We start from the raw sequence: 144179 nt of genomic DNA, 5'->3' as shown, positions 1-144179 counted from the left end.
TTTTCTTTGGTTGTGCCCCTGACCCCTGTTGGAAATTGTGGTGGCCTCAGGACATGTTCCCACCGGAGAAGGCGTCTTCCCAAGTCAAGAACCTTGGGGTAGTGTGTGACGACGACCTCTCCTTTATAGACCCCATATTATGGGGTTATCAGGGAAATGTTTCGGCATCCTGAGGATGCTTAGAAAATTTCTTCCACTGCTCTCTCTGCAATATAAAAAAATTATTGTCCAGGCGTTAGTAGGGTCTCGACTCGACTACGCCAACACGTTATATTCAGGACTACCCAAATATTTGCTGGCTAGACTGCAAATAGTGCAGAACTCAGCGGCAAGAGCCATATTTGGCCTGCCACGGAGAGCAAGAGCTTCAGAGCTGCTAACTAGGCTGCACTGGCTACCTATCTCTAAAAGAATTGTCTTTAAAATCCTCACGCTGGCTTTTAAGGCCCTTCACTCAGTGGGTCCGAATTACATCAGGAAGCGCGTGGCTTTTTATGCGCCGCGGAGGATGTTGCGGTCAGCCGTGTTGGTGAAAGTGGATATACCGCCTATTAGACGTGCCCGGATGGGAGGACGGTCCTTCCAATATGTGGCGGCATGCCATTGGAATGAGCTTCCTATCACTCTCCGCAAAGCCAACAGTCTCCTCTCTTTTAGAAAGGAGCTAAAGACTATGCTCTTTTCTGCATAAGTTCTAGGACCGTTGTGATTCGCTGTTACTGTGTTTCTTGGTTTTCAGGCCTCTTTCTCAAAGCGCCGAGACACCCCTTTGGGTAGCCGTGCGCTCTAAAAGAGCAGTATAACATAACATAACATAACAAGGATGAGTTTGAAAGACTGGGTTTTACTTAAAAACGATGGACACGGGATATGTTAAACTTATGCTTTAGAAGGGCTGGGTGGTGATTGATGTTCCCCTTGTAGAGACACGTGTTTGTTATCCAATAGATTTCTTGACTTCAAATTGGGGATTCATGATTCTGGCGGGGGGGGGGGCGGGAGCCCGTACAAATATGCCCTCCTCCACTCTCTTTCTACTCTGGTAGATTTCTTCTTTTAGAAACTAGTTAGTTGGGGCGACAGGCACGCTGCTACTGGGGGTTAGGCGGTTACCGTTTGCAGGGGTGCAGGGTGGGGGGATGGGTTTATTGTTTTCTTTTTGTTATCGTCCATATTATTTTTCTCTTTTTTCAAACTTTTCCTAGTCTTTCCTATACATGTACTATTGTCGAAATATCCAGACTCTGATCCTTAATTTCTAGTGTCAGGTTGCCATAATTCTCCTGCGGTTTGATTTGTGGGTGGGTGGGTGTTGAGGATTCGCTTCTAAAGTGTTTAGCGATTATACTGCTGCCAATTTTAATTTTGTGCTTAATGGTGCGGACCTCCCGAAGAATTTTGCTGTTTTAAGTCTATCCTATTTTTTGTACCATCCACCCTGTTAACATCGGATGTATATATGGCACCAGATATGTCTGTGTTTATTTTTTATTTTTTTGCTTTAAAAATAATAAAAAGATTTATAAAAAAATAATAATAATAATAATATGATGTCAGATTTACAAATGTCAGCTAAATTCTCAGAACATGATTATATGCAGGGATCATCAAATTATGAAGAAATGTACTGTTATAATCATTATGGTCATCACTATTTGCATAAATCTGCTCAACCTAGAAATGTTTTTACTTATAACCAATGGGAACATCGTCCAACACCGCCAAAAGGCAGTTCGAAAACATTTTATGAGAAATTCCCATACTTCTCAGGGTTTAACAACAGTGATCCAGAAACGTTTTATTTTAAAATGTTAAATAAGACAGGAATGAAAACAATGTTGACAAAAACTAAATTGATTTATTCTGAAAAATGTTATGAAAAAATGTCTACATTTGGTTTTGATTTTTGGAAAAACAACATTGAGACAAAAACCATCTGGGGTACAAAAGACTGGCAGGTACGAGGTCTAGAATCATTATTTAGAGCCTGCATGATCCCAGAACAGATAATATTCCTGAATGACACCATTCAACAGACAACCTGTCTTGGCCTAGCCAAGATAAAAGACTTAAACAAATCGTCTATTCCAAAGCCCATACCTGATAGTAATAGCACTACAGATGTGGAGATAGACGTATCCCATATTTTATACCAAAACAGAACAAATGCTGATTGGAACAAAATGGTTGATCTGGCCCACAGACACTAATAACTGTCAAGATAGATTCCTGAACAAAACACAGGGGTTCAAACAGAACAGGCCAGACCCAAGATATTCCCAGAGACAACATCCAGGGATAGTTACAACATATAGTGTAGGAAAATTATGCCTTGAGTGGCTACAGAAATCCACACTGCCTGAATTTAAGCAACACTTGACTTTACTTAAAGAAGGTGCTGACTTGCGAGATTTCATATTGGGACCTCGCAAACAGCGTCAAAAAGTTTCATATACGTCGGTATATACGCTGCTTACAACGAAGCTTGGAAAGTGACGCAAATTGAAACTGCTGAAAAAATACGAGAAATTGATTGTATTAATTTGGAAAAATCACTTTCTGTAGTGGACAATGGGTTAATGACTCTGTCGTCCAGAATGTATTCACTGGACAGTATTGTATCATCTGCTATTGATATAATAGAGCAGAACCTGCTAATGTTACAACATGGCCAGTCCCAATTGCGTTCTATTGTACAGCTAGGCTGGACGTTGCAAAACCTGCGTCAGGCTATGTGCCATGGCGTCTAATCAACATAACGTCATTATTTTCTATCTTTAACCTCACTGATAAAAAAATCAGTTTGGCACAAAAAGGAGCAGACTATACGATTCTGAGCATTGAAAAACTTGAGAGATTACCATTGACAATGTCAGAGGGACCTGTCATTGAATGGATAATACATGGAACAATTACAATTCCGATAACAACTTTTCAGTTTCAATATTGCCAAAAGTATAAACCAGCAGGCCTGTATGAAAGGTTGGGTAAAGGATACATCAAGTCAACCTGGAAATTACCTTATACACATAAATGTTATAGTGAAGGGAAAAAAGAAGTATTTCTTAGTGGCAACAACTGTAAAAATTCACTAAGCGGTACACATCTGTGTCAAGGTGATAACTTGCATTGAGCCTGCGAAGGGTCATCAAATAACCTTTCATGTCACCTGCATGGCACCCCTGCAACACAGATAGAGCCTTTTTTCAGACAGCTTTCCAACGGCAGCTATGTTATAATAAGTGACCACAGCTGTTGTGGCATGGTGCCAGGAATTGCCTATCTCGTGAGTGTTACTTCCAGGGTCATTTGCTGTATGCAAGTATTGTATCCAAACAGCAAACAAGACAGGGAGGCAGCAATATGGCCTTCTCTGAATATCTCTTCTATTCGAATTGATACTTTAAGCAGAATGAAGTCTATTCTTTTACAGACAACTGTGCCTTTAACCTCATCCAAAGAGACGTATGATCTGCAAGCTGCAAGGACAGCGGCAGAGATACATACCTTATTATCGACAAATTGCCCCGTGCATTTTGTAGAAATGTTAAGCCAAATCTTAAACATGTCAGATACCAGTGGCATCGCACATGTATTTAAGACAATTTTTTCGGGACTGTTAGCACCCTTTGAAACAGTTCTAGGCATCTTCCCGAATTTCGTGCATTCTGTATTGTTGAGTGTTTGTGCTGTCCTGCGTGACTTTAGGGAGCTAAAGAGGAGACAAGAGCAAGGAAGTCAAAATGTACACATTGTGACAATTTACTGTCTGCCATGCCAGGTAGAGGGGCTATCATGAATATCTGTATTGCCAGGGGGAAAGTGAATATGCATCTAAATGATAACTTGTTTACTACTGCACGATAGGCAGTTCAGTGTGCGCGCCTTTGTGTGGATAGTGGGCCCCACCCGATCCTAACCTGTTGGGTACGTAGGATCCAATTGGGGTTTGCCACAGGAGGGCAATCCCTAAGCAGGGATCCACATTAGACACCAGGTCGGGGGAGTGGCCCGTTGTCCAAGGGCTTTTGCTTGCCTCCAATGTTTTGTCCAAAATCCAGTCTTTCTGTCCCCCCCCCTCCCCGGGAGGCATATTGGGGCAATAGCCCCTGATCTACCCACTGGCAGAAAGTACACTAGGGGCCAGGATTTTTTCATTTATGAATATAGGGGTGAGGGATGGCCAAAATGTGCATGCCAATGCCCCCAACCTCCCAAAAATATGCCACAGTCTTTCCGCCACCCCCATGAGGCAAAAAGCCCCTGATGAACTGCTCGCCTGGGGGCAGCAAGTTGGTTAGGCACCAGAGATTATATGTTTTGATGCTTGGAGGTGGGGGCTGCCCCCCGCCTCCGGAGGTAGATAGTGGTAATAGCCCCTGAACTGCCCCCCCAAGGGCAGAAAGTCCTCCAGGGATTATGTTGTTTTTAGGGCTCGCCTATTAATATCCCGCAGGGATATAATAAAGTGAGCCCTATTGGGGTGAAACCAAGAGCTAAACTAAGCTCTCAAAAGCAAAGCGGTTTTCCAGAAGTGCACGTCCTCGTGCACGAGCTTGCCCGAGCTTGCCCGAGCCTTCCAGCAGCATTTCTCCTCCCTTTACCATTTGCTCCTGCCTCCGAGAGCTTCAAAGGGATCTGCTTCCCCGCCCACTGCTTCACACTTCACGGCCGCCAGGCCATGAGTCGCATTTCTCCTTCCTTCGTGCCCAGCCCCCCTCCCAGCGCTGCCTTGTTCTAAAGTCCATCTGCTGCTCCTCTTAATCTCGTCCATCTTCCCTTTCTTTCCCTTGCCTTCGATCCCTTCATGCCCTCTCTCTTCTATCCGCCGCTTTGCCTCCCCTCCCTTCTTCTCTCCTCTCTCCTCCTTTCTCGTTTATTTATATTCCGTAAATCACTTTATCTTCCTGTGCCATTCTCCCGCCACCCGCATGTCGCTGCTTGTTTGATTGGTTACAAGTGCTAGCATACTTCTGTGGCTTTCTTCAAAATATGTAATTTTACATATGCACTGACCGACTGACGTACAGCCTAAACAGAATCACTCTGTTACGTTTGTCACCTTGGTGACTGCATATTGGAAGAAGATGCATAGGGCCAGTACAGCATAATTTCTCTCCTCTAACTTCCTTCACTCCATTGCAAGTTATTGTCGAAACTTATTTGTCGCGATTTTAATTTGTTTTAAATGTCCATGTTAGTGGATCCCAGATTCTGTGTTGCGCTCTCCCTTGTGTGCTGCAGGCTCTCTCTAGCTCTCTTGTGTGCTTCGCCACCGCCAAATTGCTCACTCACGTGCTCTGTTTTACTCTACGTCTTGTGTACTTGCCCCACGCCGTATATTGCTCTCCCGCCTGATGCCCATTGCTACACAAAAACTGCTTCTGTGCCAGGCCTTGTGCTTTGGCGTACATGCGTTATTAAGCATTTTTACAAATTTGTTTGAAAATATATGGACGCAGACAATGTGGCACATCAATCTGTGAACGCGCACTTTTTCAGCTGTACATTTTCGATGATTAAAATTGCATTAGCTAAAGTTGCGTTCTACCTATGTAAGCTAGCTGCCGTATTTATTTTGCACCTTTCGGCTTTAGCTGGTTTAAAATACATTGACTAAATTTACGATCTAGCTATGTATGCAGCTTTGCTAGCGTGTTTGCAGTCCTTTGCTTTAGTTATTTGAAATACATCAAGGCAGACAATGTGGCGCGTACAACTAGCGCCAGATTGGTCATTTATTTCCTTCCTGCTAGCACCTCAACACTAACAGTTAAGTTACCCTGCCGCCTCGCCACATGTCCCATTTGTTCCTATCCTTGTAACACCTAGCGCACGATAATTGAGTTAGGCTGGCTTCCATTGCTACAAAAGAAGTGCTTCTATAGAACGTCTTCTTCTCTGCATCGGTAATGGCATTTTGCATATAAAGTTGCCTTTAAGTCTTCTGCTTTATATGTTGTTAAAAGCATTTTGTGCTAAATTACTAGCGCAGCATGCATGTGGTATTAAAAAACACATGTGCGTAATATACACGCAGTTCGTTTGCTGTTATTTGTGCATTATCAACCATAAAATTAATGCCGTAATGCTTATTTGTATGCCCATTATGCTGCAATAATCTACTAGTTATCCGTTTCTTAGCATTTTATATGTAGCTTTTCTGTGGTGAGCCCTATAGTTTGCATTGTTAATAGCATTTTGTCTATAAAGTTGCCTCACCCTTCAGCTTTAGCTCTTTTTAAATACATCGAGACAGTCAATGTGGCGCGTCCAGCTAGCGACATATTGGTGATTTATTTCCCTTTCCTAGCGCTTCAGAAACATTTGTATATAAAGTTGCCTTTAACCCTTTTGCTCTGTTAGGAGCATGCTGTGCTAAATTGCTAGCACAGCATGCGTGTGGTATTAAAAAACACATGTGCGTAATGTGCACGCAGTTCATTTGCCGTTATCACACCATATTAAAAAACACATGTGCGTAATGTGCACGCAGTTCATTTGCCGTTATCACACCATATTAAAAAACACATGTGTGTAATGTGCACGAAAGTTCATTTGCCGTTACTAGTGCATTATAAAACTATGAAAATAAATGCCGTACTGCTTATTTGTATACCCAATATGACGCAATGATATACTAATCCAGCCCTGACGCTGAGCCACATTTCAAATTTGTTACCTTTGTGGTAACACTTCACGCACAATAATAGTTAGCCTGCACCTATTGCTATAGAAGAAGTGCTTTTATGGCTCCACATCACCGCTCAACTCCACACCACCGCTCAACTCCACACCACCGCTCAACTCCACACCACCGCTCAACTCCACATCACCGCTCAACTCCACATCACCGCTCAACTCCACATCACCGCTCAACTCCATATCACCGCTCAACTCCACACCACCGCTCAACTCCACACCACCGTTCAACTCCACATCACCGCTCAACTCCACACCACCGCTCAACTCCACACCACCGCTCAACTCCACACCACCGCTCAACTCCACACCACCGCTCAACTCCACACCACCGCTCAGCTCCACACACCGCTCAGCTCCACATCACCGCTCTTCAACTCCACACCACCGCTCAACTCCACACCACCGCTCAACTCCACACCACCGCTCAACTCCACACCACCGCTCAGCTCCACATCACCGCTCAGCTCCACATCACCGCTCAGCACCACATCACCGCTCAACTCCACATCACCACTCAACTCCACATCACCGCTCAACTTCACACCACCGCTCAACTCCACACCACCGCTCAACTCCACACCACCGCTCAACTCCACATCACCGCTCAACTCCACATCACCGCTCAACTCCACACCACCGCTCAACTCCACACCACCGCTCAACTCCACACCACCGCTCAACTCCACATCACCGCTCAACTCCACATCACCGCTCACATCACCGCTCAACTCCATATCACCGCTCAACTCCACACCACCGCTCAACTCCACATCACCGCTCAACTCCACACCACCGTTCAACTCCACATCACCGCTCAACTCCACACCACCGCTCAACTCCACACCACCGCTCAACTCCACACCACCGCTCAACTCCACACCACCGCTCAACTCCACACCACCGCTCAGCTCCACACCACCGCTCAGCTCCACATCACCGCTCTTCAACTCCACACCACCGCTCAACTCCACACCACCGCTCAACTCCACACCACCGCTCAACTCCACACCACCGCTCAGCTCCACATCACCGCTCAGCTCCACATCACCGCTCAGCTCCACATCACCGCTCAGCTCCACATCACCGCTCAGCTCCCCATCACCGCTCAGCACCACATCACCGCTCATCTCCACATCACCGCTCAACTCCACATCACCGCTCAACTTCACACCACCGCTCAGCTCCACACCACCGCTCAACTCCACACCACCGCTCTTCAACTCCACACCACCGCTCAACTCCACACCACCGCTCAACTCCACACCACCGCTCAACTCCACACCACCGCTCAGCTCCACATCACCGCTCAGCTCCACATCACCGCTCAGCTCCACATCACCGCTCAGCTCCACATCACCGCTCAGCTCCCCATCACCGCTCAGCACCACATCACCGCTCATCTCCACATCACCGCTCAACTCCACATCACCGCTCAACTTCACACCACCGCTCAACTCCACACCACGGCTCAACTCCACACCACCGCTCAACTCAACATCACCGCTCAACTCCACATCACCGCTCAACTCCACCTCACCGCTCAACTCCACACCACCGCTCAACTCCACACCACCGCTCAACTCCACACCACCGCTCAACTCCACATCACCGCTCAACTCCACATCACCGCTCAACTCCACACCACCGCTCAACTCCACACCACCGCTCAACTCCACACCACCGCTCAACTCCACATCACCGCTCAACTCCACATCACCGCTCACATCACCGCTCAACTCCATATCACCGCTCAACTCCACACAACCGCTCAACTCCACACCACCGCTCAACTTCACACCACCGCTCAACTCCACACCACCGCTCAACTCCACACCACATCACCACTCAACTCCACATCACCGCTCAACTCCACACCACCGCTCAACTCCACACCACACCACCGCTCAACTCCACACCACCGCTCAACTCCAAACCACCGCTCAACTCCACATCACCGCTCAACTCCACATCACCGCTCAACTCCACATCACCGCTCAACTCCACACCACCGCTCAACTCCACACCACCGCTCAACTCCACATCACCGCTCAACTCCACATCACCGCTCAACTCCACATCACCGCTCAATCCATCCATCCCCCTACTCCATCCATCCATCCCCTCACTCCATCCATCCATCCCTGCACTCATCCATCCATCACCGCACTCCATCCATCCATCCATTCCCCCGACTCCATCCTTCCCTTCCAGCCCCACACTCCATCCCTCCCCCGCCCCACACTCCATCCCTCCCCCGCCCCACACTCCATCCCTCCCCAGCCCCACACTCCATCCCCCGTCCCACACTCCATCCCTCGCCCACACTCCATCCCTCGCCCACACTCCATCCCTCGCCCATACTCCATCCCTTGCCTTCTTGCCCTGCCTCTCTCTCACCCTGCCTCCATCTCTCGCCCTCCCTCTATCTATCTTTCTCCCTCCCTCTATCTATCTTTCGCCCTCCCTCTATCTATCTTTCTCCCTCCCTCTATCTATCTTTCGCCCTCCCTCTATCTATCTTTCGCCCTCCCTCTATCTATCTTTCACCCTCCCTCTATCTATCTATCTATCGCCCTCACTATCCATCGCATCACCACAGCATCACTCAGGGGCACCACAACATCACTATGCGCTACCAGAGCATCACTGAACGCCACAGCATCACTCGCCGCCACAACATCATTCAGAGCCACAACAGCATCAATCTGTGCAACCATTCAACAACAACTGATTCAAATATGTTCTCTCAATGTTTCAAACTTTATTACAAATGTCACAAACATTTTTTTATATTTCACTTCTGTTCTTGTATTTTCATCACAATAAAATACACTAAACATAATCTTCCAAAAAGTTATTTGCAAAAGTTTAAGCTATTGCCATCATAAATTACAATAACTTTTATTTAAGTATTAAATATTGAATAAAATACAACCCATTGTTATTTTTAATATTAATACATCTATGTCATGTAAATACAACACATATTGCATTACAAATGCTATAGGTGTCACATTTGCAAAAGTTAACACTATTGGCATTGTAAATGACAAAGTTATTAATTTAGCCATTTTCAAAACAAAAACATAAATAAAAAATGTGTCATTTACAATACTAATACCTCTAACTTTACTAATGTGAGCCCTATTGCATTGCAAATGCTTGTTTATACATTAGAGTGGGGGCTGGCCAGAAAGGGCATGCCAATGCCCCACCCCAAAATAAATGTCACAGTCTTTCTGCTCCCCAAGCGGCAGATCGGGGCAATATACAGGTATAAATAGATATATATATATATATTCACTGAAAAAACCATAGGTTATAGACCATATATAGTTAGGAATTAGCATTTACAAATCCTTGAAAATTGACTGAAAAAAACATAGGTTATAGACCATATATAGTTAGGAATTAGCATTTATAAAACCTTATTTTACTCACACAAAACCATTGAAATTCGCATATATAGTTAGTTGCACTAACTATATATTTCGCGCACCCGCAATCCACTGCTGATGATGTCACATATTACATCATTCATGACATGGTCAGTGACATCACTGATGACATCACTGATGACATCTCAAATGACATCACTGATGACATCACTGATAACAACATCCAGTGACTGTATGTTTCTGTAAAGTTTAAATATGTCTTACATATTGAAGAATGAGTGGATGTATAAGTGTCTGGATGAAGGATTTAGTAGGTGCATGACTGACTGTATGAGTGAGTGATTAAATGTGTCTCACTGAGTGCATGGGTTAGTGACTAAACTGTCTTAATTTGTGCATCATTATGTCTGTTGTTCTGTAAACTGCTGAATGTGTTCATCAGTAGCTATATGAGTAACTATATGGGTTATTGATTGGTTGCCCAAGTATTTGTATGGGAGACTGAGTGTGTGTGTGGGTGGTTGGGAGGTGTGTGACTCTGTGCATAGATGTGTGAGCAGTTGATTCACTAGGTGTATGAGTTCAAGAGTGCATGTAGAAACAGCTATATGGGCGGTTGACTGTGTGCATGGGTGTGTTGGTGAGTGAATGGATATCTCAGTGCTACATGTCAAAGTAAGAACATATGTAAAACACAGTATATGTGAGAGTTGACATATATAAATAACTGTGCATGAGAGCCAGTGAATGTGTGAGTGGCTGTATGGATCATTGTGAAATTGTATCAGGGATTGTATAAGAGAGTAAATATGTGTTAGTATCTGTTTGAATAAGTAAGGTGTGTATAACTGTATAGTTGAGGAAATGGAGGTGTGATTGATTCTTTGCATGATTGACTAGGTGTGTGAGTAACTCCATGGATGAGTGACAGTCTGTGAGTGTCTGTTTACACTGAGTGTATATAAGGTTATATTAGAGTCTGAAGAAGTTCATCGTATTATCACATGAATGATGTCATCCGTGATGTGATCAGTCATGTCAAATGAGATGTCATCAGTGATGTCATCAGTGATGTCATTTGAAATGGCATCAGTGATGTCATCAGTGATGTCACTGACCATGTCATGAATGATGTAATATGTGACATCATCAGCAGTGGATTGCGGGTGCGCGAAATATATAGTTAGTGCAACTAACTATATATCCGAATTTCAATGGTTTTGTGTGAGTAAAATAAGGTTTTATAAATGCTAATTCCTAACTATATATGGTCTATAACCTATGGTTTTTTCAGTGAATTTTCAAGGTTTTGTAAATGCTAATTCCTAACTATATATGGTCTATAACCTATGGTTTTTTCAGTGAATTTCAATGGTTTTTTAATAGCAAATATTAAAAGCTGTTAAATGTATTCTTCTTTTAAAGGAAAAATATATTTTATATGTATTTAATATAATTTTTCTATGTATATAATTTTTTATTTTTTTTTTGGTTTCGCTACCGGTCCGCGCACCGGGTAGCTTCCCGTTAGCTCAATTTGGTGCCGCGACCCAATCCGCGCACCGGGAAACGTTCCATTTGCACAACTGCCGCGTTCGAGAACAACATCGTGACGCGTCGCGTAAGCGCGACGTATCGCGTTGCCGCGTAATGCGTCTTATGACGCGCTGCGTTAGCGCACTCAGAAGTGCTCCGGTGCACGAACGAGGCACGAAGCGCAGCACACCGGAAGCGCTCCGGGCGCGGAGCAGGACGCGTAACGTAAGCGTGACAGGTCATGTGACCTGTAAATAACACTTTTCATTGGTTTAGAACTATTTTTTTTCCCAAATGATGAAAACCCCTCCTTTTTTCCTCACTCTGACTTTCATCTTTGTGAGCGGAAGACCTGTTTCTGCTTCTTCAGTCATGGCAACTGTAGTAGCTGCAGCTGGTGGACCCCCACCACCACCACAACCACCTAGGAAGGAAGGGCCACCTGCAGAGTTCCTTCCAAACCCAGAGGAAGAGGAAGAAGAAGAGGAAGAGGACGTAGAGCCGAGGCAGTTCTTGCCTGAAGAGCCCCGGAAATCCCACCGCAAAGACCATTTTATATGGCAATTTTATTCTTACCCTCGAGACCAAAAAAAGGTCAAAGCCCGATACGTGACATGCCTCATTTGCAAAGATGTTTTGTCTAGAGGTACAAACAAAAAGTATAGTTTTGGAAACTATACTATGGACCGCCACATGCAGAGGTGGCATCCAATCAATTACAGCATTGCTGAGCTGCGAAACCTCCAGGATAACCCACCAACTTCTGTGGCCAGTACATCGTCACAGGAAACTCTATCGGGACCAGAGGCGAGGGAGACAGTCCCAAGTATTCAACAGAATTTTGTGCACATGAAGCTAGTGTGCATTTATTGTGGTGAACTAATTTCATATGGGAATATGAGTATCATTTTAATTAATAGAGCATTTGAAAACCACAAGTGCTCAAAACGCCCCAAGAAGTACATTTTTTTTTTCTCCTGTTGAGCCCTTTCTAATGCCTGTTTTTCGTTGTTCCCCCCAAAAAAAAACAAAAAAAAACATAAAATTGTTAAAAAAATACAACAAAAAAAATGTTCAGAAAAATAAAAAAATATATAAAACAACAAAAACATTAAAAACAAGTTCTTTTCAGAACTACCTCCCATTTTTAAAAAATTACTAACATTTTTAGCACTCTTGACTTCATTTTTCTCATGGGTGCGTTTCCGGGTGCGCACACCGGGGAGCGCCCCGTTAGCGCAATAAAAAAAAAAGAAAAAAAAAATAAGAGAAGGAGAGCATAAGAGAAAGAGAAAGAGAGAGTAATGCTAAGAGACAGACAGCAAGAGAGAGCAACACAGAGGTACTGAGTAATACATAGTAAAACAGTGTAAAAGATATAAGAAAGTGTAAGAGAGAAAATGAAAAAAATATAAGGCTGTGAAACAAAGAAAGAGAGAAGAAGAATACTAAAGCAGAGGCACATGAAGAATGTGAGTGGCTGTAAAGAGTAAAAGGAAAGAGAAAAAATGATGCACAAATAAAAGGTAATAACGGAACCAGATTTAAATAACACTGGTGAGGGAGAGAGAGAAAAAAGTAGTGTGCATAACTAAAGAGGGATAAAATAAGATGGATAAAATCGACTAAAGTTAAAACATGTGGATTGACAGAGAGAAAAAACTGAAAGAAGAAAAGAAGAAGTAACAGAAAGGGAATAATTGAAGCAGCAAAGAAATGTAAATACCGTAGTGTGCTTGAACTTTAGGGAGAAAGCATAATGAACAAGTAGTGAAAGACTGAAGAGACAGAGACAATTACAGTAAGAGAGACGGACTGAGTGAACGGGAGTGAGGAACTGTGAGAACAGAGGGACTGAGAAAAGGAGTGGAAGGAGTGCAGTAAGTAAATCACCCACACAACACAACAGCTACCCTACCTCAAAGCACTCTAAAATATTATTTTACTGTTTCTCTTGGCTTTCCCCTTGTTACGCTCCCCGGTGCGCTACCCATAGTATAAGTAAAGAGGGGTGAAAGAGGGAGAAATATTGAATTAGGATAACACATGGGGAGTGACAAAGAGAGAGGACAAAGAGAGTAAAGGAAACAGCACCTGAATGGGCTTGAGTAAAACAGCAAAAAAAGATAAGTAATGCAGTGTGTGTGACTTACAGGGAGTCAGTGGGTGTAGGTCGGAGTGTGGGTGTGTAAGGTGTGTCTGTGGGTGTGGTTGTGTGGAGTGTTTTGGTGTGGGTAGAGATGAGAGTGTGAAATATGTGTGAAAAGTGTATGAGTGTGGGGTGTATATGTGTTCGATGTATGTGTGTGTATGGAATGTGTGTGTGTTTTTGAGGAGTGTGTGTGGGAGGTTTTTTTTGTGTGTATGAGGTGTGTGTGTGGTGTGTGTGTGGGGTGTATGTTACAGGTGTGTGTATGTGTTGTGAGGGGGATGAGGTATATGTGTAGGAGTAAGGTAAATAATTAAGAAAAAGAGAATGAGTGAAGAAGCAAAGGAAGGGAACAGAGGGTAAGTGAAGTAAAGAATAGGGATCAAAAGAAGTTGAATATGAGAGGGTAAATAGGGAAAGGGGAGTAAACATGGAGAATAAGAATAAGTGAGAGAAGCAGAGTAAAAACACAGGAGTGAGGTAGATTGAGAAAATGTTAGTGACCTTAAAGCAAAGGGTGATAACAAACTAAATTCTTTTAGTCATACTTACCATATAATAAATGTAACTTTAATTTTTTTTACTACAGTTGGTATCTGTGAAAGAGAGAAGAAAAAATAAGTTATAATTAGTAAAATATGTATTTTAAATTAAAAGATACAAATGAAGAGGTTAAACATCAAAACACTCTATTTAGAAATAAAGTTAGAGTGAAGAACACGGAAAGGGAAATAAACTAAGGTAGAAGGACAAAAAGAGGGAAAAAGAAATAGAAGGAGAGCAAATTACAAAGAGTAAGGCATATAGATTCACTAAGAAAAAGAGAGAGAAGAACCGAGAAATGAACTGAAGGTAAGAAAGATACTAAAACAATGTGAGTTAGCAAAACTAAATCAGGAAACAGAAGTAAGTAAAAAGATAATGACGGAGACAGAAAACAGTCTAATTAAGGATGCATTAAGAAGAATGAGGAATAGAAGATAACTGAGAGTAAGTGAAGAACAGTCATAGAGTGAAAGGATGAAGGGAGACAGAATAATATACAACAATTGAAGGAAATGGACTGAGGAAGATATAAGGTAGACACACTAAGAGAAAAACTGAGTGAGGTGGAGTAAAATGAGTGAGAAAAGAAAAAAAGTAAGTGAGCAAAAAAAAGGAAAGAGAGGAGAAGACGACTAAAACAGTGGTACTGAGAGAAAATAATTTGGTGATGAAAGTAAAGAGAAGGACATTGAAAGAAAGGAAATGATGGATAGTAACGGAACCAGAGTAAAAGAAATGGGATGAAGAACGATGAGAGAGGAGTAGTGAAGTTGTTGTAAAAGAAGTGATAGAAGGTAGATAAACACAAGTGAAAATAACACAAGTAGAGTGAGGCACTGAGCACAGAGAAGTAGTGAACGAAAAATAGAAAGAAGAGGTCAAAAGTAAGGAGCAAACAAAGATAAGCGAGGGAGAGTGGATGTCAGAGAATGGGAATACAATTTAATTTACACAATCCAAAGTATAGAATAACTTCTACAACATGTTACATAGTTTATTTTTGCTGTTCTCAGAATATATTGAATTTCACTTAAAGCAGTGAGTTCAAATTACTCATCATATGACAGCGGGAAAAAAAAAACACTATCTAAAAGATTGTGTTTTAAAAAAAAACTTATATACTGACAAATGACAAATGTACGCTAATCTTTGATTGACTTACTTTTCCTTGAGGCCAAATAGTATATCATGGAGGTCCTTTTCTCGTTACATAGTATTTTGCTGTTCACTTAGAAATCCATTTCATCGACTTTCTACAAGAAAAGCTCCAAGAACATCTGAAATATTTTCAAAATTTTAATATACTCCTTTTTTTCAGTCATGACTCTTTACTCATTCCTGCACCTCTCCATTTGGCCAAATAGTGTCAGATGTATGAGTATATATCAGTACTTCTCCCGTCTTCATAGGCCAACTACCTTTACCTAAATTTTGGCTGTAAAAACACTAGGTATGAATTTATAAAGCCAAAAGGCAAACGTTGTTTGAAAGTCAAATGAGTGTCGTTACATTGGGTCCAACCTTTAGAAGTTTTTAAATAGCATGTGTAATGCCCTGATGTTGTAGAAGGACCGTCATGAAAAATAATAGCTAGGTATCCTGAGGCTGAGAATCACATCAGCACCTCGCTGTTGGTCGCGCTGGTCGCGTTTTCCTGTGCTTCGCTCTATACTATTTTAAGGACCCGTTTTTGGATTTGTTTTTATTTTATTTTCCTTATCCCCTGTTCTTAGCTCCCCGCTTGCCCCCTACCTTGCACCATAATTCTGGAAAACCCACCGCTGTTTGGCGGACCCGGTTCTGGGGAGGTTGTGGTTGCCGGCGGACATCTTGCCTTGGGCAGAGGAGGGTGAGCGCCATCTTGGAGCGTCCAGGTCATCAGGGACGCGGAGAGCACGCTATTTAGGGCGAGCATCACGAGGGGATTACCTGGTAAGGTATCCTGAGGCTGAGAATCACGCTATTTAATGCTCGCCTGTTTCGCGCAGCGGAGACGCGCAGCGGTAGCACCTTCCCTGCGCCTGAGTCGTGCCAGAGTCCTGCCCGTCTGCGCCCGTCCGCGCTTCGGTCGCTCTGAGGTAGGACTCTGGCTCCCTCTCATACTTTTATTGTGTATATTAAGTCATACTATTGTTCCTGGGATGATTGCTTATGGCTCAGCTGAGCTGCTTACCCTGCGCCATCCCTCTCCGCTGTGCCAATGTTTACCACCGGGTAAGCGGATTCTGAGGAAAGGTTGTTCGACCTGTGGTTGGCGGCCAGTTGTCTCACTGGAACTATTGGTACCATCCCCTTCCCAATACTGTCAATGCGCTCTCTTGAATACTAGGTCGCTTGGCAGACATTCTACGGACATCTGGGATTTACTTTAAACTCTCAACTTTCATGTCTGTTTCTAACGGAGACATGGCTTGGGGAAGGCTCAGGCCCGGATGTGGCAAATGCACTACCCCCGAACTATACCATTCTCAGAAATTACAGAGTTGGGGGGAGAGGAGGGGGAGTGGCTCTTATTGTGAAAAAGGACATAATTTGTTCCTCTTTTCCGATGGATAACATATCTGGCTGTGAAGCCATTGGCTTCAAATTGTCTCTTTCATCTCGCCAGACATGTACTGGACTTCTTGTCTACAGACCACCTGGTCCTATCGGTACGTTTTTTGAAGATGTACAGGCCGCACTTTCTGTTCCCTGCATGCGCTCAGCGCACTGTCTTCTGCTGGGGGATTTTAATTTGCATATGGACCTGGCAGCGGATCCAAATGCTGTTAAACTCCAAGACGTCGCGGCACTGCTTGGCCTTGTTCCTTATATTGATAGCCCTACCCATAATAAAGGGCATATCTTAGACCAAATTTTTTCCACCAAACAGATAGAAGTATCACCCCCACTTCCAGTGTTATGGTCTGACCATTTTTTAATAAATTTTGATGTCCCTTATCACATTACAACAGGGCAGAGAGGACAGAGTAGTGTGACTCGACGATCAAGAGCTTTCCACCGCATTTCGGTGGAAGCGATGACCGACGCTATGCGTCTTCATCCCTGCGAGTTCACTGACGATCTGGAGTTAAATCTGGAGGCGGTGCAGAAGTGGCTGACCGCCAGATTTGATGAACTGGCTCCTGTGAAGACAGCCAATTCAGCCTATCATTTAGCCTCTGCTCCATGGTTTACCCCCTCACTAAGAAAAATGCGCCAAGAGTGTAAAAAAACTGAAAGACTCTGGCGACGAAAATATGAGTGTGAGGATAAACAAAGATATCGGGACATGATCAAAACTTATCATAAACATATTGCTGAGAGCAAGCAAAGTTATCTGGAACGTAGAATAGATGAAGCCAGCAATACAAGTAAAGAACTTTTTAGAATAGTCAAGGAGTTTACTTCACCTGCTGCCTGTTCTCCTTCCCACTCTCATTCTGAAGAGTGGATAAAGCAACTTGCAGCTTATTTTGCCCAAAAATCAAGACGATTCAGGAGTCTTTCCCTGTTCCAGACCCTACAACGTCAGCATACAGATCCACTCTTCCCTCTTCGAGTGAAGATATTACGCCCTTTTTTTCGGCTTTCCCTCAAATGACCTGTTCAACCTCCTATGATCTTTTATCCCGGCTTCAGTCAGGTTCTCCTATGGACCCTTGTCCGGCTAAATTCTTGGGCAGAGTGGCTTCAGCGGTCAATAGCTTGCTGAACCCTCTGCTGAACCTTTCTTTGTCCACGGGAGTGGTTCCCCCGGCATGGAAACATGCGTTGATTTTGCCACTAATCAAAAAGCCTACTTTAGATCCCCTGATGCATGCTAATTACAGACCGATATCCCTTCTCCCTGCTCTAGCGAAGGTTGTTGAAAAACACGTGCAGCTCTCGATTACCAACTATATCGAGAGCAACAACATCCTTCATGACACACAGTCGGGTTTTCGTGCTAATTATAGCACGGAGACAGCCCTTCTGGAGGTCACTGAAGCTATCAGGGAGACTCTCGATCTAGGGGGTATGGCTGTATTAGTCATGTTGGATCTGTCGGCGGCTTTCGACACCGTCCCACATGACGGTCTCCTTTTAAGACTCCGGGAGATCGGGTTTCGTGGGACGGTGTTGGACTGGTTCAGATCTTTTCTTTCGGACCGCCGACAGGTGATCTGGGCACCACCGTTCTCCGCTGAAATGCCGCCGCTAGAGGTGGGGGTTCCCCAAGGGTCCATTCTGAGCCCCACCCTTTTCAATATCTATATGGCCCCTCTGGCGGCGGTGGCGGAGGCTTTTGGTGCCCAGGTCATATCCTACGCTGACGATACCCAGCTCCTGTTCACGTGCAGGAAGGGAGAGGCGTTTGATGGGGCAAAAATCAGGGACTGCCTTAGTTCTGTCTTTGCGTGGTTCCAACGGCATAGCCTAAAATGCAACTCAGACAAGTCTGAGTTGCTTTTCTTTGGCTGTGCTCCTGATCCATGCTGGAAATCATGGTGGCCTCGGGACATGTTTCCTCCCGAGACAGTATCAATGCAGGCCAAAAATCTTGGTGTGATCTGTGATGTTGACCTGTCCTTTAGATCTCAGATCAATGCACTATCAGGGAAATGCTTTAGCATCTTGAGGATGCTTAGAAAATTCTTACCGATGCTATCACTGCAATACAAGAAAATTGTAGTTCAGGCATTAGTAGGATCACGATTTTATTATGCTAATGCCTTGTATGTGGGACTGCCGAAATATTTGTTGGCAAGATTACAGATAGTTCAGAATTCGGCGGCAAGGGCTATCTTTGGCCTTCCACGTAGAGCCAGAGCCTCCAATCTGCTCAAGGAGTTACACTGGCTCCCTATTTCTAAAAGAGTTATTTTTAAAACTCTTACTTTGGCGTTTAAGGCCCTTCACTCTGTAGGCCCTGAGTATATTAAGAAGAGAATGGCTTTTTATGCACCAAGGAGGATGTTGCGGTCGGCTTCATCAGCCACGATTGTGGTCCCGCCTATCAAACGCGCCCGGATGGGTGGTCGGTCCTTCCGCTACTTAGCGGCCCTCCACTGGAATGGGCTCCCGATCTCTTTGCGGAAAGCCAACAGTCTCCTCATTTTTAGAAAGGAGCTGAAGACGTGGCTCTTTTCTGCGTGACCTCCATAACCACCTATGAGTCGCTGTATGGACATCCTGGTCTCTAATCTCTTTGCTAAAGCGCCGGGACACCCTCTGGGGTAGCCGTGCGCTATAAAAGAGTGCGCACATAACATAACATAACAGTTGCAAAGGTTCTTCCTGATATCGTAACTGAGAAGCCACAAAATTTTTAATAGAAGTTGTCAATTTAGTTCCATCAGGTCCACATCGTTGGAACATTAAAATAACATAGTGACCATAATTTTGTAGAAATAATGTGGACAGCATTGCAGACTTACATTGGGTACACACCATATTGTGATCCGCTGCTTTAACTAGATTATTGAAAGACACTGATTTGCAGTCTGGTAAAGTTAAATATATAAATCTTTCAGAGTCTATTCTAGTAGTACTTGATGAAGCACAGTTATCACAGTCATGTTGCCATTGATAAGAAAGGCCAAATAGATTTTTTATATCTACTCCTTCATCTTGTAATACATCAAACATATATATTAAAAATTCCTGACAATCCTGCTGAATATTCTGTGAAATTGATTTTGACCTGAACATATATCTAGAAGATTTCTAATTTCTGAAACACTTTCTATTTTTGCTCTATCACTACTACATTTGTCTAACACAGAATTCAATAAACAGCACAATGTTTGTTCCCGATTTTCAACAATCTGTCTTTGTAAATTTTGAAGAAAAAAAACAACATTAACTACTACATTAGCATAGCAGTTGACACCAGAACTGTTTTCAAACTGAAATCCAACAACATCTTCAACAGAATCCTTTTTGTTTCTCTACAATTACACTTTTATCTACTTTATGCCTTTTTGCTGATACCTCACTGCAATTACTCTCATTTTTTCTTTTTCGGCCTACCACACGTTTTTCAATCAGAGGATATTGAGGCAAATGTGGAGCATACTCTCTTCTTAACCTATTGTATTCTTTTACACAATCTAGATCTGCACAAATCTTTGTTTCATCACACTCAATCAAGTACAATCCTGATAAAGTTCTGACTCGTGACAATGCCACATATGCCATACCTTCTTTAAACACAGAACTTCCAATGTTCACCAAAGCGCTATCTACACTTAAACCTTGAGACTTATGAATTGTCACCGCATATGCCAAACAAATAGGAAACTGTTTTCGGCGAACATATAAGTCTTTCACGAGCAAAAATCTAGCTGAACAACGACAAATTTGTTCTATTTCATCAATGTCATCAAATTTAATTTTTTAAATTTCAATTCCATCTCTATTTTTGTAATTCACAAAACCAACAACATAACCCATTGCTCCATTTACCAGACCTCTTTCAACATTTAAATTCCTTCTTAAAATGACACGACAATTCAAACACACATTCAGAGTCTTTTCAAAACCAGCAGTTTTAGATATAGTCTTCTCTAATGAATCCAATTTTGATTTCAAATTTTCAGACAAAATAATTGTTGCTCCCATATGCTCTATTTTATCAATAGCTTCCAGTTTCACTATCTCTTCATTTTCTAACTGTAACATTTTGTTGTTGAACATGGAACATTCTTTCAGAGTTGGCAACAAACATATGCCAGATTTCTTCTCATTAATTTTCTTAAAAATGTTCTCTGGAAGAATGTTTTCATTTGGGTACAAATTTGAAATTAATCGTGCATGTAAAGCTTCTTTCCCTTGCTGACTTACTTTTCTGATCCTTACATCTTGTAGAATATTTTTATAATCTTCATCCTTTGCCTGCCGCATATTTTGAAGCAGTTCTGCATATTTAAAGTTTAACCATATATTAACGTTTCCAATGCTTCCTAGGCACTTCCTGGTATCTTCATGAGTGAGTATTTTGAACATAGGTTGTCCTTTCACTGGAGTCAACTACAGAAGATCTCCAAAAACAATAATATGTTTTCCTCCAAATAAGACATCATAGTCTGTTCTAAGAATTTCTTGCATTCTCAAATGCACAAAATCAAGCATTATATTTGACACCATGCTTACTTCATCAATGATAAGAAGTTTCATTTTCTTCAGGACTCTCGAAACTTCGGAACACGCATCTCCAGGTAGCTTGTGATACTTCAATTTGTTATCATGCTCCACTGGCAGCATCAGTAAACGATGTAAAGTAATCCCTTTAATGTTATCTGCTGCCAGCCCAGTTGGAGCGGTAACAACACAAGACAGCGGTGATTCAGTCCTTTTCTGCAGATAAGATGCAATTGCTTTAATCAGAAAACTTTTTCCAGTTCCCGCTTCTCCACTCACGTACAGTTGGACAGGCTTAAATGATGTACATGAGCACTCTTTTTTCTCATGACTGAATCCATGTTCAATCTGTTCTGTGACTTCGTCATATATCTGTTTCTGCTCAAGGTTTAGTTGTTTCACCAGATCTTCTAAGTTAACTTCATCATCTTGAGCTTGTTCCATAGCTCTTTCCACCTCATCCATGGCAGTAGCAGCTTCATTTTGGATAATTGGTCCTCCTAGTGGATCCTGACTCAATGAAGCAGAACTCTGACTGCCTTGAGAACTGTCTCTCGCAATCTCTGCAGCAATTGTGGCTTCCTGCTCTATTTCTTCATTCAACATTTCCAGATAATTTGGAAAAACAGGACATTCTATGGTATCCTTCGTTGCATTAAAGGAGTCTTCATAACAGAGAAAATCTCCAAGAAGTTCCTCTTCTTCACGCCATGGTTTAAACAGTTGCAAAAGAGCCAAATATTCGAATTCTCTTTTATCTGGATTATCACAACTCAATTTGCGATGATTAATCAAATGACCTTTTTTCTGTTTCACTAGACATCCTTCACATCCAATGACTCTATATATTCCATTATTGATATCTTCTCTGATGTTCCTCTTATAAATATATCTTTGCAGAACTTCATAGAGACAAGCGTTCTCAAGGTGATGACTTCTATTTGGATAGTATGTATCCAACATGTTTGTCTTCAAAATATCTGTACTTTCTGGTTCTTTCTCCGCCAAATACTCTATCTCTTGTACTGATTTCAAAACTCGATTTCGTGTTGCAGCAAGACCTAGACTCACCCAAATGATGGTTCTAGATTTGGCATAGAGACTTGCTGACGACAATCGATCAGAACATTCATACGCTCCAATTTCTCGATGCGACAACATCTTCAGACTGTAACTGTATAATTTCTTGCTTAGACTCTTTTCATGTGAAATGTCCTCCCACATTTCCTTTAGTTCTGTCTTTTCTTTTTTTGTGATGTAAGACGTCACATATCGAGCCAAAGCAATAGAGTTGTCAGCAACGAATTGAATATCCATGTTAGCATTCCACATGGACAAAATCACTGGGTTGTAGTCGTTGATGTACTTGAACTCTTCGTCTCTTTTTAAATTGTGAGTATTTTTTGGTGATTTCCTCGTCACAGTATGTCACAGAGAAGACATCAAATGATTTACTCTTCCTTTAGAAATCACTGGTCGTGGAAAGCCGAAACGACATTTTGTGTAGAACTTGTCCTTGTTTCTGAATTTTCGACGACAGCACTTTCCACAACGATGGGATTGAAAGCGTAAAACTTGTTGCCTTAAACTGTTTTCTTCGGTAGTTTTCGGAACAGCACATGTTGAATACTCTTCAATGAAACTCATCACTGTCTCATCCGAATCTGTTCCAAATTTGGGTGCATCTCTCGCTTGATACTCCTTTCTCCAAAACCTCTCCAAGGGGAGGATTTTTTTTGTTGGTAATAAAAGACATCATAGCTTCAAATCTATGATTGAAATATCTGCATACATTCACTGGATCCAAAGAACACAGTTCTCCAGGTGTTTTGAATTCTATATTTTGTATATTTGCATTTGCCTCTCGTAGAAATTGAAGTAAGTCGGCCCATGCATACTCGGCACAGCTAAGAGTGAGGAACCATGTAGGAGTTCCTAAGTTTCTTAGCATACATTTCGATTCCCCATGACGACGGTACAAATACTCGTTTGTACCACGCTGACATGCCATGAGATTGATTAGATGAGATTCCAAAATATTATCTTGCAGATTCACTTTCTCCATAAAGTCCCTCGCCGAAACATTTTGTAGATGTGCTCCACTTTTCAGAATATGGTTTACTGCATAAGAAAGCCCAGACAAGTCACTTTCATACAGTAGATGAAACAAATAGGGAATGCATTGACAAAACCTTGCATCTTCAGCATATAATCTTACAGTTCGATATTCAGATGCAGGAATATGAAGTGGTCGATCGTCATATCGTCCACCTCGACCTGTTGGAAATAGCTGTGGAAAACAACAAGCTTCCAAACTTTCTTCCCACACACTAATGGGACTTCCTTTTGCTGTTTTCATTTGAAAAAATTCATTTGCATTCCCCATTACTTCTTTGGAATGCAAAGGATGAACAGTATAATGATCATATATTTCTTCACTTCTAGACACATCAACTTTTTCAATTTGGCCGCCTGAACAATCACTGTCTTCATCTGCAGCTGTTTCCTCTGCTACAACACATACATCTTTGTAGTACTCATTGTTTTTGACTAAATACAACATTGCCTTTTTGACTTTCCTAACATCCACTAAATCTTGCCAGATTTTTTTTACTCTTTGTTGGTACCCCATTAACTAGAATAACTAAAGGTTCCTCTTCTACTTTTTCTATACCAATTGTATCAATATTTTTTTTAAAATCTAGGGGCAAATAAACAACTCTTCCCTTTAATCCTCTCTGCAAATCTGTAGGAGGCAATTTCCCTATCTTAGGCTCCATGCGAACAATTGCCTGAAAAGGATGGACACATTGAATCAAAATAGACTCATATGTATTTAAATCCATCAATTGTCGGGGAATGTCTACCAACTCCAGATTATTATGAACAGCTCTAGCAGGCATTCTGTTTTGATTTAATTTATCATACCAATATATACAAATACGCTGATCAGAACTCAAATCAAAAGAATTCTCCACCCACAAATAAGTTGCTAAATCTTTCCACTCATAATTATCCATCTTTTCACTTTTTGCATATAAATCAACTAACCTAGTCTGAATCTTATAATGAGTCCGTCGACAACACACACAAGTAAAATTCGGCCTTTCACTTGATTTCACCTTAAACGTGGTAATTTCCTTCTCAAACTTTTCTGTATTTAAAATCTGTACATTGTCTTCCACATTACCTTGAATTGCTGTCTCAATTTCTACACTGTCCTCTTTTTCACGAAAATAACAAATCTCAATTTCTTCACAAATCTTCTTCACATCTAATTCAGCTCCATGCAAAAGAGCACTGTTTAATTGTTTAAGCTTAAGTTCTGGACTTTTTGCATAATACAACATTCTCACTAATTTCCTCATTTTGGTATGATGCACTGCTAACATCCTAAAATGATGAAAAACACTCTGACAGACTTTTCTAGAAAGACAAGCCAGTGAATGGCCTTGCAAACCTGTGATTCCTCTCACTCTGCAAGGATCTAAGTCTTGCAACAACTTCACTTTCTGCTTTATACTTTTTTTACTATATGTACGTAAGAAATTACAAAACAAATCAATTGATTCCACTTCCAAGTGTACACTGTACCCTTAGTACGCCTCCCTAAAACTCCATCAGATAACACCTCTTCTGGTTCTCTAGGCACAAGTTTCTCTTTTTCAATCGGACAACCGTCTTTCACTTCATACGCTCAACCACTGGTGTCAACTGCATGCACTAAATCATTCTCCTGGAAGTAACTCTCCTCATTAAAAAATGGCTCACAACTTGAACTGTGCATCCATTCTCCAGAAAAATCTTTACAAAAATTAGTCCGATTAATTACTCTTTTCCATCTACTGTTTGATTTGAAAACATCAATTGTCTTGTTAAGTGTCCTAATTCTATTGATTATTAAAATAAATCATTTTTTCTTAACTTCAAAAGCCTGATCAACAATCTTCTCTACACTTTTCTTTTTCTTATAAAAAGCAGCTCTCTGTTTACCTTTCCTAATGTTTTTTAACAAATTTAAAACCACTCTATTGCGAAACATTCGTCTACGAATTTCTCTAAACTGATTCTGCCTTCTATTCCTATACATATTATTCTCTCCTGCTCCACTTTTAGGATTCTTTGAAGTTCTCTCCTTCCATTTCAATTTTACTCTCTCATTTTCTTTTTCTACATGGTGTCCATCATTTTTTTGGGATTTACATATGTTACGTAAAAAAGACTTAGTTGTCTTACCAGGAGCTTTGTTCCTGTTTTTTGAAGTATTTGTTGTGGAAGAATGCTGTAATTCCGTTGCTGTTTTTGATTTTTCCCGGTTACGTTGTTTCTTTGTTCTTTCCTTTGTGGGCATCTTTGCTTACTCTTCAAATAACGATTTCAATCTGTGTTTAAGAAAAAAGTAGCACATTATAGACCACTATTACCAAACAACAAAGCAATGACAAAAAGCAAACGATCTATACAGGGTTACAGATCAGGTGAGGATTCTCCAGGGGTGCACAAAAGGTGAGGCCTGTATTGAAGAGTATAGTGGAAGACAACTCTGTCCACAAGTACAAAGAAGATCAGACCTATGTCTAAGTCCACAGCACTCTTATACACAGGCTTCACAACCTATGCTTCCCGAGAAAGTATTGAGTGATATAGTAATATAGAATTGTATTTTATAAAATTGTGAAGCTCCATGAGAAAGCGTTTGCCTCAGTCTTATTCCTGTTGTGAGGCAGGTGCAAGATTTTGCCTCAGTCTTATCCCTGCTGTGAGGCAGATGATTGTAAATAGGATCTGTGCTGTGTTTCCTAAATGTGATGTCAAAAACGATTTTAGAGGAAATGAATGGTTTTTACATTTTTGATTATAATGTGGTGCAGAGGTTTAAAAAGTGACGCATCTACCTACATGCATCAATTTTTAAATATGGAGCAAAAAGGTACTTGTTTGGGTTTTCCTGGGGAGCGTAGGTGGTGAAGCTTGCGTCTAAGAGTGCAGTGGACTAGGCTTCCTGAAGCATATCCCTGTCTGCATTCTTAGAGACAGGTGTCAATTTTACTCTTTACAGTGATGTTACCTGTGTTTTAAATCAGTGTAGGAAGCATATTGAGTTTGTTTGCATAGAGGAATTGTATTTTGTAAAATTGTGAAGCTCCATGAGAAAGCGTCTGCCTCAGTCTTATTCCTGTTGTGAGGCAGGTGCAAGATTTTGCCTCAGTCTTATCCCTGCAGTGAGGCAGATGATAGTAAATAGGATCTGTGCTGTGTTTCCTAAATGTGATGTCAAAAACGATTTTGGGGAAAATAAATTGTTTTTACATTTTTGAGTATAATGTGGCGCAAAGGTTTAAAAAATGACGCATACATGCGTCAATTTTTAAATATGGGGCAAAAAGGTACTTGTTTGGGCTTTCCTGGGGAGCGTAGGTGGTGAGGCTTGTGTCTAAGAGTGCAGTGGACTAGGCTTCATGAAGCCTATCTCTGCTGCATTCTTAGACACAGGTATCAATTTGACTCTTTACAATGATGTTACCTGTGTTTTAACTCAGTGTAGGAAACATATTGAGTTTGTTTGCATACAGTAATTATATTTTGTAAAATTGTGAAGCTCCATATGAAAGTGTCTGCCTCAGTCTTATTCCTGTTGTGAGACAGGTGCAATATTTTGCCTCAAAACACCTGTGTCTAAGAATGCAGCAGAGATAGGCTTCATGAAGCCTAGTCCACTGCACTCTTAGACACAAGCCTCACCACCTACACTCCCCAGGAAAACCCAAACAAGTACCTTTTTGCTCCATATTTAAAAATTGATGCATGAAGGTAGATGCGTCACTTTTTATACCTCTGCGCCACATTATAATCAAAAGTGTAAAAACCATTCATTTTCTCCAAAATCGTTTTTGACATCACATTTAGGAAACACAGCACAGATCCTATTTACAATCATCTGCCTCACAGCAGGGATAAGAGTGAGGCAAAATCTTGCACCTGCCTCACAACAGGGATAAGACTGAGGCAAACACTTTCTCAAGGAGCTTCACAATTTTACAAAATACAACTCCTCTATGCAAACAAACTCAATATGCTTCCTACACTGATTTAAAACACAGCTAACATCATTGTAAAGTGTCAAATTGACACCTGTGTCTAAGAATGCAGACAGGGATATGCTTCATGAAGCCTAGTCCACTGCACACTTAGATACAAGCCTCACCACCTAGGCTCCCCAGGAAAGCCCAAACATGTACCTTTTCCCCCCATATTTAAAAAGTGACGCATGTATGCGTCACTTTTTAAACCTCTGCGCCACATTATACTAAAAAATGTAAAAACAATTTATTTTCCCCAAAATCGTTTTTGACATCACATTTAGGAAACACAGCACAGATCATATTTACAACCATCTGCCTCACAGCAGGGATAAGACTGAGGCAAAATCTTGCACCTGCCTCACAACACGAATAAGACTGAGGCAAATGCTTTCACATGAAGCTTCACAATTTTACAAAATACAATTCCTCTATGCAAACAAACTCAATATGCTTCCTACACTGAGTTAACACAGGTAACATCATTGTAAAGAGTCAAATGTATTTCTATTAAACATGCACACATTCTTTATTCCTTTTAAAAAAATGTAAAAACTATTTATTTTCCCCAAAATCGTTTTTTACATCACATTTACAAAACACAGCACAGGTCCTATGTAGAAGCATTCCATGTCACGACTAAAACTTCACAATTTTACAAAATACAATTAACGCTTTCACATGAAGCTTCACAATTTTACAAAATACAATTCCTCTATGCAAACAAACTCAATATACTTCCTACACTGAGTTAACACAGGTAACATCATTGTAAAGAGTCAAATGTATTTCTATTAAACATGCACACATTCTTTACTCCATTTAAAAAATGTAAAAACTATTTATTTTCCCCAAAATCGTTTTTTACATCACATTTACAAAACACAGCACAGGTCCTATGTAGAAGCATTCCATGTCACGACTAAAACTTCACAGTTTTACAAAATACAATTACTCTATGCAGTAAAAACTTTTTACCAAGCATTATCAAAAAGCATGACACAAACTAACATTAAAAAACCACAATTTGCTTCCAAATCTTCTCCATAGAGTATACAAGTCTCTATGTATATTAAATGAATCATAACTCACCTTTACAAATATTTTAGGAGATCAGAACAGTGTCAGATACACACACCAATATTTCTTTAGCAGAGCAAAAGATATGTTCTCCAGACACTGCAAACCATAAAGGCACAGAAAACCTCTAATTCTACACACATATTGCTCATGGTAACCAATCAAATCTCTTCCCTCTGTATTTTCAAACCAACACCCTTCCCCCCTCAGCCCTTTCTACCTGTTACCATAGCAACTCCCTCCCCACTGACCTGCCAGGGTTAAAAGTTTATTCTACAATGTTGCAAATCACCTCTGCAAGGATGTTTGACCTGCAAATACACCAGCTTATCTGGTGTAAGGTTTCTTTAAATGACTTTTTTTAACCATTCAAATTACTTCTTACACAGAACACAACCATGCACCCTAACTTTCAGTTTTCACCTATCTCATTCTAACAATCATTGCTTGTGATTCAAGAGCACTGAAACTCCACAGGTTTTTTTTGCAAACTCCTATTATTCCAACTGCCATTTCTTTTCCACACTTCATCTAACTGCACCAGAATCTCCTCTGACCATGTATTCTGTCTGGATTAGTGGACATAGCTATATCCACTGGGCTCAAAGGTATGCTAGTACCAGAAATTTACACAACCTTGATTTATCAAACGTGAACATAAAATGGATTGGCCACAGAGGATTAAAATGTCACCAATTGATTCCATTGGTTAAAACCTTTTTGCATTTGCCACACCCTGACCTGTTAATTGTGCACTGTGGAGGAAATGACTTGGGCACTTTGACTGGGGTAGGTCTGGAAATGCTTTTAAAGGACACCTTTGATCATTTGATGGCACTTTTTCCACAAACTGCCTTGGTATATTCCAATATATGCCAAAGACAGAAATGGAAGTGGTCTAATCAATTTTGTCCACAATTTGAGAAAGCAAGGAAACATGTGAATAAATCTGTTTCTGCTTACATGAGAGACTATGGAATGGGTTCAATTGTGGAAAAGTAAATTTTGCCATGTTCTGTGTCCCTACGCGTCCTCCATCATATGTTATATGTGCATGATTAATATGCATATGTTATTCCCCATGTTCGATTAAAGACGCAATTATAGTTGTGTCCACCTTTAGTATGTCAGTTTCCAGTTCTCGTGAATACTACGAATATCAGGCCTATGTAAAGCTACGTTGCCGCGTTTCTCAGTGTGCGCGTTAATGCATTGTAAAGTCCCCGTTTCTAGGCCTCAAAAGGGCCCGGACACCAGATTTCAGCTCCTGTCTCCTGAAGCCCTCGCTGAGGAGCGATACAGCCCCCGCCTGTATCCTCGACCCTTCACTTACTTCCTGCCTCACAGTGCCCGGTTCAGCCTGGCTCTGCCTCTGAGTCTGCCAAGAGTATGTTATGATTCGAGTTATCAGTCCAGCCCTCCTTCTCTGCATTCCTAAAGCTACTGAATCGCATCAATAGTTACCGTCATAGTCTAGCTTTTACGTCTCCATGTAAGAGAAATACTGCATTTAATGGTCATTTAATATTCTTCATCACGCACTACATGTAGAATAATGCATGCTCCAGTCTTAGAGTCTGTTAGCTTTTCCCCTCTTGACTTCTAGTTTATATCAACATGTTCCCTAAACATCAGATACTAGATAGGGTTTAGGTACATGTCGCCCTGACTCTCCAGACTTCAGTCTCTGCTCCTAGCACAGAGTTCATAGCCCCCAGCTTCTCCTAGTAACACGTCATTGCCAGTTTGCGCGCACCATCAGGTTAGAGGTCCCGGCTCCTTAGGTAGCCCCCTCCATGGTTTCCACCCCATTCATGACATATTCTGTTACGTTTGCATCACATGTCTATGTATACGCCCTGTTACACCTACTTTCACCCTTATCTTTCGCGACTGCTACGCGTCACGCCTCTTGCTCCACCCACTGCTACGCCTATTGCAATGTAATGCTATGTGTTTGCGCTATGTATATATGCTCATGTACTGTTATTAAAAAGTTATTCCCTTGTCCCGATCCTGCCCCCCGGCAGCTGCCATCCTATTCCCGTGCAGGTCGTCCTGTTCCTGTCCTTATGCTGTATTAAACCTGCAAAACTCCTACTACCTCGAATCTTGACTCTTATTTATTGAGCTATCTGTTATCCATTTATGCATTAAAAAATAGGGTATTATTTATTTATTTACCACATAATGGCGCCCGAACAGGGTCCTGCCCTTTCCCCACGCGTCGGTGAAGCCACGCCGACCCCCTGACCCTCTGCAGTCGTGACGGAACTCTTCTGCGCACCGGCAGATATTTCTGCTTCAAGTATCCCTCAGGCCCACGGAGGAGACGGAGGAGGCGGTCCAGCATCCAGACGAGACGGTGGAGGAACGCGGCGAGTCCCGACCAGAGCCCAAGCCGAGAGTCCAAGGTCCGAGGTATCCGGAGGTCCACCCGTAACAGAAGTCCGAAGTTCGTCCGTCCGGTGTCCAAGCAGTCCCGTCCAGTCTGAGGCCTTCCGTTCTTGCTGCCCGGTGAGTACCATTACTGGGGTAGTATCTAGACAGGGTCAATTTAATTGACTCTGGTCTGTGGGTTGGTGGTACACAAGCCCACAAACGAAGTGTCCACTTCGGTGGATGCGGGTCCTGACGTGTCTCTTTATGAGACCGGTAAGTTTCGTACTGTTTCAGCAGTGCATCTAGTTTCTGTTCTAGTCAGTTCTGTTCTCGAGAAAATTCATGTATTCTGTTTTCCGTATTCCAGGTAGTATTCTGTTCGAACTGTTATTCTGAATGTTCTTCATGTATCTTGATGTCGTGGAATGAGTGTGAAGTAGTTATCGTGTTTATTGTGTATCGTATTGTGTCCAGATTATAGTTCAGTCATGCCGCTCTTTTCAAAACTGCGTCAGTTGAAAACTAGAAAGGGTCTGCTGGAAGCAGCAGTTCCTGTCCCGCCTAGGGACAGTCCAGGTCATTTTATGTATCAGAAGCATGGCATAAGCGCCATATTGTATCTAGATTTATGGGTCGAGTATACCAAACAGTTAGAGGAAAAGTATAGATGGCCTGTGTCAGGCACATGGGATGCCGAGTGCATCATGAGAGTAGAAGAAGCATTATGGAAAAAGAAAGCCAGACAGTCACAGAAAGATGCCATCGAGTTATGGCGCAAAGAATCTCATAAAAGAACCGAAAAAGAAATCAGAAAGTCAGAATTAAGTAGAGAATCCTTGGAACGAGCCCAAGAAAGGGAATCAATCGAGATTGGTGAACGAGTTAAAACCGAACAGTCAGACAGACAGAGGCATGCCCTTATTAAGGGTATGTACCCTCTTCTTGCCGAGGGTTTGCCAAAAGCGACCCCGGAGGCATCCAGTAACTTTCCGCCACCATTAGTTCCGACCAAGCTACGTCACAAACAGACCGCAGCTGATATTTTCATTTCGTCCTATTTGGACGACACAGTCCCAGAATATGCAAATCCTGTTCGCGCTCCGCCAGTCCCTGTAAATCAGGCACTCCCCGTTTCTCCAGACACCGGGGTACCCCTTGCAGTACCTGTTACGGTCCCCCCGGTCCAGCCCGCCATACCAGTTCAGCCCGCATTTCAATTTCCTGCCACACTAGTACGAAGAGGATCAGTTGACGATTCTAGTTTAGGGGCCGCAGGAGGAGGTCCTCCTCAGACCCCGCCGCCACATAAGCGTTTAACGTCAGCCGAATTACATGCACAAGCGTCACAGCGTACGCCCAGACATCAGACTGTAGCAGAAATAAGAAAAGCCCTTAATGAATGCGGCTATGATCCAGTTCCAGGCGAGGATAATATGGTTTTATATTCATTCCGCGTAAGAAAGGTGGCCGAGTATCTAGTCACCCTACCGAATATGAAAGAAGATCTAGACAGAATATATCGTTTCATCCGTACAGGGGATGATCCAGAAAGCATTAGCGAGGCCATGTCTCAAAGGAAAGCCGAGATCCAGCTCATGATATTAAAGTTTCTGATTAACTGTCTAATAAGAGAACAAGATTACCCGTCTAAAGATCCGGCCGAAATGAAAATCCTGACAAGGTGGAGTGATAATATAGCCGAGGGTAAGCACAAGACCGTCGGTGCTATGGAGAGTATGTACAAGAAAATCCGTAAAGAAATAATAAAGTTACACGAACAGCGTAAAGCAGCACAAGTAAGCGAGAAAGAAAGTAACTCTGATACTGAAGAGGTAGACGACGAGAATTCCGCCAGAATAGCGTATGTAGGAAAATCTAGATTTCCAGATCGCCATTTATGCCTAGAACACAAGTCAACTTTCCATCATCCAGCACCAGAACAAGGTTCTCTAGAACAAGTGTTTCAAGCTACCGATCACATTCTGAAATCACGAATCGGTTACAGTGAGTTAAGTACTATGCATGAACAAGAACTAGCCCGATCAGCAGTCCGATGGACTACTGATTCTACCACTTTTCCAGACGAAATAGTGGCACAAATGTTTCTGAAAATGCCCCCAGCCGAGCAACGACTGGCGGGTATGTATATGATTCAGCACCTCATTACATTGTATGAGGGTCAGCACTCTGATCCAGGCCCGTTACATGATATCCTGAACGAGTTACTCCAGTATAGATGGAAAGGTTTAGGTACTGATTTAATTAGTGTCATTCTAGAACAGCGTCACAAATATAGAACGTTTTTGAACCCGCATTTTGTTCATGTCTCACCCCCAGAAAGTAAACCATTTTACATGGAGAGACAGAATCCGTTACGAGAAGTCCACCCAGTTAGAGGAACGGGTGGCGAACTAGAACGAGTGTTTGTTTACACCCCGATCACAAAGATGGAACTCGTAGAGATGAAAAAATTAATCCCCTGTCACGATAAAGATCCAGCAGGGTTCCATCGAGAATTAAAAGACATGCTCCGTATGGGAGAATACACGTATCCAGATATAATTAAAATGTTAAAGGTTCTGCTGCCCGCAGGGGTGTATGAAAAGCTCAAGGAAAAAGAATGGGAGGTGGGAGAGAAAAAGATCGATTGGGCAGTCCTAGAAGCTGAAGATAAGGCACGAGTACCAGGTACCGGTCTTGGAGCGAAATGTAAAGAATTACCTGAATTATTGATTCAAGTTTTACCCAGATTGTTAACAACGAAAAAGGAAGACTGGGATGCAATCTCAGCCTGTAAACAGAAACAAGACGAAGACATTAGTGATTTTTATTCTAGATTTGAGAAATGTTTTAGCATCAACAGTGGCCTCAAGACAAGTAGTGAGTCATACCCTCACCTTTTTGTTACTAAATTAGTCGAGAACTCAAGTCCACAAATTAAAAATCGAGTTTTGAAAGTCGAAAGTACCTGGCAAGCTAATACCCCGTCCCAGATGTTACAGATGCTCCAATATCACCAGAATAGAATCAGGGAAGAGCAAGAACACGAGAGAAAGCGTATGAAAGACACGAAAATGAAAGTACTAGTTGCACAATCTGTTCCTCAAGACAGTCAGAAGAGGGGTCCGAATCAAGCCAGTCATCCTGCAGCTCCCGTTAAAGGGAACTGCAATTATTGTAAACAGCCAGGTCATTTTATAAACGAGTGTGCAGTTCTGAAACACAACATAGCTACTGGTAAGACTAAAGAAAGACCACGTCCGCCTAGACAAGAACAAGTTTTACAGATTCCTCAGCCACAGAATGCACCACAGACAGTTACAGCACCGCAGCCCATCGCTGCAACACAGCACGTTACACAGCAGATGTACCAGTATGCACAGTCTGAGTATCCAGAGTATCAGCCATATTCATGAAACAGCCTAGAGAGGGAGGTAGGCTTGCCTCTCATCGAGATACCTGTAGATCAAGAAGGTCCCTATGTTCACAGTCAAGTATTAGGGAAAGACAGAAAGTTTTTGATTGATACAGGGGCAAGTAGGACCACAATTAGCCACGCCGAAGTTCCAGGGGCTCCGCTCTCAGGCTCAAGAAATGTTTCCCTTGGATTTTCAGGAAAACCCATTGTAAATGAAATATCAAAGCCAGTTACTCTAGAAGTAGGTCCATTGTCCCGTACTACTGATCTGTTACTTACTAAGTCATGTCCAGAGAATCTATTAGGTATTAAAACACTGAAAGAGTTAGGTGCAGTTATATGCTGTTCCCCAGAGGGAATACGATTGTTCCTGCGTGACTTTAAGGGTCACTATGTATTACGAGATTTTGATCCCAGATTGTCCAATGTTCCGCAGCATCTATGGGCGCAAGGTCCAACTGATGTTGGTTATATGCAAATCACACCCCATCGTGTGACTCTCAAGCCAGGTGTAGTGTTACCACGAATCAGACAGTACAGATTGCCACCTGAGGCTGTAGCAGCCTTATCCAAAATTATTGACGAGCTCATCGCTCAAGGAGTGGTTGTAGAAACTGACTCCAATGTATGCAATTCTCCGATCATTCCAGTCATGAAACGTACTGATCCAAATGCACCCCCAGTATATCGATTAGTGATTGACCTACGAGAACTTAATAAATGTATTATTCCCCAGTACCCAGTTGTCCCAGATATCTCTTCCCTATTGACAGCCATTGATTCAGAAGCCTTATTTTTTACAGTCATAGACCTCAAGAATGCATTTTTTAGTGTCCCCATTCATCCAGACAGCCAGTTCCTTTTCGGATTTTGTTTAAATGGAAGGAGCTATATGTTCACACGAGCTCCTCAAGGTTTCACAGAAAGTCCTAGTATTTACAGTCAAGCACTTAAGAGACAACTAGACAACATTCACATGCCAACTGACACTGCCCTGCTCCAGTATGTCGATGATCTACTGGTCACAGCCCGTTCTGAACGTGCTTGCGAGCGAGCATCCCTTACAGTCTTGTATTTCCTAGCCGAGATGGGGCACAAGGTGTCCCCTTCGAAGCTTCAATTCTGTGTCCAGCAAGTGGTATACTTAGGACACTTACTGTCCAAGAGGGGTAGGCAGTTGACACCAGACCGTATCCAGTTAATAGCGAGTCTTCCTCAGCCCAAGACCCAGAAGGAGGTACGTGCTTTTATCGGCCTCACTTCTTACTGCCGACAATGGATTCCTCAGTATGCATTTCTAGCCAAGCCACTGATACAGTTAACGACACAGGAGGCAGCCGTATCGACTGTCCTCCCTTGGACATCTGAACATACACTCAGTTTTAATGAGTTAAAGAAAGCCCTATGTCAAGCTCCAGTTCTAGCCACACCAAACTACAGTAAGCCTTTTACACTTTTCGTCACAGAACGTGAAGGTACAGCATTATCTGTTCTCACACAAGATCAAGCAGGACAATACAAGCCTTGTGCTTATTTTTCGAGCACATTAGATCCTGTAGCCCAGGCTCTGCCTGCGTGCCTCAAGTCAGTTGCAGCCACAGCACTAGCTATCAGACAAAGTGATTCCATAGTATTAGGACACTCCCTGACAGTACAAGTTCCACACTCCGTGGAAGTTCTTTTAAACCGAACACAAACTCAGCACTTGACAATCGCACGTTTAACAGGTTATGAATTGACACTGTTCCAGCCACACATAGAAATCAGACGCTGCAACATCCTGAATCCTGCTACACTGTTACCGTCAGTTACTTCGAATTCTGCCACACACGATTGTGTGGAAGTAGTTAATATTACGACAAAGCCAAGACAAGATCTGACAGATATTCCGTTACCAGATCCCGACCTGACACTTTATGTGGATGGTTCATGCATGAGAACAAGTACAGGAGAACTAGTCGCCGCATATGCAGTGACTACTGACACCGAAGTTATTGAGACACACCGTATTGACACTCTGTCCGCTCAAGCAGCAGAGCTAGTTGCTCTGACACAAGCCTGCATACACGCTAAGAACCGGAAAGTTAATGTTTACACAGTATTCACGCTACGCATTTGGAGTCGTACACGACTTTGGAGTGCTCTGGCAGGAGAGAGGTTTCATGACTTCTCATGGAACCAAGATTCAGCATGGTCTGCTTATTCAAGCTCTGTTAGATGCCATACATTTACCGACATCCATTGCTATCATGAAATGCAAGGCACACACGAAAGTTACTGACACTATTTCCCAAGGTAATGATCTAGCAGATCGCACAGCCAAGCTTACAGCACAGACTCCAGACATTCCAGTTAACATGACACACACTCCAGATCCGACTACATGTATGACAGTTAAGGACCCTACTCAAGATGTCATAAATATCCAGTTACATGCTACTCCCGAAGAAATCAAGAAATGGTCCGAACAAGGAGGGGTCCAGACAGATCAAGGATGGTTAACGAAAGGAAAAGCCACTTGGTTTCTCCCCGACTCTATGGTTCAAGTCATTATCAATACCGCACATAGTCCAGCACATTTAGGAGAAAAAGCTATGTTAGACAGTATCCAGAACATTTGGTTCAACAAGCATTTACGAGCTGCAGCCAAGCAGAAAGTCCGTACCTGTATGATATGTTGTCAGTTTAATCCAGGTAAAAGTGTCCCGGTGGAACAAGGGGGATTCCAACCTCCTGACCACCCTTTTGAAGTCCTCCAGATGGATTATATTCAGATGGAGCGATGTCGAGGTTTCAAGTATGTCCTTGTAGTTGTATGCGCTTTGTCCAGGTGGACAGAAGCATATCCAGTCCCAGATTACACAGCCGCGACCACTGCCAAGCAGTTGGTTCGTGAGTTCTTCCCCCGTTATGGACTCCCTAGGGTCGTATATTCTGATAACGGCCAGCCATTCTCCTCAGAGTTAATGAAGCATGTTTCCCTTTTGTTAGGGTACCAGTGGAAGTTCCATTGTGTACGCCACCCTGAAGCAGCAGGTCTCGTAGAGAGACATAACCAGACTCTGAAAATCCGCATCGCCAAAATATGTAAAGAGAAAGGTGTGGACTGGCTAGTAGCTCTGCCAGTTGCTTTGTTCTATATGCGCATGGTCGCACATTCCAGATCAGGTCTGTCCCCGTATGAGGTCGTTTTCGGCCGCCCCCCTAACATGTGGGGTACACCCAGACCCCGAAGTATTACCGATGTTTCAAGTAATATGCTGACAGATTACCTAGCTTCCTTGATGTCTGCCCTCAACTCTTGTCGTTCACAGGTTGCCGCCGCATTTCCAGACAATACCGAGGTGGCACCGCATGAAATCGTTCCAGGATCCATGGTCTTGGTTCGCAATTTTGATCGCTCAAGTCCGCTGGAGCCTCGCTGGAAGGAGCCCCGACAGGTCCTCCTCGCCACCCGTACAGCCGTGAAGTTGGGGGGTCGCAAAGGCTGGGTGCACCTTTCGCACGTAAAGAAGTTTTATGGACTGAAACCCGTCTCAAAGAACATTTCCCAGGATTTGAAGGATTGCCAAAGTACTATTCTCAAGGACTGTCCCGCAAAGAACAATGATACTGCACCCTCCCTGTTAGAGAAAACTCCGCAGCAGGAGTATAAGTTGAAACTCCGGTCTAGTAAAATAAGTCAGCCAGTTTGATTGTCTAAGTCCTCCCCTAGGTGAAACGGTTAGACTGTTTCTGACATGTATAAAATAGACCCCCATAGTGAGAGAGTTAGTCAAAACTCAATCCGATGTATCGTTTTTCTATGTTTCATATTATTTCTCAGCATTATGATTTCCTGCACCAGTTATGCATTTTATCTGTATTTTCCAGTCTCTCATGTAAATACGTCTTCTAATGTTACAGTAGAGCACACGTTTAGTGATCTGCCTCCTCATGAACTCTCTTACCGCCTCGCTATGCGAAATAATTCTTTCATCCGCATGTTACATTATTCACACCAGACCAGCAATGCCACTAATTGTTGGGTGTGTGGTCGACTCCCCCCTTTCCAGACACCGAAGGGAGTTCTGCCACTTTTTCCTTATCCGTTTTCACATAATGGTTCGTGTGGAGCATGGTCCACGTTAACGTCATCCTCAACAGATATGTCTTTTCTTAACAGTACATGTTTTCCAGACAAGCAAGGTCTCCCCCACAGAACCGGGTTAGATCTAGAAAATGAAGTGTATAATTTAGGTAATTATTCTTCGAATTTCATGGTCCTGAATGTTCAGTCTGATACTACTCCAGACTTACCTGCAATTTCAGTACTACCAGTCAAAGGCGAATTATGTGTCCGAAATAATGGTTCTACACACGTAGGACATAGTGATTGTACTACTATTGTCAAGTATAGTGACAGTGGGAAATCTATTTTCAAAGCTTCACGTCATTCATATTTTATTTGTGGTCAAACCGCATATGTTCGTCTGCCCCTCGATTGGGAGGGAACCTGTTACATTGCCTTCCTACTGCCACCTGTTTTTCTAGCCCCACCCGACTACCATAGGAATTCCCACCTAGTACATACAAGACACAAGAGAAACCTCCCGATTGTCGATTATACTGAAACTGCTCTAGAACAATATATAGATATCAATAAAGGTGTCTTCCCTTATTTAGGTACAGTTGTGAATAGTAAACTGATACGTAGGTTAACCAGAACCCTTGAAGCAGTAGTAATTGAGACTACTTCTGCTCTAAGTAATTTAACCGAAGAACAATCCTTTATGAGAATTGTCGTGCTCCAGAATCGTCTCGTCCTTGACGTCATATTGGCCGATAGGGGCGGGGCCTGTAGAGTCATCGGATCTAGTTGCTGCATTTTCATTCCAAATAACGCGCCGTCTGTTTATTCAGCTATAACCAGACTTCATAAAATTGCCCATCTGTTACACCAAAATCCAGGCACCTGGACATGGTCCGGTTGGTTCTGGAATATAATTTCCGCCTGGGGATGGAAAGTCTTGTCCTTTCTAGGTATTGCAGTAGCGATCATATTCAGTTGCTGCCTCTGTATACAATGTGGCCCTGCGATTTGCGGCATTTGTGCTACATCATGTATTCCTAGTCCCAAGCCCCGTTCTAAATCCCGTTCCAAGAAAATTCGAGACGAGCAAATGATACTGTATGAAATGATAGATGGTATCATGAATATTGATGTTTCCTGAAGGAAACGTAGTGACAAGGAGGGAATGTGGAAAAGTAAATTTTGCCATGTTCTGTGTCCCTACGCGTCCTCCATCATATGTTATATGTGCATGATTAATATGCATATGTTATTCCCCATGTTCGATTAAAGACGCAATTATAGTTGTGTCCACCTTTAGTATGTCAGTTTCCAGTTCTCGTGAATACTACGAATATCAGGCCTATGTAAAGCTACGTTGCCGCGTTTCTCAGTGTGCACGTTAATGCATTGTAAAGTCCCCGTTTCTAGGCCTCAAAAGGGCCCGGACACCAGATTTCAGCTCCTGTCTCCTGAAGCCCTCGCTGAGGAGCGATACAGCCCCCGCCTGTATCCTCGACCCTTCACTTACTTCCTGCCTCACAGTGCCCGGTTCAGCCTGGCTCTGCCTCTGAGTCTGCCAAGAGTATGTTATGATTCGAGTTATCAGTCCAGCCCTCCTTCTCTGCATTCCTAAAGCTACTGAATCGCATCAATAGTTACCGTCATAGTCTAGCTTTTACGTCTCCATGTAAGAGAAATACTGCATTTAATGGTCATTTAATATTCTTCATCACGCACTACATGTAGAATAATGCATGCTCCAGTCTTAGAGTCTGTTAGCTTTTCCCCTCTTGACTTCTAGTTTATATCAACATGTTCCCTAAACATCAGATACTAGATAGGGTTTAGGTACATGTCGCCCTGACTCTCCAGACTTCAGTCTCTGCTCCTAGCACAGAGTTCATAGCCCCCAGCTTCTCCTAGTAACACGTCATTGCCAGTTTGCGCGCACCATCAGGTTAGAGGTCCCGGCTCCTTAGGTAGCCCCCTCCATGGTTTCCACCCCATTCATGACATATTCTGTTACGTTTGCATCACATGTCTATGTATACGCCCTGTTACACCTACTTTCACCCTTATCTTTCGCGACTGCTACGCGTCACGCCTCTTGCTCCACCCACTGCTACGCCTATTGCAATGTAATGCTATGTGTTTGCGCTATGTATATATGCTCATGTACTGTTATTAAAAAGTTATTCCCTTGTCCCGATCCTGCCCCCCGGCAGCTGCCATCCTATTCCCGTGCAGGTCGTCCTGTTCCTGTCCTTATGCTGTATTAAACCTGCAAAACTCCTACTACCTCGAATCTTGACTCTTATTTATTGAGCTATCTGTTATTCATTTATGCATTCAAAAATAGGGTATTATTTATTTATTTACCACATAATATACAATAATAACTTACGTTACAACATGGAAGATATCTACAGGGGAGATGGTGTGCACTTTTCTGATGAGGGGAATAGAATATTCCTCCTGAATTTAAGACTGTGCATTGGTACCTACCTGTAGGTACCTAAATCAGCCACAGAACCCAAAAGCCCTTTTCAGGGCTACCCTATCTCTGATCACTCCAAATGATTATCTTTTTTTAACTTTTTTCACTATTTTTCACCATAGTACGCTCCCCGGTACGCTCCCCGGTGCGCGTACCGGGCGCACCCCGCGAAAAATTATTATTTTTTTTTGTTTCTTTTTGCCTATTTGGGCCTCCTAAGACCCCCTCACAAAACATAGAGGGTCAAGGAGTGCCTACGATGCCCCCTTATACCCATTCCCAACGTTGTTTGTCCGCCATTTTCTGTCTCAAATCTACCGAAACACAAAATGGAGGACTCCCGTAGCGCTGCCGGTACGCGTACCGGGGCCCTCACCGGTTAGCGCTCCCCAAAAATGTTAAAAAGTTAATTACATAAAAACCACTGGAGACACTTTCACCAAATATAGAATAGCTCATACTACATACCAATCCCTACCATTTTCCCAAATTCGATGGAATTCCAATGAGCCATTTGGCTTGTAGCCCTGTCTAAATATCCTGAGGTAAATTACATAACAAAAACACATCTGAAGTGTTAGAATTGACAACCAATTAAAATGTTACTTTCATTTTCTATTTTTTTTTCCTGACATTTGATTGGTTATGTACATGAATATAAATGAAAAATGAGAGGGAAACACGGCCATTTTGACTACAATTACCTGAGGTACATCTTGAAAGGATTTTCGCATTTTATCTTCACCTCTCTGTAAAGTAAGTTGATAATTTGTAAGGGGCACTTTAAGTTATTTTTTAAAAACATTTTCTGATAGTTATTTACTGTCCCTCTGCTATAGTTATAGATAGAGATAGGCTCCTCTGTTATATTTATAGATTGACTTAGGCTTCTCTGCTATAATTATGAATTTACTTACGCTTTTTCACAGGCACTTTTTAATATTTCTACTTCCTGCCTGTTACCATACATTGCCCAAAGTTAACTTCACTATTAAAAAATCAAAACTACCTGTCTGAACTTAAACCCAACAGTGCCATATTTCTACTGATTTTTTTAATGCAAATTTCAGCACAAAAATGGAAGGAGAACAGAACATTTCCTTTGAAATTGTCCTAGAGATGAACAATGAAGAAATCAATGACTTGAAATTCATGGATGAATCACGGGACCATGAACTTCTACAATGTGTAGAATCTGTGGATTTGTTAATTCAATATGAGGACGTTTCTGACAGTCAAATGTTGGAAGTTATGTTCACTCAAAAAGAGGACATTTCGGACAGTCAAATGTTAGACGTTATATTTAATTTGGAAAATGAATCTCAAAAATAAATTTATATTTATTAATTCTAAAATTGTTTGAGACATTATTCATTTTTATATGTAATTCTTAAACTAGTACCAAATTGATTATAATGTAAAGTCAGACTTATAGTATACTGTGCAACTTTTTTGTTTTACATAGTAATTTTGCTCATAGATACTTCCTTTCTCCCACTATATTATCTCCAATGTGTAACTTCTATAACAACATGCAAATTATCTACAGAGGAGACGGTGTACATTGACTTTAAGACTCAGCATTGGTACCTACATGTTGGTACTTAAAACACCCACACAACACAACAACTCTATTCAGAGATACCCTACCTCTAAGCACTTTAAATTATTATTTTAGTGTTTCACTGAGTATTCCCCATGTGTGGGCGTGGGGAAGGTGTGTGTGGGGGATGTGCGGGGGGTGTCTGTGAGGTGTGTATGTGTGTGTGTGTGTGTCTGGGGGGATGAGGTGTATAGGTGTGTGGGGTATGTGGATGTGGGTGGGGATATGGGTATGTAAGGTGTGTGTGTGGGTGTGAGTGTGTGGGGTGTTTGGGTGTAGGTGGGAGTGTGGGTGTGTGCGGTGTGTGTGGGGTGTGTGTGGGTGTGGGAGGTATGTGTGTAGGATGTGTATGTATGTGTGGGATGTGTGGATGTGGCTGTGAGTTGTCTCTGTGTGTGTGGGGGGAGATGTGTGTGTGGGATGTGTAGGGTGTGTCTGTGAGATATCTGTGTGTGTGTGCATGTGTGTGTGTGTGTGTGTGGTGGAAGGGGGGTGAGGTGTGTGTTTGAGTGTGGGTGTGTGGGATGTGGGTGTGGGTGTGGATGTGTAAGGTGTCGATGTAGGGGTGTGGGGTGTTTAGTGTGGGTGGAGGTGTGCGTGTGTGAAGTGTGTGTGGGGAGTGTGTGGGTGTGTGGGTATGGGGTTGTGTGCATGTGGGTGTGTGTGGGACACACTTGTAGGTACCTAAAACAGCCACAGAACCCAAAAGCTCTTTTCAGAGCTACCCTACCTGTAATCACTCAAAATGATTATTTTACACTATTATTTTCACTGTTTTTCACCTAAGTACGCTCCCTGGTACGCTCCCCGGTGCACGTACAGGGCGCTCCCCCCGCGAAAATTGAAAAAAAAAATATTTTTTTTGTCCCACGGGACCCTTTAATGGCCCCCACATCAAACCTAGGGGGTCAGGGGGGGTGTACCCTGCCCCCTTTTGCTCATTTCCCCCTTTGATTTTTGCCACCTCTTGTATCTCAATCCTACCGAGACACAAGATGGCGGCCGCTGCTGACTGTTTCGAATGTTTACAGACACCCGAGAACCAATCAGCTTGCCGTGCGCAAGTCGCGTGGCGCGCCCGGTGCTCTCCCCGGTACGCGTTCCGGGGCGCGCTTACAGATATATACATTTTTTTAAACCTAAATTACTCAAAATCCTCTGGAGCACATATCTTGAGACATAGCAAAGGCACATCGGGCTACCAGTCCCTACAATTTTGCCAAGTTTGGTGAAAATCCATTCAGCCGTTCGAGCTAAAAGTGCGACAGACCGCCCTATGGAAATTAACATGGGGAAAACACGTTTTGGGACCCCCCTTTTATCTCAGCCCCCGCTTGACGAATCCCCCCCAAACTTTCAGGGAAGGAGCGGAGCGCCGCGAGGCGAAGTTGCTGACAAATTCAGCCTGATTGCTCAACCGGCGCCAAAGTTATTCCAAATAGAATGTTGCGATTTCCCTATGGAAATCAATCCTAACTATATATACCTACTGGCGACCGCCAGTAGGTAATATATATATATATATATATATATATATATATATACACACATATATATACACATATATATATATATATATATTTACCTCAAATTTAGCATGAAAAAATTTCTGTGTGGGATCAACATGCATGCCCAAATGTCCTACCACCCAGCGTCCTCCTTGGTCCCTCGATAACAATGATACCACATTTGTGTGTGCCCAATGCAGAGTTAGTCTAAAAACGCATTTATATATTTTTTCAAAGTAGCGTTTAGAGCTCGCTGTGCTATCCCCTCATACCCTATGTTTTTGGCAATTCCCAGTCGCAGACCCACCAATACAATGTAGGTATCATTATACTTGGGAGACTGGGGAGAACCTTGGGTGGTAGGACCTATTTGCCAGCGGGGTGATACCAGACGGAAATGTGAGGAAAATGAGATTTTTTTAGCTAAATGTCCGGGTTAGGTACATTTCCATAGATGGCTGCTGAGTCTGGGACCAAGAACGCAGGAGAGCTGCTTGCAAAACCAGGTTGTTTTGTGATAGATGCTTTTGATGACTCCACAATACATGCTGGGCCCTTCCCTGTCACGGGGACTTGGCCCACCCACACCAGTGAGGTACCATTTTTATCGAGGGACTTGGAAGAATGCTGGGTGCATGGAAGTTTGTGGCTCCCCACAGATTCTAGAACTTTCCATCATGGAAATGTGCAGAAAATACGTTTTTGACAAAGTTTGAGGTTTGCAAGTGCACAAAATAACGTTAGCCAGCATCTGTGCTGGCTTTTGCTTTCAAGTCCAGCTGCTTACAGCTCAGTTAATGAGCTAAAATCATTTTACTTTCTTCCATAGCTAGTTTCTTTTCCTCTATTTCCACCCTGAGCCTTTCGCTCCAATTTAGCTTCCTAGCCTCCTGCCCGTCCTCCAGCTCCTGGGGACAGACCTTTGGATGGGTGCTCTCCCAGAGCCAGATTCTGTGGTTTACACCCTGTCCAAGTAGGGATCCTCACTCTAGTCAGGGTAAGGGAATTACACATGAAGATAACCCCTGCTCACCCCCTTGGTAGCTTGGCACAGGGCAGTCAGATTTATCCCATAGGTAATGTGTAAAATATTTCCACACACACAGAGTAGCGCAGTGAAAACAGTGAAAATACCATAAAAGTATTCTACACCAGTCTCGAAAAATATTTATCTGAGGCTCTTAGAAATCATCGATGTGGTGACAGGTGCTGATCCAACAGTTTCACGTTAGTCTACCATCCTCGATCAGCACGCGAATCCTATCCACCACATTTAAATGATGCACATTTCGTATCCAACGGGTTGTGACACCGCGTACCGCGTAACAACATGTACGAATGAGGTCCGCCAGCTGCTACTGTGGTATGCGACCAGTACGCACTACCAAGCAGTGCATTATGTCATGTACTTATGGGGTGGCACCCGCTGCGCGTTCCAAATGCGATGAATGCACGCTGCCACGCCCTGTGTTATGTCATATACGTACGATATCAATCCGCATACGCCATTCCCTCACTTTCTTTTTGTCTCAAAACTATATCTAAATTACTATAATGTGTATTTGAGGTCATGCGATAATTAAAAATATTTTAAACAGTTATATATTTCTAACTGTAATAAACTTATATTATAGTAAATATATTTTCCCAAAATCACATCGGGTGCGATCTCATTGCGCACTGGCTGCGCGATTGCCATGTAACCATAAAAAAACATTTCATTAGTTCATAGGATTTCCGATTGTAACAGTTCGAAAACGCCACCCATTGTAGTCAATATCTGTACTGCATTTCCTAAGACACACCTCTTCTGCTTAGAGAGCTTTGTTCTAAACGTTTTGCAATATACACATATCTTACACTACACACAACATGCAACCATCATTTTCATCATTATTCATGCTCTGTAAAGTAGCCTTCCATCTGCGATAGCCATACACCTAAAAGTTACATTACTGAAATGTTACAATACAGAGGTAACAGTGTTGCATACGCTTTCCACAGTACAACGTAATGTAGTACAGCCCAGAGACAGTATTATGCATAGATAATGAACACACGGACACAGATGGATAGTGGAAGTGGGTACAGGCACATGCACTCGAACTCCTTTTTATTACCAGGGTGACATATCCAGTGACGTCTGCACTGGATGCGTGTAAACCAGCCTTCAGGGAATGGTCGCTGCTAACATCAACTACAATAGTAATCATTGGATCACACACAGAGATTCAATATTAAAAGAATTCATAATTTGTGCTGCAGTAAGGTAGGGTCAGTAGATGTGAAATATTACAGAAATAATTCTATTGTAAAAGAACAACAACTTGTGGTATACTGAAACACAATCAATAGATCCGAAATAATACACAAAAAGATTATATCATAAACGCTCCATCAGTTCTAGTGCACTCACATAGCCACATCAAAAGCATTCAGCATGTGCACAGCCAGCGATAATGCATGCTGTAGACAGCCCGTACTAGGAGCAATATCTGTTGCCATCAACACAGCATCATCTGCACTAGCGACTCAATCTGAATTGTGAACACTGCTGTCTGCAGTGTTGGCCAAAGAAACCGGTCAGTAACGTCCTGACTTGAGCTGCTCAGTGTGTCATAAGCGATGCAACAAAAAAGCGTGTGTGGAGCCCGCAATGATACATATGAATGGTGCAGACAGTACGCAGTAGAGCAATGTTTTTTCCTACAGGACTACCTCATCTACAATAGTGACTCGATCTCAATTGTGAACACTGCTGTCTGCAGTGTAGGCTAGAGTGAGTGGTCAGCAAGGGCCCACAGCCATGTGGCATTGACTTGAGCGCGACAGTTTCCAAAATGCGAAGGAAAAAACCGTTTGCAGAGCCTTCAATGATGCGTATGAGTGGTGCAGAGACAGCGCACTGCAGCAATGACTTTTCCTACGGGACTGCATTATCTACAATACCGACTCACTGTTAAATGTGAATCCTGAAGTCTGCAGTGTAGGCCAGAGAGAGCATTCTGCAAGGGCCCACAGAAACGTGGCATTGACTTGAGCTCTACAGTTTACAATACGCAAAGCAACAAAAAAACGTGTGCAGAGCCTCCAATGATACATATGAGTGCTGCAGGCAGTACGCACTGGAGCAATGCATTTTCCTACACGACTACCTCATCTACAATAATGACTCAATCTCAAATGTGAATACTGAAGTCTGCAGTACAGGCCAGAGAGAGCATTCAGCAAGGGCCCACAGCCACGTGGCATTGACTTGAGCTCTACAGTTTGCAATACGCGAAGCAAAGAAAACGTGTGCGGAGCCTGCAATGATGCATATAAGTGGTGCAGACAGAGCATACTATAGCAATCTCTTCTCTTACAGGACTGCATCATCTGCAATCGCGACTCAATCTGAATTGTGAACACTGCTGTCTGCAGTGTTGGCCACAGAGAGCTGTCATCAACGACCCACAGCTACATAAGGTGACTTGAGCTGCCTAGTGTGTAGTAAGCAAAGCAACAAAAAAGCGTGTGCAGAGCCTGCAATTATACGCATGCATGTTGCAGACAGGGCGCACTAGAGCAATGTCTTTTCCTACAGGACTACCTCATCTACAATAACGACTTGATCTCAATCGTGAACACTGCTGTCTGCAGTGTAGGCCAGAGAGAGCAGTCAGCATGGGCCCACAGCCACATGACATTGACTTGAGCTCTACAGTTTGCAATATGCGAAGCAAAAATAAACGTATGCAGAGCCTGCAATGATGCATATGAGTGGTGCAGACAGTACGCACTGGAGCAATGTCTTTTCCTACAGGACTACCTCATCTACATTAATGACTCAATCTCAATTGTGAACACTACTATCTGCAGTGTAGGCCAGAGAGAGTGTTCAGCAAGGGCCCACAGCACTTGGCATTGACTTGAGCTCTACAGTTTGCAATACGCAAAGCAAAGAAAAAGTGTGCGGAGCCTGCAATGATGCGTATAAGTGGGGCGGACAGAGCACACTACAGCAATCTCTTCTCTTACAGGAATGTATCATCTACAATAGTGACGCAATCTGAATTGTGAACACTACTGTCTGCATTGATAATTGAAGGCAGTACTCACATACACAACCATCAATACTTTTTCTCACTCCCTCTTTACAAAATACAGCAACATAAATTACATAAAACTCTAAAATAAATAAATCAAATCAATTCGAATTGGGATTTCATCGGTCCGCAGTCTGCACTATTCACTGTTCCTTGCTAGATGAATTCGGTCATTTTACTAAACCTATAACTCATCTAAAAAAACTTCTTCAAGCAAGTATACCATAGCCTTATAGCCCGCCGTAGCAGGCTATACCGGCTATTAAAGGCCCTCTCCAGCATTAAAGGCCCAAGCCGAAGGCGAGGGCCTTTAACAAGGGACAGGGACTTTAATAGCCACTGTTGCCCAGCTACAAAGGGCTATAAGGCTATTTGAACATTCTGCCACTACAGGGTAGAATGTTCTAACAAATAAAGCAAAGCCTTAAGAGAGTGCAAGGGGATTAGAATCCCTTCAGGTTCCCTGAAGCATTTGTTCACAGCCAGAGCGGTGAACAAAAAAACTTTGCAATGTTGGAGCGCCAGGCTTATACAAGCCATTATAACAACGGACCTACTCCATTGTTTTTCATGGAGCTCCCAACATTCCAATGTTCTAATAAAACAATATTTTGTATGTTTCATTATACGTTCTAATTGCTTAACTTACTGGATTCTGTAATTAAACAATCACCACTCAATCTGAACTGTGAACTCTGCGAACCGCAGTCTAGACCAGATGCAGTGGTCATTTATACCTCCCAGCCACATACCCTTCGCTTTGAAAGCACGGAGTTGGTTGCACCTGATCAGAGAGGGTACACACAAATCATCACAGACTTTAATTTATGACATCCTCAATCATACAATCAAGACCCCATTTCACTGTTCGCACCTGCTGTACCATAGTATACTCCACCGACTACTGTCGGTTTACCTTATTACATTTAATAAGTGCTAAACTCAATGTGGTAACAGCTTGAGACATACTTGTTTCATTCATTTTACATGTAAGTTAAAATCCTCTTCCATTGCAAAGTCGTATTTTAAATTATTATTTTGAAAATGCAACTTTAGATAGTTGGCATTTCCCTGGATACATTTTCCAGGACCTTTCTGTGAGTGGGCAGTTGGTCTTTGGCTGGTGGTCACTCCCCCACTGGGAAATGTGTATTGGGGCCTGAGAGCGAACAAAGGGGCCTGGGGTTGGAGAGGAGTAGATGTTCTGATAGGATGGCTGGGGAGGAGCAGTGCTCCTGCCATGATTGCGCCTTAAAGAATAGTCTTCGGGCAATGGTGTAACACAAAATGATGAGTCCCTGTTGCAGAATGTGATGAATAGTCCTTCTGTCTCCAATATCTCACAGATATTCCTGGGCGTTTATGTTTTATGGGGGCCCACTCAAAGTTTGTGGGCTTGACTGCACCACAGGAGATGCAGGAACTTTTGTTATGCCTTTGCCTGGGGCTGATCCTTGCTCTTTCTGACTACAGAAGAAGCCTACCCTGTCACTGGTAGATGCATCTCACACCTGGGCCTGTCTTCTATTTGCTTAACTAACAAGGCTGGAGCCAAACCCAGCTGAGAGGAAGAACTGACCAGAACGAGTTTAAGAGTTAGACAAAGAGATGCCCCCCCACTCTCAGGCTGGCACAGGCCATAACAATGGCATCCATTGAACCTGAAATCAGAACACGCCTGGGAAGATTCAGAAGAAGGACCTCTCTGCAGTTAGAAGAAGGAAGATTGTACCTGATCACAGTGCACCAAGGACCACAAAGTGACTCCAAGTGTCAGTTGGTTGACCCCCTGTTTGAACTACAGGGACACTACAGGCTTCCAGCTGATCAGACCCAATCGGACCTTTACTGGCTCTAGGGAGTATGTTCTGGCCCTCAGGTGCTGTACTCAAGGTCCTGGACCCTTGGCTAGGGTCAGAGTGTAGTTCTCCCTGCTTAACTGAAGGTTTCACCAGAGCCAACGCAGAGCCTTGCATTACAGCACCCCACAGCTCCTGATTGATGAATTCACAGGTCCATACAGAGAGCAACTCAAAGCCTCACATCAAAGCACCACTCCCGTATTGATCAGCGGTTTTCCCTGGATTTAACGTAGTGCCTCACATCACAGAACAGCTTAGCCAATGCAGCAAGAACAAAACGTGCAACTCCCAGTGGGCCGCAACTAGTCCCGTACCTGGCTCATGCTCCATCGTGGTCAGCCTCTACTTTTGACTTTACCCAGATCTAACATAACCATATACCCACCGTTGGTGCTTTTCTCCTTTTGCTGATATTTTTACCTAAACATTTCTAAACTCATACTTCCAGTTCTAATGAATAAATGTTGTCATTTTTGTGTCATTTCATTTATTAAAATGTTCTCAATTTTTCTAAATAGCTTTGTGTTAGAATTTGAATTATTGGTTAGCTGGGGTGTGAGCCCTGTAAATCAGCAACCACAATCCTAGTCAGGGCAAGACCATAAATTAACTTATGCTCACCCTCTGGTAGCTTGGCTCAAAGTGGTTAGACCTAAATTTCAAAGCAATGTGTAAAATATGTGTGCAACACTTCAAACTGTAAAATGGTGAAAACACCAGAAGAAATGACTCTAACCCAGGTGTGAAACATAGAGCTTAATTTTATGAATACGTCAAGACCAAAATGACAACAATCCAATAAGTTGAACTGGAATTATACATTTTTAAAGCATAAACTCTAAAATAGCGCTTAAAAGTATAAAGTGCCAACTGGGGATATCTGGTCATGCCGGATCAGGTCAAATCCAAAAGATGAGGCCAACCATGAAGGAGCATGGGTCGGACACAGTCACAGTCCCTTTGATGTGTTACCTTCTCAAGTTTGGTGCCAAGAGTCTTATTCATAGGGGAGAAGTTCACCAGGAGCAAGAAGAGCATTGCTGGTGAAGGTTGGCGGGCCAAGAAGAGCAGGCTGGGTGTTGTTGAAGGCCAGTCTGGAGCCCCATGGTGGTAATCCACACAGGCGGTCAATGCTTGCTGTGTGTAGAGACAAATTTGTGGAAGCCTTTGATGATGCTTTGTGCTGGCTGCACAGTTGTGGAACAAATTAGCTCATTCGCTAAGGAGCTACTGCACACTAACAATAGACTGACCATTAGTGAGCCCCTTTCCAGCTCTGCTCATACCGTTCCTTCCATTTATTGTTTGCATCTATCTGGGGAAATGGGGCAATCTTTCTCATCTCGACCTGCAGCTTTGCCTAATTCCAAGTAAAGTAAAGTTAATACATTATGTCAATAAATGGCTCAAGCAGGATCCTCCTTCTCCGCCCAAATCTCTGTCCCCTGGATCTTTGGACATTGTATTGGAAGAAATACGTGCTCTGAGACCCTTTGTTGAACAAATACCCATCTACAGACTCTAGACAATATATAGTCGCACATGGATTCTCATTTATTCGTACAACAACAGGTCAGCGAACTGCAAAGGTACGCATTACAATCATCAGGTTCTGACATGTACTGTATCTTCTTGTTTTTTTTTCTTCCTTCCCTTCCTTTCCTTGTCTAGTCTTTTATTCTATTCCCATTTAATGACATTATTGCAGTTTTTCCCTTCTCCACTTTTTCCTTCTATTTATGCGCTTTGTTTTTTCACTGTTGATTGTATAGTTATATATGTATTTTTGTTATCTTACATTCAGAGTTATTTCTTGGAATGTGAAAGGTGTTCTTAATCTTATTAAGAGACAGAGGGGTTTATTCCATTTAGCCACCTATAGACCAGATTTAGTTTTTTGGCAAGAAACACATCTCAAGGAGTCTGAGGCATTAAAGTTGAAACAGGGTTGGGTAGGTTCTGTTTTAGTATCCCCCACTTCTACTAAGAAAAACAGAGTATTTATTTAATGTCATAAAAAATTAAAATGTACAGATGTATCTCAAGAGACTGGTTCTAAGGGCTGGTGGTTGTTAGGTAAATTGCTCATTAATAATATAACTTTGACGGTATTTAATGTATGTGGCCCAACCCAGCCAGATTTTTCATTTTGGCCTACTGTTCAAAAAGGTCTACTCAATTAAGGGGTGAATTCTTTATTTTTGGTGTGATTGTAATCAGATCATTGTTCCCTTTTTTGATTTATTGATTGTCAATCCCAAGTTCTCTTTATTTCCCATAAATGTCACCATTTCTTAATACCACATCTCAGACACACATTGTAGATGCATGGAGATTATGTTATCCTGATAGTTGGAAATGACCCTTTTTGCAGTGATATCCCTAAACTTTTTGCTTCATCCTCCTATTTTTGCCTGACCCGCTGTTGTTGATATAGGACTTACCACTGCTATTCAGTGCTAAAGTGTATATGCTCTCTGTGAAATTTGTATTATGGATTGGTGTTTCCATGATTGTCATATTTGATTTACTATTCAGTCTCTAGTACAGTGCACTGTGTGTGCCCAGGGCCTGTAAATCAAATTATGCTAGTTGGCTTGCAGCACTGGTTGTGCCACCCACATGAGTAGCCCTGAAACATCATCACAGAAAAACAATAATTGTTTCCTACCCCGATTGTACAATTAAGTGCTTTCCTGAATGAGAGGTGGAGTAGACCGGCACCTAGAAATCAGCGCATTGGGCGCTCTATGAGGACTGTGCTGGAACAAATGTACGAAAGATACAAAATGGGATTTTAAAGATCAAGCATTCCTTGATATTTGACAGTGTGCAAGCTCAAGCGCAATTGATGTTTGTCACACGGTTAATTTGCAGACAGTGACACAGATGCACTTTAAGCACCCGTGGGAGGTTCCACATGTTTTTCCTTATACCCTTGTCCTGATGAGACCCGGATGAAAGGGCTGAAGTGTGTCAACATTTGAAGAAAGGAGGAATCCATAATATTTAAGAATTTTGTTTAAATGGATGTGCACCGTACTAAAAGGGTTTAGAGATGTAATTGGTACATCAAGTGTGTAGAAGATTACCTCATAGTGGATTGCAGCTAACTAGAACGCAAACATTTCATTGTAAAATCGTGTGATAGGAAACAATTGTTGTTTTTCTGTGTTCATTTATGTATGTTTTTGTATTTTTCATGTATTGTGTTTTTAATGTTGACTTAATGGAGAACAATTAAAAAGAAATGAATAATTGTTCCAACCCGTAATAAACGATGGTATGTGAGTTATTGAGATGTAGATAAATAAGATGGGACTATGCCCTATAAAATAGGAGTAATTTGATGTACCATAAGACTATTTTAAATGTATCTATCCCTCCGTATCACTTGTCGTGTAGTGCAAGGTATCCCTGTGGGCAGGGTGTTGTGTATGTTAAAGGTAGGACATACACTGGTGTGTGTGACATGTCCTGGTAGTGAATTACAGTGCATTTCTTTTTTCGCTATGGAAAGGCTACCTGTCTCATAAGGTAGAATGGGAGTTTATTTATAACATCTTATAAATATAACTTGCTAGTGGGACTAGATAGGAAAATAAAGTTTAGTATGCCTGAACTCAGAATATAAAGATGCATCTTTTAGTAAAGATGATTATTATATTCTGTGTTTGAAACCCAAACTACTTTTTGAAAGTATGTCTTTTCTTGCTTAGCCATTCTATGTACCTCTGCTGGTTTGCGTATTGACTGTCTGGCTTTGGAGTCACAGGGGCTGGGGAGGTGCATTCTTTCAGATGCCCACTGGGTGGGGGGTTGATGTGCGTCCTGCCTTTCCTGATGAGTCAGGGCTGGGCTGAATAGACCTGGGCTGCATTCAGAGTAGTGGGAGGAGTTCACTAGCACCTAAATAGGCCATGTCTGCATTAAGAGTGGTGGGAGGAGATTTCCCTTGTACCTGAATAGGCCCTGTCTGCCGTGAACAATGCTGTCTCCACCTCTTGCTGGGAAGCTGGGCCAGAGAGGAAGGAACTGGTTTTGGCTGAGCACAGACACTCTTTGCCTCCAGAGAACAAAGGATTTTGCTGTATAAATATTGGGGCCCAGACCCCAGAGATTCATATTACTGCTGAACTAAGTACGAAACCTGCCAGGGAGAAGGGCTGGAAAAGCTGTCAAGAGGAACTTCACATTTGATATCTGCTTTGCTGGGTTGGCCTGCCTTGGCTGCTTCTATCTTGGGCAGTCAAAGGACTGGACTAAACTTTCTGCAACTTCCTTTTTGTGGGTTTCTGCATGGGCTTGAGGTAGAGTTTTCCCCCTGTTCAAGAAGGAACAGCAATGACTTCAAGTTCTTCTGCCATCAGCGCTGGGGACTGTGTGTTTTGTGCTGCAGAAAATAAAGTAATCAGACGCGCCTACGACACCTCTGCCGACTCCGTGTCCTGAAGGCACCGCAAAGGGCACTGCCGCATGCCGCACCGCAACCCTGGTCTCACCTACGACACGACCCATTGCTGCTTTCACCGTGACCTGTGGGTACCGCACTTTGCACCACCTCACTTCACGGCGCTGCCTTGGTATCCCCAATGATGCCGCTCCACGCTGACATTGAAGCCGCTGCTTACACAGTTGTTTGAGGGCACTGCTCTTAAGTTACATGATGCACCATCCTCATCCAGCACTGCAGCTTTGGTCTACCGGGGCCTGCACCATCGACTCCAGTTCGTCAGCCGACCACAGCTCTTCATCAACGACAACGCCACTGCTGCTTGCAATGTGACCTGCCAGCACTGCGACGAGCACTACATCACTTCGCACCTGGTCTCACTGATGCCACTGGAGGCTGAAACCGATGCCACTGGACAACCGTCACCAAGCTGCTATCTGAACTGCAACCTGAGGGTACCGCATGCAGCACCGCTGCACTTCGACCGGCAGCCCCAAATCCTGCTGACACCAGCGGTTCTGACTTCAACCATGAGGAGTTTGATCTGCAACGCGTGTGACTTCAAAGGTCAGAGGACTCCTGCACCGACCTCCGGAACCGACGCCTACGGATGCCGGCCCTTCGGGGCTCATTGAGAGGTCGCCGATGCCCTACATTTCCAAAGGTACTGTTTCACAAACATTTTACATAAACAAGCTTCCTTGCGTTAAAGTCTTAGGGAACAAGCAAGCAAATTCAAATGTTAAGAGCAATTATTATGAACCAGGGGCCCGATGTAGGTAATAGGGAAATACTGATTCCTAAATACCAAATTTTACCAATTCGATATTTAGAAATCGGTATTTCAGATGTAGGTAAGAATTCAGTAAAAAATACAGAATTTTTAATATTCATTATTACTGAATCGGTAATTGAGATTCGGTACTAACAAATACCTATCCATTTATTCCTATGGGCTTGGAGGCCCATAGGAATGAATGTGAAGACATTCGGTATTACCGATTCAGTATTACCGAATCGGTAATACCGGGAGGCATTTCAAGGGTGCCAGGGTGTCCAAAGGACACCCTATTGCACCCCTGAAATGTGCATGTGTGCACATGTGGCACACATGCATGCCCTAAGGGCATTATTGTGTGCCTCATGGCACATTTCAAAAAGGAGAAAAGTGCTTTTTGAAAGGAAATCGCTACTTACCATTAACTTGAAGTTGGTGGTAAATAGCGATTCCTTAAGGCTAAGGTGCACTGTTTTAAGTGCTACCTACATTGCATTTAATATTTTTTTTTAAATTAAGATGGAGAGTTTGGTAAGCACATAACGATGTTTTCTTATAATTAAGGTTTATAAGCGAAATCATAACCAGTGTTTGTTATTGTGGAATTTATGCTTCTTTTTGCAGTCCTGAAGAAGGGTTTGTTTACCGTAAAACACGTGTTGGCTGCGGCTGTGTTTTTTATGATGGATTTGTTTTTAATAACTCAAGAATATGGTTCTGATTAGTGCCAATACTAATGTGCTGTACAAGAAACCCTTTAAAGAACATCTTTCTTGAATATAAAAGATTTTAGAAATGAAGCTACATGTTCTTGAAATATGAGTTAAGCGAGTGTTTAGATAATTTATTGATAAAGAAAATACAAAGGAAAATAGTCCATAAGTAATGATTTAAGACCAGTGAACGTTTGGCTACCTACTAGCAAATGAAGTGAATCATATAACTTATCAGTCAGATGGGCTACTGGCACTGTGGCTAGTAGCGTGCGCATCTTGTAGCCCAAAGTATAAGCATTTCATATCTGAGTCTATATTGTTTAAATACAGTATAAGTATATTGTCTAATATTGTACAGTTGTATATTTTATAACATACGTCTGGTTGCCAACAACAGCTGAAACTGTCCTCATACCAGACCTAAAAGGTCTGAGACTGCTAACTATTTTCACACAGTTCAATAGCATGCCCTATTTATGACGTGAAACTGCCAAAAACTGTCTGCAGCATCTGAACACTGAGTCAGTCTGTTTTATGAAGGGGTGATGAGAGCTGCAAATAATACATGCATAATGCATTAAAGCTAGCAGCGCTGTTAATTCCACGACAGCCATAAAGCAGTCGTCAAGTATTTACACCTCCCAAAGAAGTTTTTTCTTTGGACATCACCATTCCTCAAGTAGGTTCCTGTGCGCCATCCGTTGCTGACTCTATGCATAAAATATCGCTGCGCTACAAGTTCAGTCAGACACTGGTAAACAAAAATCAATTAGGAGTCTCAGAAGGAATCCATCCAGAAAGCCTTTTTGTTAACATACAATTTATAAACTGACAACAAAACCAATATAACAGCATAAATACTTGCCAAGTGTACTTAAAATGGCTTCTTATTTTTTTTCAATCATCAAAGGAAAATGAGCTCTGCTGATGCTCTTTGTTCTCAGATGACAAAGCATCAAGTACAGTAAATCTCATTGAAGTTATTACAGCAGATGGACTGAAGGGAGCCACTGCACTGTCCGAACAGTTAGGGGTAGTGAGGGCATGATCAGCAAACTGGCTTCTCTCAATTAATTCAATAGAGAACAGATCCAAACTATGCTGAAGATCAAAAGCTCTCATTATATGCTTTTTGCCCAATTCACAAACTTATCAAATGCTGTGCTTTCTAGGCTAATACACTAGCTCTGTATAGGTACACACATGTTTGTAGATGCACTAAAACCTGAGAGGATACGCCTGAAAATCTGTATAAATCGAACATTTCCTGCAGAGAACGGACTGCACTATGCTTATTTCGTTGATTGTCCACACGTTCTTTACTTTATTTTTAAAGGGATTCTATGCATTTATGTGCTTCTACTCACACTCTTCTCTTGCACTTGGCAGTCACTGCTGGATGTGCTTTTTGTACCTGGTTGTTACTGTCTCTACCGTTTCTTTGCGAAAGAAATGTTCCCGCTTTAGCGCTTTCTTGCCCTTGCCTATCACTGCCTTTAGCACTTCTCATACTACATGAATGATGGCTCTCTGTTAGGCTGTGGACTAGTATCTCTAGGCTCAACCTTACCAGCAAATTGCTAGATGATGAAAAAAACACACTTTCTTTAAGGCCTCCACTTTCTTCACAGGCCGTGCACTATCAGGAGTGGCGTTTTAACTCCACATAGGCCAACTATTGATTTTCACTTTGACTGAGGCACACATGGCACACACAAGCAGTTTGCTGGACCATGGCAAACTCTCAGGGAGAGCACTCTTGGTTCTTCAGGCTGCGGGGTTTACGTAATCCCCTATCTCGGCATCATGTGTAGCGTCCTCCCCAGCCGGGGTACTTGTATGTTATGTTATGTTACGAGATTTGTAGAGCAAATGGCTGCACCAGCAATGGGGCGTCCCAGCGCTAATCGTGAGAGCAACAGAAAAACCTCAGGGTAGAGAAGAAATACATTTGGAAAGAGAAGTGTCTTTATAGGTTTCTTAAAAGATCTGTGATCTTGGATACTTCTAATGTTGGCCGGAAGGGCGTTCCAGATTATGGGCGCGAGGGCCTCAGAAAGAGCGACTTCCGGCCTGCGGTCTTCTGCAGCGAGGGACACATGCTATATGTTGGGCAGAGGAGGGCAGAGGGCAGCTCGGACTGAGGGGAGTGAGGAGATTGGCTAGAATGTCGGGGGCAAGAGCATTTAAGAATCTGTGAGAAATATTCAGGACTTTTAAATTAATTCTCTTTTCCACCGGGAGCCTAAGGAACGTACATAGGAGATTGAAGGCAGAACAAGATTTGGGCAGGCCGAAGAGCATATGAGCAGTGGCGTTTTGTACCCTTTGCAGGTGGTGAATCCCTGCTTTTTTAGCGCCTAGATACAGAGAGTTTGAATAGTCAAGTCTCGAAAGTATGGTGGACTGGATGATGAACTGGCAGGTGTTGGCGTTAAAGAATCCAAGCAGTAGCTTGAGTCCACTTAAGAGTCCAAAACAGATGCCGGCAACTGACTTTGTCTGCACCTGGGAAGTTAGGGTGGAGTCAACCCAGACCCACAGATTTTTTACGGTCTGTTTGGGCATGGGAGGGGCTCCTGGAGCGGCAGCCACAAGCAATCAATCCATAGGTGTGTATTTCTATCCAAGAGAGGGGCTCTGTTTTATTAGCATTCAACTGTAAGCAGTTGGTAGTCATCCAATCTACGATGGCCATCAGGTCATTTTGAATCCTTGCTACATCTTGTTCAGAGTTATTGGATAACGCGACCACAAGCTGTGCATCATCAGCATTGAAGACCACAGTTAGTCCCCTACCTTTTTTTTATTTTTTTATTGAGATTTTCATCAGTGTACAAAAAGAAGGAGACAATGGATTGGACGGATGTCGCAGCATCCCATACAGTAGTTCTAGGCGAATATGTGAGAAAAACACAAATAAAGTAACAAAAGAAAACTATCAGGCATCTGGCTCTGAGCCACCTTCGTGTCTGGAGATTGTATAGGATTACATTCAACATAAAGTTGCATCTTAACAATATCTATGTCATATGCTAGTGGGTGAGTGCTAACTGGGTACTTGCATTTCTTGAATTATCCGTGCGGGCAACCCATGGGGACCCACCTATTGAACCGCGGGAGTGTCAGTTTTGGAACATTTATACAGCAGTTTTCACTCATTCACATAGGTATACAGCATCAACCAACAGTTCCTACATCCCACCGCTCATGTATATTTCACTTCGATTCTACATCTCAATCTGGGTGCCCTCCGTGCCACTCGGTAAAGGGGAGCTCGCCCTGGCCCTTGCCCATTGCAAAAACGGTTCCCAGATGTTACGAGGTCTTGATGTAGCTGGCAACAGCTCCCAGTACGTTCCCAACTGTGTGTGCCCGTATGTGACGTCTGCTAGCCATTCATCAAATTTAGGTACTCTTGGCCTACCCCAACGAACTGCTATCTGTCTTCGCGCGTAGAGTAACAAAAGGGCATGCAGCTTCCTGCTTTGGGGAGCAGTTTCACATGCAAGACCCAGCAGACCTATTTGAGGCGATGGGGGATCATTTCGCCCAAGTATTTGGTTCACGGCTTCAAATATATTCTCCCAGAACTCGGCCAGTTTTGGACATTGCCATGACATATGTAGAAATGAAGCTGGTTCAAACCCGCATCTCCAACACCTCTCATCCTCCCTAAGATGGATTCTGTGCAGGCTGACTGGAGTACGGTAAAACTTGTGAAGGAATTTAAAGTGTATGAGCCTCAGCCTATAATTGGGGGACAATTCCAGCAACTGCTTGCAGCAGAAGGACCACTGTTCGTCCGTCAGTTGGGGGTTTAGCTCCGCATTCCAAACCTGCATGGACCTGGGGACCACGACCGGTGCTTGATCTTGCATGGCTGTATATAGGCGGGTCACCAACTTACGCGGTGAGGCCCTAGCAAGAATATTTTGCAGTGCCTGCAGCATTGGGGGTGCATTAGGGAATCCCTCCCACAAATAATGGCATGCCATCTTTAATTTATGATAGGCGATTTTCTCTTGAAAAGGGATTTCTCGACCCTCTTCATCCACTGGTGGGAGCTTAAATATGCCATCCGGGTATAGGTCTGCAAATGTATGGAGCCTCGTCTCTCCCATCATCACCTCCCCACCGCTTTCTGCCAAGCAAGCTAACATAGGATTGTTCCGTAATGTGATAGCGGGCGCATACAGTAGCAGAAGTCGTGCACGTCTCTGCAGTTTGCGCCAAGCCCATCTCAGGGTATCGGCTGTGTCCACCTCTAGCGTGGGTCGGGGGGATTTTTTATATAGTGCCACAGATAACGGCAGTGGTTTCACAGACTCCAGTTCTACTGCCACATGTGGCTGGTATGGGGTTGGGTACATCCAAAAATGTAAAAATTGGGCCTGCGCACAGAGCGCATATAGCTGCATTTCGGAGCTCCTAGGCCCCCCTGCCTCAGTGGCAGAGTCAGGTGGTCCCACGACACTCTGGCCTGGCCTCCCGCCCAGATAAGCGACAGCAGCTGGGAGCGGAGATGCTGGAAGAAGTGCCTCGTGAGGGGAATAGGCACATTCGTGAACAGGTATAAAAATTTGGGCAATACTACCATCTTTGAAAGTGCCACTTTACCTGCAATGGACATCGGTAGTTTGGACCAGATGGCTACCTTGCCCTCCAGCCAGTCCACAGCCCGCCCAAAATTCAAGTTCCAGATGTCTTGCGTATTACGACTCACGCAGATCCCCAGGTACTTGACCTCTTCAGCTTCTCAGCGTAGGGGAAATTCCAACCTGACCTCGGGTGTACTGTCAGTTAACGGAAAAATTACAGACTTTTTCCAATTCATGGATATACCGGACAGGCCACCAAACTTAATACATTCTTGTAACAAGGGATCCAGATTATCGGCTGGATTCAGGACGTATAGAGTCACGTCATCTGCGTACATGGATATCAATAAGCTACGCGTGTTGAAACCTATTCCTCTGGCCGTATGATGCTGCCGTATCCTGGCTGCTAGATGGCTATGGCGAATAGCAGAGGTGAAAGCGGGCATCCCAGTCTGGTGCCGCGTGTCACACTAAATGCTTCCGATATAATGCCATTCACCCTGACCCTAGCCAGCGGCGCTGTGTAAAGCAGTTTTATTTGGGACATAAACAGAGGGCTAAAACCCATGCGCATCAGTATTCGAAACAAACATGGCCACTCTAAGGAGTCAAACGCTTTCGTAGCATCTAAAAAAATGGCGGTGGCGTGTTCCGTGGGCTGGAGGTAGTGTAGCACCGAAAATAACGTTCAGAGATTGTGTGATGTTGACCTTCCAGGAATAAAACCCGACTGGTCAGGGAGGGCTACCATCGTGAGAAGATGCTGGTGGCGGTTTGCTATGAGCTTGGCATATATTTTGACGTCCACATTTATCAGGGACAGTGGCCTATACGAATCTATCGACTTTTTCAACTTGTCAGGTTTCAGTAAAGTCATTATCACTGCCTCTCGCATTGATGCTGGCAACACTCCTGTCTCTAATGCTTCCGCATATACTGCATGCAACCTTGGGGCCAGCTCCTCTGCATACACCTTATAAAACGCTGCCGTTAGGCCATCAGGTCCCGGGGCTTTATTCAGGGGTAACCCATTAATCACCTGCGTGATATCTGAAATGGTCGTGGGCAAGTCCATGTAGCTGCGATGATTGTCATTGAACCATACCAACGCAATGGAATCTAGGAAGTCCTGTAAATGTTCTGGAATTGTCTGTTGGGTGGCGGTATAGAGGTCAGAGTAGAAGTCCTGGAATGTACGCAAAACTTCGGTCTGCCCTGTGACGGTATGACCCTCACTTGGTGTGTATAAAGGTGGCTGAGTGTGATTTGCGGATCATTCCCGCTATTGTGCGGCCTGGTTGGTCTCCCTCTCCATATCTTCTCGCTTCAGCATGTTTGCCCAGGAATTTAAGCTCTCTTTGGGCCTCCTCTGCAAACTTTAGTAGTTTCTCTTTCAGTTCAGCTACCACCCCGGACCGAGGTTCAAGGCAAAGTCGGTGTTCCAAATCCTTAATCTGTTTCTCAAGGGATGCTAGCGTGCTCTGATCGCTTTAAGGACTCCTGCCTGTCGGGCTATGCATTTACCCCGTATCACAACTTTGAATGTGCCCATAAAGTTGCTGTAGCATCCACTGAGCCCGCATTTAAATCAAAGTACTCTGCAATATCCGTTCTGATCTCCTCCTTAAAGGCATCATCTAGTAACGCGTGTGGGGGGAGTCTCCAGCTAAATGCTCGAGTGGGGGTGTCTGGAAGTGACAGTGCGAGTAAGCAAGGGGCATGATCTGATAGTGAGAGGGCTAGATGACCTATTTCTTTCGTCCAGGAGGCTACCTCAGAGGACACCAGCCAGAAGTCCAGCCGTGACCAGGCTGCATGTTGGCTTGATATACACGTGTCCTCTCGGGTTAATGGGCGTCTGATTCTCCAGATATCAAGTAAATTACCCTCAAGCATAATATCGTGTAATGTAGTGCGGGCATGTGGGTGTAACTGGCGTGTTCCCCCCTTGCGGTCCATCTCGTCGTTTAATACGACATTGAAATCCCCACCCCAGATGATAGTCGCACAGTCTATAGAGGAGATTCGTGCCCAGACATCTCTAAAGAAGTCCGGTGAGTCCGTGTTTGGTCATAGACAGCAGCCAGTATCACAGGCCTGCCGCCCAGGCGTCCGTGGAGTATGATGTAGCGACCCTCTGGCTCAATATAGACCGTATTCTCAGTCCAATCTAAACCTTTTCTGACAAGGATTGCCACACCCCTTGCATAGTTTTAATAGATCGCTGAATGAATACCCTCCCACCGACCGTGTTTCAATCTTTGTGATGGCTGCGAATTGCGATGCGTTTCTTGTAGGAAGCAAATGTCAATGCTGTGTCTCGCTAAATATGCATGCATTAGTCTAGCTTTCCTGCCGTCATTTAATCCATACACATTCCATGTCAGGATCTTAATGGTTTCATCAGTCAGTCCCATTGGAGCCCCCACATAAGCATATATCTGCATACAACCCAGACACTCACAATTCGGCGGTGCAACTTCATAATCTCTGTAGAGCACAAATGCTGATGTACAAAAAAAACACCAACAGTCCCATCACACCCCCCCACCCACTCCAACCCCCCAATCAGGATGTGTCAGAACCCCCCCATAGCCACCTACGAAGTGGAACAGACCAAACATAGGGAAACACCCCAGGAGGGCGAGGAAGCGCAGGCATACTCCCCCGTTTTCACAGGGTGGCCGAGGGTACTGTAGTCGCAAGCTGCGAGGGAACAAGCATTGTGTTCGAATAACATTAACAAATGAAATTTAGGTGCAATAGTAAATCATCCTAAAATAGCATTTCAAGGCAGTATGGTATAAACTTCCAATGTACATTAATCCAGCGCGGCTCGCGCATCACTAAATCTAGCAGGCCAAAGTATGCATGTGCCACTACAACAGTACAGTTACATGTCGTTATGTGCAAATGATTTAAAGAACCGAAAGGTAATGAACATGAACCTGCAATCAGCACATTACTTGAAAGAAGTAGGCACAGAGACGAGTCAGTCATTGTCGCTCAAATTATCAGAACGCACTCCATGGTCAACCTGCATCAGCTTTGATTTAGGACTACAGATATATTTTGCATATTTCAGAGCTGATTTTGCATCGGTGAAGAAGTGCACTGACCCATCGTAAGACACTTTGAGCTTTGCAGGGTACAAAAGTGAGTATGGAATTTTTGCCTGTAGCAATAGGCGTTTCGCAGGGAGGAAATTCCTACGAGCAGCCTGAACCGTTGGAGTAAAATCCGGATAAAAGGAGATGGAGTTCCCTTTATGAGTTATCTGACCTTTCTCCCGTGCCATCTTCAGGATAATGTCTCTGTCATGATAGTTCAGCAATTTCGCTAGGATGGGCCGTGGAGTTCCGCCCACCGGTGGTTTCGGGCCATGCTCCCGATGCGCCCGCTCAACAACAAACACTGAGGATAGATGAGGGTTGAATAGTTCATGCAGGAGGTCAGTTACATACATCTCCATTTTGGTTATGGCCGTAGTTTCGGGAATACCAAGGACTCAGAGGTTGTTTCGTCTCGAGCGCGCTTCCAAGTCATCATTCTTGTCCCTTATAACCGTCAGCAGCTTATCCATGTGTAGGAGTTGTTCTTTCGTTTCTTGTTGGAATTCGTGTGTTTCAGTGTGTCTATTTTCCAAGCAGTCCAGTCTAGTTTCGTGTGTGGACACTTTGACCGGATCCAACTGGGAGGTGAGGTTATCCAGAGCTCAGATTGTCTGTTCCTCCTCGTAAGGACCCGAGACAGTGCGGGCCTATTCTCGTAGAGTCACCCGTAAGCGAGGTCAGCCAGTTGTGGGTAGTACCAGGTCCAAACGGCGATTCTACCACATGCTGATCTCCCACTCCATAGCATGCTCAGTGCATGCACGTGGCCGTGTATAGCAGTACAGTAGCTACTGGCATCTCTATCTCCGTGTGGGCATTTGAGGGGTAGGCTCTATGTGTAAATACACAAATACGGCCGGTCAGCCCAACCCGCCTCCACCTGCAACAGCGTCTTCTAACGGGACGGGCGAGAAGAGACTTATGCCCCTGTTTCAGCAGCACATGTAGGGCCGATTCACCTCCACTCCGCCGCCACCCACTAAGTCCGCCACGACAAGACGCCGCGGGTCAGGCGTACAATATGGCGCCTACCGCTCAGCCCCAGATCTTCCCCATGGTACCTTGACTTGCCACTGATTGAGGCTGCTCCTCGGTTCTCGGTGCAGCTCCTCATGTGGGGTCAGCTCACATTATAGATGTTGCGCGCTGGGCTCAGCGCTCGATATGCAGCTTCCTCCGGTCACCTGGCATGTCGCAGCTTGGCCTGCACAGCCACGGCCTCGAGTTCGGCGGCAAGCCAGCGGGCGCTCCACAGTACCCGGCCCGCGATCTCAAGCTGCGCCGGCCACCACGAACTCCGGTAAAGGAAGGTCAAATCACCTCCGCAGCTCGGGAAATTTAGTTCTACCGGTGCCTTGACAGGTCAGCACCTCGATACGGCCTATTCCGCTCCTCTCGCCTGCAGTTTGATCAGGATTTTGTAGGATTTAGCCCTCAGCCACGCCCCCTTGTCCCCTACCTTTTACCACAGCTGCTAACAGTTGAATGTATACATTAAATAAAGCGGGGCTCAGGGCGGAGCCCTGTGACACCCAAAATGCACTGGATGAGTCTGAGAGATGAAGGGGGGGCAATCACTTGGAAGGATCTCTCAGCTTGGAAGGATGAGAGCCAATTCAAGGCCACCCCTCTGATACCAATATTTTGTAGGCGCTGCAGAAGAATCTGATGAGGCACAGTATCAAATGCTGCGCTCAGATCAAGAAGAATCAGAGCAGAAGTGAGTCCCTCATCCAAGGAGCTCCTAAGATGCTCAGTGACTGCCAAAAGGGCAGATTCTGTGCTATGGTGTGGTTGAAACCCATTCTGATAGGGCCCCAAACATTCATTAGCTTCTATATATGTGGAAGGATGGAGTTTATATAAAATTCAGTGATTTTAGATATCAGGGGAGAAGAGAAATGGGGCACACATTTTAAGGCTTGGAGTCATCCAAGGTAGGTGTTTTGAGTAGGGGAATCACCTTGGCGTGTTTCCATGCAATAGGGACTACTGCAGAGGACAGAGACAGATTAATTAAGATGCCAAAGGGGGTAAGAGCTGTGGTAGGAATTTTAGAAACTAATCTGGTTTAAGAGGGTCAGCTTGGGATCCTGATTTAATTTTATTACAAATGGTTGGCACAGCTTTATGGGAAAGCGTGGGGAAGGCGGAAAGAGAAGGCACCTCAGGGTTAATAGGAACTATGAGGCCAGTGTTGTTTATGGTAGGGGAAAGATTTTATAGATGTCCTCGACCTTTTTAACAAACAAAGAGGCGAGTACCTCGCATTGATGGTTGGAGGTAATGATACATTTATTGGATTGATGTGAGGTTTTAAGATCTTTTAGCAAGGTAAAAATGCATTTAGATGGTTTGCAGCTATTTTTGATTTTATCTGCAAAGTAGTTTGCTCTAGCTTACCAGATGGATTTGTGGTATTTCTTGATGGCTGCATGATATTGCATTTTGAGGGCCGGGTCATAGTGTCACCTCAATGCCTGTTCAGGGGCCTTACAGTTTTTCCTAGTCTGGGTCAGACTCTCATTAAACCACGGGCTGGATTGCATGCTACGGCTAAAGGACAGTTTGGCTGGGATGCATTTATCAAAGCTATGCGTAGACCAATCAAACAAAGTGTTTTTAGCCATTTCAATGTTCTCAGAGAGGTGTGGTATCTGATTCAGGAGAAGGTCTTGAAAAAGGCCATCATCTAGTGTGTGCCAAGGATGTTTAAGGATGGGCTTCTGAGGGGCACCCTGAGAGGGGCCTACACCTTGTAGCGCCATTGAAATAAGGTGGTGGGCGGACCAGCTCATGGGTAATGGATGACTGATTTTTATTGCAGATAAGTTGGTGAAAACGGGGTCTAAGAGATGCCCTGCAGAGTGGCTGCTACTGGGGACACATTGCGTTAATTGAAATGCAGCGAGATCCGCTAGAATATTGGCAATCTCCTTCTCTTGACTGTCTTCAAGGTGTAGGTTGGGGTCACCCACAATTTTGAAATTAGCATTCCTGGTAGCCAATGTGCCAACCAGGTTGGTTAGCGCTTCCCTGAAATTATTTGATGGACCTGAAGGGCGATAAATTAGTAACCCTGAAAGAGTGAAGTTACAATTAAGGGTGATTTTAAACAGTGCGCTTTCACAGACTGCAATAAATTCTTTAGTAAAGTGGCAAGTGTAGCAAGTTTTAAGTAGTATTGCAATACCTGCTCTCTGACCCATTTGATTCTGTTTCTTAATAGTATATCCCTGGGGCAAAGCCAAAGAAGGCTCAGCCTCTGTGTTTGCTGTGAGCCAAGTCTCAGTTAGGAAGAGGATGTCAGGTGCCTCAGCCTGTATTAGGTCGAACACTTCAGCGTAGTGTTTTACAAGTGAGTGACAGTTTTAAACTGAGAAACTTAAAGGTGGGAGAGGATGTTAGTGTAATGATAGCATCTATCTTGGTTCTAAAACCGCAGTTCTGGCAGCATAGGGGGCATTCCTTTGGAACCCACTTCTGGTTGGTGCATTGATAGGTCTGTGTTGTAATGAGAAGTAGCTCTTTGGCTGAATGACTGCCTGTGGGAACCGAAATGGGGAGTGTGTCTGGCTTCGCCCAGGCAAGGACGGACACAGACGGCTTGCCTTTGGCACGCTAGCTGCGCACCCATTGTACGCGTCCACTGCACCTCCTCATTGTAGCCAGCATAAAATAGCTGAGGGGCGTAACAGGCTCCTCCCGGTCCTGCTCCTGATTGGCTGAGGGACAGTCAATCAGCGACCTGCCTGCCCGTAGTGAGAGGTGGAATAGCAGTCACACAAGCAACAAAATTTGCAGAACGTAAGTGAAAGTATTAAAAACAAGCATTTGCAATGCAATGGGTCTCGCATTTGCAACAGTTGGATCTATTGGCATTGTAAATGATAATGCTTTTTATTTATATGTTTGCATAACTTGCAAGCGCTACGTAAACACCGCTTACAGGTTTTGTAAAAACATAAATAAAAGGCATTCTCATTTACAATGCCAATACCTCAAACTCAAGCAAAGGCGAGCCCATTGTGGCACCCGCTCTTTAGATTTTAACATGGTAATTAAAAAAAATATATATGCAAAATGTTGTGAGCTGGAAAGTTAGCATTTAGCGCTATATTATATCTGTGATAAAGAAAGAGAAAGTGGAGAAGGAAGGGGAAGGTAAAAGAGAAAGAGTGTTTTAAGGAGGTTAGAAGAAAGAAATAGAGTGTTAAGAGAGTGTTAGAGTACAAGAGGGGAAAAGTGCTGTAAGCCAGTAACATTTAATAGATGGTGCAGTGAGGATAAGAAAAAACGGGAGTGGTGTGATCAGTTGTAGAGGAGTATATCGTGTGTGGTGAGTGACTGGGAAGAGAAAGAGAATTGGGAAGACACTGCAGTGAGGATAGAGATATCACACTTATCTTCTAGGGCCATTAAATAAGAACCCTCAATGTAATGAGAAACATGCTGGTGGGGCTAGAATGCTACATTTGACTGAGGCCTGTTTTAGATCTGTAAGTGATGCAGCAGGAGAAAGAAGCAGTCGACAGAGATGTTACTATTTGTCGCAAGCAGGGAATGGCCTAGCACAGTAAGAGGAGGGCCACTGGAAGTATACAGAACTGGAGTCTAAAATGATGCGGCAGGGTGACTAAATTATGGGGCAACAGAATCAAAATTATGCAGCAATAATCTGGTTCCTCTTTGTTTTAAAAGCAGCTCAGCAAAGCAATATACTGCGTTTCACATTTATTACTAACGTGTCGCTAAAGCAATGAAGGATTTGAGAAAATAGAAAAAGATGAAACATATAAAAAAAATTATTTGTCTAAAGTCGCCCTGTGAGGCTGTAGCAGCCGGCAGCGTGTGTAGCAACGAACGCTGTCTAAGAACAGTCCACCAATGAAGACACACAACACCGTCAATGGGAAATAAGACGGAAGCAATGCATGACGTAGTCAAAAGAGCCAAAAAGCTTAACAAAAGCCCAGTCGTCGTTCAACACTAATGTCCGAATTTAAAACGCTCAAAAGTTGTTCCAACGCGGCTATCCAATGTTCCAATAAATACTCAACAATAATCCAATGACAAGGAATATCCAATTACGGCAATTTCTTCACATTAATCTGTGCCTGCTCGTATTCAGTGTAGGAAAGGCATGCAAACAAAGTAATTCCCAGGCAGAGAGGAGGGATCCTTATGTTTGGTATGTATTTGCAGGACAACATGTACAGCAGAGAAGGGCCACGGGCTGGACTATCACACGGGCCATCAGGACGGTGTTACTGGGCCTACTGCCAACTCCTAAAAAATAAACGAGCATCCACACGGCCCACAGGAGAGGCCGAGCCCCGGTCATCAGAGAGCGGGCCTTACCTGTCGGCGCGGCGGGCAGCCCCACACCGCCTCCGGACCAGGCTGGAGGCCGCCTGGCCAAGCATGGAGCCCGGCCGCCGGGGATCGGTTACCTGCGGCCCCGCGGTGAGTTTCTATAGCGAGGTCTGAAACCCGAGGAGAAGTCACCTGGGGGAAGGTGCACTCGCGGCCAGGCCGGCACAGATACAGTTACGGGCCCTGCACTGGGAGAACAAAAACACACATGCAGGCATGTGTCTCTACTGTCCCATCATAAGCATTGCAGCCATGGCAACACGAGTGAGTAACGTTCCATCAAAAGCATTTGGCAAAAAGGGAGTGTAACGAGGCCGCGCGCAGACCCCCCTCCTGAGGCGGCTCGCGCTTCAGCTGCCTGCCACGGCGCTTCCCAGAGAGACAGGAGATTGGGAAACGCGCGCGCGCGGCCGGCGCCGATCGCTTTCCACAGCGTGCGCGTGACATCTCCTGTCTCCTGGGAAGCAGACCCGCCAGCAATAGTATCGCGCCTGCGCGATGGCATATGGCTTCGCCATATGCATCGCAGGCGCGAGACCTAAAAATGATGGCTGTGAACAGCGCGGTAGCCACAGGTCAGATTAAAACAAAACAAAATAGGTTGCACAGAATAGATAAAACACTTAAAATAATGGCGGTGAGCAACGCGATAGCGGCAGGTCAAGTTAAAAGCAGTATTGAGATTAAAATGCAAATAATCGCGCCACACTCAAGGAGCTTGGTTTTACATGCCTTTATTCATCAACATGTAACCATTACCTGCACATTCTACATCATTAATTCCATCACCCAAGCACTTACGTCACTGTTCTACAGAATCTATCAGGAACCAAAAGGGTCCCATCCTCTCTAACTCACAAGTCACTAGCGTGTTCTGTCCCCTTCAGGCATCAACCCTGCATTTGTAGCCAATCACAGGGGGCCACAAATTGTGACCTGCCTAATTAATAGGCATTAGGCAAGTCATTCTATGACCCCTTGCATATGGGAATTTTGCAAAGCGACATCATAGTATACAGTTCTCTTCGCAAAATCAAATACTGGTTACAAAAATAGTGCTCAATTTGCAAACACTTTTTGTGACCAATAAAATAGTACATCTAGTAACTTTTCCTCTTCACATAACCACAGAATATGGTGGAAAAAATCCTGCAAAAAGTTTTGAATAATGACAGACATAAACCTTTGTGTGTTGTCAGACTTGAGGCTATATACCACAAAGGAAGACCCCTTCATTCACCCCAAACATATATTTACTCTGACGGGCAATACAGAAACTGATAGATTACTCAAAGGAGTAAATCTTTTCTGTGGGCAGAAATGTCCACAGATAAATTTCTCTCCATAGGTCACATTTTGCGCACCTTAGTATAAATGATGTGGAAAGACATGTATATGAATAGCGCACATCACATTTTCTCACTTTGATACTTTTCTTTTTTTGCTCTCCAATGGATCACTTGAAATGGTGTCAAACTGATTCAGCAAATGTCATTTGTGCTGCCATCAATTATTGATATATGTGCATTAGAGGGGCCTGGTGGTATGCAAGAAAACATATCTTGTTTTCCCATTGGGCATCAGACCCATACTTAGCAAAAACAAAACACTACTATAGACGGGAACACTCTTTCATTTGTAGACAGAGATAATAGCTATATGGTTCATTGAGCCCTTGTGCGCTTTTGCAGTTTTAGGTAGCATAAACTCGACTCAAAGGTATTGGAGCACTTTACATGAACTCCAGTTACATTACACAAAGATACATATATTTGTACGTCTCGCCTACACGGCGTATGTGCTGTGCAGCAAGATGTATTGTTTCAATTCAGTAGGCTTACATCCCACCCACAGCATACTATTAGTTGTTTTTATTGTCGCACTCATTTGAAATCTTTCAATTGCTTTGCTCACATAGGTTTCCTTTCCTTTCTTGTGTTACCTCCTTCCTGAAGCCTTGATTAAGTACATGTGCTCTTCATCATCTTTTTTCTTCCTTGTCTTTTTGCAACACACTATATTTTTATTTTATAAGCATTTCAGTATTATTCTTTGATGTGAAATGTGCTTTCCTACTTTTAACACAGGCATACAGCTTCCTATTTATGTTGCTTTCACCTTATCTGTTGTATCTATTGACGCTTTAGTTACTTACACCGACTGTCCTACTCTGTCACTCTACTGTATGCAACTCCACTGTACGTCACTGTATGCCACTCCACTTTACACTACTGTACTGTACACCACGCCATTCTACTCTAATCCACTCCATGCCACTCTCCTCTATGTCACTGTCAGGAAATAGATAATGGGCATAATGGCCCCCCTACCACTTGGTGCTGCTTTCTTGGTTTCTTGGTGGTTTGATTTGCCCTATAGGTCTTGGTGCCCTCAGACATAGTCAAGTTGCTTCCGCTGGCTATGCAGTATCAAGATGGTGCTCAGGTTTGTGAGTGCCTTTAGTGAGTGCCATTTGGAGCTTGGTGTTGATTTGCTGGGATGGTATGCAGTGAGGTGCTGCCCTCTTTTATTGGCTATTGCCTTCAGTAACCTGTATAATTTTTGTGTTGCAGAAAGCTCCAGGGAATACATGACCCATAATTCTTGGAAGCGGCCATCTTAGGCGGGACCCCGTATAAAAAGCTGCCCTGGCCGTCTGCCAATGCGTGTAATTCCAGAAACTGGTGCAAAGAAGATGTGCATCGGCAGCTCTCTCTAAAGTCCTGCTTTTCTCCAGTCTAGTTGAACATTGCATCCTAAGGGTAATTAGATATTGTTTGTCTACAGGTGTCCTTCCCTGCTGTTCCCACCCACACAACCCTTTTCCTTGCTTGTTTGCCTCAACATTCTGTGCCTTAACAATTTTCGAAATTGAGGATGTTGAGAGGTGAACTCTTTTGAGCGTCACTTTGATTCTGAGGGGCTTCAACCACACTGCGTCCTGACAGTCACTCTCATTATGTCACTCCACTCCAACCTGCTCCCCTCTAAGTCACCACACTCAACTATACTCCACTTTACTCTGTTCCACAACACACCACTACACCCCACCCCAAGCCACTCCATTACACTCCTCTCAACTTCACTTTACACTGTTCTCCTTTATGTTATGTTATGTTATGTTATATGAATTTATTACGCGCTCGGCTACTTTTGAGTGTCCCGGCGCGAGAACCATAGGGTGTGGCAGAGGGCTTCACATGAACAGATGAGTCTTCAGTTTTTTCTTAAATGTGCCTGGATCCTGGATGGTACGCAGGAGCAGATAAAGAGCATTCCAGGCAACTGTTGCTTTGACTGGAAAGGAGCTACCCCCTATCCTCTGATGCTTGAAATGAGAGACCTGGGCCAGGAATAAGGATGAAGAGCGCAAAAAACGAGTAGGAGCATAGAAGGAGACGCGCTTCTGCCACGCCCATGAAGCACGCGGTGGGCCATTATCAATAATTTAAATTTCACCCTGGCTGCCGAAGGCTGCCAGTGATACAGGCACAACTGGAGATAAACACTGTCCCTGGATGACAGACCCAATAGTAGTCTGGCCGCGGTGTTCTGTACCACCTGTAACCTCTTCAGCCTGTAGCCCGGAATACCAGCAAAAGGGCATTCGCGTATTCCAGCCGGGACAAGATCAACGCACATGTAATCACTTGCCGTGCCGCAGGAGGCAAAAGGGGAAAAAAACTTGTAAAAGATTTCAGTAAAGCGAAACAGCCACCGGCCAGCTTCTTGATGTGGTCGGTGAAAGAGAGGTCTTCGTCTAACCAGACCCCAAGATTTTTTGCTGGCTGCCCAGTGGAGGTAGGATGTGGATACTCAGGAGGACAAAGCTGTTCTCTGAAATTCGCAGGGAATGAGCCAAAAAGCAGAATCTCTGATTTCCCCTCATTGCACTTGAGCTGTGTCTCTGCCATCCATTGAAAAATAGATGACAGGCAGTGTTGAGCCCGGAGTACCGAATCTTCCCCCTTGGCCCATGTGAAAAGCAGCTGGGTGTCATCCGCATAGGCCAACACCTTAGCCCCGATCTCCACGGCTAAGTATATCAGGGGAGTCATATAGATATTAAATAAAAAGGGACTAACGTAAGATCCCTGCGGGACACCCGTTCTAACTGACTGAGGAGAGGAGGAGCAAGGAGGAATCCAAATCTGCTCAGACCGCCCCCTCCAAGAAGGAGCAGAGCTAGCCCCACACAGCACCCGACAGCCCAATCCTGGCCAATCGTGACAGAAGCAAAGAATGCAGGACTGTGTCGAACGCGGCTGAGAGGTCGAGCAAGATAAGCACCCCCCTTCCGCCTGAGTCCAGACCGTCCCGTATGACCTCTGCCTCCTCGACCAGCACTGTTTCCATGCTGTGTGACGGCCGGAACCCCGATTGCGCTAGGTGAAGCAGTCCCTCCTTTTCCACAAAGTCGGTAAGCTGTTTATTAACCGCCTTCTCACAGACCTTTACCAGTGCAGGGAGGATGGAGATGGGCCGATAGTTCCCTGGACAAAGGGGGTCAAATGACTGCTTTCTCAGGAGAGGCAAGATCTTGGCCTTCTTCCAAGACACAGGGACCGCCGCTTTCTGAAGGGAGAGATTGATGATGGCATTCACTTCCTTGTTAACAACCTCGGCTGCCACTGCCAACGTCCTCACAGGGCAAGGATCTGAAGGTGAACCTGATTTTAAACCTTTAAGGATTTAAAAACAATCCACTGGCCTAAATTCTGCAAGTAAGTGTCCCATATCAACCGATGGACTCTCCAGAGCGGCCTCCAAGTAGATGCTACAAGGAGTAAAGGTTGATTGAATAGCCAAGATCTTATCTCTAAAAAAAACAGAGAGCCTATTACACCAGGAGGGTGAGGATGGCATCACACTCGCTTGGGCCGCAGGAGACATAAAACTTTAGACAATCGCATAGATTTTTCTGGAGTTATTATTGGCAGATTCATTAAGGTCTGATTGAAATTGCCCTTTAGCCAGCTTGATCGTGGCGTAATATTTCTTCTGCTTATCTCTAAGCTTGCTCTTAGCAGCTGGACAGTAGCCACTCCTCCTCCATGCCTATTCCAGAGTTTTACAATCATGCTTCAGATCTTTAAGAGAAGGACTGAACCAAGGCTTAGATGGAGAATCTCTTGCCCGTCTAGTGGAGAATGGGGGAGCCACCATGGGGGGAGCCACCATGGCAACTGTAGTTGAGAGCCAGCTGGAGAACCCTGCGACCCAGTCCTCGAGCTCTCCAACCAAACTGGGTCTGGAGGCAGCCGAGGCCAACTTAAACTCTACGGGATCAATTCTGCCCAAAGCTGAATTATAACTCGGGAGTGCCACAGACTCCTCCTTGGGTTATTATCAGCAATTGGTTCATTCGGGTGCGCAATATTTCATTACTTATTACCTAATATTTCACACAATATTATTCAATCATTGTAGAGTGACAAAATCAAAGCTCAATTATTTGATAGAGAGAAAGAGTAGAAACCAAACCAGTTGCCTTAATTGCAAAATACTTTATAAATTATATTCATTTATAAATTCTTTCATTTCAGGTAATAAAAAGGCTGTCAATAATAAACAGTGGCGGGCAGGGTGTTAAATTTGTGACAGTAGGTGCTCAGTGCAAATTGTGCCAGTACAATATACAATATATACAAGTTCAATTTTCAATATTGGTGAGGGACAAGGAGGAGGAAAAGGGTGAGATGTGAACCAATATTTTTATTGCAGTACATGTTATCTGTATACTACAACTGTTAGTCTTCAGTACAGATTCTTTAGAGAATTGGTCCACTGAGATATTATGTCGACGTTTCAACCCTGTACTAGCGCACTTGGGGCATCTATGTGGGTCTTCATCAGGACTGTATGGGGTAGGAGGGGGTGGTGGGAGGCAGCCTAGTGATTAAAAAGATAGTTGTCAGGTTTGGATTCTTGGTCATATAGTTCAATTAGACCATGGAGATTAGCCTAATATGCATGCAACTCACCTCCTGGCAAGCCCAGCCGGGCTGGCTTGTGGAGATTGAAGTTTGCTGGTAAAGTACTTCTATAATGTCGATTCCTATTTCAGGGAAAAAGAGGCCTGATTAGTGCCCCTTCATAGGCTTAAATCAGATGGAATTAGTTACATTGGTGAAATCGGCGTCGTGTGGCATTCCGAACGCTTACCTCTCAGTGGTGACTGTACTTTGCCAATGAGAGTCGTATTTAAGTAGTCTGTATCCGTTTCCAGCTGAGACTCGAGGAAAAGGTATACGCTCAGACATTGGGCGCTTAACTAAAATGAAATAAAAGCGCTGCTTTGGAAAACCGGGACACTTCTTACCTTATTTAAAGCTTGGATCGGTCTGAAAGGATTTTACAAATTTTCCGAAAAGAATGCAAAGAACCAGCGGCGAGATTCGCTCCATCCGGCAGTGCTTCTCGTTGTGAGCGATCGCGTCGTCGGTATCCAACTAGTTAAAACCAGTCAGGCGAGCGCGAGGACGCTGATGGCGCGTCGCGTCAGTGGTTGCTAAGCAACCCTTCCCCGAAATCTGAATGCGCATTGGCAAAACAATGATCTAGACGGAGAGCCGTAGTGAAATTGAGACGAGGGCTAAAACGTTGTGCTACTGGTAATAGTGTCTTACGCATCCTCGTGAGATAATACCAGTGTCCCTATGTTACGATGTACACGGTTCTGTACCAATAGCTAAGAACATGGATTAAACAGTTAGCTTGCAGTGAAGGCTGATTTGCATATGGCCATGTCTGAACTGGGGTGGCAGAGTGGGCTAAAGAACAATGATGGATTAAACCCAGATCTGTTGACTGGGTGTGAGTGTTTGATTGGTTCAGATGCTCCGTCCATCACCACCACCTTTTGTACCGCTTTGTTCGCCATAAATTGGCAAGGTATGCTCAGACGTGAGTCCCTTGCTCACTTTTCCACTGGATTCAAGCAAGCCTGGCTGAAGACGGCTGTAATGCCAGAAAGCAGTCCTAGGAAACTTGAATCCGGTCCAGGGAAGGCATGGCTTGGCAGTTCGGGCTGGACTGTTCCCATGAGGCACAGGGTCAGACTGATTTGCATATGGCCATGTCTGAACTGGGGTGGCAGAGTGGGCTAAAGAACGGTGATGGATTAAACCCAGATCTGTTGACTGGGTGTGAGTGTTTGATTGGTTCAGATGCTCCGTCCATCACCACCCCCTTTTGTACCGCTTTGTTTGCCATAAGTTGGCAGGGTATGCTCAGACGTGAGCCACTTGCTCACTTTGCAACTGGATTCAAAAAAGGCTGGCTGAAGACAGCTGTAATGCCAGAAAACGGTCCTTGGAAGCTTGAATCCGGTCCAGGGAAGGCATGGCTTGGCAGTTCGGGCTCTATTTTAGATATCATCATAGTTCCTTCCTGTATCTACAGAAACAGTGGTTCCCTTTGTTTTTAAAGGTATGACCTAACTCATTTCTTGAGAAAACACTGAAGGTTACCTGACATCCCTTCTCTACAAAAACATAAGGTAAACCATATGGAATAAAATAACTAGGTAGATACAGGAAGGAACTATGATGATATCTAAAATAGAGCCTTTTTGACTTCTCTTATCTTAGGTTTTTGACTATACAGATTCGGGGAGAGTACGTTTTGGCCACTGATTGTATCGGTTTCAGAGCTGCAGCGAAGGATATTTTTAGAACGTCTAAAAATAGGTTTTAGGTAAACATTACAAACTGTACGTAATACTATTTGACCATTTATATGTTACAGTTATCCCTAATTAGGAACATATTTTTACTATAGAATTATATTCTCTTATAAATTAGAATTAAGAAGTTACCAACTCAATAATTACTCCTGTGTCCTAGTGACAGTATATCAACTATGCCATATCTATATCTATATACAATAGTGCATAGGTTGATGAATCATACTATTGGTTTTTTGTTCTTAATATTACCTATAATCAATACAGAAGTACAGTATAAGAAGGTAATATTGAATTTATTAAGGCCCATCACTTGTAGACCCCGGAAAGGATGATCTCTCAATCTACTATATCTTAGATTTATTGGTTCATCAAATATGGATGCCTTTTAGACATGAGTACTCAGACATTGTTATATTGACAGTATGCATTTGGAGATGGTTATATTAACAGTATGTACATATGTATAGTTGTATCTATGTACATTTGGCATAAGTATTTTTTAATCTTGATTGTATTCAGATATGCAAAGTTTCTATAGATTGTGATTTTCTTGTAAAATATATAACAATTTTGTGATTTTAAATCATGTATTTTTAATTTACAGAATATATTGTGGCTATTCCTGAAGAAGGCGTGTTGTACACCGAAACGCGCGTCGGGGACAAAATTGAGATTTCATTGCCACTCTTTTATTATATCATTTTTATGTTTGGTTTTTATGATTGTATGTAAATAGAATATACTATTGTATATACACACAGAAAAACTAGAATGTATTGTGTAATTTCCATTAAGGGAATTTTTTAAAGAATGTATTCTAATCTGAATATATTTTGTACTTATTGCCTGTTTATTTTAATTTTATTTTTTAACACATTGCATACTGTTTCATTCTTATTATCTATCCTGAGTTTGGTATTCTAGATTGCCTAGGAGTGATATTTTTCATACGGGATTCAATAACATGACAGCTATTTTGGTCAAAGATGTTATAGTGTCAATTCACCACTAGTATTTTAGCATTTGTTAATTTGGATATCATAATTATTTTGTACCAGGGTGACGAGCTCATACAGGAGGCTTTTAAAAATCCAAATTTTACCGCAATTAGCAGTGCAATTCCTCCTTTGGCCCTTCCTGCTAAAGAAGGAATTGCAGGGACTGTAAAGGAGCAATAACCATCTAAAACAATGTCATCCCTAGACCAAGTTTCCTGGAGACAGATTTATTTATTTAATTTATTTAGAAGTTTTTTTATAGCGCTAACAAGACCCGAAGGTAGCAGAGCGCTCTACAGTAAAAGGAATGAAAAGGTGAACAAAAAGACACGTAACAAATAAAGGCGATCATCGAAAGACAACAATGGAGGAGGAAAAGTTTGTAACAGTAGGACTTATTGGTAGTAGGATACAGAGATAACACATAGTTCTGGGGGTGGTCCTAGTTACCCCGGACCTAGGGAACGGATGAGGAACAAGGATTTGAGTTGGTTCTTGAATTCCGCATAGGACGGCATGGTTCTGATATGCGGGGGGATAGAGTTCCATATTTTGGGGGCATTTCCAGTGAAGGAGCAGTCCGCAGTTTTCTTCTTTCTGGTTTTTGGTAGGATGAGCAACAGGGAGTTAGAGCTTCTCAAATTTCTACTTTGGCCTGCTTTTGTGAGTTTGTTTGCCAAGTATTCTGGTTTTCCGGTGGGATATCAAATCCTCTGATATACTCTAATCATACCTCGTTCATAAGCTTAGGGCGAATTCCTGCGATGTTCCAGGAAATACTTTTAAAGGAAGCATAGTGTTTCCCTGATTTATCGAACCCTCCGAAGTGTTCTTAAGAGCAGGCAATGTATGTTGAACTAATAGTCTCTGCCATTCAGCTATGGGTTTGCCTATAAACATGTTATCAAAACGAGAGATTGTGCTGTCATGGTTGTCTGAATCCTTAGTAATATTAGTGGGTGCATGCGATGTGGCACCAATTGAGTATACGGGCCCTTTACTTCTGGGCTCAGTTTCATTAGAGCCACTCCCTAGGTTATTACATTCCTGTCTCAGCCCTCCCTTCACGTTTACCTGTCTAAGGTGAATATGTAGTCAGTCAAAGTCATTGAGGCTTCAAAGAGACTCAAAGCGATTAAGGTGAGCGAATAAGGAAGGCTGTGTGCAAGAGTGTGTATTCAAACCTATAGGGAGGGACCCTTGTCTCAGGCTAATTCCCTGATGGGGGGCATAGAAAAAAGCCAGTAGGTAGGCCCTTATTGATTCATTCTCATGAAGTGTCTCTTTAAGGTGCCACAAAAGAAAATTTGCACTCCTGGCATCCCTAAAATTTAGGACCACAAAATCCCCTTCAACAGACTTGGCCTTATGACCCATCCAGTTTACCTGCCTGGCCATGATGATATGATCGAACCAGTTTATTTGAGACAAGGTATTACTAAGGCACCAATGGGCTGATTTATTAATTAGGCTTTGACAGCTTTCTTGGCGACTAGGAGAAAGATGGGGTACTCCTGTCAAATTCAATGTATATGGGTACAATCTGGTCGTAACTTTAATGTATCTTTCGCGCCCACCCTATTAGGGGAATTATGTACTAGTGCATTGATATTAAGGTTTCCTTGTTGGAAACTACCCCCATTAAACAACTCTCATCACAGCAGGTTTGTGGCTCCTCGTCCCGGCTTTTGGTTATTCCCCTTTGATATGGATTCCCTGGGGGTCTGCACCGGGAATTGACGTTGGGGTCCTCTCAAAGGGGGTCACCCTTACTTAAAGTCAGTGTTGTACTTCTGGGGACAGTCCTATTAAGGGTAACATTATCTATGCTGCTAACTAAACTGCTCGGTTGGTTGGCCTTATCACTCTGCAGGTTGTCTATCAGATTTACTTTGTTCTTACCTAAATCCTGCAACACACAGGAAAGCTGCTCTTCAATATAGACCAGTCTAGCTGAGATAGGGGCCAGCGCTTCTGATACTATTTTACTAATTTTATCCAGGGAAATATCTGATCTTTCAATTGTTCCCCTCTTCCTGCCCCCACTCGTGTTCTATATGCACTACCTATTGTATGGTCTTGTCTTATTCTCTTAACCTTGGGTGAATGACCCTTCAGTTTGTGATCAGCCCCTACCAACTCAAGTTGTTTCCTCTTTCCCCTTGCTAATTGCATTTATCCATTCCTCTCCAAGTTTGAGTTAGGGGTCAGCTTATTACCATCACATGTGGTGCCTGTGGCCACATGGTTCACAATTTTAACAATGGGCAAAAGTGGTGCTTGGAACCTAGGCTCTATGTCTGACTCAATCATGTCAGTACAAACGTCTGCGTTGGTGGAGGGAGATGAGGTGGGGGGGCTAGCGAGAGTCTTCGTTCTGCCAGCTCTATTTCTTTGTTAATAGCCCCCACTGCCTTTTGAAGAAAGCCGTTCAATGCAGTGTCAGTAGATTTTGTGGCAGGCGTTGATTTCCGTTTTCCCCATAGTTACTCAAAGAGCCCGGGCTACAGGTGGAGTTTGGCCCACAAAAAGACAACAAGCATTTGCAATGCAATAGGTCTCATATTATTAATTATTTGAACCATTGGCATTAATAATGAATCCAGCACCAATAGCTCAAACTTTAATAATGTGAGACCTACTGCATTGCAAATGCTTGTTTAAAGGAGGCCTCAAAACGGGTCTCTTTCGGGCTCTGTTTTGTGCCCTGGCACAGGCAGTCCATTTTTTCCGGACTGCTTTGACAGCAGGCATGTCTATGTGCACTGCTCACACTGCTCACTTCTCACTAGTGGAGAAGTTATGGCATGACCTCATGCCAGGTGAGCGTTGTAGGGAAAGGGAAATCCTTTAAAGAGTGTCAGTTTCTCTCTGGATTTCACTTCTCTTTTTTTTTAACTGAGGAGCAGCAACATTGCCGTGGTGTCACCAGGGCTTTAAGTGGAAGCGTTTTCAATATTATATACAAGCCGTAGTTGTTGCTTACTTATCTTATACAACTAACAACCATTGACAAAGCAAATATTCCTGATAGGATGCAATGACAGCAACAGCAAAATACAAGTCAGGCAGCACACTAAGCTAAACACAAATTTTTAGCTTACTTGTTTTTAGGCCATGCCTTAAATTACATTGGCCACGCCCCTTTGAGAGACCCCCCCACCCCCGTTTTTTCCATCCCACTTAAAGCCCTGCAGGGCACAAATAGTGGGGTGACTAATTGGCATATTTAATTCACAGTGACGTCATAATAATGTTAAACCCTCATAAGATTTCCCAGTTTTGAACCTGCCTATTTTACAAAATCGCCCATTTAGCAGGTTTTCACACAAAAGTGAAAGGATCATTTTTTTTCTTTTCATAAATCACGTAAGCTTTGCACATTTCATTGCGAAATTGAACACAGAAATGCTGGAAAGGGACGGAATTTTTAAACAGACATAAGGAACTAAACAGCGTTTGGAGGATAAACAAGATATGTTGTGTGTAGTTTTAACAGTCAAACTCAGGGCTGGACTGGGCACCACAACCGGCCCTGGCAAAGTGCTCGGCCGGCCCCCCTCCCCACTCGGGGGGGGTTGGAGGGGCCGCCGAGCACTTTGCCGGGGTCGGTTTTCAACCGATTTTGGTACAGGGCAGATTTTGCAGCTATGCTGCAAAAGCGGCCCTGTAACAAAAACGGCCCCCATGAGCCCAAATCCAGCCGCACCCGTGCGGCGCACCGGGGGATTGCCCGGTGCCTGCTATGGCCAGTCCGGCCCTGGTCAAACTTGCTGTTAATTCATGTTTGTTTTCTGCTGTTGTTCCTGTTATGTTATGTTATGTTAATATGGTCTTTTATAGCGCACGGCTACTCCATAGAGTGTCCCGGCGCTTTTATTGACGAACCAATAACAGAGAAAAACACAACACAGTACACCTCATCCAGCGGCAAACGCTACACATTTATAGTTAACTTTGTCTCTGGTAAGGAGAGCAGTCTATAGCAGGTGTGAGGGGCCTTCAAGCAGCTGCGTCCACCTCAGACGTGTATTCTGATTGCAGATCATGTTGACGAGGTTGTTTAGTCCAATGTAACTGAACAAGGCTACAATTCGAAGGATGCTTTGTATTGTTGATTGCACTGGACTAGGACTGGGACTCGGGTGAAATAAAGTCCTCAAAATTACCTGCCAGCAAGCTCTGAGGGCAAAACCGTTAACCTAACAGGTGGGGAAGAAAAAGCACCCACCCGTCCCTGGGGTGTCAAAAGGATAAAAGCACTTCTAGAAACCAGAATTGTAGCTTTTGGGGAAAAAATCACCTGCACTTGTTCATGTGACTTGCTATCAGGTCTCCCAAACACCAGAGGGTGGGCAGCACATCGACGGGATTGAAGCATTCTGCATGCCATGGGCACTGCTGCACTGTTGCTTCATGAAAGGCACTGCTATACCAGGCACTGCTGGGCTCAGAGCACTGCTCTGCTTGGCAATTTGTACTGAAGTTTGCTGAGATAGGCACTGCTACACAGGAGCCTGCTGGGCTGGGGAAACTACTGCCTCTGCAGGGCTAGGGGCACTGCTATACTGACGTCTACTGAGCTGGCGGTGCTGTACTGACTGACTTCTGCTGAGGCAATGGCACTTCTATACTTGGTACTGCTGTGTTAACAGCTCAGCTGTACTGGGCAGTGCTGGATAAATGCAACATTCCGCGACACTCTCTAGCAATGTATACAGATGAGACGTGAACTTCAGGAACTGTCTCTAGATGAAATGCTAGACTGTCTAGAGCTCTGTGGAGTAAGACTGTTTCTAGAGCTGTATGCGAATGAGATAGTAGATTGTTTAGAGCTGTTGATGCAACATTGCGCGACTGCCTTTACAGATGTATACAGAAAAGATGTAAGCTTGACTAGAGAGCTCTTAGTAAAAGATTTGTGAGAGTGTTTCTAGCTCTGCTTACAGTTTAGATGTAATAATCTCTCTAGCACTGCAGAGATGTCACTGTCTAGAGCTCTAAATTGTATTGTATTGTAATTGCATTTATATAGCGCTCACTACCCCTGACGAGACGTTAAAGCGCTTTTTCGACAAGTAGCACGCTACTCCGGGACCCAAAGAGGATTAGTGTTGAATTAGTATAGTGAAACATGCAAGTACATTTTAAGTGGTGGATAGGTTAGTCAGTTATTTGGATTTGGAATAATAACAGAAGGATAGAGACTGTTGAACTGTTTCCAGTGCTGTTTACAGATCGTGTGTAAGCATATCAATTATGCAAACAAAATGACAAGATGCGCTAAATGCATTTGCCGATGGGAGCCGCCACATATCACTTTAATCACAGTCTCTCTGGTGCTCTGTACTTTAACGATTACAGCACAAATAAAAGGGGTACGTATATTTATTTAACAAATAGTTCACACACGCATTTGTTTTTCCGCACTTCCCCCTTAATTCGATTGAATCCTGCACCCCGCCAAACCAAACCGGTTTGTGATACTTGGAAGCGGCAGCGTCGCCTAAACGAGACGTTTACTGAGACACTGAGCTGCCTGGGACCAGCGTGGTGGCTGTAGTGAGCGTGGCTGTGGGCCTCTATAATCTGGGGCTCCGCACCCATCGGACCACCCTGGAGCAGTACCACACTGGAGTGCCCGCATGGAGTGAACGCGGAGGAGCAGAATGGCAGAGTGCGGAGATAGCGGCAGGAGCAAGTGGGGTGGCAAGCCTGCAGGGCCTACACTAGCGGCCTTCACTTACGCCGGAGCGCCGGTATCAGATCTAGCGGCGCCGCACCAATGGGCTTCTGCAGCGATGGAGGAGCAGGCCACCTGCTGAGGACGGACAATTGAGGGGGTTTTTGGAGATTAAGATTATCGAGGCGCGCTACCTCAGTTATACGTTACAGGGTTTGGATTGACATGTAGGTATGTAGTGCGTGAAGAGCAGGCGGAAAAACACCCTTAACCGTCTAAAAAGTCAAGGGACTAAGCAAATATATACAGTTATGCTCTCGCTACTACAGTATTTTATCACACACACAGTACAATGACTGATATTTATTCGTAGAGACAGAAGCAGATTCTTTGGTGTTTTCTTGGTTGCAGCAAGAAGATGTTTATTTTCTCCAGACTCTTGAAATTTCATACAAAGCCAGCCGACACGTGTTTCGTCGTGTGCAGTTGAGTCAACACGACTCTTCAGGGCTTAAAGCTCAGTATAATCTTGGCGATTAGGTCTGGACTGGTATTCCAGTTTTAGATCATTATGTCATAGAGAGACGATGTTTAGAGTATCAGTGACTAAAAATAGCAACTGTGCGTTCTTTACGGGTAGTCACGAAGAAGGTACTAGTTATTAGGCAGTCTGCCTAGTAGGTTGTCAGGAATCTTCCTTTCTGATTATTGTTGTGCGTAAGGCGGAAACCGGGAGGGGATCCTTCTGTTCGCGAGTGCACTATAAACGGGTGCGTTTCTAGTTAGGCGGTGCGCCGTGTTACGGTCTCCCTCCTCCTTAGGTTCCCGGTCGCCGTCTCTCGGTACCGACAATAATCAGAATAATCTATGACATAATGATCTAAAACTGGAATACCAGTCCAGACCTAATCGCCAAGATTATACTGAGCTTTAAGCCCTGAAGAGTCGTGTTGACTCAACTGCACACGACGAAACACGTGTCGGCTGGCTTTGTATGAAATTTCAAGAGTCTGGAGAAAATAAACATCTTCTTGCTGCAACCAAGAAAACACCAAAGAATCTGCTTCTGTCTCTACGAATAAATATCAGTCATTGTACTGTGTGTGTGATAAAATACTGTAGTAGCGAGAGCATAACTGTATATATTCGCCTGCTGAGGACGGAGTGGCTGTGATCAGCGACCGTGGTTGCAGGCCTGCAGGGCCGAGACTCGGCGGCATACAACAGAGGTGGTAGGCAGAAGTCTGACCTAGCAATGGCACATAACCGGGCACATAGGCCCGGCTGAGGGCTGGACCCGGCAGAACCTGTGGCACACTGAGAAGCAACACAGCCAAGGATCCCACGGAGAATCAATGGAGGGCTGCGAGTGCAGGCGTGAACCGAGCTCACAATCCGTGAGTGGCTGCCCCTTAATCAGCAGAACAGGTCGGATTGCACCGGGATGAGACCGGCTTATCACAACACAATGAGGTGAGTATCCCAACACAACGAGGTGAGCAGCAAAGAGAGCGCACAGCGGGGGCCTGTGACCCAGAGGAAAGTAGTGCCAGGCTGGAGGGGGGCTGCTGAGATGTGGGATCTGACCCCTTATCCTCTCGCAGCATAATAGAGAATAAGACCAACCGGTATAGCACACGAGGGGGACCCCGGAGACAGCTTGCAGCCAGGCACCTTCCATTGCATGCTCGCAGCCAGCGCAGAGTACCCGCACAAACATAAGGGGCCTCTGAAAGCAGGACACTAGAAAACCGTTGCCGCATCAGGGGAAAGAAAGGCAATACCTACCCATTGGATTTGTTTCCGGGGCACGGAGCGCAACTTTATGGGCTCTCGGACCTTGGGATGCCGGCTGCAGAGAGACCAACCTAAGCCGTAGTGTGTCACTCTCTGGGAAGGAACTGTAAAAGACGGCCCTGAGAATAGCCATGGAGCCAATGCAGACCTAGAAAGGGGCCGATAGCAAGACGGGTCCTGAAGGGGAGCCCGGCACCTTTGTGCCTGTGAGAGGTGCGCGCTCGGCCGAGCGAGCCCTGGTTCCTGTTTCAATTATCGTGCCCGTGTCTGGGCACGATAATTGAAACCACATGACGGCCTATTGGTGTCTATTACACGCACCAAGCGCGGGCAGAGCAATGCTCCCGCCTTTGCCCAATAGCATGCAGTCTTTCATAAAAAGATGCACGCTAAGGCCAATGGGGTAGCTGAAAAGGAAACGCACATGCACAAGCGTGTGCGATTCCTAAGTCAGCTTAGATTCCCCATTTTTCACTTCCAAAATGTCTCGCACTGCGAGAGAACTGCTGCGCAGTGCACCACTAGGCGCGAGACCTAAAAAGAGCACGCAAAGTACAGCGGAGGCGTAAGGGTTTTTTACCTTCTGGTGGCTTCTCAAAACTTGCGTGCTGCACTAAGTTTCCTGAATTCTCAATAGCAAAAGTCAAGTGGGTAGGCCCAGCCCGGCCTCCTCCAGGCTCTAATGGGCGTAATTGGGCCCGCTATTGGCCCTGGCTTCACCTGGGCATGGCCCAGGCAGCAGGAGCTCGCAACTGGCTTTATGCGCCTCCAGGTGCAAGCCAATGTGTCTGTGGCAGCAAGAGTGCCTGGGGATGTTGTACGTGCCCCAGCTCCCCTCAAGGCAAAGGCTGAAAGCGGGTGCCCAAGCAGCAGGAGCTCACACCTGGCTTTATGCACCTCTGGGCGCCTTGCAAAGTGTCAGAGGTAGCAAGGAAGCCTGGGGAATGTAGTCCGTACCGCAGCTCTCCCCAAGTCAAAGGCAAATGAAGAACGCAGGTCCCCGCGCTGCGGGAGCTTGCAACTGTCTTTATGCGTGTCCGAGTTACTGGTAAAGTGTCAGTGGCAGCAAAGGAGCCTGGGGGATGTAGTCCATGACCCAGCTTTCCTCAAGGCAAAGGGAAACGAAGAAAGCAAGTCCCCGCTCAGCGTGAGCTCGCAACTTGCTTTATGCCCGTCCGGGTGCCTGGCAAAGTGTCTGTGGCAGCAAGGGAGCCTGGGGGATGTAGTCCATGCCAGAGCTCCCCTCAAAGTAAAGGCAAACGGTGAAAGCTAATCATTAGCCTTATCTAATGCAACATATAGTGTAGGATTTAGGGGAATGCATTTTAGGCCAGTGTCACACTGTAGTGTGCTTTTTGTGGAGCTGGAATGCATTGTATGCAAATTTAGTGCATGTGGTTTTACAGCACTATTTGAGTACGGGCACTAATTTTCCATTCACTTTAACTACATGCAAGTTGGTATATGCAATAAGGTAACATTTCCTAATTTCTAAAGAATAAAACCAAATGTGCTAAAGTCACCCACATGTACAGGCCTGGGTCTGGCAAATGTACTGCAAATTGTGGGCAAACAAACAGTAACAGCTTACAGCATTATTCAGAATTAGGGTGTTAAACCTCGATTGCAAGTACCATGGTAGATTCAAACCCCAGTTTGAACAGGTGTCAGAATTATGAGTGGGATTTACCCTAGGCAGATACGAGCTGGTGTCTATTTGTTGCACAGTGCCATTGTACCTCAAAACAAGCTATGCAATTAGTAAACCTGCATTGAAATTTCCGCATACATTTTCCAGTTTAGCTGGGCTTAATTATAAGAAAATTATACAGCTATGTGGTGCAAAGAATCTCGCAATGCTTAGAAAAGAATGCTGGGGCGGAGGCACATCAGGAGTTCGCAAACTGTGAAAAATCCCAAACTTCACAACACTGGGTTGTCAACAAGAGAAAGTTGTGAACTGCTAAGTTAAGATCTTTTGCACTATATTGAGACCGAGCCTCTTGAAAATCAGCCTTGCTTCGTTTCTTCCAGAGGTAAAAACAGCTAAAGCAGCAGACACCAGGTAAATCATAGGACAGAACTTATTGATTTTCTTGAGTATTGTATGGAGTTTATGAAGTATAGCTGGATATTTCATTTAGAGAGCCAATTTTCAGACAGGAATAGCAATGGCAAACAGCAATTAGAAGTATTTCTTAGAAAATGAACCTTATTAGCAGAAACTCAGTACTTTCATATTGATGTCGGTATAGGGTTTTAAACCATGTTTAATATTTCTAAGATGAAGAGAGCGGAGTTACACTTTGTAATTAGCTTCAACATATATAGATTTTTTTCTACTAAGATATATCCATATACACATAGGTGTCTTATGTGACCAATCAAAGAGGTGCGATAGATGTTTTAAAGAGCAATTTTGTAGCCGTTAATTTACCCATGTGAATTGTAATAGTATAAAAGACAAGCCCATGGGTGCATACATTCGAAAAAAAAGTGCTGGCTGTGGGTGAAGCTCGGAAATGGCACCGCACTCTCTCTGAGAATCTATACCACGTTTGACTTGAAGCAGGGCTGCGTTCAAGTCATCAGCACCTATAAGCCACTAAAGCCTCAGCCTTATTTTGATCTTGGGTTCCCATTCCATATAAAGCTCAAGTTCTTACAACTCCAGCTGGGAATTCAATCAACACTGGACCAAATGCCAGCTTGGTTAAAAACTGCCAACCCCTTAGCATGAAAACTCAAGGGAGTGCCAAAGGAGACCATGATACCTGCCCGTACCATTTTCCCAGCCATGCTACCCAATCAAAAAAAGATGCTGCATGGAGCTTTTAACCAAGCTGCAATTCGAAATTGCAGGCAACCACTCATTGCTGTCCTAAACCCAAAACATACTCTCCAGTGGTCAGGCAGGCAACTAGAGCCAAATTTCGGGGGGGGGGGGCTGAAAAAGATTTTTGGGGGGGCTAATTCTTCCAGCCGTCACCAGAGTGGCCGTAGGAAGGTGGGAACACACAACAAAAGCCTCACTTACAAGTAAACAGTCTTTTAAAGACCTGTTAAGTACTCGAGTGCGGCTGCAAATAATGCTCGCCAGCCCACAAAGCTGTGTTAGCCCCGGCTGACACACATGACGGGGGGGCTGAGCCCCGTGAGCCCAATGGGTGTTGCGCGTCTGCCAGTGGTAAAGTTCCTGAAAGTTCGAAGCTCAAGTAAAAGCCAGCGAGGGTAATTAACAAGTTACGCTGCCACTGTGGAGAAGTGTGACTCACCGATTAGAGCGGCAGACCCTGAGGCAGAGGTCTGGCCCGGGACCAGGGTTCAATCCCCGTCGCGGCAGGGTCTTGGGCTCAATGTCTTCGGACCCGATAATTCTCCCCTCGGTGCCTACTCTAATCATGGGTTTCACTCTGCAACTCTGGGCAATAGCTTGCTTAATCTCCACACCGGCCCTAACAACGCTAGGATGCCTGGCTTCACCTTGGGGGTGCCCAGGAGTGGACACCTCACAGGAACAGGCCAGGAAGGGTTCCACAGCGGTATTCGTACAGCGCTTAGAGACCCCTGGGTGATAGACGCTATACAAGTGCAAATTACATTTACATTTACATTTACTGTTGATAATGGGGCCTTACTGACAGCGGCAGCCAGAACAGGTAAGCACTTTGGGGCAGGCAGGGAGCAGCAGGGGGGAAGCCGACAGATGACTGAATAGGTGTTATTAATTTATTTATTTAGTTTTACCTATTCTGTCGTCTTCCCCCGCTCCAACCCCGACCGCCCACCGCGTATAACTGTGCCGGCCGCCGCTGCTTACTGACTTTACACTTGCAATTAAAAACAGTGCACAGCGGCACTAAGAGGTGCCGGCCTATAGTTGGTCACTGGGCACCAACAAAGGAGACAAGTACTGGCTCTTGTGCAAACTTTGCACCACCATAGCTATGGCCTCCTCTACTCGATACCCACAGCTGAAAATGGTTCATATTTGCTCTATGAGTTGGCTGCCCACCGCAGCACTATTGAATACATGCCAACTCCCCTGATTCAGGTGGCAGACTACCGATTTCAAGGCTATTCTTCCGCCTCCTGATTCCTGCATGCAAAAACCTGATTCCTCTGCAGGCTTCTGGCGACAGGGACTTGTTGTGTGTGACGTGGAGTGTGAAGTGCCAGTAGCCTGCTCTTTTATTACACTCTCTCTGCTTTCTCCGTGCTCCTGACATGCAAGGGAGATAATTTTATATTTTCATTTCTAGTATACGATCATGCAGCAGCATGATCGCAAGTTCTATACATGACAATAGACTCAATTCCGGGCTCAACAGAAGTCGATGGGAGTAATACAGTCTCCCTAATATTTTTTCTAAGTCTCCCACCTTCCTCTTCTGAAATATTGGCATGTATGCTGGTGCCTCCAGAAGGATGACATGGTCCAGCACTGTCACTTTACCAAACTTTGCACAGCCACTGTTAGAGCTTTACTAAATTATAAGCATAGGTTTGTTACCAACTAGTGTATTTAATGAATGTATATGTGTGAAAAGATGGTTGTTTTGGTTTTGATTGTAGATTTTTATCTTATATTATACATTTTTATATTTTGCTGTCTTTGTGTGAATCTGTAATTGGCTTAGCTAACTATGCACAAACGAAAATTTTTAAAAAGTACAGAGGAGTTAGGCAGGGCTGTGTTCTTGCGCCATTTCTCTTCTCCATTTACACAAATGGAGTAGAAAAAGTCCTTATCAAGTCCACAAAAGATGTTCCAATATTTGACTCGCAACCTCTACCAATCCTGGCATACGCAGATGATGCGATGTTGATGGCCAGGATGGTCTCCGGCCTCCAGCACCGCATATCTTCGTATGTATCATTTATGGACTCACTTGATTTGAGGGTGAACCGTACCAAATCCTTTGCTGTGATAGTGGGGGCAAGGAAAAGAGAGAGAATACCGTACCTCCATGTGGAGAATGAGAGGATTGAGGTGGTGGATTCCTTCCCGTACCTGGGGGTTCTTATTGCTAAGGATTTGGCATGGACAAAACTAGTACAAGGACGCGGAGGGGGTATGGAGAGAACACTGTTGGCAGTAAAAACTTTTGCAAAAAAATCGGGCGATAGGCCATTATTACCAATAAAACAAATTTATCAGGCCAAAGTTACGACAGCAGTGACGTATGGGGCGGGTGTTTGGGGTACTGTAGAAAAGGGTGTACTTCAAACTATAAAAAACACGTTTTTCAAATCCCTAGTTGGCCTTCCCATCTCGACCCCTAATTACATTTTGCACTTAGAACTGTGACTCCCCTATATTACCGATTCAATACAATTGGCCCCTGTTCTCTTGTGGCACGCAATCTGGAGAAAGGATACACTCCCCATGACATATGCAATAATCAAGAATTGTTTAAACATGGATAATTGGAAGATCCAGATGGTTGTGTTACGTAGAAAAAGTCCTGAATAAAATTGGATTACCGGAATTGTTTCAGGATCCAGATGAATGCAGAAAGATCTCTGAAGAAAAGGTCAAAAATGTGTTTAGGATGGGGGTAGAATATGAGAGAAGGGAAACTAGATGAATCCCCCCAGTGATAGAGAGAGGAGATTTTTTAATCTGTCAGATGTTACAAAGCCACACCATAGATTCATACTGGTAAGGTTTCGTCTGAATATGATTCCACTTATGTTAGTTTACCCTGGTAAAATGTACAACCATGCTGACTTAACTCTATGCCCGTGTGATGGCTTGTCAAGACAAACTGATTTGCACCTTGTTTTATTCTTCAAACTGTACAAGAAGGAGAGGTATACTTATTTAAAACCGATATTACAGAAGATGAATTTTAAACAATGCAGGGTGGCACTATATTTTTTAAAGAGTTTATCTGAACCTTTGACTTGTTTTACGTTAGCTTTGTTTCTATGGGCGTGCATGAAAACAAGGAAAAATACAGCACTAGAAGCAGTCACTGAATGAAAAGCATATAATAGGAGTAAAACCATGGAAACTAATAATTTTTACAGATCTTATTTTTACATTTTTATTAGGCATAAAAAAAACTATCATGTTTTGGATTATTAAATGAAATCGAATATTGGAAATCGTTTTTTATATATGTACTTTTATGATAATTTTGTATTTGATTGAATAAAGGATTTTGACTATGACTATGACTACTGGCGTAGTCAATATGTCTTCTCAGCGCTAATAGGCCATATTATTGGTTTTGTCAATGCTTGTTTGCATTGGCATTACTTAATGCCAAAATGGCTGCAAGTGGGCACTAAATGCAGGTACCGCATACATGGTGATTCATTCACACACATGCAGACACGTGGACAGTCAGCTTGGAATGGATTTTCTATTAAAGAAAAGCATTCCAATATGGCAACTGACGTCTACACATTTTTTTGTGACACAGATGTGTATTGAGACACATGCATTCACACAAATCCATTCAAAGATGACCAGATATTTATGCTTGTGGTATAATGCATGTGCGACCCATAGTCACGCTGCATTAGTGGTCCTTTTTAAAAAGTGAAAACAAAGGCTACGGAAGCGCCAGTACAGGAAACAAGCAGCTGCTTAGCACTTTGTAGCTTGTATAAACATAAAAAAATGAAATGGGGAGCGGGCAGATGACCTGGAAAATAAGGAATGGATAGTGTGACCAAGTTCTCAAAACAAAAACAAACAAACAGAACAGGTCATAAACATAGAAGTAGGACTAACGTTTGCCTCAACCCTCGACTAATTGACAGCTGGCATAGACATAAAAAAAAGTTACTACAAAGAGAGCCTCCTCCACAGACTGTAATTATGTGGCAGGGGAGCACAAAATTATGTGTCAGTTGGAATGCCAAATCACTGGACCCGGGCCGGGAAGGCGAAACCGGAACAATTGGGGCCCAGGGTAGAACGCCATCCGGAGGAGGGAGCCCTCCCCGCCCCCTCATTAGCATGCCGGCCTAGGACGGTGGGGGGCCAGGATTAGATTGGCCCCCTTAAACAAAGCAAGTCTGCCCCCAGACAGAGGGCAAGGGAGGAATTGCGAGGGGGAGGGCGAGAAGGGGCCAACTACCCGAAGTAAACACATTGCCCCTCTCGCAGGAAGACAGAAAGGATTCCCACCCACCCACACCTAACACATGGGCGTCGCAGCTGTAAGGGGAAAGAGGGTAGCTGAACAAACACAAGGAAGTTAGTAAAAAGATAAAAATTACTAGAAGGTAGGTGGAAGGTTCTCACAGTGTCGTTAGGCTGCCTCGTGGCAGGGGCACTGAGGGAGCCAAGGGGCGGCATGCAGCCATAGATAGAGTGGATGTGATGCTCCCGCAGGACCCTTGGGATGCCTCATGGCAGGGGTACAGAGGGAGAAGATGGCAAGGACTCAGCCTCAGGAAAGGTAGAGCAGATGCTCAAATAAGGTCCTTGAGATGCCTTGGACGGCATGGACCCCCAGGAGAAGGGAGGGCCCAAAAAAGGGTTACAGGGCAAGTGGGACGGCACTTGCAGCCCGGGCAGGTCCAGACGGACACCCTCCAAATCAGTAGCAAGCTGAGGCCTAGACCCGTGAATCGGAAGCCCAGAAAAGGTGCCCCTCCCACAAAATTGAGGAGGCTGGATCCATATCTCAAGAGGACTATTGCAAGGGGCAATAGATGAAAAGAGAGAACATGTACATCAAATGAGGCGATGACCATGAACGTTTAACATGGCTAAAATTTTATGTATAAATTTTGATGAATAAACTGCGACCTTTTCAGGCACCAAAGAAAGATGTCAGTGGTGATTTTAAGGTAAATGCGCGCAGTTGGTGGTAACAGTGATGGGAGAGGGGCAGGACGACTTGCCGGCTGGAGGGGGTTCTGGTGATAACTTGCACAAGCTTTATATGTGTTTCTCTTTATAGAGCTGAGCTGCATGCAAAACAGCCACTGGCAGCTGAAGAAGCCTCAGTGAAATGTCCAACCTTCAAGTGAGCCCCACTGCAGCCTCTTTGCTTAAAACAAAAACAATACTCTGCAAAAAGCAGGGTTGCTTTGGCATATTCATGTAACCAAGAGGGATTCACTCCTCCTTGTGCATGCGAGTTCCTAATTCTGGTTGCATTCTTTTTTTTGTGTGTCACCATACTTTATTGACCCCCTGAAGGCTAAGTAAATCTAGACAGAAAGGTGATGTTAAAAATAACGTCAGATATTTTTGTTTAAAGTAAATTTAAAATGTCAAGAAATTGCCAATATTTAACTCTGGAAAAGATGGCAGCCCTAGGGAAAAGGTTTATACAAATGGCCCTTATTTTTGGGAAGAGGTGGAAACGCAAAAAACACAGGCCAAACAACAAAGAGAAAATGTCCCACATCCATTTAAATACTCAAGTTACGTGTCTTGTGCTGGCTTGCAGGCTGGGAGGACAAGTCTCATCGAGCTGCTGATGGATCTGACACGGTCCCGACATGCTGGTGCTGTCAGAGTTGGAAAAGGGTCATGCAGGTTGGTTCCACTTCAAGGACATTTCAGTTTTGGCTGCTGATTGATTCTGCTGCAGTCTGTTTGCTCACTTTAAAAGGGCAGAGCAGGGTCACACTGTGGCTGCCTGGATGAATCTTGCTGCAGGCGGCGACCTCTGACTCCAGTGAGCAGAGCTGGGAGTGATGGTCGCTGGTGGTTCGGACAGTAGCGGCTGCTAAATGCTAAATGTGATGCAGCGCACTCAACAACATTCGTTTTATTTATTTATATGTTTACTTACCTCTAATAGGCCGTAATCTGTAGTTTAATATCCCCTGCCCCGAGTCAGCGGCTAGCAGCACTCCCACCACGGGCCGCTGCTGGGTTCGGACAAGCTGTTGTGCCGATGGCTGGAACAATTACGTTGTTGCTTCATTTCAGAAAGAGAAGGGAAATCCAGAGAGAAGAAATCTCCAAAATATTTTTCTTCCCACTATTAAGTGTGTCTGGACAGAAAACCATATATCTACAAATAGATGTTTGGCCATTAAGACTGGTGCTTTTCTTCCATCCTGGCTAGGGTGCTGTGGTAACTGAGTTAAGAAACCTAACACCTTTGCTATTGAAAAACAAGTTTGAGCCTTCACTCATAAACACCGGAAAAATCTTGCAACCAACGGTTGTTTCAAATGTTTGTGGCAGAACAGCATCGATACTGCCTTCATTCTGTAGCACATAACATGGTTGTATTGACTAAATGAATGCCAAGATACCCGAAGTCATGGAAAAAATAGTCACCCCAAGAGGTTTTCGAATGTCTTGTCGCTCACGAGGAGTGAAGTCACGCTGTAACTTCCCCAGAAGGCAGAGCACAGTGCACATCTTTTTTAACACCAATGCTCAACCCAGACAGTACAATTTAGAGTAAAGTTTCGGGGCACCGGGATACTTCTCCAAAAACAGGGACCATGTGGGGAAAAGTGGAACATCTGGTCACCATAGGAAGGGAGTAAAAAGGGAGGGTGTGTGGTTGGGGGAGATGCCAAGGAAAGACATGCACTCCCATTGAGGCTAAAAGAGAATTGAGAAAAGAGTCTCCTTAATTGAGCAATAGAAGGATAAAACGTATCCATTTAGAACACAGTGAGACCAACATGCACCTGTGTGGTATCAGGTTTTATTTTGCTCTTCGATAATATGGGATTTGGGAAAGTGATTGTATCAGTAAAAATAGGTTTGAGGATGATTCTAATATCTGAAAGCAACGTTTTTTGATTCTCTAGGTGTATTTCAACAAAAGGATATGGTGATCGTCAGATTTTCTTTGACATACTTTCAATCCCTTCCTACACTACAGAAAGATGTGTCAGGCATGGAGGTTCACATATGCACCTATGGGTGCACGGCCTTTCAACCCAGTATGGGTGCACACACAATGACATACACCACCCAGCCTCTGGTCCTCATACTGTCCATGGAGCCAGTGCACTGTCTGATCCAGGTCTATTTGTACACTCAAGCCCTGATTTCGAATTCTTCAGAATTGGACTGGGCCATCTCTGCAGGGCCCAATTTATTAAGGTTGGGATAGGGTATGTCTTATCGCACTAAATAAATAACAATACCCTCCGGAATGTTTCTTTTATCATGTGCAATAAATAGTACCTATTACGAGTTCGTGATTTTATTTTTTAAATTGTTCTCTATTGAGAGAAAGAGACACGTACATAAAAGAGCATTAGGTTGAACAAGTATCAGTGGACATGATACCCATTACAACATATAGGATGGAGTTCTGAAAAAAATAAGAAGGCAAAAGGGAGACACAGCGATGAGGTGGTAAGCATGGTGGGCGACAAGGCAGTAAGATACATCCAGTGGTACTAGTGCGGACATTCACATTAAAATGCATATATATAATAAGAGCATGAATACATAAGCTGGCATGTAGAATCATAACCTGATGCACTAACAAATTAGAGGGAAACTGCAGTGCAGAAGAGTAGACCCAACTGCAAGAATGAGTGTGCCCGGTCCACTCGAACATAAGCAGAATGTCTGCACCCAGTAGGAGGCGGATAGCTTATAGTGGTTTCAGATTGGAGGCAAGCTCTAAGACAGGCAGCAGAATATCTCAACATGTGATCTGCACACCCCTTACTGCCTGATAGCGCAGACCACGCATCACAACATCTTCCCTCTGGGTTGAGCGCCGCATCTCAAGTTGCCAGGCAGGTATAGATTGGGCCATGCTTGCTCTTGAATTCAAAGCTATAGCACGCTTGTACAGTGCGAAAGCAAGGTCGATCAGTTTTGTCCCGGATCTATCAGTTTTACGTCTGGGCACCAGCCTAGCAAGCAGGCACGTGGGATGTCAATGTGGCATCTACCGGTCACCAGGGTAATATGATCACAGACAGTAGTCCAGAAGGGGCCCAGCACAGGACACTGCCAAGTCATGTGAGAGAAATGATCATGAGCTGCTCTCATGAGGGACCGATGGAAATATCCGGTGTAACCGAGATGGGGTCAAATAAGTAGGTAGAATATAATTTAAATTTCAATAAATTTAGTCTGACATTGTGGGAAATCTGTGGGATATAGCCAAGAATATTGTACCAGTCCTTGTCCGTCAGGTATAATTGTAGGTCTCACCCCCAAAGAGCAGGGAATAGTGGGTCAGCGAAGCATAAATTGTTCAATAGACATCAGTGACCCTATGGTGCCTAGGGCTCCATGTTAATACCATATCCTATCAGGCATTGCATTCTGGAACATGTAGTTCTATATTTAGAGGCACTCGACTTACAGAGGTGCTGAGGAAGGAGGAGAACGCGCAACACGCTACCTGACACCAGCTTCAAGGCTCCTGGGTTCCTACCGCTGCAGTCTCGCCGCGCCGCATTGCTCCATCTGGCGGCCTGCGGCTGGAGACTACAGCTCCCAGGGAGCCTAGCGGGGACTTCCGGTATTGCCGCTACTTCAGCGGGAGGCTTCCTCGGTGGAGCGGGGGAGAGGCACTCGACTTACAGAGGTGCTGAGGAAGGAGGAGAACGCGCAACACGCTACCTGACACCAGCTTCAAGGCTCCTGGGTTCCTACCGCTGCAGTCTCGCCGCGCCGCATTGCTCCATCTGGCGGCCTGCGGCTGGAGACTACAGCTCCCAGGGAGCCTAGCGGGGACTTCCGGTATTGCCGCTACTTCAGCGGGAGGCTTCCTCCGCGTCGCGGGACGCGCGCGGGTGGCGCCGGGCGGAGCCCGGGCAGAGGGCGGGCCGTCTGTGGCCGTCAGGGGACGCCAGAGGACAGGACAGGCCGGACCCCTAACATCTACAGCACAAAAATGGGTAAGAGAAAACTACAGACCTCGATCACAGGGGGCACAAGCAAAGTTAAAATTGCACGTAAAACTAATGCACCAGGAAGTATTTTGACTTACCTAACATCTGCTATGGGGAAGCTTAATAAAGAAATCACCGAGAAAGAACGTGAACTCGGCCTGGAGGGGGTATCCATTGAGCACAACGAGTCACGGATACCCCTAGAACCTAACATTGTCATCACTAGTCCCCATGATATTCTACCCGAAGGCCACAACTCAGTACACTATGAGCCTCCAATAGTGGTATCTGACATCCCTGTGTGTGCCCAAACATTGGGGGGGGATCCTAAAAGATCTAAAAGCAGAAAAAGAGCAAGATCTCACAAAACACAATCCTCTCAACATAGAGCCAATATTACATTACGACAATCATCAACTAAGCTCGAAGGCTCAATTAAAGTTATGATAGAAAGGGTCTTAACTGACACCATCGAATCAACACTGATCAAGATCTCAAGTGATATAGTAGAATCCCTAAAAGATTGTGTATCAGGTATTATGAGCCGATGTGAGAGGATGAACTCTTTGTTGCTTCAAAAGGTAACAGAGCGCCTTGCTCTAGATCCACTACAGACCATAGAACAACATAGTCAACCTATGGAGGAGACCAATAGCGCTGACACCATGCCCAACCCAGTACATTTGCCACTTATTCCAAAAGTGGGTTTGCCAATTAAATCTAAAACTGTCGATAAAACATTGCATTCTATCCGACAGAACACCTCGGACTCTAAAACTAAACACACTTACGAAGCAAATGATGAGGTTGCTGATAAAACTTCTAACAACAGAACGGGTAATGGACAATATCCTAAACCTATGGTAAATCTACCCCCAGAGGCAACCCCGTTTGTGGCAGTACTGGTTAACGTTCCAAGGCTAACTCCGGGAGTACCTGAAACTCAGCTAACACTTATGGAAAACGTTAAGAGCTGGTGCGATACAAACTGTTCAGGCCCTAGTGATGTTTCCGCACATATTAGCCTGGCGAGAAGAGTTACCTGGCTGGGGCCGACAGCCAAACGCTTCTCTGATGATTGTGTTATTATCAACTTTAGAAATCCACATGTCTGCACGAGACTTTTCTGGGATGCCACCAACATTACCCAAGGACAAATACGTGCGGTCCCACTGGGCTTTTTCTACCCCAGTTCAACACAATTAATTACTCACGATACAACATACAGGAAAAATACCCCAAGACACAAAGTACAACTAGCTAACTGGGCAACCCAACCACTAAGCTTCCAACTGACCCAAGATAACAAACACCCAGTGGCCTGGACCCCTGGCTTGGAGCTAAGAAACCGCTTTGATGTCTTAACAAATTCTGACACTAACATCTGACTGACCAACCAGGAGGGGGTGGAGGAACAGCCAGGAAATAATGTGGTCAACAGAACTGTGAATCTAATGACATGGAATATCTCCGGTCTACAAGCCAAAAGGAGAGATGCACAATGGCTGGAAATTATTAAACAACAGGATGTGGTTGCATTACAAGAAACCTGGGGCACTGATTGTAACTTTTGGGTAGAAGGATATGTATCCTTCTTTGTAGCAGCACAAAAGTCAAATAGGGGCAGAAGTAAGGGAGGCTTAGCACTCTTAATCTCGGTAAGTCACATGGGGGCGATGAAAATTATAAATGTCAACTCTCCTAACTGTTTAATCCTAGAGGTTTTGATGAATACGGGGGAAAAAATCCTCTATGTTAATTTTTATAATTCAACAGAAGGGTCACAAGGAAGTGAAAATATCCTAATGTTGGCAGAATTTTTAAATAATTATAAAAAGAGTCAATCTACTTTTGTTCACTATATACTTTTTGGTGATTTTAACACACACCTTTGTCATCTAAATTGTTATAATGGTGGTCCTCAGGAAGATGAATATTTGACTCACCCGCACTTCGAACACTCTACAAAAGGGGGTGCTCTAGAAGAATTGCTGATAAATTTGGATATGTCAGAACCCGCTTTTGCAAATCCAAAAGACAGAGTGGTAACTTACAGTGCTAGAGGTAGTAATACTATCATTGATTTTATCTTTGGGTCACCTAGTATTCTCAAAAATGTCATCACATATAACGCCATTTTGTCAGCATTTAGTGACCATAATCCAGTTATTATGGAACTGACTAATATTAATCCTACCATAATAAATACTGGTCAGCAGTCAATCTACCCCACCGCAATCCGGGCTCATGACCAAGGTAGACGAGTTAAATGGTCCAGGATTAACGTTGAGGACTTTTTTAATGACTTGTGTGATAAACTAAGTGTTGAACTAAATATATGCAGAGATCCATTGACCACAGGAGGGAATGTCATCAAAGCCTTTGAAACCATATGTAAAAATGTGGCAGTGATTCTTACATGCAAATCCTTTAATAAGTCATGCAAAGCACAGGGATGGTTTAATGCTAAATGTACCAAGGCACATAAAAACCTTCTAGAAGCCCTAAAATGCAAGCCATGCAATCCAATAGAAGTGTCCCAATTAAGGAAAGAATATAAAAGTACGACCGAGGCTCGAAAAAGAGAAATAAAAGATAAAGCTTGGGAAGCACTATATGACAATCTAACATTAAAGGATTGTGCCAAATTTTGGTCTATAGTGAACTCTCCTTTGTTTAATGGTAGAGAGAATGAACCACTAGAGGTGAATATCACCGAGAAACAATGGCTAGACCATTTTGAAACCATCTATGGAAGTAAGATCACCACTATTCCTTTTACCCCTATAGATTCCTTAACCACAGACACCCCACTAAGGGTAACGGTCAAAGAAGTACTTAATGCCTTAGAAAACACTGCTGGCGGGAAAGCCCCTGGCCCGGATGGGGTTCCCGCCGATATGTACAAAGCACACCCTTATATTTGGTCCTTAGTACTTGCAAATGTTTTTAATTTAGCATGTATGAACACGTCTGACATTCCGATTTCTTGGTCACACTCGGTCATCATCCCAATTTTTAAAAAGGGGCAAAGGGGTGACCCTAGGTGTTATAGACCGATATCGTTACTTGATTCGTCATTTAAGATTCTTGGCAAGGTCATTTTAAATAAAATTAACATGTGGGAAAAGGAAAATGAAATTTTATGCAACACCCAATATGGATTCAGAATGGGGAGGGGCACTGAGGAACAGTGTCTTAATTTACACATGACCATTTGTAAATATACTGTCGCTGCTAGGGGGTCGGTCCATCTGGCTTTTATGGACTTGTCCACAGCGTTCGACCTAGTAAATAGGTCGAAGCTGTGGACGATTCTCTCAGAGTTGGGTTTGGACCCTGCACTGGTAAACTTTTTAGCCTACCTGCACAGTGACTTGACTGCATCAGTGCGTATGACAATGGATGGTAAATGCACCGCTGGTTTTAGATCAGCAAGAGGGGTTAGACAGGGGTGCATTTTGGCCCCCATGTTATTTTCATTGTATATCAACTCCCTGTATTCAGTTTTATCAACAGCTACTCCAGATATACCTAACATGGGTGGGTCACCTCTGCCTGTACTGATGTATGCCGATGACACGGTCCTCATTGCCAGAACCCTTAATGGTTTACAGTTGCTTCTTGAATCTTTTGGGGCTTTTATGTTAAAACTAGATTTGGTTGTAAATATGGAAAAGTCGCACGTTATGTCTATAGGGAAAGGAAAGAAAACTACAAAAACCCTGCGATGTAATGGAGTGATATTGACCAAAGTTAAAACATTTACATACCTTGGTGTCATTTTTGATGATTTGGGCACCTGGACCCCACAGATTGTAAATAAAGCGATGGCTATACGAAGGTCATTTGCAGCCATATTGGGCTTTGCAAAGAGATTGGGGGGGAAACCTACTGAAGCCATACTCACCCTGTATAGAGCCAAAACCCTGGCCCTGGCTAGATACGGGGCTGGGATTTGGGGATATAGGGACCTAGTCCCGATACAGAAAGAAGCGAATAGGTCCATGCGCTCTTTATTGGGCCTACCACAGTCTACACCCACTTTCTCCGTCCTGTCGGAATTAGGGCAAGGATACATCGAGGACACCCTTAACCTGGCCCCACTACTTCTTTGGGTGAAACTATGGCTGAACCCCAGCTTGACTCTAAACCGCCAAATCATCAGGGACTGCATGGGGAGAGACAGAGTTAAAGATATAAAATGGCTGAACTATATCAAATCTGTTGCTACTCAATTGGGCCGTACTGAATTGTATAGTAATCCAGAAAAGCTATGTAAAGATGATGTTACATGGATTAAAGCTCACTTTCCAAAATATAGAAACATGCAACGTGAAGCCCAGGAAATTGAGAAAAACACTGTAAGGGCTCACTACATTTTACTCTCAACTATGTCCATTCAGCCTTATTTGATGGTAGTAAACAGGCCATATCACCGGTGGCTTCTCACGAAATTCCGTTTCAATCAGATGCATCTCCTTCTGGGTGAATACCCGAAATGGAATAAGCCAAGGGATCACGCTCCATGCAAATGTGATGCTTTCACAGACCAAGACCTGACTCATTTTGTGTTTTTCTGTCCTTTTTTCGCGGAGGGGAGAGAAAAATATATTCTACCACTTTTGAGGCACAGGGGATTTATGCAAGTGAAACCCGCCCTGTTGTTTCTACAACTTATGGAGACCCCTATTGTAATGTTTGGGGTTGCCAATTTTTTGGTAGCAGCAATGAGAGCCAAACGGCTTAGATTATTGAATACTTCATTCACTGAATGTACTCTGTAAATAGCAAGGTTTAGATCAACCTTTTCCCTTATGTGTCGTACATTTTTGTTCCCTGAAGAATCAAAGTAACAGGGGAATGACAATGAAATTATCTACAGAACCAAAAGTGATGGATTAATTAAGGTACATGATCTATTGTTTACAAGAAGAAAAAAAAAGTAATAATCGAACCTGACTTTTTCCCTGCATAAATGTTCTTAACCGTTTTTAATGTTTTTAAAATAGCGTGTTTCTGTATTGAATAGTATTGTCTTATAAATGTATGTATGTTTTTTTTATTTTTTATTTTTTGTGCCTGTAGTATACTTTTATGATTTTAATTAATCGAATAAAGTATTTTTGACTCTACCATCTGTAGGGTGGGGTCAGTGGCTGGCCCAGCGTCCAGGTCCCCCGGACAGCATGCAATTCAGCGAGCAGGGTAGTGCACGCCAAGAACTGACCAGGTGACAAAGCTCACGTCTGTTTCAGCTCGCCAAGTGAAAGTACACCTTCGGAGGCAAACAGTTGTTCAACTATGCCTATGTCCACAAAATACCAGTGAGCCTGGTTCTCTTGGCCCCAAGCTCGTCGAGACCAGGCGGCACTCACAGGGGGCGAACCAGCAAGTTCTGTACCTTACAACTTTGGCTTCAGAGATACCTGTTCCAGTAGTACGTATCCACCCTAAGCAGAAGTGGACCAACACTGCACGGAGGACCATAGGCTAGTCAACCACGGGCCAGAGATACTGCACCTCCAAGGTGGGTTCCGACATGATCCAAATCTTCAGCCATGGCTCCTGTCCAGCCAAGTATTATGCTTCGTAATCAAGGGAAGCAAGACCCCCGGATACTAGCGGGAGGAAATATCCATGCAGTCCAACCTGATACCTGCCAAATGCCTAAATCAGGTCCAACAGGCAGGTGTTAAGCTCCTTACATGCCTTCTTGGGATAAAGATGGGGACATTGGCAACAAAATGCAAGAAGCAAGACAAGATCTCCATGTTGGGTAATGTGGCCCAATGGAGATAGTGGGAGCCGCTGCCTAAAGGTGGCAGAAGACCGTATGCCCATCTAGGCCCTTCCAGAATTACCTTCCGAACGGCATCCAGGTGATAATATACCCAGACACCTAAATACTTTAAAGTGTGAAGGGCTACTACTACTGTAGTGGGCCCGTATTCATCCAGAAAGGCAGCACAGGGGTCTGACAAAGGAAAGATACAGAATTTCTGCACATTTACAAGGAGTCCAGAAAATGAACTGGAGGTGTGTAGGAGTTAAATCAGGATGTTCTCCTCGTGAAGGTAGATGGAACGTGTATGTTCAGTATACAGTCTGTGATCATTACCAAGCAGACACATCCTGCAAGCTACAAGCTTGATGGCAAGAGCAATAAATAATGGCAAAAGTGGACATCCCTGATGGGTACAGCAGCATATGGACCAAGGATCAGAATACTCCTGACTAACACACACCCGGGCAGACGGGGCAGAATAAAGGATCGATTCCACAACACATTGGAGTCCCAGGAGGCTAGCAAAAGCCTTCTCCATATCATTTGAAAGTACAAATGATCATGTCATGGCCATAGGGAGAGCATCGAGAATATAAAAAAGCTACCTAATATTAGCTGTAGTACTACACTGGGGTAAAAATCCCATCTGATTCAGATGGATCAAGAGGGACAGCTGCAGAAGAATACAATGGGCTATTATTTTCCTGATGATTTTGAGTCTAAATTAAGTTTGCACAATGGGCAGTAGGAAGCCCTGTCCAGAGGGTCTCCTCCATCCTTATGCAGCAGTATAATGAAGACTTCCATGGAGGAATGTGGGAAAGATTTTTCCTCCCAGGAAACCTGATACATTGCTGCGAGGTGTTTAGTGAGGTCCCACTGAAAGCATTCATAAAATTCTAGTGGCAGATCATCATTGCCAAGTGTTTTGCCGGATGGAAACTGTTTAATATAGACCTTGATATTACAGTCTGTAATAAAACCCTCCATTTCCTACTGATTGGTGGGTGACAGATCCCACGCAGAAAGCAGTGCAGATCGTCCATGTACAAGCCCTTCAGCTGTTCATACAACATCCAGTAGTAAGTGGTAAAGACTGCATTAATATCCGCTTGCCTGTGTACTATGTGACATCAGGGTTAGGGTAGCGGCAACGGAACAATGCTGAGTATCCACCTGAAGTACCCTGTCTGCCCCGGCTGCCTGTCCTATCCCCTACTGCATGCTTGGTGGCTATATACATGTCACAATCATGGTGCAATAATTGTGCACATACTTTTGAGTGTTGTCAGTGCATTTGTGCAAGAATGTGCCATGCCTCCACATCTGATATTGCATGAATCTCCGGAGAGTGCAAGTACTGCCCAATCTAGGCCAACTTTGCCCGAAGGGCTGAGAGGACTTCTATAGATGTCTCAAGAGGAATCTCAAGGATATACACTTTAAATGCATCTGATTCAGTGAGGGGACTGAATGCAGAGCAGGCATTCTATGTGAAATAATGCCGGATCGCCTCCTCAATTGTACCCTGGTACGCTGCATCCTCCAACACAGAGCACTGCAAATCCAAATAGGGATCCTGGCCTGGAAGGGGCCCCAGGGTATAGTGAGCAAAAGGGTGCAATGATCTGAATGCGTCCTGGCCAGCAGCTCAGTATTATGAATCATTTGCAGGAGGTGTGGTGAAACAATGAACATATCTATACATTTGTGTAAATCACGATTGTGAGAGAAATGGTGGTTTTCACGCAGTAACTGGTGGTTCGCATGCCAAGCATCGGCCAGGTGCCAGCCCTGCATCCAGGAGTGCAGCCCAAAGATGTTGCGTGGCGAGTGTGCTGGGCAAAGGGGGGTGGGACCAGTCTAAGGAAGAATTGAGCACACAATTGAAGTCCCCTCCCAAAATTAGAGGCTCCGACCAGGAGGATTCAACAAATCCAACAAGGTATGCAGGTTGGTAACTTGCCCGGTGTTGGGGGCATAAAGTCTCAAAATGTGAAGAAGAGACCCAAATACAAACATGCCTGCCTTCGGATCAACTCTCTGGGAGTGTAGTTGGGAGGGGACCTGTAGCCTAATCCAGATAAGCACCCCTCTAGATAATGCAGAAAATGTGGTGTAATACAGTTGACCTTTACAACACGCAGGCAGACGTTAACCTTCCTCTTGAGTGAGGTTTGTTTCCTGCAATATAGCAATAAGAATGGGCCACTAGAAGAGTTAATAATGTATACAGTGTCTTTTAGCAGGATGTTCCATTTCCCGAACATTCCATGCAAGAAAAGTGAATATATGCAAACTAGACATGGTGTTACATTGTAGGGAGATGGGGAGAAGCAAGAAACCCTCATCTTCTGGAACTGCATCAGCACAACGACTAGAATTACAAATCAACCGGTAAGCAAGCCAATGCCAAGGTAAAGTATTAAGCCAATGTTTCACAATGCAAAGCAATGGTATCAGTCACATGTGTACTTTTGAAAAAGCTCGGAAAGGCTGAGCAACACAAAATTATTAAAAGAGTCCCAACAATAACTCCCCACCCAGGGCTTGGAAAAAATGTGTATAGGTTGAAACTTATCAGGTAGTAAACTGTACACTAAAGGAGGAGTGGTGTTATTAATGTTGACATGAACAGTGTATATTTGGCTGAAGGGATGGGGTGGACTTAACCCCTTCGGTGCTCATGACGGAGCGGTTCCGTCATGAGCGTCGGTTGAGCTGTGCTCATGACGGAACCGTTCCGTCATGACCACGCCCGTTTCTATTAGGGCCCAGCACCGGAGGGGGAAACGCGGTCACACGGAAAAGGTTAAAGGTACCATCCATCATCCAAATATCACTATTCTCCAGGCTTAGCAAGATTATGGGGGGTGCTAAAAATTTGTATTCATTTAAGTGGGATTTTGTTGTAATGCAAACGCAAAGATTTGTTAGTAAAGGTTACTGTAATTTCTTCAGGGTTGCTGATATCTGAGAAGGTTGGAGGTGGTACACATTGAGGGTTCCTTGTCTGTTACGTAGATTAGGAATAGTAGATATAGAACTAGCTACATGCATTGGTATGTTTTGGGAAACCTCCCTCAAAACTAAACCACAAAGTTTATTGGAGGTGGATGCAGGGATTTTCATTTGTTTAATACTTTGTCAAACTTCAACCTTCATTGCTGAGGCAGAGTAGATATTCTATGCTCAGTTGTTTTTTCAAGTGTCACCAAGAGTAACCGCTCTGCCTGTGCAATGGGATGTATAATACTACACACACCTCAATGACTCCTGGGCTCAGTTAATCTCTCCTTACAATAAAGACAGCCACCGTTACTTAGTAGTCTGTCCCATGCTTGATTTTATATAGTTTGCTTGTTTTCTTGCTGCCATTCTTTATCTGCAGGTAGGAAAAAAAAGAAATGTTTTAGTGATTTGGTATATGAATGTGTTTTTATTTAACATGCAAAGGAAAAACATTTTAGATTACTTATTTCACAGTCTACATTTCTTTTTGATAACAATGATTATATTTTTTGGGCTTTGGTTTGAAATGTTTTTTTCATTGATACCTGTGAAAAGAAAGTTATTTTAGGAGTCATTAGAGTTTTGTTTCATGAACAAATGTGGACATTACTTTTACTTCAAAAAGTACTGAAATGTGACAATTTTTATCCAGTTTGCATGTGTTATTTTAATGTTTGTGGCATTCAGTGAACGTTACGGATTTAAATAATGAATTTTGTTTATGTGCAATGTCAATAGTTGACCCTTTGAACATATGAAATACTGGTAAAGGAAAACTCCACTGGTTGTTTGATGGTGAAACATTCATTTTGCATAGGTAAAAATGGGTACATGAAGTGACAACACTCCCCGGCGATGTCTGCCTCAACATGGTCTTTTTAGGAGGGGATCGATGAGGTAGAGCAGTGGAATAACGGGTAGGATAGGCTCCATGGAAGCACAGAACATGTGGATGTGCATAGTGGTAAGTTTTGAACTTATATACCTCCCTTTCTGCAGCTTCTTGCCTGGAGGTGGGACACTCAAACTTCCGCCGGCTGTGATGCAACTCGTATTGGAGTGGGAGGTTGGAGTGGCAGTCTGAGGCTCATTGGCTCTTTCCGCCTGCTGGGCACTCTGAGATAGTCAGCAAAGCGATGGCAGTCCTCAGCAAGCCTTTCCTGGCAATTTGTAATAGGTCGGTTTGGACCGCTGGCCAAACCATCATCGCTACGCCACCACTGGCATGGAGGTCTACGGACCGGCAACCTCGTATTCTGCCCCTTAGTATTTAACACCTTCCCCAAATTGGTTTAGATTGGAGTGGGAATAGCAAATGTCACCCCTTAACTGTCCATCACCTTCCACCAATATGATTAGATTGGAGTTGGAATGGTAAAATTTGCCCCTTTGGTGTGTAACAATTTTTTTAAATGATTTATGTTAGAGTGTGATTATTTCATTTTATAATTGTATTCGGGAATCTTTTATTTTATTTTCATTTGTAGTAGAAATACTTTGTGGTATTTTATTAGTATTGTTGGTGATTAGAATTATAATAAAAATATTTAGTTGTATGTTTGTAACCTATAATAGTATTCATTACATTTTTTGTATAATAAAGACGTCACATATTTTTCTAATTCTATTGATGTGTTCAAATTTTTGTTATTGTACATTTCTAATCAGATATACTTCAAGTTAAAAAATAAACGTTTATATAAAGTTGAATAAATATAACATTATATATTGCAAACTTTATTTTTATCAATTAAAAAATGAATCATATATAAAATCTATTGTGTTTTAAACATTTCCAACTTTTATTTTCATTTGTTTAACAGAATGCCAATTCTTAAATTTGATATACATATTTTCAACATTATTTCAACAAATGTTTTTCAGTATATATTAAATAATTGTACATATTTTCTATTAATATTTAATTTATACTTTCACACTTTATCACGTTTTTTGGCATGTTTTACATGACTAATGATTTTTCTTTTTTTATTCATTTATTCAATATTTTTCCAGTATTTCCCATTCATTTCTGTGGGGAGATGCGGCCTGATTACAAGATTGGCGATCTTGCAGCGGACCACCACAACAGCTCCCTGCCTCAAGACCTCCAAAGCCATAATGAGACTGTCTGCTGGATTATGAGTTATATCTAAGACAGGGGTAAAAATTACTATTCCCACTCCAGAGGGTGCAACAGTAGGGAAAGCGTTGGATAGCGTAGGGGTAAAAATTACTATTCCCACTCCAGAGTGTGCAACTGTAGGGAAAGCGCTGGATAGCGTAGGGGTAAAAATTACTATTCCCACTCCAGAGGGTGCAACAGTAGGGAAAGCACTGGATAGCGTAGGGGTAAAAATTACTATTCCCACTCCAGAGGGTGCAACAGTAAGGAAAGCGCTGGATAGCGTAGGGGTAAAAATTACTATTCCCACTCCAGAGGGTGCAACAGTAGGGAAAGCGCTGGATAGCGTAGGGGTAAAAATGACTATTCCCTCTCCAGAGGGTGCAACAGTAGGGAAAACGTTGGATAGCGTAAGCATTATATTAACATACTTATCAATTACATATTTAAAAAAATTTTTAAAACTTGTAATATTTTTTTTTACAAAAATATATTACTAAATACCAAATATTTATAAATAATATTTACTTACACAACAAAATATTACTTCCCACGCTACTCCCCCTTTAACACACAACACACTACACATACAAACAAACACAATTAATCAAAATATCAATTTATACATTAATAACAATTAATATTATTAAATTGATATAATTAAAAAATTAACTAATTAACAAATATTAATGACCAATTAATAATTAATGACCAAATCTTAATTAATTAACAAAAAAATTACAATACGAATAAACAATATTTATTAATAAATTATTTATAATTATTATTATGAAATAATTTAAAAAATACTAATTACCAATTAATTTATTAACAATTAATTAATAATAAATACCAATAAATAAATACAATCTGTTTAATTAATTTAATTTAATTATTTCATACCCTATTCCCCTATAAACCCACAACCCACTACACATAAATAGATCACATCAAAATATTAATTATCATTTAATCACTTAATAATAATTAATTACCAATTAATTATTGATTAACAATAACAAAAAATTAAAATTACTAATACATTAAATCTAATTAATTTAATTAACTAATTAATAATAATTAATTACCAATTAATTATTAATTAACAATTAATTATTAATCAATAATATTAAACAAATATGAATTAATTAATTATAATTAAATTACTTCCCACCCTATTCCCCTATAAACCCACAACCCGCTCTGATACTAAAACGCAAAATGTAAACAAAATTACTAATTTCTAAACATAAATTTAAAAACATGTTTAACAAACACATAAAATACATATAAAAATACATAACATTAAACAAAATTTCGATATTAGTAACATCGATATATTTGATATCGATATTACTAACTTCGATATTACTTACCTTAAAGTCTATATTCTGTTCATCGATATTACTGAACATCGATATTCTGTACCATCGAAATTAAAACATCGATATTGTTGTATATCGATTTTTTAAATCCATATTTTGGCTACTCACCATATAAATCATAACCATATTTAGACTTAGCCTATGCAGTCCAAATACGGCATGGCTACTTCCACTAGTTCCGAAAATCCACAACGATTTCTTGGAAAAACCTGCTTTCAGCAGTCAGGGACTTCCCCTTGCTTGAATATTGATTTATCCAAGAACTCATGGAGTTTTCAAAGAACTGAGTCTTTGGTGATGTTATTTTGTCCAACCTTACGTCAAAGAAGGCACCTTGAAGGTATAAATATGCCCTCACTTGCCCAGGCAAGCACACGGTGGTTTGAAGCCGTTCGACTATCTACTTGCCCAACGGCCTGCTACAGCAAGTGCCGAAGGATGCCGACCCTCCAGCAGACGCACTGAGAGAGACGCTGTCTTTTCTCTTGCCAAGAAATCCAGCTCCAGTTATTCTAAGCTACCCTTGCGGGTTGTTGGGAAATCGAGTCTTGAGAGATACCAGACCTTCTTCATTCTAAAACCAAGGTACGGAGCTGATTAGACCCTTAGAGAATTCTTGGATAGATTCTTGACAAAAGAATACTGAAACTAAGCTACACCTCACTTACTTCTTCCCTCATACTAGACCTAGGTTAGGTACATCGGGGTAGGCGTATTTTAGAAGCACCAGTTGAGTACTTTTAGCCTTTTTTTATTAATGTATGTATTCTATGTATTTTATGGCTTAGAAACCATATCATTCTTTTACAGTAGTATTTTATAATACTCTTTGTACTGTACGCATTGTACTTTGCAACCAGTATTACGATTGTAGCAGTTCATTTCCTCTGCATGAGAAAGAAGAATGTTCAATAAATACCCTTTTATTGAAAACGCCCGTCTCTCTATTTCTCGGCACCTCTGGTGAAACGAAGCATGCACGATTGACTGAGTAAAATAACTATCTGTTGTTTCCGCGACTCTAGAGATACATTTCTTATTCTTGGGAAACAAAGTTGTCATGTTTATGCAGTTATCAGAAACTAATCCCTTCTTGTGTATTCTAGAAAGTTTCTAGTGATCTCTGAGCTAGCTGGCACTCACAATTAAGTCTAGTATATTTGATAGAGACCTAGTAGACCACTGTCCTACGTCCAATCTATAGGATATATTATTCCAATGTGCAGGGTCAATTGGGAATATTCGAACTACACTACAGCTTTTTGTCACTTCTTGACAAAATTCGAGGTCATAGAGTACAATTCTCTGTGCAATTAATAAACCAAGGCTGAATTCAAAGTGTAAACCCTGCTGTCCGCAGTGTAGAGCGAAGGCAGTAGTTAGCATAGACATTGAGCAATGCTTTTTGTTATTTCTTCTTGACAAAATCCGAGGAAATAGAGTACAGTTCTCTGTGCAATTAATAAATCAAGGCTAAATTCAAGTTGTGAATCCTGCTGTCCGCAGTGTAGATCAAAGGCAGTAGTTAGCATAGACATCGAGGAATGCTTTCTGTCACTTCTTCTTGACAAAATCCGAGTACATAGAGTACAGTTCTCTGTGGAATTGATAAATCAAGGCTGAATTCAATTTATGAACCCTGCTGTCCACAGTGTAGATTGAAGGCAATAGTTAGCATAGACATCGAGGAATGCTTTTTGTCACTTCTTGACAAAACCAGAGGATATAGAATACAATTCTCTGTGCAAATAATAAATCATGGCTGAATTCAAAATATGAACCGTGCTGGCCGCAGTGTAGATCGAAGGCAGCTGTCGGTACAGACATAAGTCTGTGGTGCTGTGCCACTGGGTTCGCAGGATGCTTGTGTGGAGGAGGCCCGCGGTCATGGCGGCAGCCACGTGCCAGGGAGAGTGCCTCCGCTCTGCAGATTCCTTGGTCTTCTCAGAAGTGAACCACGCCCAGGGCCTGGCCTATTTATTCATACTCCTATGCTGGAGTGGCGTACGTTGGCCCAGCCCACTTCGCTGCCGCCTCTAGGGAGGGACAACACAGCTACATGACAGAGATCTTCCCCACTGTTTGAGGTAACATGGTTGCGTCCACTTGGTACTACAGTACAAGTATCAATAGTATATCGCCACATGGAGAGGTTTGTGATTTGCATAGTGAGGTCTGTGCAGCACATCAGCGTTACACTTGGCATTGTGTGCATTAATATTGATGGGTGACTTGTTTTCTTCATATAGTTTGTTGCCAAATCTCCCAACATTCAGCCATTGTGTGGCTGAGGGGCCATGATATTTTGGGAAGGTCTGTTGTCCTGTTTTGCACTGCCTCAGTGGTAGTAAGGGGGGTGGTCCAGGGGGGAGGTTGTGGTGGTGGTGGCATTGGGTGTTGTGGCCTTGTTGGGTGTCGGATCTGCATGATCAGTAACTCTATCACGTGTTGGTCTTTAGATGTGGCTGTGAGTTCAGTCTAATTCACACAGTAGATTGTCAACCTCATTACATCAGTTAAAGGTTGATGTTAATTTGTTACTGGTAAGTCGGCCTATCGTCTGCTTTTTGGATCGCATTCCAGATTTGGCTGGTTGTTGAAAATATGGGGAAGTGCTGTTTTGTGGGTTTTTTGCACGGGAACCTCTACTTTGCATATCATTAGCGTTAGTTGTGGCTCTCGTTTGTGGCGATTTTGTTGCCGGAAGGTATCGATGGAAGAGTGGTGAGATTTGCAGTTTTCACCAGGTTGAGAATGGGATGATAGTTAAAAAACACCAAAAACAAAGATATGTTTAATGAACAATATAATTAGAAATTAGCATTTTAAAAACCTTCGAAATTCAGTGAAAAAACCATAGGTTTTACAGACGTTATAGTTAGGAATTAGCATTTAAAAAAACCTTAGAAATTCATAGAAAAAACAATAGGTTTTAGGGACGTTATAGTTAGTTTGACATTTCACTCGTACAAAACGAAAGAAATTACGCTGTTATGCTTAGTTGAGCTAACTATAACTTGCGCCCCTGCAATGCACTGCCGATGACATGGTCAGTTACATCACTGATGACATCACGGATGACATCTCAAATGCCATCACTGATGACATCATCCACATGAAAATTTGATGCTCCTCCTCACACCTTAATAAAACCTTTGATACACCCACTCTAAAATATAGACTACCATTTTCAAAATATTAGAGACACCAATACCAGTTACTATGTATACACTCACTGATTTTTAGGTCTACACACAAATCTACTCATTCACCCATACAGCCACTCATACATGCAGTGACTCATCAGACAACACTATTATAGGCACTCAATCAGGAGTTTGTTAAAGCGCGACTACTCACCCGTAAGGGTCTCAAGGCGCTAGGGGTGGGGGGGTAGGGGGGGTGCAGGTTCCATTCCATCAAGGAGGGGGTCTGTCGAAGAGCCAGGTTTTGAGGTTTCTTGCGAAGATGGGGAGCGATGTTGTCTGTCTGAGGTGGAGCGGAAGGGCGTTCCATGCTTTGGCCGCGAGGAAGGAGAAGGAGCGGCCTCCCGATCTGGTCTTTCTGGTGCGGGGGACCACGGCGTAGGAAAGCTGGGCTGATCGTAGAGTCCTTTGATGTGCGTGGAATTTGAGTCGGCTGTTCAGGTATGCTGGTCCGGTGCCGTGGAGGGCCTTGTGTGCGTGGGTGAGCATCTTAAAGGTGATTCTCGCCTCGACGGGGAGCCAGTGGAGTGTGCGCAGGTGCTGGGAGATGTGGCAGTGTTTTGGCAGGTTGAGGACCAGTCTTGCGGCGGCGTTCTGGATGTTCTGTAGCTTGCGGATGAGGTTTTTGTTTATTCCGGCGTAGAGTGCGTTGCCGTAGTCGAGTCTGCTGGTGACCAGGGCGTGAGTGACTGTCTTTCGGTGTTCGAGGGGGATCCATTTGAAGGTCTTACGAAGGAGGCGGAGGGTGTGGAAGCAGGAAGATGAGACAGAGTTGATCTGGCGGTCCATTTTGAGCTCGGAGTCCAGGATGATTCCCAGGTTGCGTGCGTGGTCTGTGGGGGTTGGCGGGCTTCCGAGGGCGGTGGGCCACCAGGTGTCGCTCCAGGCATCGGGGTTTGGGCCCATGATGAGTACTTCTGTTTTGTTGGTGTTTAGTTGTAGGCAGCTGTTTTTCATCCATTTGGCGACGGCTTCCATGCCTTCTCGAAAGTTGTGTCTGGCGGTGTTGGGCTCGTTGGATAGGGAGAGGATGAGCTGGGTGTCGTCTGCATATGACACGATGTTGAGTCCGTAGGTTCTGACGATGGGGGCAAGTGGAGCCATGTAGACGTTGAAGAGTGTCGGGCTGAGGGAGGAGCCCTGGGGGACTCCGCAGGTGATAGGTGTGGGGTCCGAGAGGAAAGGGGGGAGTCTGACCCGCTGCGTCCTGCCGGAGAGGAAGGAGCAGATCCAGTCGAGGGCCTTGTCCTGGATTCCTGCATCATAGAGTCTGCGTATTAGGGTGCGGTGGGAGACTGTGTCGAACGCCGCTGATAGGTCCAGGAGGATGAGGGCTACTGTTTCTCCTTTGTCCAGTAAGGTGCGGATGTCGTCTGTTGCGGCGAGGAGGGCGGTTTCCGTACTGTGGTTTTTTCTGAAGCCGGATTGGGAGGAGTCGAGGATGTTGTGTTCTTCAATGAATGTGGCGAGTTGGCTGTTGATGGCTTTCTCGATGACTTTCGCTGGGAACGGGAGCAGGGAGATGGGTCTGTAGTTTTTGAGGTCGGTGGGGTCCGCTGAGGGTTTCTTTAGGAGGGGGTTGACCTCGGCGTGTTTCCAGTCGTCGGGGAACGAGGCGGTCGCCAGGGAGCGGTTGATGGTTTGGCGGAGCATGGGTGCGATGGTGTTGGCGGCTCTGTTGAAGATGTGGTGGGGGCAGGGGTCCATGGGGGCCCCTGAGTGGATTGACTTCATTGTCTTCAGTGTGTCTTCGGTGGTGAGGGCTGTCCAGTCATCAATCGCTGGTTTCCGGGTGTCGGGGGTGGTTGGTGAGGGTTCAGTGTGTTGGTTGTCTTCGTCGAAGTTGTCGTAGATGCTCTTGATTTTGTGGTGGAAAAAGATGCTGAGTTTGTCGCAGAGGTCTTGTGAGGGAGGGATGTCGGTAGACTTGCTGTTGTGTGCGTGGGTGGAGATTCTGTCTTCAATCGCTTTTTTCTTCGTTTCTCTGATGAGTTGATGGTGGGCGTTGGTGGCGGCTCTGAAGTTGTTGTGGGCTTCTGTGGATTTGGTGTTTCTCCAGGCCTTTTCGAGGCGGCGGCATGTGCGCCTGGACTCTCGAAGTTCGGTGGTAAACCATCTGGCTTTCTTGGCACAAGTATTGTTGTTTTTCTCGAGGGGGGCTATGGTGTTGGTGCTGTCCGAGATCCATCTATGCAGGGTTCGGGCTGCGGTGTTGGGGTCGTCGTTTTCCGCGATAGTTGGGGTGGAGTTGTTGAGTGAGGAGGTGAGCTGGTCATCGGTGATTTTGGTCCAGTTTCTTTGTGGAAGCAGCTGCTGGTGTCTGTGGATGGTGGGTGTTCTGAAGGTGAAGTGGACGCAACGATGGTCGGTCCATGGGAGTTCGGTGGTGTGGCTGAAGGTGATGGAGTTTCCTGTAGTGAAGAGGGGGTCGAGGGTGTGTCCTGCTGAGTGTGTGGGCTCGGTCACGATCTGGCGGAGTCCAATGGTGTGGAGGTTGTCCAGGAGGGATGTGGTGTTGGGGTCCAGTTGATTGTCGAGGTGGAAGTTGAGGTCTCCCAGCAGGGTGTAGTTGGTGGATGCGATGGCCTGCGGGGAGATAATGTCCGTGATGGAGTTGGCGAAGGATCCGCGGGGTCCAGGGGGTCGGTAGATGAGGGTTCCTCGGAGGGCGGCGGTGGGGCTGGCCAGTATCTTGAAGTGAAGGTGTTCCATCAGTTCTGTGGACTCGTCAGGGAGTGTGCTCAGGCGGAGGCTGGATTTGTGGACGATGGCGATTCCTCCTCCTGGGTGGATGGGGCGGTCCTTCCTGGAGATCTTGTATCCTTGGGGGATGGCGATGGCGATGTCCGGTCCCGAGGTGGTGTTGGTCCACTCATACACCTATACAAACACTCACACAACACCAATCATCCAGGGTTACTCACACATCTAGTCACTCATGCAAAGAATCAAAAACACTTCTATGTACTCATCTATGCCGTTAAACACAGACAACCTCACTTATTCATACAGATACTAACATATACTTACACTCTTATACAATCACTGATACAAGTACACACTCATCCATACAGCCACTCTCAGAATCACTGAGTCTCATGTATAGTCATTTATATACTCCAACTCTCACAGGCACTGTGTTTTACGTATTTAGTTACTTGGTATTGTTGCAGTGAGATATCCATTCACTCACCAACACACCCAAACACTCAACCATCCATACAGCTGTTTTCACATGCACTTTTAAACCCATACACCCAGTAAATAAAGAACTCACTTATCTATGCACAGAGTCACACACACCCCTACCACCCAAACACACTGAGGCACCATACAAATACTCAGGCAAGCAATCAATAACCCATATAGACACTCATGTAGCTACTCACCAACCAATGCAGCAGCTTACACAGCAATAGACAGACTGATACAGACATTCACACATTTTAGTCACTAACCCATGCATTCACCAAGACATATTTATTCACTCACTTATACAGTCAGTCACACACCTACTAAATCCTCCATCCACACACTTATACACCCAGTCATTCTTCAATACACCTCGGCCCATATGTACATAATGTCATCAGTGATGTCATTTGAGATATCATCAGTGATGTCATCAGTGCTGTCACTGACCATGTCATGAATGATGTAATATGTGACGTCATCAGCAGTACATTGCGAGGGCGCTAGTTATAGTTAACTCAACTAACTATAACAGCGGAATTTCTATCATTTTGTATGAGTGAAATGTCCAACTAACTATAAAGTCCCTAAAACCTATGTTTTTCTGTGAAAAAATAAATATATATATATATATATATATATATATATATATATATATATATATATATATATATATATATATATATATATATTACCTACTGGCGGTCGCCAGTAGGTAGTTATAGTTAGGATTGATTTCCATAGGGAAATCGTAACATTCTATTGGGAATAACTTTGGCGCCGGTTGAGGAATCCGCCTGAATTTTTCAGCAACTTTGCCTCGCGGCTCTCCGCTCCTTCTCTTAAAGTTTGGGGGGGATTCGTCAAGCGGGGGCCGAGATAAAAGGGGGGTCCCAAAACGTGTTTTCCCCATATTAATTTCCATAGGGCGGTCGGTCGCACTTTTAGCTCGAACGGCTGAATGGATTTTCACTAAACTTGGCAAAATTGTAGGGACTGGTAGCCCGATGTGCCTTTGCTATGTCTCAAGATATGTGCTCCAGAGGATTTTGAGTAATGTAGGTTAAAAAAATGTATATATCTATGGCCGCGCCCCGGTACGCGCACCGGGGAGCGCTCCGGGCACGCCACCCGACTTGCGCACGGAAAGCTGTTTGGCTCTCGGGTGTCTGTAAACATTCCAAACAGTCCGCAGCTGCCGCCATCTTGTGTCTCGGTAGGATCGAGACACAAGAGGTGGCAAAAAACAAAGGGGGAAATGACCAAAAGGGGGCAGGGTACACCCCCCTGACTCCGTAGGTTTGATGTGGGGGCCATAAAAGGGTCCCGCGGGACAAAAAACAAATAATTTTTTTTTCGATTTTCGCTTGGGGAGCGCCCGGTACGCGCACCGGGGAGCGTACCGGGGAGTGTACCACTGGGAAAACACAGTGAAACAGGAAAATAATAATTTAAAGTGATTAGAGGTAGGGTAGCTCTGCATAGAGTTGTTGTGTTGCTTGGGTGTTTTAAGTACCAACATGTAGGTAGCAATGTAGAGTTTTTAATTCAATGTACACCTAACTCCTTCATTACATTTTTTTTTCCTATTTTTTTGGGGGGCGCGTCCCGGTACGCGTACTCTAAGAAAAAACAAATTGACAGAGATTCATTAAAAATATAGGTTTAATTTTATATATGAAAGGTAGTTCTAAAAAGAACTGTTTTTTTTCTTCTTTTTGTTGTTTTATATTTTTTTTATTGTTTTTTGAACATTTTGTACTTTTTTTGGCTTTTCAAAACAGTTTTATATTTTTTTTGTATTTTTTATGGGAAGAAACAAAGAGAAAGGGAATTGAAAATGGCTCAACTGGAGCAAAAAACAAAAAACTGAAAAAATTACTTCTTTTTTTTTGGGGCAATTGTGATTGTCACCAGCAAGGACAATGAGCTTCATACTCTTTTCCCCATAGGACATAAGCTTGCCACATCCACTACAAGTGACTTTAAAATCACCAAATCGTTCCTGGATACAAGGCATCATCTCTAATGTTTCAGGTCCTGATTGACTGGGTTCCTTTCTTTTGGAGCTGGTCCTTGAACACTGGAGGAGGTGACTGGCCAGTTCCCGGATCTCTGCACGAGAATAGTTAGCAGGATGTTTCCGGGTCATATGCCGAATCATGGTATGATTACCAAATGAATATTTTTTATCTGGATTGCCCCTTGAGAGTTCTGCACCACAGATTCGACATGTTACCTTGGCTGCATTAACTTTTTTCTTCCCCTCTGGAAGTGAAAAAAACTCCCATACAATGTGTTCTTTTGGCTTGTATGGGTTATTTTCTTCAGGCAGCCATCTGCTCCCCTCCTCAACTTCATCTTCCTCCTCCTCCTCTTCTTCACCACCAATGTATTGTTGTGGTGGTCCTCTTGGTGGTGGTGGTGGTGGTGGTACAGATGCTCCAGCTTTTGCTGCTACAGTAGCCATTTCAAAGTACAAAAGAATTGTCTCTGTAGATGAAACAGGTCTTCCTCAGTCAAAGGACAAAGTCCGAGTAAGGAAGAAAGGTGGTTTTTTTTATCATTCGGAAAAAAAAACTGTGCTGAACCAATCAGAAGTGTTATTTTCAGGTCACAAGACCAAGGCTTTACTCATTTGGAAACCAAAACTGTTCTGCACCAATAGAAAGTGTTATTTTCAGGTCACAAGACCCAGGCTGGTCACAAGACCCAGGTATTACTCATTTAGAAAGCAAAACTGTTCTGCACCAATGAGAAAGTGTCATTTTCAAGTCACATGACCCGACGCGCTTACGCTACGCGCTCCGGGCGTAGCGTAAGCGAGTCAGGATGTTTCGCGATCGTATGTGATCGCGTGCTTTCGGTTGCGATTACGCTGTGCGTCATATGACGCATCATGCGTGTACGCGATACGTCACGATGTTGTTTTCATTCGCGGCAAAAGCGCTCCCGGGACGCTCCCTGGTACGCGCCGCAGGGCGCGCCGTAATATTGCGCTTACCCGTGCGTTCACCGGTACGCGCCCCGGGAGCGCCCCCGGGTTAAAAATATTAAAAATATTATTTTTTTTTTTACATATTTATACAATATAAAATTCTTTTTAAAATGTTTCACTTTCTATACCTATAAAGATTTGCTATTAAAAAACCATTGAAATTCACTGAAAAAACCATAGGTTTCACACCAGTTATAGTTAGGAATTAGCATTTAAAAAACCTATTAAATTCACTGAAAAAACCATAGGTTTTAACCAGTTATAGTTAGCTGGAATTTTTACTCGCATAAAACCATTAAAATTCCCACGTTATAGTTAGTTGGACTCACTATAACTTGCGCGTGCAATGCACTGCTGATGACGTCACATATTACATCACTCATGACATGGTCAGTGACATCACTCATGACATCACTGATGACACCATCCTTGTGACAGAGTGACAGACCTCCTTTCACTGTGATGTAACCCTTGAAACACATATTCAGAAATAGAAACTAACATTTTCAAAAAAATTGAGATACCCATACCAGTTACAACAACCAATTCAATAATTCCAACATCTATATACACATCCACTGATTCACCAACAGTTCTATATAGTCACTCATACATATACACACTCATCATATGTAGTGATACACCTACACATCCTCTTACACACCGACAGTCATCCAATAGATACTCTCACACATACTCACACATGTAAATAAACTATTGAACATCCATTTATTTGCATATACAGCTATACACACACTACCACTTTACTTCTAAGGAAACTTACACATACTTACTCTCTTAAACAATCACTTATAGAAACACATACTAATTTAAACAGGAACTCTTACAATCCCTCACTCCCACATATACTCACTTATATACATCAATATTCACATATACTAGATTAAAACATATCTATTTACTGATAAAGACACAAGTGAGATAGTCATTCTCTCACTAACACACACATATACACACTCATCCACCCATACAGTCCTGCACATATGCTGTCTTCAAAACACATACAAAGAGAGAGTCAGTCATTCATGCATGTATTTGCTAAGTAATACCCCCACCAAACCATACAAACACTCATACTGATACTAAGAAAAACATCTAATAACCCATATACACACACATGTAGCTACTCACCAACCCATGCAGCCACTTATACACAAAGTGAAACACTAATACATATATTTGAATATTTAAACATTACTCTCTAATATATGTATTCACTAAGATACACTTAATAAACCAGTTAACCAATCAATTTTTTTTAAAAACATCCATGTAAACACTTATTTAAACATTTATTCTTCCATCAACTTTTACATATACATATATAACACATATTTATTTTTTAAAAAGACACACATTCACTGGATGGTGTCATCAGTGATGTCATGAGTGATGTCACTGACCATGTCATGAGGAGTGATGTAATATGTGACGTCATCAGCAGTGCATTGCACGCGCAAGTTATAGTGAGTCCAACTAACTATAACGTGGGAATTTCAATGGTTTTATGCGAGTAAAAATTCCAGCTAACTATTACTGGTGTAAAACCTATGGTTTTTTCAGTGAATTTAATAGGTTTTTTAAATGCTAATTCCTAACTATAACTGGTGTGAAACCTATGGTTTTTTCAGTGAATTTATATATATATATATATGCTAATTCTATGCTTAAAAACGGATAGAAAAGCAGACATTTGAGGTAAGCAAATTTAGATTGTCGCTGGAGTTGAGGGTGCTCTATACAAGAGCTGACTTCCACCTAAACTTGGGAACTACCCAGAGTTCACTCCTTCTTTTTTGCATTATTTATGCGTCACTCTATGCCTGCAAGGGTATTGTTTTGACTTATACTGGGTGCTCCCTTGTGTCTGGACAAATCTAAACCTCTCTGAAGAGCTGTAATGACAGCAAAACACATGTCAGGGATTGCTTTTATTCATTTCAGGTTGGCTTGGATGGTATTTTACCAATCCAAAGCTGTAATACCGTGCCTGGAGAGGTAAATGGCTTTTGTCATTTTACAGCTCGGCATGGATAGCATTGTGCTAATCCTATGCTTAAAGACTTTGCTGTATGAATTGCAAAAGACTTTGTCCATTTCTATCTCGGCGTAGATAGCACTGTGCTAATCCTATGCTTAAAAACTTTGATAGAAAAGCAGACATTTGAGGTGAGCAAATTTAGAGTGTCGCTGGTGTTGAGGGTGCTCCATACAAGAGCTGCCTTCCACCTAAACTTGGGAACTACCCAGAGTTCTCTCCTTCTTTTTTGTGTGTATATATATCTATATATATATATATATATATATATATATATATATATATATATATATATATATATATATATATATATATATATATATATATATATATTACCTACTGGCGGTCGCCAGTAGTTAGTTATAGTTAGGACCTGGTTTCCATAGGAAATCCACAACATTCTATTTGGAATAACTTTGGCGCTGGTGGACCAATCTTCGTGAATTCCTCCAAGAAAATGGCCTGCTCAGTGCTGCTCCTTCCCTGAAAGTTTGGGGGTGATTCGTCAAGTGGAGGCTGAGAAAAAAGGGGGGTCCCAAAACGTTTTCCCCATGCAATTTTCCATAGGGACGTTTAGCCAGGGCTACAGCCCGAACGGCTGAACGGAAATACACGAAATTTGTCAGAGAGGTAGAGTTCTGTTTGCAGATTGTGCTTTTTGTTAAATGGTGTAAATCCATTCAGTAGTTTCTGAGAAAATTGCAAGTAAAATCATAGCGATATATAGAGACGGAGTTCAGCCCGAGTACGGAAATCTGTCCAATTACGAGCGTGAGCTGCATGCTGATTGGCTGTGAACTGTCTGTCAACACTCAAAACCAGGAAGTGTTGGTGGCCATCTTGTGCCTCGCTAGAACCGAGTCACAAGAAAACAGTAAAACAAAGTTGAGAAATAAGGGAAGGGGGTAGGGTAGCGACATTCTGACCCTCTAGGCTTGCTCAGGGGGTCGTACAAGGATGTTTAGGCTCTATTTTTTTTTAAAGTAAAATCGCGGCGTACGCGTATGGAAATACGTACAATTACGAGCAGGAGCTGCATGCTGATTGGCTGTTAATACTCCAAACCAGGAAGTGTTCGCAGCCATGTTGTTTGTCGGGAGAGCAGAGTCACAAGAAAACAGTAAAACAAAGTTGAGAAATAAGGAAACAGGGCAGGGTAGAAACCTTCTGATCCTATAGTCTTGGTCAGGGGGTGGTACATGGATCTTTAGGCTCAATTTTTATTTTTTTAAAAATAAAAAATGGCGGGGTACTCGTGCAGTACTTGTACGCGGTGGAAAAGATGAATAAAAGTAGAAGTCCGTTTTATTCATTAGGTCCCCGGGGGGGCAAATTACGGGGGCAATTTTTCTGCATATTGGGGGCTTGTAAGGTGCCCGAGCACTGGGGAACGGAACTCCCCACAGTCTCGGTGAGCGACACCCCTCGGGTATTTTTAAAAAAAATATATGTTTTGAGGTCTCTCTCTCTCTCTCCCAGTACACGTCGCGGGGAACGCCACATTTCTGGGGCAGTGATATGTAAAATGACCTTCCAGCTCCGGGTACCTGCATTGTCTGGAGTTTTTTATTAATGTTGGGAGGGTGGGCTTGATAATACGTCCTTGTTAATTGCCATAGAAGCCTATGCTCTGGTGTTAACATGGGCTTCTATAGTTTCTTGCCAATAAAACGGCGATAATTGTAACACCGGTCCTTGATAATATGCACCAAAAAGAGCAATGAGCCATATTATCAACAAAAGGCGATATGTTATCGTAGCTTTTATCGGCAGGAAACTGCCGATAAAGCGGCGATAATGGGCTTGATAATATGCCCTTGTGAATAACCATAGGAGCCCAGGTTAACACCAGAACCTGGGCCGCTATGGGAAGTTACAAGGGCCTATTATCAAGCGCATTATCGACGCTTTATCGGCAGTTTCCTGTCGATAAAAGTGGCGATAATGTATCCCCTTTTGTTGATAATATGCTCCTTCATTTCTATGATATGATGTAAAGCCTTCCTTTTTTTGGTGCAGCAGTTGTACTCTCTTCGCATGCTCAGCGTCGTTTCGAAGCCCACGTTTTCTTTTTCTTCAAGTTCAACAAGCAAACCTTTCTTTATATCAGTTAGTAAATCTGTTGTTTTCTTTTCCTCATCCGCTGCTGTACTTTTGTACAGTATTAATAGTCATATTTTTTATATATTTATTTGAAAGGTAGTGCAGAGGCGCCAATTGTTGATTACGTACTCCGTCCACCGCCATTTTAGTACTTTCTCACCGTTGTTTTTTATTATATCTGTTAGTTAGAACTCAGTAGTTTTCAATCCTAGTCTTGAATATCTTACTATAGTATTTCAACATTATTTTTATTGTGAGCCGTCATACCCCTCCCCCACAAAATAAAAGAAGTATGTAGTTTTTTTAATTAACTTTTATTAAACAATAAATATAAACAAAACTCAATTATAACTATATTAGAACTGGACAAATAACTTAAACAATGTTATAAACAAATTGTGAAATGGATTCCAAAAGGTGTCCGATTGCTAATCTGCAAAAGAAAAAAGAAAATTAGAGTTTAGACTTATGTAGATGTGAGTAAATGAGCTGAAGCATTAAGGAGCATATTATCAAGAACGGCGAAAAAATGATCGCCATTTGAGTGGCAGGAAACTGCAGCTAAAGGTGCGATAATGGGCTTGATAATATGCTGTTGTGAATTCCCATAGCAGTCCAGGTTCTGGTGTTAACCTGGGCTACTATGGGAATTCACAAGGGCATATTATCAAGCCCATTATCGCCGTTTTAGCGGAAGTTTCCTGCCGCTGAAACGGCGATAATTCTATCGGCGTTCTTGATACTATGCCCCTACAAGTTTTGGTAACTCTACGGTTTTACGTGTGCAGTGTGACTCGTACATTCCAGTTCTGTTATAGTGCCGCGTTAAAGTGGTGTGTATATGGAAGTGCCTACTGCGTTACTGACGCCCGTTATGGCGACTTATTTCTAATGCATTCTTATGAAGGCTTTGTAGATCTAGGCCTCTGTGCTTACCGTTGTATAAACCTTGCGGGTAAACATTTCAGGCAGTTGGTGTCACAACTTTTTCTGAACAATTCTTCTACACGTGGAAGACAGCAGTGTCTTAGTTTAAGAGAGAAATGATGTCAGAGAGAGTGAGAGAGAGAGAAAGAGAGAGAAAACAACTAACTGTGTCGCAGAGTCTGGAGTTGAGATTTTGTCTTGAAAAATGAGACGTACATTTACCAGCTCCTTGTATCACTTTACCCATGTTAAAAGCGACTCAAAAGTGGCGTGATAAGGTTGTGGATCTGTTTGTCAGACTGTTGTAACATATCTGTTGTCACTGCTCGGAGGTAATTATAGATTTTACAGAGAAGCTGCTGTACACTACGCACTCTGGGCCATAATATCAAGCCTGGGCGTCAAAATTATTGCTACTTTATCGGCAGGAAAGTGTCGCTAAAGTGGCGATAATGGGTTTGATAATATGCCCCATGGAATTCCAATCGAAGCTCATGTCAGATGTCCTTCACATGTAACATGAGCTTCGATTGCAATTCCATAGAGCATATTGTCAAACCTATTATGCCCACTTCAGCGGCAGTTTGCTGCCGATAAAGTGACGATAATTTTGTCGCCAAGATTTGATAATATGGCCCTCTCTCGTTTCACAAATAACGCTAACACTACAGTTTTACGAGTGCAGAGTACCTGGTACATTTTACTTGTTATAATGCCGCGTTCAAGTGGTGTCTATATGGAAGTGCCTACTGCGTTACTAACGCCCGTTATGGCGACTTATTTCTAATGCATTCCTATGAAGGATTTGTAGATCTAGGCCTCTGTGCTTACCGTTGTGTAAACTTTGCGCCCAAACACATTAGGAAGTGGAGTTCACAACTTCACTTTAACAATTCTTCTACACGTCCAAGCAGACAGCAGTGTCTACGTTTAAGAGAGAAAGACAAATGATGTCACAGAGAGTGAGAGAGAGAGAAAATAACATTAAAACTGTGTCGCAGAGTCTGGAGTTGAGATTTTTTCTTGAACCAGACGTAGATTTACTAGCTCCTTGCATCACTTTACCCATGTTAAAAGTGACTCAAAAGTGGCGTAATAAGGTTGTGGATCTGTTTGACAGACTGTTGTGACCTATCTGTTGTCACTGCTTGGAAGTAATTATAGATTTTACAGAGAAGCTGCTGTACACTACGCATTCTGGGCCATAATATCAAGCCTGGGCGACAAAATTATTGCCACTTTATCGGCAGGAAAGTGTAGCTAAAGTGGCGATAATGGGTTTGATAATGGGGACCATGCAGAAGACCTCACAGTTGTTGCCATTGATCCCACAATCCTGGACTCTTACTTAACATCCACCTATGCCGAGCTGCCTTGTGCACAGAACCCGGGTGAGACCTCAGCGGTTGATGATTTACCACCGGCCTCGGCTGAGTCCTCTATCAATAACAACGACAATCAACCTTGTATCTTGATTTCCCCTTCTCCTGTGGCAAAATCAAAACTTGGTAGGGTGGGTTCCAAGAAAAAAAAGGATAGTCTTCCTAAGAACTCAGGAACCAAGAAACAGTCTAACCACAATTTAGTAACCCCATCCGAATACCCCCGATACCCAACCACAGGGATACCATGCTGGGTCACCAATATGGTGACAGACCTTCAGAATAGTCGTGAGCAAATTATCGCTTCCCACATTAAACCTTGGGTTTCAAAATTGGATAGACTATCTTCTATGCTAAATAATAGGACTACAGGAAAAACGAAGCTACAAAACTCCCAAGGTAACTTGACACCGGTTGTTCCAACTGGTACCTCCACAATGGCATCCTGTCCTGAAGTAGCTAAGTCCACCGTCCCAGTGGTTTCAAATAAAAAACTAGGACCAGCAACTACTGCTGCCAAGCCCACAAACCCCGCACCCTCTCTCACATCTGTAGCCAACCCACTAGGTCCTACCATATCTCCCGCTGTGGGCCAATCTACCAAATCTAGCCAACATCATAAGGAGGGTAAAAATACGGCATCAAAAAATGCGGCGTCAACATCGAGACCTCCCCCATCTACGGCAACTTTTAACCGATTGCCGACAATAAACCTGCCCCCAGAATCACAATCATATGTAGTTGCCCTAGTGGGCGTTCCGCCCCTTAGCGAGGGGAAGAGAGAACACGAGGTAGATTTATACAACAAGTGCATACAGTGGCTGAACTTAAACAGACCCCTACCTCCTAGCATTTCAGGTCATATATTGGCAGTGAGAAGAGTAGAATGGATTGGAAGGGGTCCCAAAACCGTGGCAGGGGATGTTGTTACAATTAATTTCAGGGACTCCTCTGCTGTAGACTATATCTGTAGAAACTCTTTCTGCAAAGAGTCCCAAATTTTCCCTCTGCACCTGTCTTATTTTTATCCTACTCCAATCCATAAACCGACTTATCAAAGGAGACCACAGTATAGGAGTAACCATCTCTCACACCCTAATAGGATTCATCACTGGCAGCATTTTAGGGAGGGTTTCCTACCACCCACCCCGATCTATCCGCTACAAGCCCATTGGAACAGGTTCAGTGTCCTCGAAGAGGTGGACTGACTTACTCAGATTGGTATACCCACACGAGGACATAATGAGGGTACTTTAGATGAGGGTGTTGCAATACAGGCAAAGACACTATCCTCTGTTAGTTGTGAGGACCCCAGTTTGTATGTTTCAGAGCGGGAGGAGACAAGGGCAGAACAGAGCCTAGACCAGGTATTACCTAGAGAACAAGGGGAAGGGAGGGAGAAAGTAAAGGCCACGGAAGGAAGAATAAAAATCCTCTCGTGGAATGTGGCAGGCCTAAAGAGCAAGTTACTTGTACCAGAGTGGTCTTCTTTTATGACCACACACGATATTTGCTTGATGCAAGAAACCTGGTCCTTTGAGGTGAGCGTAAGCCCCGGTTTTGCACGTTTTGACATTCCTGCAGTCTCCAGGGGGAAAGGCCGCCCTTCGGGTGGTCTTGCCATATGGGTAGGCATACACCTAGGCGTGCAGGCCACACAAGTGGATACAAACTCCCCAGATATCCAATGTGTTTTGCTAACATCTGTTGGTAAATCCACACTGGCCATTATGAATATTTACTCCAGGCCTACCGTGAATGGAAAAGAATCAAGCACTATTAAGGCACTCGACTACTTCCTTCAGACACTTGACCCCGCAATCTCGATTATTCTTGGTGGCGACCTGAATTGTCAGTTCGAACCATTGGGTGGATCTGAACTGTGTGAGGAGGACGAGGTCAACCTGCTCTGGCATATTCCAGCGCCAAGAATCGCCCCGGTTAAGGCCTGGACCTCGCTAGTATTACAAATTAAAGCCTTGACCCTTGCAATGTCTCTGCGGGCATGCAATGGAAGGGGCAATAACGAAAGTTCCGGCCTGCCCACATACAATAGGATAAATCATACCTCCACCATTGACTATCTTATGTTGGAAGTAAAACACTGGGACAAATTTAAAGACTTCGGGGTTGTTCCTAGGAACGATAGCGACCATAATGCGCTGGTCCTAACGCTCAAACCCGGCGCATTTGGATTAACGAACCCTGACTCTGGCTCCAGTTTGACAATCCCCCCACACATCAAATCTAATAACAGGAGAAGAGTTAAATGGCCTTCTTGCCTAGACTCCCCTACTCGTCTCGCCAAAATCTATCAGATAGCTATCCCACTAATTAGTGATATGGGCAATTCCATCTCCCATGGGCAGAACCATAGAGACCCATAGAAAACTAGTCGAGAGTCTAGGGGATGTATTCTATCCAGTTAGTAGGACCAAGCTGCGCCGAAACAAAACACACCCCTGGCATAACCAAGCATGTAAAAACTCAAAGATAGCCCTCCTTAAGGCAGTTAAATCTAAGGATATTCTTATAATTCGAGCATCCAGACTGTTGTACAAGAAGGTGCTCAATAGGGCAAAGAGCAAGTGGGAGGAGTCTAGGTGGGAAGAATTGAGACAGGTACTACTCCTAAAAGATTCCAAGACCTTCTGGTTAATTATTACTTCCTCAGCAGCAGGTGAGAGAGATGCTGGGGTCTCGAACATTGCTCCTATAGTGTGGGAGGCACACTTCAAGTCACTTTATACAAGTCCTGAGATGGAGGAAACTGGGTGCCAGGGCCGGGATAAGTTGCCACAACTGGTTTTGGATTCTCGAGTCTGTGTGCCTCATGACCACCGGCATGAGAGTCGACTGCCGGGGGCCCCGGGACACGGGAGCCCGGTTTCATGTACCAGTATGGCCCGGGACCTCCCTCACGAGTGTCGACTGCTGGGGGCCCCGGGCTCTGGGACCTCCCCTGCCAAAATTACAATTCTAACCAGGGCCCCGAGATTCCCGTGGCTCCAGACCCCCTGCATGAGAGCCGATTGCCAGGGGCCTTGGGACACGGGTTCTCGGTTTCACGCACCTGTACGGCCCGGGACCTCCCGCATGAGTGTCGACTGCTGGGGGCCCCGGGCTCAGGGACTTCCCCCTGTCAAAATCATAGCCCCAACCTAGCTTCCAAGATTCCTACGGCCCCAGACCCCCCGCACGAGTGTAGACTGCTGGAGGCCTCGGGCCCTGGATCCTCTGTAGTGAGTCAGGATGCCCACAACAAGACTTCCACTAATAGCTTAGTCCATATTACACTTAGGGAAGTTGAATTGGCAATGGAGAAACTGCTCCCGAATAAGGCTCCGGGTCTGGACAAGTTCCCTGGAGATCTTTTTCGTTCCCAACCGAAAATCTGGGCCCCATACTTAATGGTTCTGTTTAATGCTGTCCTACAGGGTTCCCCAGTACCTAAGACCTGGCTGGGAGCTGAGATTGTTCCAATTCTTAAAAAGGGCTGTCCACTTGTTCCATCAAATTATAGACCAATTAGTTTACTCGATACGACCCAGAAGCTGATGGGCCGAATCCTACTGGAGAGATTACTGGGCTGGATGGAGGAAAATAAAATCTTGACCACCCTCCAAGCCGGTTTTAGATCAGGGGTCTCGACTTTGGACCAGATCTTTCGCCTGCAGGTCCTATATTGGAAATCTGAAAGTGTAGAGGGTGGCAGCCTCTACCTTGTTTTTGTGGACCTGCGGGCCGCATTCGATCTGGTTCCTAGGGAGAGGCTCTGGAAGGTGCTGGAGGAACTTGGTCTCCCTCCTTATTTATTAGATGCCCTAACCCGACTTCACACTGGGAATTACGGCCAGGTGAGGTGTGGGAAAAACGGGGAATTATCTGACCGCTTCCCTGTCACCCGGGGCGTACAACAGGGTTGCGTACTGGCCTCTACTCTCTTCAGTTTGTATGTTAATGGCCTAATAGATAGACTTAATTGTGTCAGGGATAACGATGCTCCACGCCTAGCTACTGGTAGGGTGCCCGCTCTGATGTTCGCGGACGACACCCTGTTGTTGTCGCGGACATCATCGGGCATCCAGCGGGTTTTGGATGGCTTTGTCTCCTTTTGTGCCTCGCGGGGATTGGAGATCAACTTGGAGAAAACCAAGTTCATGATCTTCAACCCCCCGAGGCACACCCGTCCAAACCCCACACTGAACGGATCCCCACTTGAGCGAGTCAAGACCTTCATATACCTGGGGGTGACCCTGACTTAGCACTTTACATGGGACCATCAAGTCTCTAAATCTTCTTTGAGACTTTCGCAGATCATGGGTGGTGTAGGTAGACTCCATAATGCCTCAACTTTTAAACCGGCTACCCCTGCCCTAGAGATATACAAAACACAGGTCAGGTCTGCTGCTTTGTATGCTGCCGAACTCTGGGGACACACTAATGCTAGTAATCTAATGAAAGTAGAGCAGTCCTTCATGCGACATTTGTTTGGTCTCCCACAAAGCACACCCCTCCTACCATTACGTCTGGACCTGGGTCTGGAACCTATTACTGACCTGGTGGAGGCACGACCCCTGCTCTATTGGAGAAGGCTCTGGTCTGTGCCAGAGCTCGAACCCTTTAGAGCAGAATTTAAAACTATTTGGGGGCAGCTAAAGAACAAGAATATACCTTGGTTGGTCCATGTCAAGACTCTCCTTTACCAAATTGGCCTTCCCCAACTTTGGAACACGCCGGAGGACAGCTGCATGAGGATGCAAAGGACTGTACTGGTGGAAGCTGTAAAATCATACAATCCTAAATTGCTACATTGTTCTACCTCCCTGGGCAGACTGTCAACCGAGTTCCTCACAGTAAAAGTCGAATACAGGTCGGAGGTGTTTCTGGACCTGGTGCAGCCTCCATTGGCAAGGAAATTATACATCCAACTGAGGCATGGCTCTTTACCGGTTGGGGCACTGACATCCAGTTGGGCAAAAATGACGAAGGCCAACTGCCCTGCCTGTAACTATGCCAGAGAAGACATCGCACATATCCTTTTTTTTTGTCCAGCATACAGCGTTATTCGAAAATGCTGGATTATCCCATTATGCAAAAACCTTGGCTTCAGACACTGTGCACATGCTTGTAGAGTGCTAACTTATGACACTGCCCCTCCTATTGTTTTTGCCATTTACCGGTTTTTACTAGGCATGTGGTGGAGAAGAACTGTGTTTATACACAAGAAATAATGGACTGTTGTTTTCTATCCTTAATCATATCTTTGATAACTAAAGTTTAATAACTTTTTAATTCTAATGTTTTTATGTTTTATTACTGTGCTTGTATATATTTTATTGCACTTTTATGGTCTCTGTTATCAAAGAGGAAAACATTTAAAACCATTGAGGGTTAGGAAAGCCATATGAAGGATAAAAAAATAGCATTATGCATATACAATTTACAGTGGAGGCTGATGTTGTGACGTCTTCTCTTACCTTTGCTTCTGTCGTCTTTTGTCGTGTCTTGAAAGGCTGCGGTTTCGCTTAGTCTGGCAGTCTGTCTCTCACCGCAGCACAGGCAGGCAAAAGAGAGCGTGCTCACGTCAGTGCCCGCATTATATGGGAACCGCGGTGGCTGACCAAACCAAGCCCAGGGCCGTCATTGGTAGCGTTTTCGCGGTCTGCAAGAATGATGGCCCTGGGGGACATGCCATTGGGTAATGTATTGGTTTCCAGGCTAAATGATAGCAAGCATGCTAGGTGGTGGCATGTGGGTAGTGTGGGCGGGCGTGCACCACGCATTTGCAAGTATGAGTGTGTGCACTAATAATTAACAACAGAGAGAGATGGGGCGATGTTATAATGTATGCAGAGGCAGGCCCAGAATCGGATCTGCAATGAGTCAGCACTTCTAATCATTCTCCTTAGCGCGCCCTGACCTCTGATTTGTCACTGAAAGGTGATCGCACCATAGTTTGTACTGCTTATCATGCTCAGCATGTACCCGCGCATACGGTACGAATATGCTTTGATGTTCCGCGTCACATTAAAGCTTCGGTGTGACGTCATGTACAGCGTTCTGTACGTGAAAGGGGGCAGTGTTTCTACTTGGTTTAAAACATGTATGTATTTAATGTACATACTAAGGGTTGACATTTGGGATAACTATGAATTTTTTTAATACTTGTAATAATCATATATTACTTTTAAAAAGAATTACACAAATCACGGTAGAACATCATGCGTACTTGTATTGAAAGAGCTGCGCAAGCGCATCATAGGCGTACACAAAGCCATGTGACTTAAAAAGTAGAGATTTGATTGGTTCATAACTTTTCCTATTGCGACTGTTGAAAGTTCCGTCCCATTATAATTTTTCGGCTTTGACATTCAAAGAATAAGGGAGATCCCAATAATAAGAGCAATGGAGTCATCTTGCAGCATTTCTTCAGAAGGAGGTTTCATTCCTGAAGAACGTCCAAAAAAGAGGAAAGAAGCTCTAATTTGGTAGTTTTTCACTTTTCCAGAAGGTCAAAAAAAGGTTAATGCTCCAAAAGTAACCTGTAAAATTTGCGAAACAACTCTTTCAAGGGGTGATCCATGTAAAAAATACAAAACACACAACAGAGCAGAACAGGTCTGTAAATAGTGTGTAACTATACATGTGACTATGAAACAGTAGGATGTGTATGCAAGCAAATGTTGTTGAGAGTTGTAGGTAACCCAAAGCTAGAATAATTCCCATCAGACCACCCTCGTGGTGGAGTTAACGTCACGTGGGAATTGCTGTACAATCCATACCTCATCCGACCATGTAGTGCCGGTGTGGAGAATGGATGTCAGAAATCTAGCCATGATGTTTACCATAGAGTGGACTAGATAATGTGCAGTGCTCAAGTGGTGGTGATAATTAAAATTGACTACACTGATTCTGAGAGAGCATACATAGAGAAATCTGTGTGTCAAGAGTAAAAAAAACGCCGGTAGAAGGACTACCTAATGGCGCTATGTAGAACGGTCGACATGTTTCAGCCAACGGGGAATTGCCCCGGCTTTCTTCAGGACCTTGGATATGAATTAGCTACTGCAACCATAACTACAGGTAATGTGTGAAAAAAATATTATGAAAATAATAATAAGTTTACTAATAGACAATTATATATCTACCAGGAACTTTTACGCTTTAGACGTCCACTGGCGAGGGAGAAGCTTGTCTTCTTCCTATCAACAAATAAAAATTATTGTACAACAACACTAAATTACACAACCACAACCATCTGTATACAGAGAGACCGTATAGAAAACACCCATGCATGAATAATTGACATTCTGCATATATAGAGAAAAGCATAATAGCTTAATCACCTAGAGGCATTTCCTCCAAGTGATACTCACCCAGCCTTGTGTGGGTGAAGGCCTCACCTCACCCGGCAACCGCTCGGGAGTATGAGGCCCCGCTCTGTGGTGTAGAAAAGGGGACACAGTTAGCACACTGCTCTATAGTGCCCCAGCCAATTGCTCTACCCATCTAACCCAACGAACGTGTGATAGGTGCCCAACTGACAAACCAGAGTTCCCACACAACCTCCCCTATGACACAATTAATGCGATGTACCTCATTTCGCAAGACTTAGTCTAAACCTTTGAGGGTGTCTCTAGGCCGTCTGTTGACAATACCTTGACTCCTCATTCGATTATTTAAGCTGGAAGATTAGTACCAAGACCAGTCTAATGACATTAGTAGGAGTAACTGATAAAAGCCCGAAGGTGATCAATAGGGCTGCCCACCATTCAGGGCTCCTGCATTATCCCCTTTCGGCATCTAACTCATACAGAGAATAAGGACCACACAGGCTACTACTGATCTTGTTAGATCAACGAAGACTCTAATCTGCAGAAGTTGGCTGAAATAAGGAGAGTCCAGTGGGACACTCACCTGTCCGTCGGTGCCCCTGTCCATCAGTAGAGCGGAAGTGGAGGTGGTTGAGAGGCCGCCCGTCACCCTTAAGTAACCGCCAATTGGTTGATAATGAGGCGTGGAGCCTACGCCCTAACTGTTAATACACGCGCGAGGAGAGAACACTAATCCCTCGCGCATGCGCAAATGATTGGAAAGCAAAGGCAATGTTTTTATTTTACACACATTGCGTCGTTCGTTAGCGAGGTTTCAATGCCGGTCTCTAATGTATCTATAGCATTATCTGCCCCCTATCTGGGTGTTTATTTTGTTTTCAGGTTGATGGCAGACCCTGAATTCGCGCGCAAGAATAAGCCGGGAGACACTGTTCCCTTAGGCATGCGCCTGGCGTATAGCACTAGACAAGGCTTGAAATATTATGCAGACCGATGTTTATAGCATATATCTCCCGATTGGAGAACCATCGGTGCACCATGTAACAATTGAACTCACTGGATAATACCGCCAAGATTAAGGTGATGTATACTATCACCGTAAAGACGGTCCCAGTGAGTACATAGCATGGTGTATGGTGGAAAGTATATATTTACTGTACTCTGGGTTTGAAGTCTGTCAAGGGCATTGAGTCCGCATGAAGATGTTCACGGAAGGGACAACACGAAAAGTGCCATTGGCAAATTTCAAAAAGGGGACAATGATGGTTTAAAAAGCATGTTGTACGAGCAGGAATCACTTAATAGTAGTACGTAACTCTACCCCATAAGGATTATCATATTTACACAGTTAAGTATCAAAGAGTGTCTTCGCATGTTAAATAAAGAAAGAAATTGTTGTTATTGTCATCTGCGTCATATGGGAAGGGCTGTGATAGTGACCAGGTGGACAGAAGGGTAACACACACAATTTGGTTGGGTGAGCTTAAAGATGCAAACAAACAGTGTTCGCATCCGTGTTAAATAGACCCGCAACTGAAAAGTTGCTCTAACTACTAAATACAAAACATGTGAGGGGGGGTCAAGGGGAATATTTAACGACCTGTCTGCTCGCTCCCCTATTGTCAATATAAAACACACAACAGAGCAGAACAGGTCTGTAAATAGTGTGTAACTATACATGTGACTATGAAACAGTAGGATGTGTATGCAAGCAAATGTTGTTGAGAGTTGTAGGTAACCCAAAGCTAGAATAATTCCCATCAGACCACCCTCGTGGTGGAGTTAACGTCACGTGGGAATTGCTGTACAATCCATACCTCATCCGACCATGTAGTGCCGGTGTGGAGAATGGATGTCAGAAATCTAGCCATGATGTTTACCATAGAGTGGACTAGATAATGTGCAGTGCTCAAGTGGTGGTGATAATTAAAATTGACTACACTGATTCTGAGAGAGCATACATAGAGAAATCTGTGTGTCAAGAGTAAAAAAAACGCCGGTAGAAGGACTACCTAATGGCGCTATGTAGAACGGTCGACATGTTTCAGCCAACGGGGAATTGCCCCGGCTTTCTTCAGGACCTTGGATATGAATTAGCTACTGCAACCATAACTACAGGTAATGTGTGAAAAAAATATTATGAAAATAACAATAAGTTTACTAATAGACAATTATATATCTACCAGGAACTTTTACGCTTTAGACGTCCACTGGCGAGGGAGAAGCTTGTCTTCTTCCTATCAACAAATAAAAATTATTGTACAACAACACTAAATTACACAACCACAACCATCTGTATACAGAGAGACCATATAGAAAACACCCATGCATGAATAATTGACATTCTGCATATATAGAGAAAAGCATAATAGCTTAATCACCTAGAGGCATTTCCTCCAAGTGATACTCACCCAGCCTTGTGTGGGTGAAGGCCTCACCTCACCCGGCAACCGCTCGGGAGTATGAGGCCCCGCTCTGTGGTGTAGAAAAGGGGACACAGTTAGCACACTGCTCTATAGTGCCCCAGCCAATTGCTCTACCCATCTAACCCAACGAACGTGTGATAGGTGCCCAACTGACAAACCAGAGTTCCCACACAACCTCCCCTATGACACAATTAATACGATGTACCTCATTTCGCAAGACTTAGTCTAAACCTTTGAGGGTGTCTCTAGGCCGTCTGTTGACAATACCTTGACTCCTCATTCGATTATTTAAGCTGGAAGATTAGTACCAAGACCAGTCTAATGACATTAGTAGGAGTAACTGATAAAAGCCCGAAGGTGATCAATAGGGCTGCCCACCATTCAGGGCTCCTGCATTATCCCCTTTCGGCATCTAACTCATACAGAGAATAAGGACCACACAGGCTACTACTGATCTTGTTAGATCAACGAAGACTCTAATCTGCAGAAGTTGGCTGAAATAAGGAGAGTCCAGTGGGACACTCACCTGTCCGTCGGTGCCCCTGTCCATCAGTAGAGCGGAAGTGGAGGTGGTTGAGAGGCCGCCCGTCACCCTTAAGTAACCGCCAATTGGTTGATAATGAGGCGTGGAGCCTACGCCCTAACTGTTAATACACGCGCGAGGAGAGAACACTAATCCCTCGCGCATGCGCAAATGATTGGAAAGCAAAGGCAATGTTTTTATTTTACACACATTGCGTCGTTCGTTAGCGAGGTTTCAATGCCGGTCTCTAATGTATCTATAGCATTATCTTCCCCCTATCTGGGTGTTTATTTTGTTTTCAGGTTGATGGCTGACCCTGAATTCGCGCGCAAGAATAAGCCGGGAGACACTGTTCCCTTAGGCATGCGCCTGGCGTATAGCACTAGACAAGGCTTGAAATATTATGCAGACCGATGTTTATAGCATATATCTCCCGATTGGAGAACCATCGGTGCACCGTGTAACAATTGAACTCACTGGATAATACCGCCAAGATTAAGGTGATGTATAAAGACGTAAAGACAGTCCCAGTGAGTACATAGCATGGTGTATGGTGGAAAGTATATATTTACTGTACTCTGGGTTTGAAGTCTGTCAAGGGCATTGAGTCCGCATGAAGATGTTCACGGAAGGGACAACACGAAAAGTGCCATTGGCGAATTTCAAAAAGGGGACAATGATGGTTTAAAAAGCATGTTGTACGAGCAGGAATCACTTAATAGTAGTACGTAACTCTACCCCATAAGAATTATCATATTTACACAGTTAAGTATCAAAGAGTGTCTTCGCATGTTAAATAAAGAAAGAAATTGTTGTTATTGTCATCTGCGTCATATGGGAAGGGCTGTGATAGTGACCAGGTGGACAGAAGGGTAACACACACAATTTGGTTGGGTGAGCTTAAAGATGCAAACAAACAGTGTTCGCATCCGTGTTAAATAGACCCGCAACTGAAAAGTTGCTCTAACTACTAAATACAAAACATGTGAGGGGGGGTCAAGGGGAATATTTAACGACCTGTCTGCTCGCTCCCCTATTGTCAATATAAAACACACAACAGAGCAGAACAGGTCTGTAAATAGTGTGTAACTATACATGTGACTATGAAACAGTAGGATGTGTATGCAAGCAAATGTTGTTGAGAGTTGTAGGTAACCCAAAGCTAGAATAATTCCCATCAGACCGCCCTCGTGGTGGAGTTAACGTCACGTGGGAATTGCTGTACAATCCATACCTCATCCGACCATCATGTAAAAAATACTCCTTTGGCACAGCAAATATGGTGCGACACGTGAAGAACTTGCACCCCAAGAACTTTGCTCAAGCTGCATGACGGAGGTTGCCCGAGAACCCACCTGCTGCTACACCAAGCACATCAACTGCGGCAGCAGGATTTTCAGCAAGCAGTCCACACCCACATATTGATTATGACTTTGCTAAAGTTAAAATTCTATGCATTTATTGCGATACATTTTTGTGTTATGGGGAACAGTCTATAGACTTGATGAAACGCAGGATGCAGGATCATTGCTGTCCTCGACATTAGTTGTTCTTTTTTTCATTCTTTTGTTCCGCTTGGAATTTGTTGAGGAAACACATAAAAAATTCTAAACAAAATAAACTGTTCTTTTTAGAACTACCTTAACTGGTCAAAGAAAGAACTATGGGCCCGATGTAGGTAATCTAGATTTACCTACTCTTAAATACCGAATCATACCGATTCGGTATTTAAGAGTAGGTAAATGGGATGTAGGTAATTTTTATTTTTAAATTACCGAATCAGTAAAATTCGGTAATTACCGAATCTATATTTACCGATTCGGTAATTGCCATTGAATCCTATGGGCCTTGAGGCCCGTAGGAATCAATGCCAATTACCGAATCGGTAAATACCGATTCGGTAAAATTACCGAATTTGCAAGGGGGACAGGGTGTCACTTTGACACCCTGTTGCACCCCTCAATTGTGCATGGGTGCACATGTTGCTGACATACATGCCCTTAGGGCATGTATGTCTGCAACATGGCACATTTTTAAAGCAAAAATAATGCTTTTTGAAGGGTTTTCATTATTTACCACCAACTTCTAGTTGGTGGTAAATAACTAATTCTTAAACCCTTGTAGCACTGATTACAGTGCTACCTACATGTCAAATTACAGAATCGGTAATTTTACCGATTCGGTATTTTACAGATTCGGTAAAATTACCGATTCTGTAATTTGACATGCCCCTACATCTCAATATACAAATACCGGTCGGAAACGGCCGAAAATCGGTATTTTTGGCCGTTTCGGACCGGCATTTGCATACCTACATCGGGCCCTAGATTTTCATGTTAGTGTGTAAAAGTTTGTGAGAATGAATGTGTAGTTCATAAATGAATGAATGAATATGTTACTAGTGTATGGAGAATGTGAAAGTGCAGAACTATAAGGAACTGCTACAGCATAAATCTATAAGGTGTTTATCTATAGTATACTGTAGTATGTCCGAAGCACTTGAATGTAACATATGTACTTAAATATGTTACAAATCTATGCTTCAATTTGCGCTGCTAGTGAAATTGCCTGGGTGAATTTGTATGTGTTAGGGGCGGATTTACAATCCCCGTGTGCCTCTTTTACACAGCCGTTGTGTCACTTTTGTGACACAGCGGTGGTGCAAAAGATGTGCCATGGTGTGTGCTACTAACAATGTGATGCATCTGGAGGGTGTATTACATTGAAAAACGCTGTGCCAGAATAGGCTTTCTTGTGCAGAAGGGGGTGCAGCAACGCCTCCTAAAAGTGACTGAGTGAAATGTATAACATTTCATTAAGTCCCTTTTGAGCTTATGCTGTGTCAAAACCTTATTTCAATAGATAAAGGCTCCTTAAGGAATTATTTCAATTTTTTCAATCATTTACTGTTGAGTCTTTAACAAGTACATCAATTCATAAGCGAAAAAGGAATATAAGAGACGTGATATCACATTCAATTTTATGTATGATAATCAAATAATCTAAATATACAGGTTTAAGGCAACAGAAAACACTACATTTATCGATACACCTTTCCAGTAGTGTATTATACCATTGGCATCTTATGTATTATTCACATATATACATAATGTAATTGCATAGCATCAAATAATTAATTCATCAAGTCTTATATACAAATCCTTTTGTAGATGAATATAAACCAAATGGTATAGGGGCGTCGACGTTTCGGTCTTTAACGTATCGTTTTCACCAAGACCATCCTCAGGACTATATGCTGCACAAGGTATCTACAGAAATATATACAATATATACAATAATTACACAAGATCCACTAACCTATGTCCAATATATATGATTGCCTGCTTACATTAAATTACCTTCACCACACCCAAAAGTGTCTGTACAAGGGTTTATACCAAACCACGTCAATGTATATAATACTCACTAGACCAATCCAAATAAATTCAATCATCCACGGCTCCACCAAGCGGACCGGGAATACACCTATGTGGACAGAGTGGAATTAAGTCCACATAATTGCCCTGCAGGGATTATGCTGAAACGATACCCTCCTATGTTATATGCATCTCTTACCTTAACCTTAATGATAAGGAAGTAGACACGACGAAAACGGGCAGTTCTCCGCTTAGAGTTGAATAATCTAAAAGGAAACAATAGTGTCCCTCGTTAAATACCTACTCCCTCTAATATTGCACCTAAAAGCGGACGTCTGTCAAATACCATAACTTGTTGCTTACTTGTGCTCTCGTGTTGGAGACGGGAGGTAATCCTCGTCAGTCACTGTCGGCATTACTTCAGACAGAGCAACGGGTTACCGGAAGGCAGGATATTTCATACTGGTGCGCATGCGCATATGACTGGTATAGCGGTCCCGAAATACGGCGGTGTCAGGATCCGTGTCCCTCGCCAGAGACTGTCAGCCAGAAGGAATCCGTGCTGGAAAACATCTTTACGATGTCTGCTGAGGTCCTGCAGCGTCCCGCCATGTTGGAAAGGTAGTTTCCAGCCCCATCAAGCAAAACATCCTGCAGCGGTCTAGTTTATAAGAGCAGTGGCGAGCATTGTCGTTAATGCGCATGCGCGAGCCTCGCGCTGCGCACTTCAACCGACTTTCATCGCCTGACAGGAGCTTCCTTGCTCGCTGTCATTTCTTTGAGGAAAAATCTTGCGCACTTTTCAAAGGACATTTTCCCTTGTCCTTCACAGTGACTGCGTGTTATTAAAGAGTCTTGACACGCTGCTCGAATTCATCGTTTGCCCCCCCCCCCTTGTTTCTCCTCAAGTGTTCCGGAGTTTGGGCAGCTAAGACGCTACTCCTTAGCGTTTTCAGTTCAGAGTGGAGAAGAGACTTCAGAGTGTTTTCTGTGAAGAGAAGACCTCGAATCCCAAGTAAGAGTGTGTTTTTTCGTGCTTCAGTCTCTGGGCAATGACTGAGGTGAAGATATCTTCAAGCTAGTGGTGTTTGGAGCAGAGGATCCTAGAGCCTAGAGACTAACACTTCAGAGCTCAGAGAGAGAGCTTTATTTTTTCCTTAAGACTTTTGAGAGTACTTGTTTAATGGACTTATTTCCTGTAACCCTCTTCAAGGAAACTCAATGACTGTATGTTTGCTTGCCGCCTGTGAAGAGAGTTGGTGGCCTTGTTCTTAATTCAGTTTCCAATGGGTTATTTGCCTGTTTCTATCCAGTGAATCAGATACTTGAGTACCAGACAAGCACACATAGGGAGGAGCTAGCTTCTGATTAGACACTGGTAAGGATAGCTTGGGTTTTAGAAAGAATAGATAACAAGAAATAATATTCTTTGTGAGTCAGAAAACTAATAAGTGTTTTGCCTTTACAGCGCAGACCAGACCAGACCAGGTTGGAAGCCAGTGTCGAAGCGTGTCTCTCGTTGTTTGTCTTCCACTTCCCCTTTCCCCCACGGGGTAATTTTGTGGACTGCGAATTCTCAGTAGTCCCTGAGTTATCCTTGGGGTGGATCTGGGGTAAGAGCTTCTGTTCCTGAGGGGACCGCACCAGTGTATCCTTTGAATCTGACAGATTGAAGTGCCTGCCTCTTTATTGAGGAATCAGGTCCCCTCCTGAGCAGAAGATGGTGGAGAACTTTGACCTAAAGGCCTTAACGGCTGTTTTGAATGGTATGCAGGAACAATTAAATAATACTTTAGAAGAAAATAAAGCCCTGAGTGAGGAGATTAGGAGGTCGAGGCAGGAATCCACCCGAACTAGGCAAAGGTTAGACGACTTAGAAGCAGCTGGGTCCTTATTTCAAGGTAATATTCCTACACCTCAATCCACATCCTCAGCGGGTGTCTCCACCCAGGTTATTCATTCCATTTCCCCAGTAATTCCGTTAGCTCCTCCTGAGAGATATGGTGGGGATCCTTTGAAAGCACAAATCTTTTTGACACAGTGCTCATTACACTTTCTGTGTCGTCCGGTTATTTTTACAGACGACCAAGCTAAAGTGGCTTTCATTTTGTCGTACCTGACCGGAGATGCGGCTGCATGGTCCATGTCCTTGGTCACCAGGAAGGATCCTGTGTTGACCAATTATGCCGACTTTAAAGTAGAATTTGAGAAAATATTTGATTGAAGGTCAGCATCACAAGCTACAGACAATGAGTTGTTGGACCTTAAACAAGGAAATAAAGACTTGGTAGGGTATTTGGCAAGTTTCAATAAGTTAGTGGTGGAAACAAATTGGCCAGAGACAAAACGTGCAGCGATCTTTTACAGAGGCCTACGAGATGATCTTAAAGATGCTCTGGCTCAAATCCCTCAAAGACCTACGGAAGTTTCAGAACTAATTGATCTGGTGTTGCAGTTGGATCATAGGCTTAGTGAGCGGCGGAATGAGAAGAAGAAGGATTTTCGTTTCATGCCTCCACGATTTGATCGGGTTAAGGTGGAATCTTCAAAAAATTCAGAAGCAGTTTCCCCGGAAGAACCCATGCAAATCGGCTCAGTTCGTGGACCTCTTTCTAAAGAGGAAAAAGAGCGAAGAAGAAGTTCCCAACTATGTTTATATTGTGGGGGCGCCGGCCATTTTGTTAAGGAATGTTCTAAGAGACCAAAGACCACCTCGTCAGTAAAAGATCGGCTTCGCCCGTAGATAGAGTCGCACGGGTGGAAGCATTTTCAAAGACGACTCCCGATAAACATCACATTATGAATACCTTACAGTCTGCGGCTCCTCATTTGACAGCTGTTTTTGTAGTTAAATTTCGTAACCATGAGTTACATGAAGTTTCCGTGATGATCGACTCAGGAGCCACAGGGAATTTCTGCGACCTTAAATATGCCAGGCAAAATGGAATTCGACCAGTCCAAAAACTTGTGCCAGAAGCGGTTCGAGCAGTAGATGGGACTAACCTGTCATCAGGTCCAATTACTCACGAAACGGAAATGGTGCTGTTAACTGGGTTGAATGGGCACTCAGAGTGGATGTCGTTCAATTTAATAGACGCACCCCAGTTTCAATTGATCCTTGGTTTGCCTTGGTTAACCGAACACAACCCGAGAATAGATTGGAGTAAGAGAACCATTGAAATGAACTCTTCTTATTGTAAGGAAAATTGTTTCCATGTTCAAGAACATAAGGAAGAGCCCACTCCAGTAAAGATTTTAGCCTTTGGTCACAATACTCAAATCTGCGCTCTGGAGATTAAGGAAATTCCTGAGCAATATCAAGATTTGGCATTGGTGTTTGATAAAAGGGGTGCGGAGCAATTACCCCCCCATCGCCCATATGATTGTAAAATTGAAATCGAGCCTGGAGCAATTCTACCTTGCAGTCGGATATACGCCCTCACTGAAAAAGAAAATCAGTATCTCAAAGAATATCTGGATAAGCATCTGGCTAATGGATTCATACGCCCATCTCAGTCCCCGGTGTCATCTCCTTTGTTTTTCATTCCAAAACGAGATGGGGATCTTCGGGCTTGCATAGACTATAGAGCTGTTAATCAAGTAACAGTGAAGAATCGTTATCCTCTCCCGTTAATTTCTGTGTTGCTTGACCAAGTTAAAGATGCCAAGATCTATACCAAGTTGGATCTCAGAGGAGCGTATCATTTAATTCGAGTGGCACCCGGTGATGAATGGAAGACTGCGTTCAGAACACGATATGGGTTATTTGAATATTGTGTTATGCCTTATGGACTCTGTAACGCTCCCGCTGCTTTTCAACATTTTGTAAATGATGTCTTGGGAGAATTTTTGGACAGAGTTGCCGTAGTCTACATAGACGATATCCTCATTTTCTCGAACAGTGAAGAAGAGCACATCCCTCATGTGAGAGCAATTTTAACAAAACTGCTAGAGAATCATCTCTACGTGAAGCTGGAGAAATGTGCGTTTCATGTAACTCGTGTGGAGTTCTTGGGGTTTGTACTGTCCCCTGATGGTGTGAGTATGGATTCCACTAAGGTCAAGGCAGTGCAGGAGTGGCCCTCTCCGAAGTCAGTCAAGGAGGTTCAGAGTTTTTTGGGATTTTCCAATTTTTATCGAAGATTTATCCCAGATTTCTCTCAGAAGGTGATTCCAATAACTCGTTTGTTGAAGAAGGGAGTCAAGTTCATTTGGAACATAGAAGCCGAACACGCCTTCCAGTACCTCAAGGATTCTTTCACAAGAGCCCCAGTTTTGCTGCATCCTCGAATGGAGGACCCCTTTTTTGTGGAAGCAGATGCTTCAGACGGAGCTATTGGAGGAATTCTATCACAACGGCATCCAACTTCAGGACAGCTGCATCCAGTGGCTTACTATTCTAGAAAATTAAGTTCCCCAGAGTGTAACTATTCAATTGCGGACAAAGAGCTGTTGGCGGTCAAGAATGCTTTTAGGAGTGGCGCCATTACTTAATGGGAGCCAGACATAAAATAACAGTCTATACTGACCACAGAAACCTCCAGTTTTTAAAATCTGCTCGAACCCTCACGGCTCGGCAGTTACGTTGGTCTTTATTTTTTGCTGACTTTGATTTCATTATTACCTTTCGACCAGGAAAGAGTAATGCTAAAGCTGATGCTTTATCTCGGATAGAGTCTGGATCTTCAGATGCAGAGAAAGAACCTCAGAATATCATTCCAGAAGAAAAAATCGTTTTGGCTGTGGATTCTTCGAAATTGGTTGTCCAGTTGCAAAAATCCATGACGGATCAAGAAATGAAGGATTGGTCCAATCAGGCGGAGGGTCGAGAAGTGAAGAATGGAGTTCCTTATCAGAATCATCGCATGTTCCTCCCTACCCCTGCACTTCAAGAAAAGGCCATGGAATCCTGTCATGATAGTCTGTTAGCAGGGCATAAAGGAATTCATAAAACTACAGAGTTGGTGGAAAGGAATTTTTGGTGGCCGGACATGAGATCTCAGGTACGACAATTTGTAACCACTTGTGAGAGATGTCTGAGGGGGAAGTCTGAGAGAAAGTCTCCTCAGGGAAAATTAAGACCTTTACCTGTTCCGCCTCATCCTTGGCATACTGTGTCCATGGATTTGATTGTGGAACTTCCCTTAAGTCAGGGGTATACCACAGTTTTGGTATTTGTAGACGTTTTTTCTAAAATGGCACACTTTGTTCCCTTGAAGAAAATTCCAGATGCTCCTCTTCTAGCTCAGCTTTTTGTTCAGCTTGTGGTGCGCCTTCATGGCATTCCAAAGGTATTGATTTCGGACAGAGGAA

The sequence above is a fragment of the Lissotriton helveticus genome, chromosome 1_1 (assembly GCF_964261635.1).
Source record: "Lissotriton helveticus chromosome 1_1, aLisHel1.1, whole genome shotgun sequence".
Lineage (NCBI taxonomy): Eukaryota > Metazoa > Chordata > Amphibia > Caudata > Salamandridae > Lissotriton > Lissotriton helveticus.
The sequence above is the reverse complement of the archived record's forward strand: the minus strand, read 5'-3'. Positions refer to the sequence as shown.